Here is a 144179-nt window from a genome sequence, read left to right as displayed (position 1 = left end):
CTTTAAATGAGGATGAAGCTGCTGCAGCTGCTGCTCCTCGTCAGCGGTAAGTACCTCTCTGTTTAACCCGCAGTTTGGGCCTCATTACACAGATACACGCACCAGTGTGCGTGTGTCTGTGTTCGTGGAAGAGTGAGGCCGGACAGCCGGACTCAGACTGTGGACTCTGCAGAGCTAGCCGGCCGGGCTAAAGCAGTGCTCGAGGTTAGCGGCTCTGAGCTCAGCACACACGAATATTTCACACTTTTATACACTCTGACAGTTTAATTAGTTTTCCACGCGTGATGGTCACACGTGTTCCTCAGCTGTCGTGACCCACACCGAGACCGGATCCACCTCGGGTTAGATCTCTGTGACGTCATCTGAGTCAACAGGTCATGTATTTATTTAATATTTGGGGCGATCGTGGCTCAAGAGTTGGGAGTTCGCCTTGTAATCGGAAGGTTGCCGGTTCGAGCCCCGGCTCGGACAGTCTCGGTCGTTGTGTCCTTGGGCAAGACACTTCACCCGTTGCCTACTGGTGGTGGTCAGAGGGCCCGGTGGCGCCAGTGTCCGGCAGCCTCGCCTCTGTCAGTGCGCCCCAGGGTGGCTGTGGCTACAACGTAGCTTGCCATCACCAGTGTGTGAATGTGTGAATGACTGGATATGTAAAGCGCTTTGGGGTCCTTAGGGACCAGAAAAGGGCTATATAAATACAGGCCATTTACCATATTTTCTCCTTCATAAGTCCTGTTTGTAAAGTCTCCGTATTAAGTAAACATATTAGACACATCTCTGCTGTGGCTGTCAGAGAGCTGCCATCCATCAGTGAAGCTGAAACTAGATCAGATTACATGAAATGTTCATGCCGGGAATATCAAAGCAGTTTTTCCTCTAAATTCAGCATTTTATCCAGTAATAGCACAAATAATGAAGTCCTCTATAAAAAGGCTGGTACACTCCATCAGTGTTTACTGGTTATACTCAGGGGTGGCAAAAGTACAGACTTTCTTTACTGAAGCAGAAGTAGAGACACCTGATAAAAAAAAATTCAGGTAAAAGTGAAAAAGTACACTCTGAAATTTAATCACAGTAAAAAAGTAAAAAGTAGCTAATCATTATTGTACACAGGTAACTGAACGTTGTGCAAAATAATAGAATATAATATAATTAGTTGAGGAGATTGTAGAAAAAAATCTAAATTCTAATGAATGTACTTGGCTTGAGCCTGTTATATAGTATACATGCACTGAGAGAGAATAAAAAACAACTATTTTCTGTTGACGACACTGTAGATGTGACTTTGCCTCACAAGCTTTAGTGACTGATGTCCACCCCCTACACTGACACTACTGTTTACAGTACACAGTACAAAATTGGATTTTAGCGAGTGAATCTCAGCATCATCATCTTAAATGTGAATTCGTCTCTGCTATATTTGTTGTAACCTAACTCTGTCCATGAAACCACAGCCACTGTGTTACCTACACCTGTGTTATTACATAAATAATGAAATGGACATTAACTTTTTTTTATTAATTTGAAACATTTTAACTTTAACATGTTTCAAGACATTCAGACATCAGTTTGAGACCAAAATCATTTTTCATCACTCATATTAACAAAACTATGAAAACCAGTCAAGATGCCAGAATTCATGTTTTGGAGCTTTAAGACAAAGATCTGCTGTTTCTCACTCTGATTTTTAGATTCAGGGACATGAACACCTGCTAGCCCTCAACATGCCCTTCTCCTGTTTTCACAGCTAGCTTGTTAGCATTGTTGCTACAGTAACAGGCCTCTAACTCACTCAGCTGCTTCCAGGGAGAGGAATTCATCCTGCAGCTGGACACTCTCTAACATTGTTTGGCCTGCAGCTTTCGCTCTGTTCTGAGATCTGATGAGAGCTTTCATTTCTTTCAAAATAAAACACAACTACAACACAGAAAAAGACCCAGAGAAACCAAGTTAATGATAAAAACCCAGAAAACCATAAATTTCACACTCGAGAGGCCCGGTAGCGGTCCGTGGCCCGGGGGTTGGGGACCGCTGCCTCTCTGACAGGGACAGCAGCACAGCTTCTCCACCTGCTGCAGACTGAAGGCTTCAGTTGTTGACAGCATTGTCAGCAGCAGCGTTAAATCATGAAGAAAATGTTGTCTGACTGCTTCCACATCTGCACAAACAGAACATTGCTTCATAATCTGGTTGTTTAGTCGTTTGGTGCAGAGATCTGTGTGTTTTAGATCTCAGTAGATGTCATTTCAAACAACTATTTGTAACTGTTGTCAGTAGACTGCTTCATTAGTCTGCACTGCTTCTTCAGAAAGTAACAGATTAAACAGAATGTAAACATTGCCAAACATGGAAAAATGAAGTTCAGTTTTAGTTTTATTTAAAAAAAAAAAAAAAAGAAATCCAGAAACTTGTGAACAGAGATGAAGAATATATAATTTAGTGAGAGTTTAATACTCTTCACTCTTAGTGGCTGCAGTGAGCCTGTTTTTGACTGCACAGCTGTGGCTCTGCAAAAAGAACTCATGGAAACAAAGAAAAGATAAGCTAGAAACAAGTGACGGGAAACCAGGGAACAAGGAAGCTCAGAAGTTACGAGGAAGAAAACAGCGTTCACAGGGGACATGGGAACGACAAGGAAGCAAAACTGGACAAAAGGACTGCCAAAATAAAGGAGGAAACACATCACAGAGACATGACAGACTGCAGGAAACAAAAGATGAGACCAAGACAACAAAAGGGAGCAGACTAAATGAAGAAGTAACTGAGAACAAGAAACACAAATGATTAAACTAGGAAACACACGGAAACTAAGCAATACCAAACAAAGACTAAGAAATGTAGATCTGTATTTAACATAAAATGACCATAATTACAGTGATTAGTAGTGCTGAATGTAGATAACCAAAAATAAATAGTCTCACTGTAAAACTGACCTCTGTATTTCTCTTCATGTGTCCTCACAGTTTCCCGCCATGCCCTGACTGTGGTAGTGGAAGTATATGAAGGGGAAAGATCTGTCCTGCTGCCCTGTCAGTTCACAGGTTTTATACCTGATGACCCCACAGTGATGTGGACTCACAGAGATCTTCATCCCAAAACTGTCCACCTAAGACGAGAAGGAGGAGACGATCTCAGAGGACAAAACCAGCGTTACACCGGGCGCACATCAATGAAGCCTGATGCTCTGGACACTGGAAACTTCAGCCTCACTCTGAAAAGCCTCCAACTGACTGACACTGGCAGCTACACCTGCTCCATCAGTTATGGGAGAGAAGAACTGAGACTTAAAGATTTACAGCTGGAGGTCAAAGGTCAGCAATAAACTCCAACACCTACTTTATTTACAAGTTGTAATTACTAAAGTCTAGACCAGGGGTTGGCAACCTACGGCTCCGGAGCTGCATGCGGCTCTTTAGTCCTTATACTGCAGCTCCGCGTGGTTTGGGAAAATAAATTAGAAGTATTTAGCTGAAGTATATTTTATTTATGTTAGTTCTTTTTAACTCATAGTTCTAAATTGGAAGATTATTGTGATATTGAAATATAAAAATAAAATTATATTCTATTATTTTTTCATCGCTCAAAATAAGTCACACTCGCGGAAGCCGGTATACCCGCCGAAACAGCGTGCATTTATCGAGACTTTCAACCCCAGGTAGGCAGGGGCGGATCTAGAGAAATTTTCTTATGGTGGCGTGAGGGAGGGTGGCAAAGAAATCAAATGGGGTGGCAAAATCAAAGCCTTTTTTTCCCCCAAATACATATGCAGGTGGTTACATATGGTTAAAATGATTCAAATGCAGTAAGCATACACGTTTTTCATATAAATATAGTCTATAACTTAATTATTGTCTGTAGCCCACATAATTACACACTTTAGTAACATAAAACATGTGAGTTTTCATCTTATGTACTGTATAGCCTGTATAATAAATAAATATGTAGCCCAATAAGTATGAAATCCAGAAAGCTACACAACATGGGGCGGTTCATTTACAAACACAAGTCTAACTTAAGTTTCACTGTTTTTTGTTAGAAAACAATCACATTGTTACAGCTTAAATTCCACAAAATGTCAGAAATCTGCACTGTCATGAACAAAAATTTAAACCTAATTTTTCATGATTTGTTGGATTAACCCACTGAGGTCTGAAATACAACCGGCCATTTTTGACTCCTTTTGAGTTTACGTTTGTATTTCACCCTCAAATTGTTTCATTTTATTTTTTTCCCCTTGCCTTGTTTGGTGTCATTCTTTTCAGCTCAACTGAATTTAGTTGTTTTTTTCATTGACATACTGCATTAGTATTACTGATCTGAAATCACACAAAGAACTTAAATCCTAGTAGTATTTGTTACTATAAGAAAAAACACAGACATGTTGAGTAAATGTTTATAACTTAAAATGCAAATATAAATTGTACTTTTGTAAACATATACAACTATTTATCTAAAAATGCAGCCAATACACCTGCTGTTTTTTTCATTTCATTCAACCTTTTAAAACTATTACTAAAACTAAAATGAGAGAACAATCAGGTGTTGCAATAAGATGCCCCACAAATGATGTGTGCCAGTAAAAAAAAAGTTTGTCCACCAAAAGACAGAGGAGAACAGCACAGGGATAAACCTGCAGGCCTGACAACAGGAGGTGTATCACTCCGCTGGTTTTCTACTTAGTGACAGTGTTTACACTGCAATGTGCCTTTGTGACATTCATTAGTGCCCTCACTGACACACAAAACAAAACGACTACACAACAGAACAACTACACAAGACAACACAATACACTAAGTATACACTCCACACTAAACGTCACAAATCTCCCACATCTAAAAACTCTCTCTCTCTCTCTCACTCGCTCGCTCTGTCTCGCTGCCGTTACCGTCACTCCCCAAACTCTCCCCTCTTCCTAAAGAACCAAATCTCACGTGTTGACTTTTTTTAAAATTGGTCAACATGGTACATTTTTCCACCGATAGGAAAGAGGTGGCTTTTTTCTTTCTTTACTGTTTTCGCGCTGTCCTTAGAAAACGCTTAAAACACACACACACACAAACATGACGACAGTATTTAGAAAAAAGCATGGCTTATAAATATTATCATAACTCTGGATTTACTGGCCTGTAATTAAAATGTAAAAACTTTGAACTCCGAACTTTCAATATGGGCTGAAATAGAGACTCAGCGTGGCTGCAGCTTGTTGCTATGTTAGCTTAAAACAGTCATGTGATTTGGAGGTGCAGCGTGTCCGAGGACCACAGAGGGTTAATAACACTCACCTTCCTTCCATTTCCAGAGTATAACATCCAACCACCTGCGTAAAAAGCGAAATTCCCCTGGTGTTGTTCAAAATGTGCTCTGGCACAATCATAAGCATCGCTTGCTACTGAAAACAAGAAAAAAGCCGTCCTGCTACGGGCTGAACCATTTGTTAATGGTGGAGGGGGGGAACACTATCCAATATATTCAGTTTTAGCATTTATATTCACTGTTGACTGTAACTACGCTCAAACTGTTAATGCTATCTTATTTTAACAAACAACACTGTCATATGCAAAACTGGGGTGGCACTTGGGGTGGCAAGGGATGATTTTAGGGTGGCACTTGCCACCCCATGCCACCCTTCTAGATCTGCCCCTGCAGGTAGGCCAATTATGGATCTTCGTATCCACATTATGTCGGCAGCTGTTCTCCACCGTGAACTATGTTAAAAACAAACACCGTTCACGCCTGACAGATGACAGCTTACAGTCCTGCGTAAACTGACTTCGTACAGCCCCGATTTGTGGACTCTGTGCGCAGAGGTTCAGGAGCAGAAATCCCATTGTAAACAAATCATGGCAGACCAGACGATGTTTCCATGAACATCTTTTGAGCATCTCTATATTGAGCACTTTTCACACACAGTTGCTGTACGCATACAGCCGGCTGTAGCTTTTCAGTTCACAGCCCGACACACACCACCAACAACACAACAGCACAGATAGCGCAGACGTAAAGGCAGCGAGGCGTGATTGCGGGTGTCGCTCAGGTGCGTCCGCCTCCCCTGCAGAGGCGCTCCAAACCACGCCCCACCGCACGCATTAACCAGGTAAAATACATGTTTAGGCAGAATTTTGCAAATATCTATTTTTCATTTTTCAGCAGCATAGAGCTTTTTTTCCAATTATTTTTTAAGAGTCAGGTCAAGGCTCCAACAGCCCAAAGGAGATATAAGGGAGGCGGCTCACAACAGTTTTTGTTTGCTACATGGATCATTTTAGTTCAGGTTGGTGTCTTTCCTTTTGTTATATTTCTTTAAGAGTTCAAAATGTGTTGATTACATAAATAAAATTTAATTTTCTCTGTAGCACTTCATGGATTTCATAAGCAGCACACCTTAGTTGTTCACACAAAGCATAAAGATAAAAAACAATATATACAGTGTTATCTTCATTTTAGATGTCAAAAAGTATTTGCGGCTCCCAGTGTTTTCTTTTGCGTGGAAACCGGGTCCAAATGGCTCTTTGGGTGTAAAAGGTTGCAGACCCCTGCTCTAGACTGTAGATACTCAGCTGTGCTCCAGTTACTGTGTCTACAATTGATCCTGGGCTTTATTGTCCTTTCAGACCAGCAGGTGGAGGTAAAGGTGGAGGAAGGCTCGGAGTCTGTCATCCTGCCCTGCGAAACAAAGCCTTACCTGCCTGAGGACACCAGTGTGGAGTGGACTCACTCTGACCGAGAACTCACAGTGACCCAAGTGCATTCAAAAAACAGTGATCACCTGAAACAGCTGGACAACCTTTACTGCGGCCGCGGAAAGATGAACAAAGACCTGCTGAGAACTGGAGACCTCAGTCTGACCCTGAAACACCCCACAGTGAGAGACAGTGGAGGATACATCTGCACCATCTACAGGGACAAAGACATCCTGAGACAGAAAGTAGTGCTGCAGGTCAAAGGTCAGAGATGATGACGCAGGTCAGAGGTCAATGTTGTGGATTAAGGTCAGAGCTCAGAGGTCATGGTGCTTTTTATGCTTTTCCACAGAACCATTTCTAATCTGGAACATTGTTCTTGTGGTTCCCCTGGTTCTCCTGGTTCTTCTTGTGGTTTCTGGAGGTCTCATATACTATTTCCGGCACTATTTCATGTCAGGTGAGTGTCTCCTACTACACTACCCATAATGCCGATGGTTAGCAGGTGTCCTCTGGTGGCTCCTTGACTGTGGCTCACACAAACTTGTTCCAGAAGCTGAAAGAGTTGAGAGTTACAAACAGCTGATACAGAGAGCTGAAGAGAAACTTCCAGGTTTGTTCCAGAAGTCAGAAAACCTCCTTCAGACTCAGTCATTGATCAGTGAAACAGCTCCACAACATGACTTTACTAAACAGTGTGTGTGCTTCACTGCATTGATCTGACACAGAGGCTGCATGTGGACAAGCTGTTCTTCTTCTGTGGTGGTAATCAGCAGGCTGACATGTGTCCGGAGGGGTAGAATATTTTACTGCTATTATTTGCTGCTATTTCTATAATCATCATTAACATTTCATTATTAATAGTGATGTTGCATTTAGATGCATTCAGATGTCCAAATATATTGGTATCATATTAGTCTTTATTACAGGTCCAAGAAGAACCACTTTAAACTGTTGAGTTGAATTTATAATTTTAAAGGCTTCTGAATGTTTTTATATTCTTACACTGGAGTCTTCAGTGGGGGAGAAAACTGAGCTGCAGCGACAGGAAGTACATGTTTTTGAAGTTGCAGGCTCTTGCAGAAGTGAAACTGAAAGCAGACTCTGAATGCAAGTACTGTGAGTAGGATATGAAACTGTATTAAGCTTTTAGTAGAGGCTTTTGATTAAAACATTTATTCAGTAGATTACATATATAGTTCCAGTTAGGTTATTATATGTAAGGATGAGCCTCTGTTCTGGTGAAAGGTCAGAAGTGTAACGGGTGAGATGAGAGAGCATTTAAGGGCGAGACACACATACAGACACATATAGTGAGAGAGGTCACGACACGTACGCAGTACACAGCACGCACGCGCCCCCGCACGTGCACGCGCACACATAGTAGATGGACTCATTTAGGTAAGAGTTTATAACTGCAAAGTTTGGGTGCGTACGTGGTAGTCTGTTCCAGGAAGTACACCAGATGTCCCAGAAGATAAGCGACAGCGAAGACAGCTGAGAGGAAGCACCTGGCTTCGATCCGAAGAAGATGTTCTGTTTTAAACTATGTTAAAAGTCATTGTGGTTTTGGGGTGACGTATGCTTTGTTTGAGTCTGCTTGGTAACAGGAAGACTGCCAACCCTATAAAACCTTTGTCTAATTATTGTAAGTTTAGTTCGACGCTGAAATCTGCACAGCGTTCGGACTCACACATGTGTATTCATTAAAATGCCGTCTAATTGCACCCGCCTGGATCCGTGCTTATTTTTGTATTCCTCCTCAATATTTTTGAACCTTAACACATGGAAACATGTGCTGACAGTAAATGTTGCAGCAGCTTCAGTAAACGTTCCTCCTTGAGTTGTGCTCAGTCATGTGGTGGAGAGCTTCAGATGTTCAGAGCAGACACATGAGATCTTCATGGTTTCTGTGCTGATGTGTGTGAGACATGGCCGACTGTGGAGGCTCAGTCTGTCTGTTCTTCTGCTCTTCATCCAACATGTCTGCAGCACTTTACAGGACGCTGCAGACTAGTTACCAAAGAACGAGTCAGGAACACATCAGGAACAAACTGAGACACAATCTGACTGAGACTAGAAGCCAAGGAGGGGACAGGGAGGTCATGTGACCATCACAGCTGCTAATGATGTCATTACATTGTACTTTGTTGTCCTCTCAGTTTACCAGGTGGAGGTGAAATCAGGGGTGGAGTCTGTCCTGCTGCCCTGCAAAACCACAATTCGCCTGCCTGAAAATGCTAAAGTGGAGTGGAAGGATGGTTCTATCTATGACAGGAAGGTCCACGTGTATCAGATTGGCTCTGACAAGCCTGAAGGACAGCATGACGATTACAGAGGGCGAACAGAGATGAAGAGAAACCTCCTGAGACCTGGAGACCTCAGTCTGACCCTGAAATACCCAACAGATGAAGACACAAACACCTACACCTGCACCGTCTACAGCAGGGACGGAAACATCCTGCTGAAGAAAGACGTGGTGCTCATTTTCAGAGGTCAGTGCTGTAGATACAGGTCAGGGGTCAGAGGTCAGACTCATGATGGTGGTTCAGTCTCAGTGGCTCCATCCAATAATGTTACAGTGTTAGCATGTCTGATGTTTGTGGCTGTTTTGGTTTTTATTTGATTTCCAGCCAAATGTAAAAGCTTCAGCAGATGAACTGTAGGAGCAAAGTTCATGTGTGAGACTTCATCTGAAAGGTAACATCTTCTAGTTTCTGAACATGTGTTTGTTTAGCATGTGGCTAAAACACAGGCTAAGCTAAGTCAGTTCAAATCTCAGTAAAAACCTTCTTTGGTCCTCATCTATAATCAGTCAGTATGTGGACCTAAACACATGGGTAGCAAATCTCTGGACCGTGCCTCCACCTATTATCCTGGGGTGCCTCTGACTCATCGATGGTGGCTGGGATCACAGCACGGTGGCACTGCGGCACAATGGAAAAGGGCTGTGTTCTTACTATTAGCGTGACAGCGCCATGCCACCTTTGCAGTTTTAAGCCCCAGGGAAACGATCCCACCAGCGCTCTGTAGCGGCCGCGGCCACTGGCAATAAGGAAAGGTTGCTCTTCATAGAGGACTCACGCTCGGAGGGACGTTTTCTGGTTGACTCCAGCTCCCAGAAGAGCCTCGGGAACTCTCATGTTGTCTTTGCATACCTCCACAATGCTATATTATTTAATCTTTAAAAAAAATTGGAGATTTCCCGCGTACCACCAGAGAGAGCTGAAATACCACTAGTGGTATGCATACCACTGTTTGAGAACCACTGCCTTAGACAGTGTTGGAAAGGTTACTTTTAAAATGTATTCCACTACAGATTACAGAATACATGCCCCAAAATGTATTTTGTAATGTATTACATTAAGTTACTCAATGAGAGTAACGCATTCTGAATACTTTGGATTACTTAATAAGTTGTCATTCTTTTTACAACTACATGAATGTACTATTACTGTCATTTCTATTGCTGTGTGATTTATTACTATTATTGAAGGTTACTCGCCATAGCAACTAGATTTTTGAATCTTAATATAAAATGAATAACAGTAGGGTGGACATTAGGTAAGGGTGCACTTTTTGCAGTTATCTCATATAGAAAACTATTTCTGTATCAGTAATATGTTTTCTTTTTGTCTGTTAATAATCAGTTAATAATTATTTGCAGCTAGCAGGTTGTTAATGCTATCCATCAAGTCTAAAAACAGCATGTTAATACGTGCGTAATAACATCTTACTTGTTTGTTTTTAGTCAGGCATGCAAGTGTACTGTTTTTATTGAGAGAGATTAAGCTTGTTTTTCTGTCATGTAGTGATTGTGCTCAACTGTATGAAGCTCATGAATTATGCATGTATGTTATAGTGCTGGGCGATATGGAAAAAATATTTATCACGATATGAATTATTTTATATCACGATAACGATATATATCACGATATACCACCTGACCTGTGGTCATCTGGAAAGTATGCAGTCTGTAAACAGCGAGTGGAGAGGGTGCAGTCTTTGTTTTGAGTTACCGTAAAGCATGTCGCAAATCTGGGTGCACGTAAAGCAGCACCATGTCGCAAAACCACAAGACCGAGTTTCTTTGCAAAAAATATCATTTTTTTATACTTTATTTTCTCTTGCATAAAGTTAAGAGTATGTATAGTGAGAAGACAACACTAATATATTTGCCACATATATTATATTTGCCACAGGCTATTTAACCCTTTAAGACCTACCATAGAACCAAGTCCGCCAGAGCTTATCTTTACATTTTACATGTTGTAGTGCCATTTGTGGGAACATTTCAAGTTGCTATACATCAATACAACCGTTATAGCCCAAATTTTAATAATATGTATGCATTAAGTCCATAGTAACTACATAAATTGCAAAAAAGTGCAATAAACTACAAAAAAATTGAAAATCTTTTTTTTTTTTTTTACATATATTTCTAGTTAGAGAAATTTAAGAGGTTTATCCCTCAAAACTGTAAATACAAAAGTTTCCAACCACGAGAAATTTATTTTGAGTGTCTTCATAGTTTTATTTTTGAGATACACAAATTTTTATATACTACAGGAAAAATGAAAATAAATAAATGCAAATATGCAAAAACACAGCATGTGCATCAAAATAAACTATTTCCAACAGTGTAATTTGACTTCTAAGCATCCCAGATACGATACAGAAGAGCATAAAGTCAAACATGACTTTTAAAAACACCAACATAGGCTTTGAAGCTAAAAAACTACATTTTCCGCGAAAATGACGTCACTTCCGGTTTCGGACAGGCAATGGCGGACATGCGATAGTTCGCGCTGACTTATATTCCAACATAGGAAGTGTTATGAACAGCTGATCAGATCGGCAAAGCGTTTTTCTGGAATATTTTGTTTTTGTTGCTGGAAGTGCTTTTTATGCAATTTTTGCAAAGCTATATGTGGAAGGAAACTGTGACCTAGGGCAAGCTAATGGAATAAGATGTAAGTACAACTCATATGGTTTCATATGCAAAACAAATTATTGCGCTACCTTACGTGGTTCCAATTCTACAGGGATTTAAAAATAGTTAAAGAAAACGGAGTGTGCCTGCTCTGACCGGTTGTAAAGGGTTAATGATATATTTTATGTAATAATTTATAAAATTAGGGTTAGAAACGATAGAAACGATAGAAGACAAATGGCACGATAGACACTTTTCTATCGTCCACACGATATATATCGTCATATCGCCCAGCACTAGTATGTTATGAAACATATGATGCATAAAAGCGAATTTTGCCAAAGTGCTTAAGATACTGTTTTAAATGATTTTTTTTCTTAAAGAAATTTACTACATCATGTGTAAATTTTTGTTATCTCATGTGTAATTTCCATTGCAAATATTAATCACAGTTAAATTAAGAGGGGATGGCAGTAAAAACTCCAGAGCTGTGATGTCATCAAGTACACTACACTTCCAATTGTAGAATGATCGCGCTGCCATCCCGGAAAGTCTGGACTCCTGTGTGAACTTATGAAGTCCGGACTAGCGAGAACCCGAGTACAGAGTTGCGTACTTGAGTATTGAGAAAAGACCTAACAGTCTGCAGTCTAACAATGTTAGCTCGGTGGTGAGTAGCCTTCAGTAATGGTAATAAAAATCACACAGCAATTTCGCCCATCCCATTCTTCTTATGAAGTGGTGTCGGAATGCATTCCTGCCCGTCCACTGCTGGCTCTGGGTCCATTGTGTAACTGACACCACCAACATTAACAGGATGCTTACATTAGAGCCTCTTATTGCGTGTTTTGTTTGTTTTAAAAAGGGCTGCGGGTCAGACTCGAACTGGCCGCTTTCAACCATGCGACCTATGATTGCATGCTGATCCAACTGAGCTAAACCTGCACCTGACTGCATTACCAAAATTGGAGAAGGCACAGAGAGGGGATAGCCTAACATATTAAACAAGAAATGGCCGCCATTTCCATTTATTTCAACAAAGTAAGTGTATTCTGATTATCAACTATTTAAAAGATAACTGTAACGGAATACAGTTACTCATATTTTGTATTTTAAATACGTAACGCTGGTACATGTATTCTGTTACTCCCCAACACTGCTCTTAGATCAGCTGACCAGTTGTTGTTGGACGTGCCGAAAATGCATTGAAAGCTCCGAAGGGACCAGGCTTTCACAGTTGCTGCTCCCAAATTGTGGAATGCCCTGCCATTACAAATAAGAAAGTATTTATATTTTTTCCTATTGTATGTTCAGCACTTGGTCAGTGCTAGTTGTTTTTAAAGTTCTTTATAAATTAGGTTTACTTGGCTTGGCAGAAAAATCAATTGGAGAAAAAGATGATTTATAAATATCCTTTGATATAGTGTTTTTCATGTCATAGTCATTTGTATTTCTAGCTTTCTTTGCTTCCTTTTGCAGTTTTTAATTTTGCTTCCTCCCTGTTTCATTACGTCAGTTCCAGTTCTTCTCTTTTGTTTCCCATCCCCTCATTTTGTGTATGTAGTCCTCTGTCCCTCTGCCTGTTCTTGGACTGTCTGCTTATCTTTCCTCAGGTTCTTCAGGTCTCAGGGCCCTTTTTCCCAGTTCCAGGTTTTGTGTTTTTGTATTTTTCTCTATGTACCTAGTGGGTTTTTATATTTTGTTTTGCTTTTCTCGGTTTAGTTTTGTTAGTTTATCTTAGTCTCCTTTCAAGTTTTGTTGGTGTTTCAGTTCAGCGCTTTTTGTTTGCTCCCATCCTTTCTCCATTGTTTGCATTTGGGTCCACACTCACACTTCACAACATCTGCCGGTGCAGACGTGACAAAATGATGATCTTCTAAATTTGTGACACGCCATTTCCTCTCAAGCTTATTAGTCATCTGCGCTAAGGTGCATGTTTAAAAATTATACCAGGGAGTCGAATACTTCTGATCTGAGTCTCTCTTTTTCTGAATAACTACAGTATCCAGAGTCATACATATACCCAAAAAAGAAAAAATATTATCACAATAATCAACCTCTTTTGGATTAGTATTCAGGTTGCTGCTCTGCACGGTGTTTGGTTTTCTGTTCTGTCAACAGAAGAAAGAATCACTTCAATTATCAGTTCTGCAAAATCAGACAGCAAGTACAAGGAAAGGTTGAAGGGAGCTTATGGTAGATCATATTGTGTTGACTGGAAATTAGGTGTAAGTCCTATTAAAAGTAAATTAGCAATTATTCCAAGAAGTTATGTAAGAAAGTTCTGGGACTTTAAATTTGGAAGTTCTGTATTAAGTAGTAGTAGTGAAAGATTATGGTTATTTTGGTCTCACATTAAAAAGGCTATTACAAAAAAAGTGGGGAAAACTAGGAAAGTCTTTCATAGTGTGTTAAGTTGAGATAGAGATTATCTGTTGAAACCCAGTTACAGATGTTTGAAATGGTGGTCTTGGGTCAGAGGCGTGGGGCCATTAAAACATTTCATTTATGGAAGCTTTTAATTTTAAAAAAGTTGAAGAAGTTACTGAAGTTTAATGAAAATGTTGTGAATTGTGCTGTAAATTGACAAGTGGGTAGATCGACATCGAAAATGATAGCTGAATCTAAGACAATTGCTTTTTGTTCTAGATTGTTGAATGAAATAAATTGTTCTTTCTTGTGTTTAGTTTTCTAAAGAATATATATGATAAAGGTGTGTTTGTAAGTCACAGTGGATAATTAAGTTAAAGCAATTATTTAATTATGCAGGATTTTCTTATTTATGGTGACATATTAGGGTGGTGGATGACAGGTGCATAAAAGCAGCAGTGGATGAGCAGTTTTTGTCTGACGGTGTAGCTGGGTCTGAAGTGCACTGGGATGTCAGTGCAAGTTTTTCAGATAAACCTGCTACATAAGGGATGACAACTTCAGATGAAAAATGGTTTATCCCAAAGACAAAACTTCCAAACACAAACTTAACAACATAGTGTATGCTGTGCAGTGTAGCAAGGAATGCCCAGACCAAACAGTCACTTCATAAACGCATGGCACAAGATAGAAGCGCCACCTCCACAGGACAAGACTCGGCGGTCCATCTGCATCTAAAAGGACGAAGGTCACTCTTTCAAGGTTGCCAAGGTTCACATTTTGGACAGAGAACACAGATGGTTTGAAAGGAGTGAACAAAGCCATCTACAGTGGCTTGCAAAAGTATTCGCCCCCCTTGAACTTTTCCACATTTTGTCACATTACAGCCACAAACATATACCTATATACCTATATCCTATATTCCGACAGAAGACCCATGTGTTTGATGTCATCCCCAAACAGCTGCTTTGTGAGCGCTTGTTCTGCACTAAACAACAGCAGCACGTTTAAGCTTGATCAGCTGTTGTTAGAATTTCTTTAATATTAATTGCTAGTATCCGCTGATGTTTGCTGGAACCACAGCTGTAAAGCTGCTGGTCATGATATCAGTTTGGATATCTGGTGAGAGGGAAACATGAAGATGAAACGAAGAGATGTTCTTACTGAATCATCAGAGCTGAACAGGTGATGGAGAAACAGGTTTACCTTTTAGGTGACATGGATGAGTTGAAGGGAAGTTATGAACTGTTTCTGAGAGACAAATAACACCAGGATCCTTTTCTACATAGCTGACAGCTGGTAACTGTGCAGGGGCGGGTCTAGCAAAGTTTTGCCAGGGGGCCAGGTAGGGCATTAACAGGGAAAGGGGGGCACAAAGAAATACTTTTCTTATTCTCATTTAAAATGTCTCGCTGTTATTAAATAATTATCTGAATCTTACAACCAAAGATTTTATCTGATGTAAAATGTATAGAAATCATACATATACCAACAAGACAGTGTACATCACTGTCACAACTGCGTTTCTTTTCATTCAAAGGCTTTATGGTTTTTCCTATAATACCTGGTGGGCCGGTCTCTAGTCAAAATGCCCGGGCTGATTTTATGTTTCTTTAAGCAAGTTCTTCATGACTGAGCCAAGTGTCCTCTTTTTTGGAAATCAAAATATGGTCACCCTATGTTAGTGAGATCTGCTGAGTCTCAAGCCAGAGTTTCTACTGTTCTCTCCATGTTAACTGATGGTGAACACATCAGTCACAGCTGGGTGAACCACTGTGTGTGAGATATATTTACAGTCAAGGTCAACACACAGTCATATTTAATATCCTGACATAATTATGACTGTCTTTCCATAATTATAACCAAAGGTAGTTATTATTATAACATGTTAATGGTGAGGGGGAACATACAGTGTGAGGTACAATGCATTACCAGTGAAGCAGCAGCATTCAGCAGTCAACACAAATGTCTCCATCCAAGCTAATTTTCTACTTTGTTTTCCCCCAGATTATGCAGAGGTGAAGCCAGAGGACTCTGAGGTGGAAGATGTCGAACTGCCGTGCAAAACCACACTTCACCTGCCTGAAGACGCTAAAGTAGAGTGGAAGGAAGGGGGCAACAGGAAAGTCCACGTGTATGAGAACGGCTCTGACCAGCCTGAAGAACAGCACCAGGATTACAGAGACCGAACGAAGATGAATGAAGACCTGCTGAAAACTGGAGACCTCAGTCTGACCCTGAAATACCCCACAGATGTAGACACGAAGACCTACATCTGCACCGTCTACAGCAGGGAGGGAAACATCCTGTTGAAGAAACAAGTGAAGCTGAAAGTCAGAGGTCAGTGCTGTAGATACAGGTCAAAGGTCAGAGGTCATGTAGGAGTTTATTCTCTAAAAGCTTTTAGTTTGAATGTATTTTCAGTTCATTCAAATAAAATAAATTCTTTGATGTTTTGATCTATAAGCCAAAAATGTCAGGCGGAGCAGCTGTGTGTTTAAATGAACAGACTAAGAAGACCATTAAAATGATCCTAACTTCAAAATAAAAGCCTCTGGCATGATTTAAGTTTGGATCAAATCAATAGTTTTGTTAGTTTAGTCCAAATCAATGTAAATGTATAAATATCAATAGTTTTAAAGCTGCTGAGATCATTCAAACACTTTGATCCAGTCATTTGGATGTTGTCACATGTCAGGGTGGAGCAGCCATAAATATGAGGCTTTTATTGTGAAAATGCTGAGCGTGACGATCCAGAGGAGCCCATGGGGTGTTTGTGGCTGGATGCAAAGGTTTGTAGCTCTCCTTGTAAAGAGAAACAGCTTGAAGCTACAGAGGAGCGTCTGCAGAAGAAGACAGGGGAAAGAGGAAGAAGCTGAGGCCGCTGGAGAAAAGACAGGAAAAGAAAATCAGCTTTATTTGTTGGAGGCCGTTTGTTCATCACACTGAAATATTCCCACTTTAGAGACATGAAACAAAGTGAAGTGTGGATTGATGTTTGTCTCAATGATTTGGGCCCTGGAAGCATTTCTTCATCTCCCACTTTAAGACATATTAATGTCAGCCTCACATGTCCCACAGTGGACAGATTTCTATTTCTAGATGATATTTGGAGGATTTTCATGTGTTTCTCTGCTGTCACAGCTCTTTGTGATATTTGAGCGCAGCTGTAATGTTTGTGTGGTTAAAGCCACCAGACTCCACTGACAAAAACTCTCATTTTAGCCGGAGAACACGGGGCTGCTGTGGGACTTTGTGTTTGCAAAGATTTCTATTGGAGGCATTTTTGCCTTTATTATATAGGTGCAGAGAGTAGACAGGAAAGTGGGGAGAGAGTGAGGGACACACAGGCACCTGTAGTAAGCCCCGCCTTCAGTCCACCTGCTCAGCCAGGTGAGCTATAGCGCTGCTTTAACATGTTAGTGTGATTGAGAGTGAATGAAAGTGAGTGATGGAGGCAGCAGGAAACTAACAGGCTGTTTGTTCTGAGAGGTCACATGACTGTTTTTCTCAGCAGAGTCTGATGGATTTGATGAGACCATGAGAGCGGCTTCAGTTCCTCATCAGAAAGAGTCTGACAGAAGCTCCTCCCTCTATACCCCAGTAGACTTCTATTAGACTGCTCCAGATTCCTGAGAGTTCACACAGAAAACTTTACAAACAGCCAAAGAAAAACTATTGAAAAGGCTTCAAGATGACAAAGAGCTCTTTCACAGCACATATGAGCCATTAAGAAGTGCACATTTGTGTTTTCCATAGTCCATCATCCAATAATATCACAGGACAAACTGTGAGGTAAAAAGCCTTCAGCTCTTTGTGAATGAAGCAAAAAGACTTTGGTCCTGAGAGATGGTTCAAAACACAATTCAGACCTACCAAAGTATTATTGGTGCCAAACACATGAAGCCTTCAACTTTGTGTTTGTCCAGTCAGTGTGGCAATAGAAGTCACTGTGAGGATTTTCAATGTGCTATCAAAGAGCATCCAAACAATCAGGTGAGAATGAAGAGAATTAGTGTGGATGGACAGAAAATCCATATCCAGTGTGATTTAGGAGCCGTTCATATATAATGAGTGAAATGAAAGAAGAGCACAGACAGTAAGAACATGAGTGAGCAGACATTTTGGAGCTGCTGATCCACACAGGGCTGGATGGAAGGAGTGGGAGTCCATGATGGCTCAAAGTCTCTGATCCTAACTGTTCCTGAGCCTCTCCCCCTGCCTCCTCTTTGGATCTTCTCCTCCTCTTCTTCCTTATCTGCCTCCTCCACCACTGCTCTCTCCTCCCTCATCTCCTCCTCAGCTGAACTGAAGTCAGGGCTGTAACATGAGGAAACGTGCAGAAATGACTGAGTCAGCATGTTGTTGAAGTGAGTTGAGTGATTGTGAGCAGATTAGATGTGCGAGCCTCCCCTGTAGAGAAAAGCAAATCTTCTCCAGAGTTTCCCACCTCATGTTTTCCTGTGTCACAGCTGATTGTCAAATCCTGGCTGTCACTAAATGAGTGGTCCAAAGGTGGAAGGAGGAGCACAGTTAGATTGTTCACCTCCTAACCTGTGAAATCAATCAGCTGAATGAAAAACACTGTGATCCTATGAGCTGCTATCAGGGCTGCTCCATTCTCAGGATTCTCATCTGGATGATTGAAGCAGATTATTGATGAAGTCAGCAAACAGCTTTCAAAATGGCTCTTTTTCCAGGGGAACTCCCTGAAATGTAAATCTCATGGAAATGAAGAAGAAGTCCAAAGGCGTGGTTAGGCCCAGACTTGTGGCTGTTTTCAATGTAAAGCCCATGTTGCAGGCAGCTGCTGCTCCTTACTGGCCCACAGTCTCCACTGATGGATGTGTCAGCTCACTTGTACTGTAGCCACGGGGAGAGCGATGGAGAGATGAAGCTGACAACCAGAGGTGTAGTGCTATTTGTTGAAGTAGCCCAGCGCACCGTGTGCCATGTAAGCACAAGTTTCCAGAGATGATTGGACTCTGAAATGATCCATGTTGGACTGAATGTAAGAACAGATCATAAAGTCCTCTGTGTGCCCGTCTGTCTGAGCATCTTCATCAGTGTGCAGCTGATCTACAGCTAATGTGCTGATTGATGAGCAGCCTGTTCATGGTGATGATGAGAAACAGATTTGATTCAAAGCACAAATGAGTGAAAAAGGAGCAGCAGCCATGATAGAGCGAGTCATCTGCTGACAGAAATAGTGGAGTGAAGGATTTGTGCAGCGTTTCTCTGTGAAAACAGCTGATTCAGATCAATGAGAGGAGGATGAAGGAGAAGCAGCATGTTTCTGATAGAAGGATCACTGCTGTGCTACAAACTGCTGGGACTGTGTGTGAATGTGTGTGTGTGACGGCTCAGCTGGAGGCAGGATTGGTCCAGAGGAGAGCTGCTTTATTCCAGACTAACTCTTCTAGAAAGCTGAAATCTGTGTGGAACAGCTGACCTGTACCATGTGGAAAAGAACAGCAACATGATTCAGCGTCAGATCCCGACACATCCACGGATTCATCCCGTTACAGGAACTGTGCCACACGTGGCCTCTGTTTGTTCTGCATGTGATGCTGCAGGGATTTCTTCAAGTCACTATAATATAGTGTCAGATGGACACATGAAGCTAACACGGCACATCTTTGTGAGTCTGCAGCATGTTGACACACATGTCAGTGTTGTACAGATCTGAGAGCAGCACAAACAAACTCCATCAAAGTGATTTGTGCTGTTGCAGAGCTGTGTGACTGCATTTGTCTTCATTATGGACACATTTCTACAAATGGGACTAAACATGTGACCCTCTGTACATCCATGGGCTCAGGCTCAACAGTGCACCCATTGGCTGGATGCAGCTTGTATTGTGGCTCCTCCCCCTTGACCTCCGTGTTAGCTTCAGCTCAGTTTAGCTGTGTTTCCTCCAAATCCCAGCATTCCTGAGGAGCAGGGATATGTGGGGCTGGGCTCTAAACACTCAGGGTGAGGACTGAGTGAAGAGCTACAGGACAGAGCCAAAGTTTCAGCACTGCGCTCACAGCTTTGAGACGTCCAATCAGCAACTGGTCCTGATAACATCTCCCCTCTCATTCCACATACATGAAGACTGCTAGAAGCAGCTATCAGCCACATCAGGCTCACATCATGCTTGGTATTAAACATGCTGCAGTCTGCAGTAAACTCCCTGCCACAAAGCTTTGAGTGCTCTGAAAGGGAATCTCCTCCAAATCCACCTGTAACAAGGTCACCTGCAGAAATAACTGTGTCCACGGGCAGAGTCACTAACACTCTGCACCAGAGCTAAACCTGCTTTGGAGCTAAAAGCTGCTGTCAGGGTTTCCTGCAGAGGTTCACAGTAAATGTGGAGACTGAAAGCTGTGGACAGTTTCTGTGGCTGGATTATTTCATATGTGTTTGTAGGAGTTTCACTTTCAAAGTTTGGAGTAAAGTGTTGAAATAAATCAGGTCTGTGACGCACACTTTACTGCAGATTGTTCTCAATGGAACACAAAAAGCAATCAAAATGTGATTGATCCTGATGTGGTTGTGATTGTTGCTTCTAGCAGTGTTCATGTATTTGCACAGAGAGGGGGAGATGCTATCAGAGTGTGTAACTGATCAGATCTGATGCTAAATCATGTTCATGTACAGTCAGCTGATCCTCACAGTTCACTTTGTAATCATGCAGCTCTCCTCTGATCAATCCTGAGCTCCACCTGAGTCTCAGTCCTCAGGACCTCACACAGTCCCAGCAGCTTCTATCAGCAGAGTTCTCCCTGATATCACAAACATATTGATCCTCCTTCAGCCTCCTCTCATTGATCTGAACTGTTTCCACAGAGAAACTCATCAGTGAAACCTGAGCTTACTGTGGATTATTCTGGTTGCTCCATCACTCTCTGCCTCACACTCCCTCATCTGCTGCTTTCCTCTGATTGGCTGCTCTGACAGAGTCATGATTGGCTGCATGTTTGTATATAAAGCAGCACGTTGCTGGTAGATCAGCCATCAGCTCATGTTTGTGACTGCAGCATGGCACCAGTTTGCTCCTCGTGTTTCAGTCCCAGACTGACCTGCAGCTCTTTAGTAAATTCAGACAGCAGCTTTTGAACTGTTAGTAAATCTGACCATGAATCTCATTATGACACCTCTGACCACTCATTCTGTCTTTATTGGCTTTCATACATGAAACACGCTTAAAGTCACCATTGAATTTAAACTGGATGAAAGCAGCTGTGAGTCACTGCAGCAGCTCTACACCTGTGCCAACAACCAACCAACACCTGGGTGGAGTCCCAGCTGAAGCTGAGAGATACTCAGAGATCAGAGACAGAAGCAGCTGTATGTAAGCGTTCTACAGGACGGCTCACACAAACCTGATGTTACTGATGTCTCCTAGATAGATCTCATGGACCAAAGGCTCTCTGTGTCATCTTGGCTCCAGCTGAACTAAACTGAGAGTGAATTTGGGCTTTTAGGGAGGGGTGAAAGCAGAGCGCTGTAAAGGAAAGGGCTGTGATTGGTTCATAACACGTCAATGAGAAGAAAGGAAAGCTTCAGAGCAACATGAATGAAACAAAGTGTTTTGATGACGACTGAAAGCCAAAACTGTGACTGAAATCAGAATCCAGTTCATCTCCAGCCCTGTCAGCAGTTCCAGCTGTAGTGCTGTTACAATAATAGTCATCACTTCTAGTTTCACAGCAGTAAACAGGGAACATTCAGCGTCTCAAAGATTGACCTGTTAGCACCTGCAGACATTGTTGAGCTGGGTCTGCTGATCTTGTGGAGGTCTTCATTTCTCCACTATTTGGAGAAGCTTCAGCAGGATCCACAGTCAGAGTCAAAGTGGAGTTCTAGCATGGACGTAACGCTTCAAGAAGCTTCAGACAGACAGTGTTCTCCAAAAGTTCTGCTCTAAAAGGAAACTTTGAGCTGGCTCTGTAATTGTTGTAGTCAGAAGGATGGAGGCTGGATCTTTGATGAGTGCTTGCACACAGGCTGTCTTTAAGTATTCTGGGACACAGCCAGAGGACAGACAAGTGTTCATTACTGGAAGCAGCCGAGGGGCAGGGACATCCCAAACTTCACTCAGGAACTTTGGAGGAATCATATCTACACAGCTTGATGAGCGTTTCAGTTGTGCCACAGTCCTTCAAAGCTCCTCCACAGAGACTGGCAGAAAAGAAGATCAGATATTGTGGCTGGGGTCGGGGACATCAAGAAAAGAATCAGGAGCTGCTGGTTTGGATTTCCTCTCATTCATTTGATCCTTCAGAAAGTTTAGAAAGTGAAGACGTTCCTCACTCGATGCCGTAATCTGATGAAAACTTGCAGGATTTCAAAGACGCTCCACTGAGCTCCAAAGAGCTCTGGGCTGTGCTTATTAGAATGAATTAAAGGAGAGAAATAAATTTATTTTAGCAAGCAGCATTGTTGATGTGCAAAACATCAAATCAAGCTGAGGGGAAGTTGTAAAATCCTTCAGAATAAAAGCCTGACTATTCAGAGCTCCAACATTAAGAAGAGCAAAGTGAACCAATGTGGATGGAGGCAGGAGAGAAACTGTAGGGTGGAGCTGAATGCTTCATCAATGGGATGATGCAGCAGATTTTCTCCACCTTGCACAAACTGTCCTGTTAGTTATTATGACTGGAATATCCAAAATGTCTCCAGAGGCTCCGAGTCCAGCTGAACATGTATTAGTGTTTAGAGTGGAACTGAGATGATAGGGACTAGGACCTGGGGGACGTCAGTCAGTGACGGAGTGGTCAGCAGGTGTGGGCAGGTGTGGACAGGTACTTGATGGAGTGTTTCCTGCACGCTGGACTCCATATGATATGTTAGCAGAGAGTATCTGGCTCCTGATTGGTTGAAGTGGAGCCCATCTGCTGCAGAAAGATGCCTCCTGTCCCAGAAAACATTGAAGTTGTCTCTAAAGCCCAGGCTGTGGGAGTCACACACAGAGGAGAGCCAGGTGTGGAGGCCGAGCAGCCGCCCAAACGCCCCACGGCCACAGGTGGGAGCGGGGCCGGAGATACAAACACTACGGTGGGCTTGTTTCACAGCCTCACAAAGACACACAAAGTCCAGTTTGAGGAAGTGGGAGCGCTGTTTGGAATCCGGTTGGTGCCCATGTGGATAAGGATGGTGTCGGCCTCCGGACGGGATCGTATTCTGCCAGGAAACTTGTCTAAAATGTCCCAGAGCGTCGGGCCGGGAAAAGACAGAGCGTACGCCTCCTTTATTGTGAAATTCCTCACCATGGTAACTGAACACATCAGCTGGTCTGCAGCAGGTTATGTTCAGAGTTTGAGGCTCAAATTGGCTCAAAGTGTCCCATTTTCACTGATTGTTTTCCCGACGACATGCTTCAAGTGTGATATGGATCCTCTGCTGAAGGAATCTGCTTTCTATCCACAACCTGTTGATCCGTATCTGACTAACAGCAGCGCAGGAAGCCCTGCAGTTATAGAGAAACTGTCTGAGTCGCATTGTTGCTGCAATTTACCTGCAACTGCTGATGAAGAAAAAGTCTCAGTGTGTTTGTGTTTGGTCCTAATCTGCTGCCAAGTCTGTTTGACACTGCTGGATTTCCAGCTGATAGATGACAGATTAGAAACTGATCAGTCTATTGATCACACAATATTCCATCAATAGAATTGATTTGACTTTGATTTGTGTAATGTCAGGGTTCAAATGTTGAGAGAGGAATCCAAAAATAACCACAGATCCGGTCCGGTGTGCAACTAGACGGCATTTTAATGAATACACATGTGTGAGTTCAACAACCCAATCAGTATTGAACTGCTTTACCATATTCAGACAACGGTTTTATAGGGTTAAGATAGTACAGCCCCCTTTTCTGTTGCTAGGCAGATTTAAACAAAGCATACGTCACTCCAAAACCACAATGACTCTTAACATAGAACATCATCTTCGCGTCGAAGGCAGATGCTTCCTGTCTCCATCCTCACTGTCGCACCATGAGCGCCTCCTTATCTCCCCGAACATCCGGTGCACTTCCTGTAACAGACTACCACGTACGCCTCGACTTTGCAGTTATAAACTCTTACCTACATGAGTCTATCAAATATGTGTGTGCGTGCACGTGCGGGGGCGCGTGCATGCTGTGTAGTGCGTACGTGTCATGACCTCTCACTATTTGTGTCTGTATGTGTATGTCACGTCTGTCTGTACGTGCAGAGTTTGCATGTGCTCTCTGAACCTTAGTTGACCTCAACTTAGGCAACCAGGCTAAGGCCATCCTGTGTGTACTGATCTTGACTTATAAGTAAAATATATATAAAACACCTGCTTCAATCTAACACAACTACTTAAAGCTTAATCCGCAATAAATGCATAATATACACCCTACTCTTTGGCTTGCACTTAAACTCTGGTTTCAGTTTCACTTCTGCAAAAGCATGCCCTGCAGACGCATTTCCTGTCCCTGCAGCTCAGTTTTCTCACCCACTGAAGACTTCAGTATAAGAATATAAAAACATTCGAAAACCTTTAAATTATAGATTCAACTCCACAGTTTGAAGTGGTTATAACAACCTGTAATAAAGACTAATATAATACCCATATATTTGAACATCTGAATGCCTCTGAATGCAACATCACTATTAACATGAAATGGTAATGATGATTATAAAAATAGCAGCAAATAATAGCAGTAAAATATTTCTATTCTCAATAGTAACAAAGTGATTTCCACGTCTCCTTCATGATGTGACAGTGTCAGAGCTGAATGCACTTGTAGAGTATCATGTTTTTATGGCTCACATTTAAAGTGTTCCAGCTCTAATGTACAGCTGTCATATTAGAAATAGAAGCAGCTCTGATTTTAGTGCTCAAATAAATCTATGAAGTGATGAATTCACACATGAACAGTTTTCTGCAGCGTTCCTCTCGGCCTTATTTGCGGCTCCACTCTTGTTTTTGCTCTAATAATTATTTCTCTCCATGAGCTGTTTCTCTGCCTGAAGGAGGCGCCACTCCATCGCTTCATTTAGTGCAGAACAAGAGTCACATGATGCTGCTCTGTCAACACCAATCACACTTTGTACAGCTCATGTTGTGTTTGTTGTCCTCTCAGTCTGTCAGGTGGAGGTGGAGGAGGGGGCGGAGTCTGTCCAGCTGCCCTTCAAAACCACACAAAACCTGCCTGAAGATGCTAAAGTGGAGTGGAAACGCTATGGCCCATACAGGACTGTTCACGTGTATGAGAACGGCTCTGACCAGCCTGAAGAACAGCACCAGGTTTACAGAGACCGAACGAAGATGAATGAAGACCTGCTGAAAACTGGAGACCTCAGTCTGACCCTGAAACACCCCACAGAGAGAGACAGTGGGAGATATGGATGTGGAGTTGACAGCAGGACCATCTGGAGATACAAAACAGTGCAGCTCAAAGTCAAAGGTTTGTTTATTGTTTTTCTGTGTGTGTGTGTGTGTGTGTGTGTGTGTGTGTGTGTGTGTGTGTGTGTGTGTCTGACTGTCTTGTGTCTCCTCTGCAGGGAGAGTTCAGGTCCAGGATCAAACAGGGGACATCAGGAACAGAAGCAGCTCCATTGATCCGACTCCTCTGATGGCTGATCAATCAGTTTGATCTGTGTGTTCTTTGATTATTGATCAGTGATGTCAGAGTGGAGTCAGTGTGATGTTGTTGTTGTGTGTTTGAGACTTTTAGTGTCCATGAAGGTCTCTGCTGCCGTAGATCCTCTGAACTGTGACAGAGGTCTCACTCTGGAGGAAACTCTCAGCACTTTCCAGCAGCTCCTCCATCATGGAGGACGTTCCCTCACTGTAACAGGTGGAGGAGAGAGGAGAGGAAGCACAGGTGGATCCTCTGAGGAAGAGGAGCGTTCCTACAAACCACATGATCACATGACCAGAGGGGCGTGGCCTTCAGTGGTAGTAATAAAGGAACAGTCCACATGTTCCACTTTGAAGGCTCATCTCCAACAAAGCAGACCTGTGATCACTTTAACTCAGTATGATGGATTGTTTGGATTTGTCTTTGTTTCTCTGGCTTTTCTTGTGTGTCTGTGTGTCTTTGTATGTTGGATAGAGTCATGTGACCTGCCCAGGGACTACACATGGAAATGAGCAGTTTAGCTCAAATCTGGCAGGTTTCCATCTTCTGTTTTTATCCTGATGTCCATGAACATGAACACTGTCCCTGTCAAATAAATCCAGATACAAAGATCAGATCTACTGAGCATCATCAGCGTGTCAGCCGCTAACTGCATCTTCAAATAAATAAATGTGTCTGATCAGCGGTGATAAGAGGAGAGACGCTGAGCGAGTGAAACTTTAAAAACTGACTGAAAAAAATTCTTCTTGGCTTCGTTTTTCCTTCCAGTCTGAAAATGAGCTTAAATTTAATGATTTTAGAGAAATATGAGAAATTTGAAGACCTTCATTTATTTGAATTTCAGAGTTTTTAATGAGCCACAGCAGCCCTGAATAAACACTTTACTGTCTGAGCTGCTGCAGTTTCCTGCTGCGTCCACTGGGTGTCAGTAAAGCTGCAGGTGTCTCACCTGTGAGTCCAGCTGTGGGGAAACAGTCCAGCTGCTGGTTCTGCCTCCAGCTGAGGAAACACTTCATTCCTTTTATTGCTGATCTCTCTTTATGAATCCACCTGAACTCGTCTGATCCTGGAAACCTTTCACTTTCCTTCCTTGCTGTCTCCGTCTGTCTCTCACTTTCACATTGGTTGGTTCCTCTCTGAATCTCTCCTCTTATCTGTGAACATTCATGAGGAAAAAGCAGGATCAGTTCAGGCTTCGCTCTCACAGGATTTTAATGTTTGTGCTCAGAGTCTTTTCAATGAGCTCCATCTTTTTCCTGGAATCATCTCCAGAAGGAGCTGAAAGGATCCGTGTTACACAACGTGGCCACTTTAAGTCCATTAAAAGGATCCAGGAAATAGTCAGAGCCCAAAAACCATCAGGGGGAAGTGAAAGGTGTGTTTTCTATGATGACGTCACCAAAATGAGAGCTTTGTAAAAACAGGAGAAAGAAATGTGCCAGTTTATTAAACACGTCTCATTTCAACTTCCTGATGAAAGTGTCGCTTTGAAGTCAAAATCTGAATCCAAGACTGAGCTGTGTTTTTGTTTCTGCAAAGTTCTTCCACAAACTCAGGTTTTCAAACAGCTGTGACAGCTGCCTCTGTGTGTCAGTAAGTCTTTGAGCTTCTTTATCATAATATCAGCAGCCTTAAAAATAAAGACGCACTGATGTGGACGATTATCAGTAATCAATGAGACCGATCACTGATATCTGGAGCTGACACAGATTTAGAAACAAATCAAATCCAGCAAAGAAAATGTATTTTTCTGTTGTGGCAGAAACGGTTGGTTTCAAATATCTGATGATGTTTAAGTTCATGCAGCTGTTACACATCTGTACTCACAGCCAGCTGTAGTGCTCAGGCCTGCTTAGCCTCTAATCTGCTGGCAGAGAGCTAATAATCTACTAATAATCTCACTCATACGTTACAGGATGGCTGACAGTGAACATCACAGCAGTTGTGTTACTGAGGTATAACAGGGCAGCACTAACCATGAATGTGCATCAGACCAACTCACCAGAGGAGTTTGTGTGATCACAATAACTCCTGGACACAGCTTCAAAGTGACTCCTCACTCTGACAGCACATTACACTCATCAGTTTCACTCACACACATTTTTATAAACTCATCATAACTACTTTGAAACAAAGTTCCAGCACACAGAGGAAAATCCACAGCTGCAGTGTGTGGCTGCCACGCCCACATCAACATCACCGTGGCGTGTTCACTGACCATTAAACAGTAGGAAATGTCACTCAGCAATGAGACCTGGGTCACGCTGACATTATGGTTGTGTTCTGTGTCCATATGAGTTTGAATCTGCTTCAGTGAGGAGAACATCACAGTCCACGCTTCCTTCAAACAGTCCACAGACCCGTCAGGTCTGAGCGTCGGGACATTTCACGCTTTTTGAAATCAGCTCTCAGGATTACAGCAGCTCATGGATGTCATCAGTTTCCTGTTCTAGTGAGTTCACAGCAAACAAAGTTCCTCCTCGTGTTCCTCTGTGAATCCAGTCGTGCTGGAATATTTGACAATATTCCCACAGTAATGATGTCATTTCTACAGGAATTGGTTTTATAGAAACATCCTGATATCTGACAGCTCATGGGAAGGACCAAAGGGAGGAGGCCAGATATGATAGCTGAGCAAAAATGTTCTATAACAAAAGTAAAATAAGCAAACTCATGTAGCTCAGTGAAGTCAGTGGGATGTGCAGTGTCTGGATCTGTGACATGGACTGAAAGAAACCATAACACAAAGCAAACAGCCAAAATCAAACTCCAAGTAGAGACAGAAATCCTGCTGCCACCATTCATTTCTGTTTGGAAGCAGACATAAAGTCCTCGTGCTGTCAAATCCAGAACCACTCGAGCCTTTTGGAGCCGTTTACATCTGTGAAAAGGTGGAAACATGTCAAACATGTGAGGAAGAACCAGCAGCAGCTCACACGTTTACCACAACCACACACAGTCCTCTGAGAGCAGCGTGGCCTCCATCTTTGAAACAAAGTTCACAGTGAAAATCAAACACACAAAGTTCACAATGCCAATAAAGTGAAACAAAGCATCTTAAAGCCATTTCAATAAACGCACACACAGAGGTATCACAGCACTCATGAAACATGCACACTGGGCACAAACTAACTTCTAACATGTTGAACTTTGCTCCAGTTTGTTCTGATTGGCTGAAGCTTGGTAGTCACATGGCTGCCTGTGAGTGTGTTTAAACACAGAGAGAAGCTGAAGCTTCACATGTTGTGTTCTTCACACAGTCGGATCAAACGTGTAAACTTTGTGACACAGCCTGGTCTTCATGTGTGTGTGTGCACGGTCTGAGGAGCTCTCAAGCTTTTCATAGAGGACACACACACTGATGCAGGAACAGATGGATGCACATGAAAGCTTCACACACTCCTGATGAGTGAGGACACACACACTCACAACATGAGCAGCCAGCAGGCTTTAAATGCTCAGTGTGAAGAAGTTTCCACACTTACCTTAATATCATCAAGCAGCCTTCTTCTTCTACTGGTTCCCACAGTTCCCAGTGTTAATAAATGCACAGCCACATGTGCTCTCTGTCATCACCTACAGATCTGAGATCAGTAGCTTGTCCACTGTAGGCTTTATCTTTTCCATGTAACTGTGCTGCTTCACAGAGAGGGAGAACTGCAGCGCTTTGTTTGCTTGTGAACAATATGTGCATGTTAAATATGAACAGCTGCTCCAGCATGTGTTAGTGTGACAGACTGAAATGTTGCTCCTTTTAAAGCTTTCTGCAGGAACTTCATTTGAACAGGCAGGAATTAGTTGTTCAATAAAGGCATGAATTGGACCTTAAAGGTGGCCAATCGATACCAACGCTGGTATTGGTGTCGGATCAATACTAGTGTGATGGGACTGAGACTTTGTTTCTATGCTCTAAGTTCATTATACAGACACTGGACTGTGTTACATCAATATTTTGGGGGAAAACAAAGTAGGTCAAACATGCACAATGAAAACTGTCTGAAGCTTTTGGTGTGACTATCACACCTATTTTATTTGTAGCCTGCAGCACATTGTGTTTTACTGAGACGCACATTTATATTCAAGGTGTCCAAAAAAGCTCAAAGCTGTGTTTTTATTGTGTTAACTATTTATTGCAGAATGTGAACATCACAGTGATTTAGTGTCATTAAAATGTGTTCAGAACATTGATGATGGTTCATCTCATAAATGCTGACACACTGCTCTCCCCTACATATACATACATATACTGCCATTAGAAGTGACACAGAGCAGGATTAGTATTGATATGAGCAACACTGCTCATGGATTTACTTGGTAGTGCACAGCACTGCTGGCCTTTCATCACAACTTGGTCCTTTGATACAGCGAGTTCAAAAAGTTGTTGAATGGACTCATTTCATGTCAGTGATTGTAAAGATTGTGCTTCTTCTTTCAGCCCTTAGAACTGCAGATATTTGTGTTGATGTTCTTTCCACACAGAGGATCCTTCTGCTCAGCCCTGCTGTGTCAAACCAAACAGCTCGTCCACTTACAGAAACACAAACAGCAAAAACAAAGAGTTGATCTTTATTAACCTTGGAGCAGATTCCAGTCATGAGACATTCTGCTGAGTTCATTTGGTAAAACTCCTCCCAGCAGCTTATAGAGACCTTTTCTAGTGGAAGTTCAAGATTTGCTGTCATTGCAGTTTGTCTGATGCACATCACGTCATGGCTGCCTGCGGCTAAATCTGCACACCTTCTTTCTGCGAGTGCTGAAGACACGAGTGCATTTACAGCAATATTTGTTAGCCTGCAACAAACAGCTCCAACCACAGTAACAAATGTGTGACATCAATGATTCATTGTTCAGCTGCTCAATGTTAAACCGTTTATTTGAACTAAACGTGACGCTCCCCCCATGTTCTTCTCTAATTGTCTTCTATGTCCTCCCTCCTCATCCAAGCCGTGCCAGCCCACAGACCATAATCAGCCCACACACTGAACTCACACATGAAACTCCACCTGACGTGGTTTTACATCAGCATCAGCAGATTGGACGCAGCTTTGTGTTCATCTGTAAATCAGCATCTCCCTGGAATCGTTTGATTCCTGTGGATTAAAGGCAGACAGTAAACTGAGCTTCCAGGCATGTAGGCAGCTACAGTAATGCTGCACTAGACAGCACGTCCTCGCCCATTAGCAGGCATCATCTTTACATTTGATTTTATAAAAACAAATCATGAATTAAATCCAAACTGAACAACTGCAGACTCATGAAAGGATTTGCAGTTTTGTTTTTTCCCTTTGAGCTTCATTTCAGGTGGAGTCATTCTGGATTCTGAGTGTGTCCCAAAGGCCACAAGGATCCTCCAGGATAGAGGTACAGACTGCACTCCGGGACAGAGGAGCAAGGAAACATGTTGCTCTTCATAACTTGATGTCAGAGCTTTGAACTAGTTTGGGATTCAGCTCCATCCTGTATCTCTGTGAAACCTGACCTGTGTGGCTTTTGTCCCCTCTGTGAGAAACATGCACATTATAAAGCCGACACATTCATTCAGTTTACTCTTTCATTCTAAAGTGAAAGTGACTGTGTGAGCTTTCTATACAAAGATGTGTAGTTGTGTTTACTTGACTTCAGTTTCAGTCAGAATTAAAGAGACTAATTGTGTTTAAGAGAGGAGGCAGAGACACCATTGATGTCACAGTTCCAACTACTCACACCAATCACATTCAGTCCAGTTCATGTGGACAATAATTAGATGTTGTAAAAGCAGAATGGGAGTCTGCATTTAAATCAATAATGAGCTCATAGTTATTTTTCAGGCCGACCACAGTTATTCTATAACATGCTGGTAAAAAGGAGCCTGTATATTTGATGGATCTGCTTGAATGCAGAAGTTTGTGAAAGAAGTTCCTCCAGTGATTCTCTGCAGTTACCTTGAGTGGGTCAAGTCCAGCTCCAGTTCCATCATGACCATTGTACAACATCTGTTGCAGCTGCATGCATGAACCAATAACAGCTAATACATTGTTGAAAACGTGTCTCTGTCCTTGGAGCAGATGTCTGTTCATGCAGGGTTTTACTGCTGGTTTCTTATTTCACCTTATTACCCACTCTGATACATGACTGAGTGTCCATGTGCATCAGTGGGTCTGGGCTGCTTCTCACAACAAGAGATTTAAGAAGAGTCTTCCTTTAACTAGGAAGTGATCCACAGGTGGCCTAACACATGGAGACAGACGAGCATTGGCACATTTAGACTCAGCAAATAATCCACGCAGACGTGGGGAGAACATGCAGACTTCTCACAGAAAGGCCCGACGGTGGGTTCAAACCCGTCGGCTCACACGGAGAAAATCTTCCCTTATTACCCGCCGACTCAGCAGATTTGTGTCTCTACAGCTTTGTGTTCTTCTTCAAAATGAAATTCAAATGGAGGGTTTTGTTTGACACTAGAGATCAGAGATGCCCCACAGACCAACACATGAAGTACTTTCTATTTGTGGATTAGAAGGAGAAATATATCTGTATTATCAGTTTATTATAATCTACCTGAATCAGTGTTTGGGATCAGATTTCTGTGTGGCCTGGTTCACTCACTTCATCATCATTTTAACATCATTTTCTATTGACTTTGACTGTATAGAAATGATACACACTTAACCTCCGTCTGTAGATTTCTTTGGTTAGTAGACACCTGCCTTTGTTCGCTCTAGAGTGGATATTATAATATGATTCCTGACTGGTCTCTACTCTGTGTGGGTCATGTCTAAACCCTGGGCTTCAGACTTCGGGCAGAGCTCCCTGCAGCCATGTTAAAGAGCTGGAAAAGCTTCAGCGTTGTGAATTGACTGGCAGAGCTTACAGGCTCATAAAGGTTCAGCTGTGATTTACAGGAAGCACTTCTTTGATCTTTGTAAGTCTTTAAATCAAAATCATGGAAACTTCCTCCTCCAGTGACAAACATCACAGTTTCATGTCTGACCGCTCACGGCACTTTTACACTTTTCTAGCCTTTTAGGCACGACTGCAAAACTTTGGACATTTCCATAAATGTGAGAAGACATTAAAGACCTCGGGGAGTGATGCTCCCTTTATTGGATTTTGGCTCATGTCCTTGCAGTTTCTCACATTACAAATATCTTTGTTGTCTTCTGTTTCACTTCAATGATGTTCTCTCAAGGGCAGCAACATGTCTGCCATGTTTCTGCAAACAGACAAAAGAACAGTAATAATTAGGATTATTAGCCAATCGGTGCCTCTTCCTGTTTATCACAATGTTACCGTTATTTAGAAAATAGCTGTTGGTGAACAGCCTCTCCCGTCTGTGGACCCTCAGTACTGCCGGACTCATCTCATACTGAACACACCCACTCTGTGTCAATCATCAGTGGATTCACTGTTTCTCAGGTTTCATTAAAGGTTTTTCTACATTCTTTGTTCCTGTCAGAGCGTCACGTGAGTCATTAAACATCAGTGATCAGTATAAATATGGAACATGTACAGGACACGTCAGTCTGTGTGGACCTGCTGATGTCATCACTGTGTTTACTTTATTGTTTGTTGTCTTATGGTCGGGATTCAGAAATGTTCACTGCCATCACGTGTGTGTGTGTGTGTGTGTGTGTGTGTGTGTGTGTGTGTGTGTGTGTGTGTGTGTGTGTGTGTGTGTGTGTGTGTGTGTTTTTGGGGCGTCCACACTGTAACACTATGTCAGGTTGACTCACTGTGAGAGAAGAACAGTGACTGGAACAATCTGAGCTCATATTGTGAATAGAAGAAGAGAGAGCTGTGCCCACTGGAGCTCAAACAGAAACATTAAGATTCATTAAACATTATGAAGAGAAGTAAACCAGTTAAACTAACTTAAAAGTCTGAATGATTAAGTTAAGTGTTTGCTCGTAGGGGGTCATCGACCTCATGTTTGTCAATGTGGGAACTTTGTGTCGACTAAATGCAACTTAAAGCTTGACGGTTGCCCAAATGTTTTAAAGAAGTTGATGAATTCAAAAAGCTGTGACACTTGTTGCTCAACATTTTTTAATTTTTGTTTTCAAAGCTTCTTCTGGTACGAAACTGACATGCCAGTGGGAGGAGTCAGCAGACGACCTGCTCTACCTGCTGAGCCACAGGTGGAGTCATCAGGGTGGAGTCGTTTCAGTAAGGACAGATCAATAGAAAGAATGAAGATGAGTTATTGATGAGCAGAATATAGACAGATGTTTGGTGGTTAGACTCCGATGGCCCGTCTCAGCAGAACTGAACCCAGCTGTGACAGGATTAGAGCAGGACCCCAAAGAAAGAAAGTGATGTCACCACAGCAGAGTTCTGGTCTACAGGGAAAAGAACATGAGTGTTAAAGGTGATGCATGGCACAGGTAAGCATAGCAAGCATGAGCACAGAGAAGGGTGAGAAACTGAAGAAGGGTCTGGAAGATCCTGACCAGGTCCAGAGGCCAGCATGATGTCCTGAGGAACAGACGCCCAAAGCATCGGCGTGAGTGTCGGGCAGCCCTGTGATAGCAGGACATGTTTGGTATTCAGTCAGAAATGAAAAGGGAGACAGTGAAAGGGCAGAGGGATGCAGAGGCCAGGAGAGAGTTTGATCCGTCTGATGATGACAGCAGAGAATGAAAGTCCTTCAGCTTGGTTTAGGTTCAGGGCCACAGATGGTCGTCAGAAAGCAGAGAGCCGAGAGGGTGGAGGGAGATTTGGAAAGATTTGGAGAGGAGATAAGGAGATAAGGCCAGGAAAGAAGAAGCTGCTACGCTTCACTTACATATATGAACTGTCCACTTCCTGTGTGGCTGCAGGTGATGGAGGCTTGTTTCCTGCTGCTGCCGCACAATCAGTGCAGTACAAAACATGAAGGTGATGGAGGAGCTCACAGCAGGTCCCAGCTGCACAGGTGGTGTTTGTGTTGAAAGGACACGCCCCCTCCTCATTCCTCGCCTCCTTGGCCCACCTGAGAGGCGAGCAGAGGAGGAGAGAGGAGTGCGGCCAGTGCAGCTGTGGAGCTCACAATGTTGGGGAGTAACAGACTACATGTACTGAGTTACTTATTTAAAATACAAAATATGAGTAACTGTATTCTGTTACAGTTACTGTTTAAATAGGTGATATTCAGAATGCAGTTGAAATAAATGGATTACATGGCGGACTTTTTCTGTTTCATATGTTCAGCTATGCTCTCTCTATTCTTGGTAATTCCATGCCGGTGGAAACCCAAACAAAACACGATTAAGAGGCTCTAATGTCTGTGTCTCAATCTCACTGCCCATGGCACCTCTACTTGCAGCTGCATAATGACGTGAAGAAATATTTTTAAAAATTATTATTCAAAAAATGATTTAATATGAAGGCAATAGGCAGAGTGTTACAGGCATAGCCATAAAGAACATAGCATCATGGGCAGTGTAGTCCGTGCTGCAGGGAGAATGGACTGCCGTACCCGTTATGTTACTGTGAGCGAGGGAGGGAGAAAAAGGAGAGCGGAAAAGTACGAGTTGTCATCGAGCAGAAACGGGAGCTGGAAGCATGTAAATATAATAATAACCACAGCAGCCAAGAACAGTGCCTGACGAGCCCAGTTGTAAGTAAGCTATTAAGACTCGACTGTACACTGTGTTCGTGTTTTCCTCTGAAACAATAAGTTCCGTTGGAGCAGCCTTTCAACGCCTCTCTCTGTCTCTGGCAAGCAAAGTTGACCCAGACAACAAAGTAAAGCTAGTTTTCAGCTACGAGCCCGACACGAACCCGACGTATTAGCCAGAGGTCCCTTTACTACTGTACTACGACCTTGAAGACTTGGGTGGATGTGAGCCAGATTTGAATAGATTGTTAACATGAGCCCGCTCTACACCCCTACAAAGTTTGATCAGAGTTCATTCACAACTATTCGAGCTCTCGTGTTCACACTCAGAACGACACGCACACACACGCTACCAAAAACATAACCTCTGTTTTCAAGGTGAGCTAAAGCTACAGGTGTCACATCAAACACTCACAGGGAAACACCAATCACAGCACGCACACATATACTGAACATTACAGAGAGAATTATTAGAGATCAGCTTTTATAAGATTTATTCTTCCTCAAAGTTCCAACAGAGCCAAACAACCCAGAGAAAAATGTCCGGGTCCTCCCAACAGCCAGTGAGCTTCTGTAGAGAGGACACGTGAATAAAGCCGCAGTGATCCAAAAACACACAAACAGCTCTTTGCTGCCTTTGACTCCTTACTTGATGCAACAGCTGATGCTGTCAAATAAAAACAAACTTCATGTCGACAATCAAACTGATCTTTATTGTCTTTCTTGCAGAAAGCTTTCATTATTTCATGGGCAGCTGAAAGAAGTAAGAAGTGCAGAATATGACAGGAAATAAGTGGAAGAACAAAATCTTCATTTCCTCCAAGTCTTCTGGGCCTGGATGTGATGGAAACACTCACTGAGTCCACTGCTGTGCTCATTACTGAAGCTCATAATGCAGCAGGTAGTATTGCACATTTCCAGGACTGAAACATGTTTGAAACCTTGGAGGATTTCCTGCGTTCTTCTCCAGGTCATTGAAGCAAACTGCTGGGCCTGAGCGGGCAGTTTCCCATCGAGTGTCCAAAAACTCTTTAACATGGTGGAGATTTCATAGCCACGCTGTAAGAACATGAGGATGATCCCACCGTCACCGTTCTCATAGGGGGGTCGTCTGATTGGTGGAGTTTCTCTCTGTTATTGTCGAGTCTTTACTTTACAGTAGAAACTCCTGGAGGTGACTGTTGTTGTCATTTGCTGCTGTAGAAATAAAACTGAAGGAATTTTGCAGGTAGAAGATATTTGATTTACAGCTTCTCACACAGGAGACCAGGCCTGCAGCTATCCATTATTTTAGTGTGGAAACAGACTCCGCCTCTCTGTGTAAACAGACTCCGCCTCCACGTTAAACTGTGACATCATCATCACTGCTGCTGTTATCAGTGTTTGTGTTTAACACTGGAGGCTGTGTGGGCTTAATGTGCTCAGACTTTTATTCACACGCTGCTCATAAACACGTTTCTATTGGAGGTCTGTGAAACATGGAAGCAAAGAATTTTATAATCCAATTATTGGAATTACTCGATGAATCGTTGCAGCTCTACACGAGACACTTTCTTTAAAAATCATCAGACTGCTTTCATACATGTTAACGCTTAAATACAGAAAACTTCAGCCTGATATTCCCGACGTATGAAACTATGTTCAAATCCAGATGAACTTTTTTACAAAGAGCCTGTTTCTGTTAATATTATATCAAAAGTCTGTGATGGTGTTCTGTCTCGTTTTCCCAACATTAACCTGTGAAATGTTCATATTTATGTACCAGTCAAAGGTAAAACATGTTTTCTAATAAACTGTGTTTGTAAAATCTGCTGGTTGTAAGAAGAAGTGTGTAAATGTCCCCAGTGGCTGCTGTGGTTTACATGGTGAGATAACATGTGAGAAATAATTCAGATACTGAGGCTACAAACTGTTAGTTAGTGCTGCTGTGGAGACGGATAAAGAACATGTGATGATGATAAAAACTAAGAGCTGAACTCCCCCAGCTAACATTATATGGGCTGAACCATTAAAATAGGTAGGGCACTTCCTGTAGGGAGTATAATAGACATTAAAAACCTCCATGTGTCCACACATCAACTGTCACTGCAACCTCAGAGCAAAAACAGTGTTTAGACCCACTGTGTTCTTAACCCACAGTTACTCCCCATGAGCATTTCTACTGCTGAACACAAGCCTGGTAAAACTTCAGCTGCCAACATACTGTTAGTGATTCACAGATTTTTCCTTTGTTCACTGTCAAAGCTGATGTTCCCACTTCCTTGTGATCCTCCCTCATGTGCTCCTGGTTTCTCTTTTGTATTCTTTGGACTTCTGTATACAAACCAACACAAGATTAGTTTATAATGTTGACCTTAATCTGACCTTTAGGTCCAGTCCCTGCTCTGTCATTACAGGATGCTCTGACCAGTCATGGATCCAGCAGATTCAATGTGTTCAAAGACTTTTGCTCAGACTCCACAGAAGCAGCTCTGTGGAGGATTCATCAAGTCAAAGTCAAAGTAAACTTTATTGTCATCTCTGCTATATAAAGTGTTACGCCCCTGTCTAGGGGTACAGGAACGTAGCATAAGAGTTAAAAAAAAACCCCGCCCTGGTCCCCAAAACCATACACAGAAAAAACAATTTCTTAGTGAACGGTGGTTTATTTGTCTACACTGAAAAATGAAACTCCTGGGTGAACAAAGGCCAAAATAACAAACAAAACAAGCTAAGTCAGGAGAGGAGGTGTTGTCTAAAACCCTATGTGAAACAAAAACCAAACAAAAGACAAACGCTACACCTAACTGAAATAAACAGGAGAAAACAGTACAAGGAAAAAATAATAAGGCAGCTCACCCCTTCTGTTTCAGTGCTATTTACAATGTGCTATTTACAAGTGAAAACTAATGTACACACTATATACAAAGCTCGGTGAATCACGAGAATCACACGAATGTTACAGGTTTTGAAAGCCAGGGTCAGGTCTGCTGCTGCTGTCAGTGGCTGCCCCGGCACAACTGCTGGTGAGGGATTTTGAAAAGAGCCACATGATCAGGAACCAATCAGCCGCCGCCAGCTCTCCAATCGGGAAGGACCTGTGGAGTCTTAAAGACAGAGCACAACAAAAGTACACAGCCGGCCCAGGGCCGTAACAACAGTTCAGTATGTAGAGAGACGAGACAATGAGGCTCCAGTTCCATTCAGTGCAAAAGAACAACAATAAAAATAGGAAGAATTAGAATAATAAGAATAAATATATACACTTGAGACTGAGGTGAGGAGACTCTGGAACAATGATGGCTTGTAGATGTTTTGCTGCTGTGGCTCAGGGACTTGGGAAGTTCACACTCTCCAGCTTCATCTGACCCACTATCTCCTGATTATCACCACACCTCCCCAGGTTCTTCCTCACTGCATCCAACCAGCCTTCTAGCCTTTTTGCTCTTATCATGTGTGATGGAGATGATGCTGCCCAGCCTGATGGAGGCACCACTTTACAGTTCAGCACAGTCCAATGGATGGTGCTGCCTCCACTGACTCAACCTCCAGCTCAGCCCCCCTCTGCTGGTCCCTTATACTGCAGTGTTGCTGGAACACTGCTCTGCTCCCACTGACCTCCTCCTCGGCCTCCTAAAGGTCTCCACCTCCACTGCTGGCTGTGCTACACCTCTGGAGAGGCCTCACCTCCACTGCTGAGACCAAACTGAACTTTCTAAAAATGTGTTTAATTACAGTTAATTCATGATTAAATAAAGAGGAGCAGTTACAGGATGCTCAGAGCATCTCCAGTGTTTCCTACCTCGCTGCACATCTTTGTGTCTCCTTTGTTTCCATCAACACAGACATTAACCCACAAAATCTGACACTGTAGCTTCATGACCAGCAGGAAGATGATGACCATGCTGTGTTGTCTGTTTGTTGTACTGGAGGTTAGAGATGCAGAAGATAAAGAAGGTGGTGAGTGTGTCCATGGATGATACAGTGGTGTCAAAGTCTTTGCCTGATTTCCTGAGTTTCGCAAATTTGTCACAGTTATATGTTTCAGATCACCAAATATTAATATTAGACAAATATAACCTGAGTTAATACAAAATTGAGAAAGCTGAGTTCAGTTTCACTAAACACACTCCGGCCTGACTGACCTGCTAAATCATGAGATCACTTAAATAGAAGCTGACTGACAAAGTGAAGCAGACTAAAAAGCAACACATCATGCTGCTGTCACAGTCCTGGGTCTGTGGCCCAGTTTGTGTAATTCTGGTTTAACTTATATTCTTTGATTCTTTGACGACTCATCAGGAGGTCATAAAAAAACCAGAACAACATTAAAGAACAGCAGGTTTCACATGCTTCAATAAGGTCAGAGTTCATGATTCAACAATAAGAAAGAGACTGGGGAACCATGGGAGAGTTTAAGGAGAAAACCACTGCTGATCAAGAAGAACAAAAAGGCTCGTCTCACATTTGCCAAAAACATCTTGACTGAGGAGACAAAAGTTGAACTTTGTGGACGGTGTGTGTCCCATTACATCTGGTGTAAAAGTAACAGCATTTCAGAAAAAGAACATCATACCAGCAGTAACACATGGTGGTGGCAGAGTGATGGTCTGGGGCTGTTTTGGTGCCTCAGGACCTCAAAGACTCGCTGTGGTAAACAGAACCATGAATTCTACCAAAACATCCTGAAGGAGAACGTCCGGCCATCAGTTCATGACATCAAGCTGAAGACCACTTGGGTTCTGCAGCAGGACAATGATCCAAACACAGCAGCAAGTCCACCTCTGATTGGCTCAACCCTTTAAGACCTACCATAGAACCAAGTCCGCCAGAGCTTATCTTTATATACATACATGCTGTAGTGCCATTTGTGGGAGCATTTCAAGTTGTTGTACATCAATACAACCGTTATATCCCAAATTTTAATAATATATATGCATGAAGTCCATAGTAATTACATAAATTGCATCTTTGTCTAAAATTTAAATGTGTTTGATCTGAAGTGTGGCAAACATACATTAAACAGGAAATCAGAAAGGGCTCAAACATTTTCACACCAGTGTTTGCAGAGTTTAGTTTGTGTGAGACCTTTATGGCAGAATCAGAGCAGGATGACTTTGTTTCACATCTAAGAATGAAGCTCAGACTCTGAGCTCCTCGTGCTGTCCTCAGATTCATGCTTCAGCAGACTGTAGCTCATTCTGAGCTCTGCACACATAAAACTATGAAATAAAACTGAACACAAGAGCAGCTCACTCCGGTTTGGCTCCCAGGAAGAAACAATATTTTATTTCTGACTTTCTCTTAAGTCCAAACTCAGAGATCCTCCACTCACAAACTTTGGAACAGCCGACCACAAAGTAATTCACACCAAAGTATTTAAAGTTAATAAATACTGTAAGATTACACCAGAGTAGCTCTACGGGACATTTATTTATGGCCTCACCTACTGAGTATCCATCTGATAACAAACAGGGTGCTGTGCTCAGAACATCCTGTTCTAATCTAATCTACTTTGTGTGTGTGTGTGTGTGTGTGTGTGTGTATGTGTGTGTGTGTGTGTGTGTGTGTGTGTGTGTGTGTGTGTGTGTGTGTGTGTGTGTGTGTCATTCAGCTGAAGCATAACTGAATCTATACTTTGGTATAACTGAGGCACAAATTCAGTCCAATATGTTATAGTTCTCACAGTACGTACTGCTTCAAAGGTCAAAGGTCAAAGTGGGTTTACAGTGTACACAATGGGCTCCTGGGAGGAGCTCACAGCAGAGCTTTGAGATGTTGAAGACTGTCCGGTCAGAGTGACTCAGATAAACGTAGTAACCAGAAACCTGCAGAGCTTCTGTAGCTGAAGCTGCCAGCAGGAAGGTCACGAATGCTTGGACCCCGACAGCCCGGTGTACCCGCCTGTGACAGGGTCTGATTCTGTTTGTCTACAGCTGAACCCCCCAGCAGCGCTCTGTTATTTATTATTTATTTGTTTTTTGCTTAGTTTTGTCTGAGCTTCTCCACTTTCTCCAAGCTGTCATTTAATAAACTATTTTCTGCACTTTAAAGCTGCATCTCCAGCATTTTCGTGCATGTGTTGAACCAACCTGACTACACTATTAAGAGTTTTGCGAGTTTAGCTTAGAGATTGTAAAACTCTGTGGACGCTCTTAGAGACAGTTTTTAATGGCACTAACATTTGTTTCTACTTAATAAGAACAATCTGACTCTTTTAAACTGAATCTTTGTCTAAACTTTGTTCCACAGACACACAAACAGCACTGTTGGAAATGTGCAGCACAGAGTGTGGGTTCCCACTATGTGATATATTTGTGTGTATTGAGCCATCAGCTCTGACACAGACAGTATAAACAGCATATAAAGTCCACAGTGTGGACACCAAGCAGGGAGTGAACAGGCTCAGGCAGCAGCAGTGCTGATATATGCCCGGCCTCCATTCTTCTCATTAAAGCTGCCCGAGCCTCCAAACAACAACAACATTCACACATGTGACCCTCACAAATATCACTGACGAACAAAAGTCCCATTTTTATATTGCTGTCAGCTTTATTCCATCATGAAGCAACAATAGAAACACATCTTCATTTCATCTCTGTTGGAGCTTTTTGTTCAGTGAAAGGACAAAAAGCTGTCAGTGAATCAGATTTACTCTGCTGCACTGAAACACTGCGGACACAGTCTGGAGACACGCAGACTTTAAACTTTATTTGCATGATGTGAAAAGAACCCACATCATAAATGTGATCATGTGGGACTTTAGAAACAGAGGATCGCTGTGATCAGAGAACCCGGCCTCGTTAATAACCTGTATTGATCTTTTTGTAGTTTTAAAGTCCGTCCCCACAGCTCCACACAGTCACACATGTGAGTGTAGAAGCTGTGGACCAATCAGAGGTCCCAGGCTAGCACATGTGACCTCTCTAAATCCTGACACAGTGTCGTTAATCTGCTCACATTGTTGTCTGTTTTCCACACAGCTGATCCCACACTTCTCCACTGTGGTCAATAACTGACTGTGATCGATGGGATCAAATCTTTCTGTAGATCAATAGAAAAACAACAACACTCATCATTTTCAACGGCTTCTCTTATTCCTCCAACCGTCTCCATCACTGCATCAGTCGTAGTTCTGTTTCTCCTCCAACCACACTGCTGTTCATCCAATCATTTCTATTGATCAATAAACAGATCAGATTGTTTCACAGATCATTTCTCTGATATTTGTGAACATTGATGAAGGAGGGATCCTGCTGCCTTCACTGTCTCTGCTTCTCTGCAGTAAAAACTGCTTCTAAAGTGGATTTTTCTTCCTGCGTGTCCTCTGCAGACCTTTAGTCATCCACAGCTTTTCTTTCTCCTCATCTTTAAGCAACATTTCCTAACAGGACAGAGTTTATGATGTGATTCTAAGGATGGATTTCAGATACACTGTGTGCCTGATCAGGAACGTCAGCACACACTTCATCCCACTGATGATCTGTTAGCTCCGTCTTTAAGGCTGTGTGCTGTGTACCTGTACAGGTGTGTGTGAGCTGAAGCCCACGCTGTCCGTCAGGTAGGAGGTGAACTGTTCAGGTCTGAGCCTCAAACTCCTGCAGGGACCAAACGTCTCCTGAAAAACATCCATAGAAAAGAATCTTTGACTGTGTCTGAGCTCATTTTCATATTCTCCACACTGCTGTGACCTTCTATATGTTTGTATTCAGCTTTCAGGGCAACACAAATACCAACAATCATCTAACAACAACACAAACATTGGCCCCCAATGAGAGGGCTGTGCTTGGTTTGGTCCAATCAGCACTTCCTGTACAGAACTACCAGCAGCCCTCAGCAGTCACATGGAGCCTTCAGCAGCAGGAAAACAAAGAAATGTGACAAAGACAGAATTTAACTGTGTTGTACAAAAGCTCACTAAATGTGCTCCAAATAGAACTCATGGATTTCACCAAAGTCCAAATGAATGAGTGAGATATATGAACAAGTGTGTGTCATTATATTTGTGTGTGCAGTGTCTGTGAAACTAACACAACTCATACTGCATCAAAGTGTTGCTGCACGGGGGTCACTCACTTCATAGTTGTGTGTCTGCAGGTGCGCCCGTCACACCAAACATCTTTTGCTGTGGCTGTTCCACAGCTGCAGCTCCAGGATGAATAATCTGCCCGGCAACAGGCTCTGATAGGCCCGTTTAAACAGTCTGACCGCAGACATGTGAACACACAGAACAAACAGCAGACAGAGAAAATAAGAAAAATGGTTCTTGGAAAGTTGAACATCAGCTAAAAAACTAATATGTTTCTCAGGGTCTGATTGGAGCCAAATCAGAGTTAAAATGAGGGAATCATGGACTTGTATGTAAATACTACTCCTGTGTAGTACTGCTGTTTCACTGTGTACACAACTTTGATGTGGAAGTGGGTAACAGAAATGTTTTAGCCTTCTTTCCAGGTGATCCTGTCAGGTGTGATTGTAGCCATGCAGCTACCGAGTGGACAGAATGTAAAATCAAATCAGCTTTATTTCTCATTTCATGGATTTTATGCTTTATTTTAAACGTTAATACTTTTTCCTCCTCTGTGTAAGCTGGACTTGGAGTTTGTCAAGCTCACAGCAGGAAAGACGGATCGTTTTTATGAAGATGGGAAGCCAGTATCATTCTGAAACTCGAATCAGAGGAAACAAGAACGTCCTCTCTGCTGAAGGACTTTGAAGAGAAGACTGAAGGTATTTTTCCATCAACATAAAATCCTCCCCTCACGTTTACCGCTAGAAAGTGAAAAAATTTATGACCAAATTAAGAAGTCTCCTTACTGTCTTTAGATGACGAGTAAGTGGAAGTTAAAAAGTTAATAGAAAAATTATACATAATTATAAATTTTTACTTTTGCTGCCACCCTCTGATAAACAGGTTGGAATATCACTGTGTTTACTGATAGAGGAGAATGAGGTCTATGGAGATAGTTGTGAAGAGACTTTAAGTTATATTCCCTTGTGCAGCCGTCTTAGCTGCACATGTTTGTAATAAGTTTTTTCCAGTTTTGTCTGAGAAGACAGTTTATCACATAGAAGCCAAAGGAGGAGCCTTTAGCCTCTGCATTTCTGATTTCAGCCATTTTTGTTGTACATTTCATGACTGATTGAATAACACATTTCTGCTTTGCTTTGTTAGATGAGGTTTGTTACACTGCCCTGGTGGTGTAAACACACCTGCTCCCACCAGTTGGTGCCTGAAATCAGCAGCTGTTACTTCTGCTTAACATGAAGCCCAGATGTTGGTGTGGGTCAGTGGGCACTGCTGTGGGCACCTTTCCACAGCATCACATCACATGATCGTTTAGTCCCAGAGCGATGCGTTTATATCTTCTGTTACCATGGCACTTTAACTTCCTGTTACTTTAACCATAAATCTGTGATCCCAGAGCTCAGTGAAGACAGGAAGTGAACCTGCTGCATCTACAGGAGGAAGAGGAGGGACCTGAGTTCCTGTTAGAGGAACAAAGTGCTGATTAAACAGACTGAACATCATGAGCTCTGAATAACAACCTCAAAGTTTCATCTTCTCAGACTCACAGGGAGGAGCGCCTGCTGTCAGTGTCAGCAGCACAGCAGGTGTGAGTATGAAGGCAGACTCTGACCTGATGGTCACATGACTCTTCTTCTTCTGCAGAAATGATCCCTGTAACTGCTGCCTGCTCCAATCACACGTCAGTAGATGATGATGATAAAATAATTTAAAATCTGTGAAGAAGATGAAATTAAAATGCAGCATCTGTAACAAATAAGATGAGATTAAAGCTGAAAATCATCAATCTGCTGATTTAGTGCACAAAGCGGTAAATAAACATTTTAGTGTTTTCATTATTTAACGCTGAGCGAACTCAGTGCTGCTGTTTATCTCGGAGGTGATGGCTCCACGTTAGAGTCTGAAGCTTTAAACCCACGTAAACATGGGAAGAACATGCAAACACAGAAAGGCTCCGGCCTGATGGTGGCACTTCCAAATGATTTACTCTACAGATTACTAGTTTTACAGTTTTACTAAGTCTGTGCACTTTTTCAACCATCCAGGTCATAACGGCTTAAAGGCAACAGGGAACGTTCCCTCTAAGATGGAAGAGAAAGAAAAGGAACATTAAACCATGTGGTTATCCAAACTGGGCCTTTATGAAACTAGTGAAGACACAACAGAAGGAGTCTGAGACAGCAAGCAGAGAAGGGAGCAACAGACAGAACAACACCATCATCCCTTATGTAGCAGGTTTATCAGAGAAACTCAGGAGAGTTTTCTCCAAGCACGACATCCCAGTGTACTTCAGACCCAGCAACACACTCAGACACAAACTGGTTCATCCCAAAGACAAAACTCCTAAACACAAACTTAACAATGTGGTGTCTGCTGTACAGTGCAGCGAGGAATGATCAGACCTCCACAGTGTAAAACAAATCTGTAAAAATACAGTACAATCTACTGTATAAACGTGAAGGAATTTTCCATATTAATCGTTTACATGTATTGTTCCGTATTTCTCAACTACTGCAATGCATTGTGGGAAAAATAACCCCAAAAGGAGGGAAAGTAAGAGCAGCCATTAGACTTCTTTCAGGCTTCATCTGGATTTTGGACTCTGGAGTTGGAGAAACTGCCTAAAAATTTCTGTGGTAAATATCAAAACGTATATTTTCTTTTATTAAAATAATGTTTTTCAAAAGACTCCGCGCTTTTATTTAGAAAGAATTATTAATTTATTTGTTAACTGGTTTCTGCTGTCTCCAGACAAGTCAGGCATATTTTGCTGACTCATTTTTAAAATAATCGTTTTTTAGGTTTAACATGACTAAGTTTTCCATTTTAGTTACTGTTAAAATAATTATTACTGTGATACCACCTGTTTTGCCCTCCAGTGGCTGAACCAGTTTTCATAAATACTATAGTTAGCTGTCTGTGTCTCTCTGGGTATTACACAGCTGTGACCGCTAACTAGCTAATTAGCGAAAGTCAGCGATGTAGATAACTGGGAAAAGTGAGAACTTCATGGTTCTACTAATGTATAGAGAGGAAGAAATTATTTTAGGACTCTAATAAGTAATATAATAATACCTATATTTTACAGTTGGCTCTACAGTACACTTTAAAGGGTTTCAGGCAAAGTTGCACTAACCCTAGTTTAAGCCTCAGACCTTCATGGCTGACGCTAGCAAATGCTAATGTTAGTCTCTGATTTGGGCTGCTAAAGTAAAGACTTTTAGCTAGCTGATCAGCATAGATTAATTTGGTGGTTAACAGACTGTAGTGGTAATATTATTTAAAGTTTAGTTTCACCTCAGCACATTTATCATTATGTCCATTTTGTAGCACATAGAAATGTTTAGTTAATATTTGCAGACAGACACATTTTCCCTGTAACTGTTTTTACTCCAACATTTGTTGAAAATGTAATTTATGAAATGCTGAGCAGTATGTGGACTATTTTTGTCACCCTGTTGTGCTAATGTGATTAAATACTAATAATTATAACTACATAATACATCAATAATAACTATATCTTGATTGAAGTATAAGCACAGTGCTGGTGTGCAGGGGCTTTATATGCCTTGTGGGGGATGCTGACATATTATAAACTGTTATGTCTATATCAAGCTTTTAGCCTGATATAAGCAGAGATATTTTTATATTTCTTAAAAATTCAGATCCTTAGAGATTATTTGAAAAGTTGATCAACAACTATCACTACTTGGAGCACTCTAAACCCGGCAGTGGAAAAATATCTCTTATTTCACACGTGATCATCACACACTTTGGTTTTCCAGTGCAGAGCAATGGCCAAGAAAAGGAAAAACTTCACCCAGTGGGAAAAAAGATGAAGCTACAAGCTGGTGATGATCCAGAGCAGCTGAAGAAAAAGCCTGATCACCTTCTCTACAAAAACAAGGTGAGTTTAATGTTGTGATTGATTTAGTTTTTCAAGGTATGTATGTTACTTTAATTTTAAACAGCTTATGTTGCAACAGAATGCTGTTATGTGTCTGCAGCTCTACGTGTATTATTTGTAGGGCTGTGCAATATCACCAATATCACCAAAATCCTGATATAAAACATTTCTCTCCTGATAACGATATATATCACAAAATAGTGCATTTTCTGTAAATTCTGTGAATCTCAGGCAACTTGACTTGTGTGAAGTGTTTTCAGCTGGGCATCGTGTACCTGGAGTCAAGTGTTTTGACCGATGCATGAAACTATACACTTTTAGACATGAGTTGAAACGGCCGCCGTTTTCTTTGTGAGTATTTATTACACGGGGTGCTACGAGGAAAAGCCTGTTCTAACGTTTGAGTCTAAGGTTAATTTTGAGCACCTGTCGGCTCTTTTTTGCTGCTCAGCCATAAACTCTCTCCAAACTCTTTCATGTGATTCTTGTGTAGGTCTGAGTGTTTGAGTAGTGGTGGGCAGAGGTTTGCGGCATAATTTGTATAGTACAGTTTCTGGTACATGTCAGGCTTTTCATAACCAAACTATGTCCATGCTACAAAGGTAGCCCCTCGTTTAGGAATATGGTCCTCGACTTGTTTTGACTGGTCCTTCTGTTTGGAGCTAACTGGTTCTGCCTCATCGTCACTGGCCATGCTGGTATTCTCTGTGCCTTCATTCACGTGGTGACTGTAAGCGCCATTTATAGTTCATGTTTGTCAGGGTTATATTTTTGGATTGTCATTTATGCTTAGAAACATATAATCATATATGCTTAGAGGTATAAAATCGATTGCATATTGATAGAATGTCGGATCCGTAGTGGTCTGCAAAGAGTAGTCTGGCATGCCTCGCACACATCCTAAGGTCATCAGAGAGGTCATACCTTCTCTTTCTGATATATAGTATAGGACAGGGGTGGGTAATTCCAGGCCCCGAGGGCCGGTGTCCCTGCAGGTTTTAGATCTCACCTTGGGTCACCACACCTGAATCACATGATTAGTTCATTACCAGGCCTCTGGAGAACTTCAGGACATGTTGAGGAGCTAATTTAGCCATTTAAATCAGCTGTGTTGGTTCAAGGACACATCTAAAACCTGCAGGGACACCAGCCCTCGGGGCCTGGAATTGCCCACCCCTGGTATAGGAGGACACCTACTCTGTATCCGTTTAAGAGCCCTTTGTTTAGGTGGACTTCTGGCGCCGGCTTTTTAAGGAGGCGTTCACATATATTTATGTATATTTATTCATTTTTCTACCTTAAACATAAACAACAGCAACAACAAACAAACTTTTTAAAATATCTTTTTGTTCCTCTTTTTTTTCCTCAGAATAAATTGCGATTAGTCTCAATGGCTGAGATGCAGGAACAACACAGCGACACATTAACCCCAACTGCTGCAGTTCCTGTTGCAACTGAACAACTCAGTTCAGTTTAGTAATCAAAGGTGTTTGGCTATAACTGACTACATGTGTATACTGCATCATGAGTGGACAGACATGGATGTAAACCACACCTTAACTGTTTGGCTGAGGCAAAACTACCACAAGGCAGTGATTCTAACTTAAAGGTACTCTGGATATTATTAAATGTGAACATATCGTTAAATATTACATTTTTTGTTTGTCAGGTGTTTGAAGAAAACACTTTGGAGCCATTTGAATGAATGTATAGAAACACGTTAACACGAGGACAAACTGAGTTCAAGGAAATAAAAATGCTCAAATGTGAAAGTTTGTGAGTGATTTTGTTCATGTATTAGATGTTTAGTGGTTTTATGACGAGATGGATGCTGTCGTTATATTTTAGTGTTTGAGTTGAGTGGAATAAAAGAATATTTAACATTAATTGTTCCAACGTTGTTGTGTACTAAGCACAGAATAATTTAAAAAGTTTTATGAATTTTTGAGCAAATGGTGTATTAGGTTGTAATTGCATAGAAATGTACGTTTCCAGATATAAAGAACTATATTTAATGAGTTACGGTTAAAGAAGTGCTTAGAAATAGTAATATAAACAGAACTTTCAATTTTTCTAATAATGGAAAATATCAGTTAATGATACAGAAAATATCCTGTGAATAAACTGAATTTTCCATTTTATAGCTGAAGGAAATGTCTGTAAATAATACAGAGAGTATGCTGCAAATCTACAGAATTTTCCATTTTATCATTTACAGAAAAGTCCGTCAACTTAAAAAAAACAGAAGATGTACTGGCAGAAAATTACCAGGACATTTTCGGTTTTTCTATGGAATTTTTTTTTACAGTGTACATTCGAGGAATACTCAGACCTCTACATTGGAGAGACCAAACAGCCACTTCATAAACGCATGGCACAACATAGAAGAGCCACCTCCACGGGACAAGACTCGGCTGTCCATCTGCATCTAAAGGTCAAAGGTCACTCTTTCGAGGATGCCAGAGTTCACATTTTGGACAGAGAATACAGATGGTTTGAAAGAGGAGTGAGAGAAGCATCTATGTCCACTGTCAAAGGCCATCTTTGAACAGAGGCTGGGCTTACGACACCAACTGTCTGCCATCTATAATGCAGTCTGAGATCCTTCCCAGACGCCTCAACACCCACTCACAATCAGGTGACCTCAGCAGGTCACATGATAGGGTGAGGCAAGTCACACCTGTGATGGTAATGACCCACGCTATGTTTCACATGTTGGTTATGTGATGAGCAGTGTTGGTCAAGTCACTTGAAAAAAGTAATCAGTTACTAATTACTGATTACTTCCCCAAAAAAGTAATCCCGTTACTGTACTGATAACTTATTTTCCAAATAAGCAGCGGTCATGTCAGTGGAAGGATCCGGCAGTTTCTCTGTGAATTTCACGTTCCTGTGGCAGCGTACTCGGTGCTTGCTCGGAAGTTCGGGGTTTTTTCGCTGTAAAAATAAGTTTTCTTCCCACGCAGTGAACAGCAGATGCTAATGTTTTTGTCACTTTTTACAGAATCAAACTCAAAGTAAGGTCAGTCCTTACACGCTTTAAACGCTGCACACTCATACTCTCTCCCGCACTCATTATATTATCCATTGTTGATCTGCACACTCGCTTACATCATTGTCATGAGACACTCTCGCAAAAAAATCACGGTTTTAGTAACGCAATAACGCAGCGTGCTTACGGGAACGTAACAGTAATCTAATTACCTTTTTTGCAATAGTAATCCCTTACTTTACTCGTTACTTAAAAAATGTAATCGGATTACAGTAACACGTTACTGTAATCTGTTACTTGTAACGCGTTACTGCCCATCTCTGGTGATGAGTCACATCAGAATCAGAATCGCGTTTAGTGGCCATGTATATGCGCAGACACATACAAGGAATTTTGTTCCGGTATATGGTGACTCTCAAGCACAGCAATGTATATCTCAACAATGTAAGCAACACAATACACCCCCCCCCACACACACACACACGTGTCTATATATACATTACACATGCATACATATACATACACAAACATACACAAAGCTGTGTAAACCAACTATAAATAACCAATCTAAACTTATATACACAGAATACAGGATGACATAAATGAAATGAGGTGGAATGAATACTACAGAATGTACATAAGGTGCAGTTGCAGTCTGGCAGTGGGAGCAGTGTGACAGTTCAACTGTTTAGAAGGGAGATGGCGAGGGGAAAGAAACTGTTCCTATGTTGGGTGGTCCTGATCTGCAGGCTTCTATACCGCCTGCTAGAGAGCAGCAGGTCAAAAAGTCTGTGTCCAGGGTGCGAGGGGTCTGTGATGATTTTCCCTGCCCGTTTCCTGGTTCTTGAGAGGTACAGGTCCTGGATGGAGGGCAGGGGGGCGCCGATGATCCTTTCTGCTGCCCGTACAGTCCGCTGCAGTCTGCTCCTGTCCTGTTTAGTGGCTGCACCATATGGCACCCAGACTGTGATGGAGGAGCACAGGACAGACTCAATGACTGCAGTGTAGAACTGGATCAGCAGTTCCTGTGGAAGACTGTACTTCCCCAGTTGTCTCAGGAAGTACATCCTCTGCTGGGTCTTTTTGAGGATGGAGTTGATGTTGGTCTCCCACTTCAGGTCCTGGGAGATGGTGGTACCCAGTGTTAAGGGTTCAGAAATTGAGGAGGTAGACCAAAATAATGACCACTGATCCTGCCGGGTGCAATTAGACGACATTTTAATGAATACACATGTGGAGTCCAACACTGAGCAGATTTCAGCATTGAACTGACTTGCAAACATCAGCACAGAGGTTTTATACGGGTGAAACAGTACAGCCCCTGTCCTGCTGTCAGGCAGATTTCAACGCAGCATACGTCAAATCAAAACCACAACTGTTCAGTTAACTTTTGACACAGTTTAAAAGAACATTGTCTTCGGCTCGACCCCAGGTGCTTCCTGTCACCATCCTGCCCAGGCTTATCTTCTGGAACATCAGGTCCACGTTCTGCACAAACTGTCACTCATGCACAACTTTGCAGTCGCAAGCAAAACATAATTAAACTCTTACCTACTAAATGAGTCTACTTCTATGTATGTGTATGTGTGTCAGCTTCTGCTGCCCTTTATTTCACCCTTCACTTCATCAGCTAAGCCTCGTAACCTTTCCACCAGACAGAAGGCCAGCACAACTGAAACTATGTGTGTGTGTATGTGTGCAATAATCTTGACTGATATATAAAATATATAAAACAAATGTTGCAATCTAATACAACTACTGGAAGCATAATCGAAGCTTAATCAAAGATATCAATGCAGAATAAAATAACCTGCTCAAAATACTTGCACTCAGACTCAGCTTTCAATTTCACTTCTGCAGAAGCTAAACTTTAATTCATATATATTTTATCTTATTCCTTCCCAGCTAAATTTAACCTTCATTCTAATTTGTGTTGTACAGTTATTTTATTTTTCAACAAATTCATATATATATTTTATTTTATTCCTTCCTAGTTAAATTTAACCTTTTTAATTTTCATATTTATTTCCTATCTTATTCATAGCCTTTTCTGTTTTTTCTTTAGGTCACGAGCAGTTGTGTAAGCATTTCACTGCATATCGTACTGTGTATGACTGTGTATGTGACAAATAAAAATTTGAATTTGAATTTGAATTGAATTTGAGAAGCATACCCTGCACAAGCCTGTGTTTCCTGTCAGCCTGCAACTCAGCCTCTCACTCACCGAAGTCTGTGCAGATTCAGTGTAAGAATCTAAATGCACTATCCCTACTTGGAGATTATGTAATTAATGCCATGGTAATATGAACAAGACATGAGGCCGGCCCGTACACTCCCGTCACTTACAGTCAAACTGTTAAAAATTACAATGGTCGGCATGCTCTTTTGGAAGTTGCAACTTATATCCTGACCGGGGCATCTTTCCTGACCTGACACCAGGAACTTGAAGATCTCCACAGTTGACACCAGGCTGTCTGATATGGTAAAGGGAGCAGTGTTGAGGGATGTCTCCTTAAGTCCACTGTCATCTCTACAGTTTTAAGAGTGTTCAGCTCCAGATTGTGCTGACTGCACCAGTGCACCAGCTGCTCAACTTCCTGCCAGTATGCAGACTCATCACCATCCTTGATGAGTCCAATGACGGTGGTGTCACTGGTGTAGAGGGAGAACAATAGTGGTGAGAGGACACATCCTTGAGGGGCACCAATACTGAGGGACGGAGTTTCAGAGGTGATCTCCCCCAGCCTCACTTGCTGCTTCCTGTCTGTCAGGAAGCTGGTGATCCACTGACGGATAGCTGGTGACACGCTGAGCTGGGAGAGTTTGGAGGACAGAAGTTCAGGCACAATGGTGTTAAAAGCCGAACTAAAGTCCACAAACAGGACCCTGGCATAAATTCCCGGGCGGTCGAGGTGTTGCAGGATGTAATGCAGCCCCATGTTCACTGCATCATCCACCGACCTGTTTGCCCGGTAGGCAAACTGCAGGGGGTCCAACTGGTGGCCTGTAATGTCCTTCAGATGGGCTAACACCAGTCACTGAAAGGATTTCATGACATGATCAGAAGTCTGTCAATAACCCTCAGCATCACCTCCAAGGTGACAGCCCCTCTAGGAGTAAGATACCTGAGACTCTCCAGGTATCACATGAGAGCAGAAACGTCTTCTAAGAACCAACAAAGATCCTTCTTTAAGGTTTTACTACGCTGTCACCATCTTGAAGTCCAGGCTGGTGGAGCTTCTCTGGTTTTCCCAGCTGGAAATCTGACTTCCCAGTTAAGCTGGAATGAAGCATGTGTGCTGCTGGTTCAGTGACTGCTCATAGGCTCTGATACACAAACACAGGATCTACCACAAATCACATCACACTCATAAAAAGCACATGACTACAATTTCATAGTTTTTATCATGTTTTGTTTTTACTGATTAAAAAATAAAAGTAAAATAAACAAAAATCACAAAACAGATTCCCACTGATGTCAACATTTTTACTACTTAAATTTTTATCAGAGTAAATTTTGATGGTTTCAACATAGACAATTAAAAAGAAATGTGAAAAAGTCACATTTGACTTCTTTTCTCACCAGTACATGAGCATTTATATCATAAATCATATTTATATTAGGTTATGTTCGATCTCAAATTAATGAAAACTATGATTTAAGTGAAAGTTAATGAAAATTGATGATATTACTCTTAATTTATTGAGGCTATTCCATAACTCACATTATGTTATTAATCTGTGGCAGATCTTATTACGGCCTGATGAATTTTAAAGATTTTAACAGGATGTGTTCAGTTTAACTCTCTCATCACTTTAAAGGCTGAAGCTTTAAATTATAATAATATAATAATTGAAATGTTTTATGTTTATAAAACATATTTTAAATGTAAACTCTTTTATAATTTCACCATAATAAAGTTCACTTCCTGCATGAAGGTGATCACAGCTCCATGAACTATTCACACAAACATCACTGAGCCTCAGACTTTCTTTAACAGGCCTGTCAGACCACAATGATCCAGCTGTTTGTGTTCATGTGGCACATTTATACGTTTTATTTAAAATCTACTTCACACACATTTTATTATCTGATATCTGCGACACACGGAGACTTCCTGTTAAACAGAAAGTAACCGTTGTGCGTGGGCGTGTTTGGGAGCTGCAGGTGTGTCCAGGTGTGGGTTCGTTGGGTCAGCAGAGGATTTAACGGGACTTTGTGTCGGTTTGAGTTGTTTTTAAAGGAGGATGAAGACGCTGGTGGTGTTCCTGCTCCTCATGAACGGTAAGAAAGTCTCTGTTTAACCTGCAGCAGGTCCGCAGACAGTCCTCTGTGACCGGAAGTGTTACACTCAGGTGCAGCTCGCGCCTCTGACGTTTACAGACAAGGGTACATCTTGTACATCTCTAATAACTATAAACAGACATATAACTTCTCTTTTTGATAACACCTTCCTTTTAAGGTAATAACTTCAAGCTTCAGGGCCTCTAAGGGCTAATAATGGACCCTCGTCCTCAATCACTAAGTAGACTGAATTGGCGCAGGTCTCAAATAAGAAGCAGAAGACACTTGGGCCTTCGCTCAGGCCTGCTACTAGATTTATGTGTATTGTAAGCATGCATGCAATTAACCTGCTATGTTCTCATCTTCCCTCAACATGTATCACCTGGACACTCTCACCAGTGAAGCTTAAAACCCTCTTGGATAGAACATCAACTCTAAACAAGCACAGTTATGCATTGTGTATAGAATGAACTCAACCTGTGAATAGAATGAATGTGATGACAAACATATTCAATGCAATATGAACCCTGTAAACAATATTACTGATAAAATAATACTGTAGAACATGTTATTAATGCATTTATCATAAGGCAGAGTATATGGCAGCAATAAAAGAATCTCTAAATCCCAACAATAACTATATATGATCTATTTAGCCTTTGGTGCATTAGGGAATTCTAAATAATCACGTTTTCTTGTTTACACTCACGAGAGGAGTATCTGTGAACAATACACAAGAACAAAGTGATGCAGGATTTTGACATTTATACCACAGGTGCATCTACTGGGAGGCTGAGGGGAGTACCGGTGGGAGTCAGGAGTTTTCAAAATATAATAATGTTTTTGTGTTTGTCTGTTTTTTGAAAAGAAATACAAAATGATGCTGATTAATAGTTCTGATTATATCCAAAGAATGAGCTGGTTCAATGAGTCTAAAAGAGTGGTGTCCCAGAAATGATGTGGGCTTCATAGATCATTGGCAAACCTTCTGGAGGAAGCCTGGTCTTGTTTGGAGAGACGGCATCCATCCCACTTCGGATGGAGCAGCTCTCATTTCTAGAAATATGGACCAATTTATTAAACCCCCCAAAATGTGATTATCCAGAGTTGGGACCAGGAAGCAGAGTTGCAGTCTTACACAGTCTACAGTCTTACAAACTCAGAAACCAGTCTTACTTGTTATCATCTATCGACCACCTGGGCCTTACACAGAGTTTCTCTGATTTCTCAGACATTTTATATTCTATTAACGCTATTACAGCACGCTATAGGTATTACCAGTGGTTTGTATCATATGTATCTAATAGACTCCAGTTTGTGCATGTAAATGGAGAGTCCTCTTCACACACTAAGGTCAATTATGGTGTTCCACAGGGTTCAGTGCTAGGACCAATTCTGTTTACATTATTCATGCTTCCCCTAGGCAGTATCATTAGAAGACATAGCATACATTTTGCAGATGACACCCAGCTCTATCTACCCATGAAGCCAGATAACACACACCAATTAGTTAAACTGCAGAAATGTCTTAAAGACAAAAAAAACCCTGGATCTTCTTCTTAATTCAGATAAAACTGAGGTTATTGTACTCGGCCCTGAAAATCTTAGAAATATGGTATCTAACCAGATTCTTACTCTGGATGGCATTACCTTGGCCTCCAGTAATGCTGTGAGGAACCTTGGAGTCATTTCTGACCAGGACATGTCCTTCAACGCACATGTTAAACAAATATGTAAGACTGCTTTCTTCCATCTCTAAAATTAGAAATATCCTGTCTCAGAGTGATGCTGAAAAACTAGTTCATGCATTCATTACTTCCAGGCTGGACTACTGTAATTCTTTATTATCAGGATGTCCTAAAAACTCGCTGAAAAGTCTTCAGCTAATCCAAAATGCTGCAGCAAGAGTACTGACAGGGACTAGAAAGAGAGCATATTTCTCCTGTTTTGGCTTCCCTTCATTGGCTTCCTGTTAAATCCAGAATTGAATTCAAAATCCTGCTCCTCACATACAAGGTCTTAAATAATCAGGCCCCATCTTATCTTAATGACCTTGTAGTACCATATCACCCTATTAGATCACTTCGCTCTCGCTCTGCAGGCTTACTTGCTGCTCCTAGAGTATTTAAAAGTAGAATGGGAGGCAGAGCCTTCAGTTTTCAGGCCCCTCTTCTGTGGAACCAGCTTCCAGTTTGGATTCAGGAGACAGACGCTATCTCTTCTATTTCCTTTTTGCTAAAGCATATAGTTAGTTATCCTGTCTTCCTGCTCTCACCCCAACTGGTCGCAGCAGATGGCCGCCCCTCCCTGAGCCTGGTTCTGCCGGAGGTTTCCTCTTATTAAAAGGGAGTTTTTCCTTCCCACTGTCACCAAAGTGCTTGCTCATAGTGGTCAAATGATTGTTGGGTTTTTCTCTGTATGTATTATTGTGCCATCTGCTGTACAATATAAAGCACCTTGAGGCAACTGTTGTTGTGATTTGGCGCTATATAAATAAAATTGAATTGCAGAAGCCCCCCTGCTGGTTGACCCCCATCTATGGGTCTGCTTTGGTCTTTGCTAAGTGGCTAGTGCATTAACGTGGGCTAATTCATGTGAACAAGTTAACGCAGATGCGAATTAGCCCATTTTAGCGCGTTAACGCTGGCAGCCCTAATTATTATATTACATTCTGTGCTCCAGATGGGTTCAGAGCGTTAAATATTAACTCCTTAACGTTGACAGCCCTAATAATACTACATTTAAAAGTTAAACTAAACAGTACGTCAGTTTGTTATCCTGGTATTCAGTCTGTGCTGCTCTCACTCAGAGATCAGAGTTCATGTTCAGTAACCACACTGACAGCAAAAGGAGGAAACGATTGGTTTAATTTAAAAGAGCAGTCTGAGCTGTGGATTAAACAATAAGAAATATATAAGTGAGTCACATATCAAACACAGAGCATTAAGTGTAGTAAGAAGCAGAATACAAAGCTGAGTGTGAGGGTCAGGGTGCTGTCTCACTGCAGAGGCTTCAGGCTGAATCCTGCTGAGCTCACAGAGTCAGACTCACCTGTGCAGCTTGGACAGGTAAACACATCAGGACATGAGGAGAGTTGGCAAAGTACAGACATTCAGTACTTACGTACAACTACAAATACTACTATTAAAAATACTCGAGTAAAAGTAAAAGTACTGATTCACCTTCTTTACTCCAGTAAAAGTAAAAAAGTACAGGCTCTGAAATGTACTTAAAGTAAGAAAGTAAAAAGTATCTCTTTGAAGGATGTTTGTAAAATATATTTATACTGGGGACACAAGTCTGGTCTCAGTCTTCTGTCAGAAAGACTGCAGCAGTCCAGGAGTTTGTTAATTGTCTTTAATTAAGTCCCACAAAAGATTTGTTTACATGAAAATGTTTGTGAGGCTTAATCTGAATTCGGTGCAGCCAAACTTGAACTTCTTGTTTTATAGTAAACAGCACGTGTGACTATAAACATGGTTTTCTGGAAACAGAAATGGGCAATTTTATAATTAGTAGAGTCACAGATAACTAGGAAAACAATCACAACACATCATCTACTCAACACAAGCAATATCTCACAATGTCCACAAGGGGTCACTGCAGACCCAACATTGGCTAAATAGCACATGTCTTACAAGTTGCTAATAGTGAGGCATAAATATGGCAGCTAGCAACAGTTAAAGGAAACCATAGAAAAGTCCTTTATTCCTCATCCCGCTGATTGTAGTCATTGCAGGAGATTACAGCCAGATTATAATCAGTATCATGTTAATGAATCTGCCAAAGTAAGAACACTTACAGATTCATCAACTCACTCAGTCACACAAAACTGCATTATAGCTGCGTTACAGCAGCTCCTTCAGTCATTCCCACTCTGTGCAGTGTTGCCAACTCCTCAGTAAGGAAAATCGCTATTGGCTGTCCTAAAAGTCGCTAGAAGTCGCTAAATGACGTCATCACCTAATTTGCATAATTGGTCATGCTAATATAACCTTTGTTGTTGGAGAGAGAAATAACATCGTGGAAGAGACATAAAGTGAGTAAAAAACGTCCTAAATGCATTTAGAGTTTATTTAGAACTACAAATTAAATTTCTTTTAGCAATTATTGTTTTTTTTAATGTCACAATTCCAACCCTGCTCCTTCACCCGGGATTGGACCGGCAAAAGTGACCCGAAATAGGCACTCTGGTGGAGTTACTCTGTGTGTGTGTGTGTGTGTGTTTATAAGTAGTTTTAAACCTTGTGATCCACAAAACAGCATAAGAGTAAAAGAGTAAAAGAAGAACTGACTGCGTTACAGCACCCGCTGCTTGTTCAGAGTAAAAGCGATACGCGCTTTCCCGTCTTTTTTTAGAAAAAAAGTCGCTAGGGGGTCTGAAAACTCGCTAAATATAGCGACAAAGTCGCTAAGTTGGCAACACTGACTCTGTGTGCTGAGCACGTGACCACTGGTGCGCTTGTTTCCTTTGGGTGCGCTTGATTCTTGCTTCTAGACATCCTGAGGCCAAGTCAGAGCAGGAAATTTGAACAAAGTTTCTACTTTTGTGCAAAGCTAACTGAACCTTGTGCTGTATTAACATAATGATAAAATCATATCAGTATATGTGAGTACAAACTTTAGTCTAACTCTTTTATTCTAATTGTATTCAGCTTGAACCAGAAGAAAAAGAAGGAAAATAAAACTATATTTCTATTTCCTGTTGCTACATTGTAGAGGGCGACTTTGCCTCTAAACAGGAACATGTGTACAGTCCTGCATCAGCAGCTTCATTCTTATACAGACCTTTCTACTCTGTTTGTTAAACTGAGCTCTATGTTTGCTACATAGCAGTCAATAAATCCAGTTTTTATACCACAGTTAAGTTAATGTAGTTAAATCTGTGTATTTGTAACTCAAATATTCAGTGATCTGTTTTAAACAGAAACCTGACTTTGACATATTTAAGTTGGTATGAACACAGTCAGAGCTGCTGCTGCTTTTATTGTTCTGTTGCTTTTTAAAAGCTTTCTGTGCAAATCAATAGAAATATTTATTGTTGCATTTTAAAGCTGACAGCACAGCAGCAGCATGAGGAGAAGAGTGTTTGCTCAGGAAATACACAGGTCCCTGAAGAGTTCAAACAGGAAATATTCCTGCATTAAATCTGCAGTTCAATCATCAGCAGCTCTCAGGTTGAATCAAAGCACAGATTACTGTCAGTGTCATCTGTCACCAGGCAGGTGACAGATGACACCTGCCTGGTGTCATCTGTCACCTGATGACAACAGGCAGGTGTCATCAGGTGACACCTGCCTGTTGTTTAACTTTCACACTAGTTAAAACACCATTGGTTTATTGTCTGTGCATGATTTCTTGCAGTATAGGTGAAGACAGTGTCCCAGCCTTGGTCCCAGTCCGCGCTTGACAGGTACCAGTCATATTCGTTCCACTTGTCACCTTGATAGCCTCCAATGTGGAATGAGTTTAGTGGGATGGCTATTGTCAGGAACACTGAGAACACAAACATGAAGCACAGGGTTGTGACTGTTGTCAGCTGGCATCCTGTTGTCCAATATTGACGTCGTCTATGTCCATCTCTCCTTTCTCCCTCAGTGGAATCTTGGGTTCTTTGTCTAGCATCTCCATTCCTGTGAGTGTTCTCCTCTTCTCGACCACCAGACACACCCGTAGCCTCTAATGAGTAGACCTCAGCCAGAGGAGTGGGATCACGAGTGTTGCCACTGATCACCCTACCCCCCACCGAGCGAACACTAGAGGTTGGGGAGGACCAGAGTCTAAACTTATCACTCACTTTAAGGAGATGTTGGTGGGTCTTGGATTGGTTCAGCCTTCTTTGTGTGGCTTTGATGAATCCACGAGGGTCGTTCAGCAATCCTGCATGCTGTGGGTGTTGTGAGCAGGACCTGGAAGAGACTGGGAGAGAATCACGCGGCAGTTGGTTGCTCAAAACTATTTCTTTGTTTTCCAGTAGTTTTGTCATCCACTCTGCTTTTGTTGGGGGCAGGGTGCTTTGGTTTAGCTGACCACACTTTTCAACAGTGATGTGTGACTGTGAGAGCAGGATGCCTACGTAGGAGAGCTGTCTTGCATGTGTTAGATAAGAAAGATTAGCCTGTAGTAGTATTTGAGTTACTGCATGTGGGACCTTGATAATCAGCTTGTGTCCCAAAACAATGTCGGCAGATTTTTTAACAGCCTCTGCTGCTGCTGCACAGGCTTGCACACATGTAGGTAGGCCTGAGGCTACTGAATCTAGTTCACATGAGTAAACGGCTAACGGTCGTTGTTTGTCACCAAAAGCTTGGGTCAATACTGCTTTCATATAGCCTGAGCTGCCATCCACATGCAAATGAAATGGTTTCTCATAGTCTGGCAGTGCTGTTTTGTTTTTCTGTACCTTTACTGCATGCTCTGCATGCTGTAAAGCATCAGCTAGACTTCCGGTATTTTGAGTGACCCAATGTTTATCTATGTGGGCGCGGACCTTTGGGAGGAGGCCTTTTAGAAACGCGTTTTTTAGTTGTTGTTCAAAAGGGGTGTTCACGCCCTCATCATATTCTAGACCTGAGTTTTGTCTAAAGACTGGTCGTAGTCTGTCTAGGAAGTCAGAGGCAGACTCGTTTTCTTTTTGCTTTGTTTCTCCTATTTTTTCGTAATCTGGGTTTGGCGCCTGAATTAGCGGAAATTGCCCTAACGGGCCTGGAGGCCATGGCGGTGGGTCTTCGCGGGTCATTAGGTCCAGTTGTTGTCTCGCTGAGACATAAGGGTCTTGTGGTTTCACGAAGGGATTTTTTGAAACAGGGGAATAAGGATTTGGGGGGTATGGTTGCTCAGTCTCAGGGGGACCCGGGGCTGAGGGAGGTGGTTGACAAGGAGGAGGATTGGTGGTTTCGGTAGGTGGCTTTTCACTTTGTTTATTTTGCTTTTTGTTTCTTTTCTCTTCACGCTTTTTACTTTCCTCCTGCCATGGTACAAAGAAACTTACGTATTCGAACATGCGCAGGACTTTCTTTTTACCACTAGTCTTTTCTATCTCTGCGTGTAGGCATTTACTTAATTGCTGTATTTGGCCAGGGCTACAGTTCCCCTCCCAGGCGGTGCAGTTTGTTTTTTTGGGATTTCTCCACCTATTTGCGCTTATCTTTCCTGCACCAGGACATTTTTTCTCTAACCATTGTTCATCTGCAGTCAATTCGGGTTTTGTAGATTTATTTCCCATATTTAATTTTGATTTATTTTATTTGATAGTTCTTTATGTATTTAGCGCTTAGTAATACACACACACACCTGCGGCGCTTTCGCTGGCACGAGAACAGAGAGAGGTGGCTGACACGCCCTTCTACTTTTGAGCTATTCTCAAAAGCGGTGTCAACTTTACATGATAAAACACGACCTTCTTCTCGATTCACCAGTACTTCAGCAACCGACAGTAAACAAATCAGTGGAATAGTTCAGCCTCCTTATTGTGCTGTAGAAATCAACTTATTCCACCAAAAAAAACAATAAAAGACAGACAGTTTCAACGCGCGTTCACGCTACCAGCTTCCTTAAAGCGAGCGTAGTGCTTCCAGCCTTTTAAACTGCGGAATGAGTCCACGCAGGACTACCAATTCCGTCTTACAGGCGAGTCTATTTTACCCTTTCGGGGAGCTACCAATCATTCTTAGACGAGCTCAATATTTATTTTACTGCTTCCAACCCTCTTAGGGCGAGCTGACTACCAGTCCTCAGGACGAGCTTAATGCTTCCAGTCTGTCTTGGACGAGTCTTAAGTTTTGTTTTCGTTTTTGCGCAAACCTTTATTATCTCAAAGTGGTCTGTCCTACCTTGGCGCTGGTTTCTTCAGATGCACCTGATCAGCCCCCGACGGTGCGGACCGCTTGTAAAACGTTGCAACGTGGGCTTCTCGTACCGACGGGACCTGGTGAGGTGCTTTCTGTGAGAGCTGCTTTAAATAGGCTGTCTCATCCGGCTTCGAAGGACCAAGAAATGTTAAGGGAAAATCTCCCAAATAGAAGGCTGCCAAAGTAAAACAGAGACACAGTGAGACAATATAAACAATCACATGTACATGGGGTGAACGTCTCTAACGAGAGTCACACAGTACACTTCTTTATTGCAGGTTATATAGGCATGTAGGTCGGAGGCAGTCTCCGCCTGTTCTCAGAATATAGATTGCTTAACAGACAAATGCATATCTTGTTAAAACATTCTGTTCATACTGTACTAAACGTCTGCTTAAGAGGAACTTGTCTTCATAGGCATTTCAGAAAGCATAGACAAGGCTTCATGTTTATCAGAGTGAATCGTCATTCAGAGTTTACACAATCACAAGCAAAGCATATTTGAATAATAAACAAAATCTTTTCACACAGGTTTTAACAGGCGTGTAAGCCACATATTATTATAACACCCTTTTATATTTGTATGATAAACACATGTCATTTAGTTGTGTTTGGTCTTTAACTTGTGCTCAGTTTCCACAATGAATTCATGATGGAAATCTCTAATAAACTATCAAAATAGACACTATTTCCCCCCCAACACACTCTGTTGGTGGCTGGTGCCCCCCTCCTCTGGGTGTGTACTGGCTAATGGCTGCTTGGTGGGGCCTGGCCCCCTGGCTCTGTCAGGCCCCTGCCTGGGTTTTTGTTTTTCAGGGCAGGTTTGGAGCAGATCCTCAGTGTTTTTTTTCTCTCCCTCTCCTTCTCTAAACTTCTTCACCAATTTCTTTCTTATTTTCTGTTCTGATTCTAATATCTCAAAATAAAAACTAATAAATTTCTAATAAAATATGACCATTATAGCAAAAGCAGTAATGATGCACTTGGGAAAATCACAACACATGTAAGAAGTAGAAAGTTCAGATATGTGTTTAAAATTGTAGGGAGTAAAACGTAGTTAGAAAAAAAACTACTCAGGTAAAGTACAGATACCTTAAAATTGTACTTAAGTACTTACTGCCCAACTCTGGAGAAGAGGAGAAGTTTTTATTCCTCACATTATGTAAATTAATTACACGGCTCTAGACTAACTTTTGTCATGGTTGCACTGGTGCGCCTTTTTGTCTTAGGCACACCCAGAGTTTTCAGTCACATTGATTAACACCGCAGTTTTATATGTTCACTTTTTTTTTTTAAATTGCTGCCCATACAGACAATATTGATTTGTAAATGATTAACTAACAATCTTGTGAACACAAAGTTCTTTATTTGCAGCACAGTTGTAAAAGACAGATAAGTTACTGAGAAAGTGCTTCTGCTTAAAGTGCTTTGGCACTCTTTGGCAATATTGTTATATATATGTTAAACTTGATCATCACATCGGCTCCTCTGACGACCTGTTTGCTGCTGAAAGGCAGTGGGGAGAGGGGACACTTGGGCAGTGCATTTATCGCAGCATATAATGTGTTTTCTGGGTTACAGCTGTGTATGATGTGTTTATCAGGCACAAACTAAGATTTACAAATGTGTGAAATCATTTGTGCCTCCAAACAAATGTGTGAATCCAAACTTGATTAAATATCATTTAAAGACACAAAAATCTTCCTGTGTCTGAAAATATTTGTTAGTTTGAGTCCGTGACAGAAAATTAAATATACCTGATAAACACCTGTGTACGTGTAGTTTTGCTTTCAGTGAGTCACATTTAGTGTGTGCAGCCAAACATGATGGCAGACTGCCACAGATCACTTCTGAGGAAAGAGGAGGTGTTCAGCTTCCTCATAGTTTCACACCTGCATGAAGCAGCCTCACCCTGACAGCTTCAAATCACTGTGTCAGCTGATCACTTCCTGTCCCGTGATTGGCTGAGCTTCAGGCCTTCTCTCAGTCAAACTGGAAACAGGGATTGAGACAGTGTGAGGGTTTGTGGAGTGCCACAGTGCTGTAATGAATACTGTAGTGGAAGAAGTTCTTTCACACTCTTCATCCTGGAGCTGCTTTATGTCCATGATCTGCATGGAAACACATCTATGGAGAGGAAATCCAGCTGCTGAGGGTCACATCTGCATCATTGTAGCTACAGTGGATGTTTCAGTGTCAGGACTGAAGGCGGAGCTTTGTGCGTGTCAGGGTGAGGCCGCAGCAGCCGCCTCCAATCGGAGCGCTCGGGCGTGAAACTAGGAGGAAAGCCGACGTCCTCCTCTTTCCTCAGAAGTGATCTGTGGCCGGCCGGACTTCATTCCACAGATGTGCTTTAACAAAGTGTGAAGCTGAACTCTGAGCTGTGACAGTGTGAGCAGTGTGAGAGTGTCAGTAGATGATCAGCAGAGGAAAGTGAGAGCTGCTGTGAGCTGATGTCCTGAAGGGCTTTTAAAGAGTCTCTGAGTTTGACAGGAACATGAAGATGTTTGTGGTGTTTGTGATCCTCCTGCACGGTAAGTACACCTTCCTCTCTCTGCTCTCATCATCATCTCTCTCTCTTTAATGTGTTGAAGTGCAGCAGGAGGAGATTTCCATCAAACACTGGATTCTGATTCAGATCAAACTAACAATCCAAAACAGCAACTTTCAAATCACTGGATTCTTCTTGGTGGCTTTCAGATGAGCTCATGTTACAATCAGCTGCTGTGTGTGTGTTGTTGTGTAGCTGAAGCTCTGACTCACGTTTCATATGTGACCAAAGGAAACTTGGTGCTGTGTGACACACTTTAGATTCTCTGCTGCTGCTTTGAACTCTTCAAACTAAAGAGCCAAACTGATGATTGACTGTGCAGCTCTGACATGGCACCAAATGTCCCTGTTATCAGCTGCTGGATGGACGTTATCAGAGCTTTTTAGTCCCACACGGATCACCAGGAGCTCCTCTGTCTGCAAACAGGCTCAGCAGCTCTGATCATTCATTGGAGTCAGCACAGAGTGTGGAGACATCTAGTGGTCGTGGAGAGAAGTGCATGTAACATGTGTGTGTTGTGTTAATCAGCATGAGTAGTTAGGGGGACGTGCCTCCCTGTGCCTGATGGGAGTCCTTGTAATTACCCAGCATGCTGTGCTGTGTGTTTCATTTCTAACACTGGTTTTACTGAAGAGCTTTCTGAGCTTCTTTCATTGATTCTGACCAACATACATGTTTGCTGTGGATCCACATCTGCTCTTACTGCTAATGTCATGAAGCTGTTTGAGTGGTGAGCAGTCAAAGAAGCAGGTCCTAACAGGGACATAGCAGGATATTCCTGCCTCTAAATGAGCTGTAACTGCACATATGAGCACAGCTGGTCTGCATGTAGTGAACACAAAGAGTCTGTGTGAGCTGAATTTACACCAGTCTGTTTGTGTTCCTGTTATTTTGGCACTTTGACAAACTCAAATGTATTTAAGCTTAAATGAAAGTGCACTTATAAAAATGCTGTAAAATCACAGTCCTGCTGATTTTCCTTTGGTGGACACCAAACATTTTTATCTGCAGGTGAAACTCTGCAGTGACCTGAGCGTGTGCTGTTCTCTGGCATCTCTCTGAATCATGTTGACATGCTTGATGTTCTTGTCTGTGGTCACGAGGATCTTATCTTCCATCCCTGCTTCTGTTTCCTGCTCACAAACCTGCATCCATCTCAGCGTCTAAACTCAAAGTCAGCAGCAGCTTCTTAGCTGTCTCTGCCCTCAGAGCCCTGATCTCAGGGACTCTTAGATCATTTCAGTATGTACATGGAAATCTGTCCTTGATGACATCGCCCCTTTGAAGGTGAAACATCAGAAATATAATGTCCTCCATGGCTCAGTGATACAGCAGAAATATAAAAACACAAAGCAGAAGAGCTGAGAGGAACTGGGGGAAAGATGAACAACCCCAGGATTTTATTCCAGGTAATAAGACCTCCTGGATTCTGTCTGAGCTCATCTTAGACCAACTTCAAACTTCCTGTTTTTATCTCAAACTTTGAAAAGTCTGCTGTTTCTCAGTTAATCCTTTACATGAGCAGCAGAAATATTTCTAGAAATCTCTCTGGTTTGTTCCCCACAACACAGAAACAGCTCTGATCTCTGCTGATTCTTCTGGATCTCAGTTCTGGATCTGATGTGGTCCACCATGATATCCTTCCTGATTTCTCTTCTCATTATCAGTCAGATCCTTTTCTGTGGTGAGGATCATCCTCAGCCTCCCTCTCATGTGGAGTTCATCAGGGCTCAGTTCTTAGCCCCATTTTATTCTCCGTCTCCTTCCATCAGCTCAGATGTAAATACTGTTATTTCCACTGTCATGTGGATGATACACAGCTGTATGTTGCACTGATGGCAGTAACACAGATGTTATCTGAATCTGATGCTGATCTGATGTTAAATAGATCAGATTCACAAACTTCCTTCACTGATTTCACATGTGAGCTCTTTAAGTTGCATTAAATCTTTAATTTGGAAAAAATCTTGAAAATCTGTCCTCCAACATCAGGACTTCCACTCAGAGCCTGTGTGTGACCTTTGACCCTGAGCTCTGTTTGGATACACAGATCTCAAAGGTCCTACAGTCATACTTTCTTCAGTTAATAACACAAAGGCTAATTTACAGCACTGAGCCCTGCTCATAGATGTAACTCTGTCTGTGAAGCTGGATTTAAGTACTTAAAGTGAAGTTTTATAAACATGTTTGGCGCCATCTTGTGTCTGTACGGGACGTGACATCATGTGTTTGGTTGGATGGGGCTAACTAACTTACATTAGTTTATGTTAGCTAACTAGTGACAGGATCATACCTGTTCCGGTATGATGGCGCCTGTGTTTGGCTCTGCCGCTGCCGGTTGCAGTTTGTCGTGCTCTACTACTGTTGTGTTGTTTTTTCCTGCTCTACTGTTCTCACTCAGTTTTAATGATGTATTTGCTGCCCTGGTGTATGATCGCCTGGCTTTGCTATTCCTCCGATCTTCTACGATGCCACACGATGTCTCGTCGTCCTCTGGCATTTTCCACCCTCCTCCATTAGCTGGATCCTCGTCAGGCGATTTCAGTGGTCCTTCTAGACCACGGAGAAGGAGAGGGAGAAGAGAAGGCTTTCAGGTGAAGCTCAGGCTTTACTGGCGGCGTGGCTTGGCTGGGAAGCGACGTCGAGCGTGCGTTGTCTCCTGTGCCCAGAAAAGCTCCATGGAGGGGGACTTGTTTTCCACGGCCCTGTTTGGATACGCTGGGCCCAGCTCTTTGAGACCTTGCCACCCCAGGAGGGTTTATCCAGACTCTTCTGCGGGCTGGCTTTTTCTTCCCTCGGTGAGTCGATTCTATTTACGTCCCTTAACTCGAGCCTCTGCAAATAATGAGGCTTCTAGCTCCCTGAATATGGCGCCTTTTAACGCTCGATCTCTCTCTAATAAATCATTCTTGTTGAATGATTTTATATTATCTAAAAAACTCGATTTTTTTATTCCTGACTGAGACCTGGCAGCGGGATGTAGACTACGCGTCACTTGTTGAACTCTGCCTGGATGGCTATACTTTCATTACCCAGCCTCGGTTGACTGGTCGGGGTGGTGGGCTTGCCGTGGCTTCCAGGACCGTTTCTCCTGCCGCTCCGTGAAAACTGGACTTTTTCGCTCATTTGAGCTGCAGCAGCTCAAAACTGGTAACAAGGATCCTTTCTACTGTGCTGTGGTGTATCGTCCACCTGGATATAACAGGTTATTTTTATCGGAGCCCAGCGACTTCTTATGAAGCTGTCTAGGGTGCTTATAGTTGGGGACTTTAACATTCACGTTGATGATGACTCCGACCCTTTCGCCAGAGATTTTATGAACATTATGGATTCTTTTCATTTGACTCAGCATGTGTCCGGTCCTACACACAGCAAAGGTCACACACTGGACCTTGTTTTTTCTCTCGGTTTGAATATTGATTTTATTTGCTCTGAGGACATTTTTATTTCTGATCACTATGTTATTGTTTTTAACTTGTCTTTTAATGAGCCTTTATCCCACCGCGGTCAAGTGAGCCGTCATTTGTGAGCCGCGGTCAAGCCAGCCGCTTCTTCTCCGCCGCATAAATTTCCTTGCGCTTTTACACCAGTCTTTACGGTATCGCCTTTTCGCTTTATATCCCGATTGAAAGCCTAGACCCGCGCGCACATGCACGCGCGCACACAAATTGCAATGGAACAGCCCAATACAACCATCGTGACAGTCTGGTTGCATATTCAAAAATTCATTAAAAATCATCCTTAGTAGTTGATGTCCAACTTTCAACACATCCCTCCTCTGGGACACCTACTGTACCTCTGTGCCAAGTTTCATCCAGATTCACTGTAATATTCCTCAGAAATTACAGGAGATTTATATTCAATGAATACAGTCAATACACTACAATTATGTAACTTTCAAAAATTCATTAAAAATCATCCTCAATAGTTGATGTCCAACTTTCAACAGATTCTTACTCTGGGACACCTACTGTACCTCTGTGCCAAGTTTCAGCCAGATTTACTGTAGAATTCCTCAGATATTAAAGCAAACTTGTATTCACTGCAATAAAGTCAATACAATAGAATTATGTCTATTTCAAAAATTCATTAAAAATCATCCTTAGTAGTTGATGTCCACCTTTCAACACATCCCTCCTCTGGGACACCTACTGTACCTGTGTGCCAAGTTTCAGCCAGATTCACTGTAATATTCCTCAGAAATTACAGGAAACTTGTATCCAATGCAATACAGTCAATACAGTAGGATTATGTCTATTTCAAAAAATCATTAAAAATCAGCCTGAATAGTTGATGTCCAACTTTCAACAGATTCTTTCTCTGGGACAACTACTGTACCTCTGGGCCAAGTTACATCTCAATCCGCTGTAATCTTTATCAAAAATTGAAAGAACAATTATTTTTCAAGGCTGGCTGTGTGCCTTTCAAAGTGACACTAAATAACAGAACTCAGGCGCATCAGGGAATAATCCAAAAAGCGGTTTTATTAAACAAAAACAACATACAAAATATCCCTAACCCATACTACATAACCTAAAAAGAAACATAGTGGAAACAAAGGGACACTTAGAAGCACAAGAAAACAATACTATACTGAAAGGGCAAGAGACACAGCCCAAACATAATCCACAACTAAAACGCCAAAAGAACAAGTCATCCCACATAGCAGACGGGTCCTACCTGGATCTGGTGTCAAGCCGGCACTGCTGGCTGATTTCTGGCATGGTAAGTGGTATGTCATCCAGATATGGGCCAGGCCTGGCGTAGATGGCACTGTTTATGTGATGGCATGCTATATCTGGCCTGATTGTGGTTCGCTGTATGTGGCCCAGGCTCATAGAAAACAGGTCTGGCCTGGATCCGGCATCAAGCTGGCACTTCTGACTGACTGGTGTCATGGCAGGGTGTATGTCAACCAGATGTGGGCCAGGTCTGGCAATGATGGCACTATTTATGTTCCTATTTTCCTGTTTTAGTTAGAAGATCCAAATGCCATGTTGCAATACTATACTGCTATGGTAGCCAACGTTTCAAATGCAGGTTTGTCAAGTTTGTGAGTGTACACTTTATCCAAAACATAGTGAGGGTTTACTCATGTTTACCACCTGGTAGCTGTAGCTCAGGAGGTAGGGCAGGTCACCTACTGATCGGAAGGTTAGTGGTTCACTGGCTCCTCCAGTCTGCGTGTCAAGAGTGTGAATGTAGTTAGGAAACACTCAGTTTAGAGAAAGTGTGTGATTGGGTGAATGTGACATGTTGTATAGAGCACTTTGAGTAATATGGGAGAGTAAAAAAGCGCTATATAAGAATCAGTCCATTCACTGTCTGAACAGAGTTTCGTCATGTTACTTTTGCACTATTATGTTCCAGCACATGTTGTTATTACATGGCTTGATTAAGGTACACATTAGGCTGACATCTGGGGCCAGAGCTGAAAGTGTTCTGGGTCAGTAGGGTGTCTGCAACTGGCCTTGTGCTGGCCGATGTGTGGGCCACTTTTGGTAAACCAGATCTGGGCCACCAAAGGGCCGTCATTCTTTGTGGTACACAGGCCATGTGTAAGCACATTGTGTACCAATTTTGCTATGTGGGAGGAATTATGTAAAAATAGAAACATCATAAAAATGAAAATGAACATGAAGTAAAATGTACTGAAAAGAACATCAGTATTGCCATCATTATTTGCTTGGAAAGTCTAAAGTTCCATGGCTTTGAACAGCCAGAGAACGCAATTCCCAGCTTAGAGTAACTAAAAGTAACTTCTTTTAACATTCTGTCATTCTGCTTCTATATCAAAAATCCACTAAAAATAGTCATTTGAAAAAACAATAATCACCATTTTTCATCAGTTTGGGTTCCTCTGTTTATAGCAATTTTTAGAATAGAATCGAATACCTTTGTCACTATACAGTTGTACAGTGAGATACAGAGCATCTCCTACTCATTGCAAACATGCTGGGGGGCTGGCTCTATCCGCCTTAGTGCAGCTGCCGTACCATACTGTGATGCAATAACTTAGCAGGCTCTCAATGGGCGAGTGGTGGAAGGTCAGCAGAGGATGTCTGGGATGATTGCATTAAAGGCTGAGCTGTAGTCCACGAAGAGCATTCTGACGTAGCTCTGCCGCTGTTCTAGGTGACTCAGCACCGAGTGGAGGGTGATGGCGTCTTCTGTGGATCTGTTTGCGCGCTATGCAAACTGGTGGGGGTCGAATTCTGGGGGGAGGTAATCCTTGGTGTGCTGAAGGACTAGTCTGTCAAAGCATTTCATGATTACCGGTGTGAGGGCCACAGGGCAATAATAGTTCAGGCTGGTGATGGGAGACTTCTTTGGCACTGGGATGATTGTGGCTGATTTTAGACAGGATGGGATGGCTGCTTCATCCAGTGAGAGGTTGAAGATTCTGGTGAAGATGAGGGTGAGCTGGTGGGCACATGCTCTTAGCACTTTACCACGTATTCTGTCTGGACCGGCCGCCTTCCTGGGGTTCACTGCTAGGAACACACATCTGACATGGTGCTCTGTTACAGTGAGTGGAGCAGTGCAGGAACCAGGTGAGGATGAGGATGGGAGCAGGGTTGAGGCAGATGAATGCTGCTGTTGTGGTGTTTCAAAGCGGGCGAAGAAGCTGTTTATTTCCTCTGCCAGCTCCACACTCAGGTTTTCTGTTTTCACAGTTCTGCCTCTGTGGTTTATGATGTCTTGCATTCCCTGCCACACCTCCCGTTTGTTGTTGCTGGACAGGTGGGACCCCTTTTCAGGTCAGTTCGAGCAGCCCTGTACAGAGCTCTGTCAACAGACCTAAAGTTGGCATCGTGGGCTTTGAGGAGTGAGCGGACCTCGCTGGTCATCCAGGGTTTTTGGTTTGGGAAAACCCGAATGCTTTTGTCCACAGTCACATTTGCAATACAGAACTTGATATAGTCCAGTACTGATCCTGTGAAAGTTTCTAATGCAATATATTATACTTTACCAATGTAACACTGCATGCCAAATCAATTTTGAAAATATCAGTGAATTTTGTATTGAAAAATGCAGGTTTGTTTCAGAATTTATTTTTATGTTATCAAAAATGTATTAAAAGTACAAGCATGAAAAAATACAAGAATGCAATAAAAAATATAACCAAACAAGCTTAATTTACAGTTTGAATTACAGAACATAATGAAAATATATAAATAACTACCTATTAATCCCCATATCCAAGTATCAAGAAGTGTAAAAACAAATTACATTCTTTCCTCAGTTTCTATTAATAATAGTTAAATTTACATGAAATTATTCAAAATTATATACATTATTCATAAGGTGACAAAGAATTCAGAAACAACACGGAGAATGTCTTGATGCATGCTCAATCATCCAGGTAATTAAATCCCTAAAGTTTGATTCTGTACATCTGGACGTAGTGTTTTCAATGGGAGAAAAGTTTCGTCACTCATCCAAGTGACTTCTGCGGTCTCAGTTGACTGCAGGTTTCCCCTATCTTATAATAATGGATTGCATTTATATAGCGCTTTTCGAGACCCTCAAAGCGCTTTACAATTCCACTATTCATTCACACACGGGTGGAGACAAGCTACAGTTGTAGCCACAGCTGCCCTGGGGCAGACTGACAGAAGCAAGGCTGCCATATTGTGCCATCGGCCCCTCTGGCCATCACCAGTAGGTGAAGTGTCTTGCCCAAGGACACAACGACCGAGACTGTGGGAGCCGGGGCTCGAACTGGCAACCTTCCAATTACAAGACGAACTGCCAACTCTTGAGCCATGATCGCCCTATAAACAGTACGTTGCATTTTCAGTCATTATGCAATGTACTGTTTAAAAGAACAAACTTTTTTTTGCCTTGACAACATACATTCATCTTCATTTCAAATAAGTAGTTATTTTTCACACAGAGAGCAATACCATTCTCCACCCTCTGCTGTCCAAAACTACTCTGTATTCATCTGGAGGCACTGTGTGTGAAACCACTTTAAATAGCTCTCATGCAGGAACAAAGCAATTGTATAAAATGAAGTGAGGGAATGGAGCTATAAATAGATTAATATAGAGATATGAAAATAAACTTATATATAGACATAGGAACACAAGTTTTAACATTAATGTTTCTGGGATATAATAAACAATATAAGCATACAGGTGTCTAAGCAAACATTAGGGAGCAAACTAAGGGAGGATTCAGGGTCACCTGGTCCAGCCCTAACTATATGCTTTAGCAAAAAGGAAAGTTTTAAGCCTAATCTTGAAAGTAGAGATAGTGTCTGTCTCCCGAATCCAAACTGGAAGCTGGTTCCACAGAAGAGGGGCCTGAAAACTGAAGGCTCTCCCTCCCGTTCTACTTTTAAATAATCTAGGAACAACAAGTAAGCCTGCAGTGCAAGAATGAAGTGCTCTAATAGGGTGATATGGTACTACAAGGTCATTAAGATAAGATGGGGCCTGATTATTTAAGACCTTGTATGTGAGGAGCAGGATTTTGAATTCAATTCTGGATTTAACAGGGAGCCAATGAACTGAAGCCATTATAGGAGAAATCTGCTCTCTCTTTCTAGTCCCTGTCAGGACTCTTGCTGCAGCATTTTGGATTAGCTGAAGACTTTTCAGGGAGTTTTTAGGACTTCCTGATAATAATGAATTACAGTAGTCCAGCCTGGAAGTAATAAATGCATGAACTAGTTTTTCACCATCACTCTGAGACAGGATATTTCTAATTTAAGAGATGTTGCACAAATGGAAGAAAGCAGTCTTACATGTTTGTTTAATATGTGCGTTGAAGGACATGTCCTGGTCAAAAATGACTCCAAGGTTCCTCACAGTGTTACTGGAGGCCAAGGTAATGCCATCCAGAGTAAGGATCTGGTCAGATACCATATTTCTAAGATTTTCAGGGCCGAGTACAATAACCTCAGTTTTATCTGAATTAAGAAGCAGAAAGTTAGCGGCCATCCAGGTCTTTATGTCTTTAAGACATTCCTGCAGTTTAACTAATTGGTGTGTGTTACCTGGCTTCATGGACAGATAGAGCTGCGTGTCATCTGCATAGCAGTGAAAATTTATGCTATGTCTTCTAATGATACTGCCTAAGGGAAGCATGTATAATGTAAACAGAATTGATCCTAGCACTGAACCCTGTGGAACACCATAATTGACCTTAGTGTGTGAAGAGGACTCTCCATTTACATGTACAAATTGGAGTCTATTAGATAGATATGATACAAACCACTGCAGCACAGTACCTGTAATACCTACAGCATGTTTTGCAGCCATCTTTTATGGTGTGGTCTGCTGGGGCGGCAGCATCTCTGCTGGGGACAGGAAGAGACTGAACAGGCTGATCTGCAGGGCCAGCTCTGTTCTAGGATGCCCTCTGGACCCAGTGGAGGTGGTGAGTGACAGGAGAATGGTGGCTAAGCTTTCATCCCTCCCACCCCATGCAGGAAACTCTAACAGCACTGAACAGCTCCTTCAGTGGCAGGCTGCGGCACCCACAGTGTGGGACAGAGAGATTTTGCAGGTCTTTCCTCCCTACTGCTGTCAGACTCCACAACAAAGACTTCAACTAATCAAACACACACAAACGAGTTATCTGCTTTAGGCTACGTGTTTGAGAATTATACCACGGGGTCAAGTACTTCTGATTTGAGGCCTTATTTTTCACAGGAGCTACAGTATCCAGTGTCATATGTGGTGAAGAGGCAAAATCAATTCACCTATATATTGTGTATTGGGCCTTAATTAAGTGTTCCCTGGTGTTTCCAAGTTGCAGTGTGTGTTACTACCAGTAAGTTTGGTAGTTCATGAAATAGAAGAGCTTCTGTTCCTGCAATATTGAATGTTGTTTTAAAAGGTGTCCAAAAACAGAAAATAAAGTATTTCAAAAGACAAGGAGTATGTCACAATGAATATATAATTTGAATTTATACAATTTAATTAATTCCGGTGTTAGGAGTAAAATGTTATGTATTTAGCACCAAATCACAACAGCAGTCGCCTAAAGGCACTTTATGTTGCTGGGTAAAAACACAACAATAATACAAAGAAAACCCCAACAATTTAATTACCCCATATGAGCTAACATTTAGTGAGAGTGGGAAGGAAAAACTCCATTTGAAGAGATAGAAACATCTGGCAGAAACAGGCTCAAGGAGAGACAGCTATCTACTATGACTGGCTGAGGTTGATGAAAAGGAGACAGGACAACATATACACTGTGCAAGAGAGCAAGAGATACATACTAACTAATGATTAAATGCAGAGAGGTGTATAAACACAGATCGAGCAAAGAAGGAAAAAATTCATACATCACAGGAAACCCGCAAGAGCCTAGGCTTATTGCAGCACAAATAAGGGAAGATTCAGGGTCACCTGATCCACTCTAACTGTATTATTTGTCAAAACTGAGGGTTTTAATGCTAATAACAAGAGCAGAGATGGGTGTTTGTCTTCTGAATTAATATAGAATAGAATAGAATAGAATAGAATTCAACTTTATTGTCATTGCACATGTCACAGGTACAAGGCAACGAAATGCAGTTTGCATCCATCCAGAAGTGCTTTAGTGATATGGATATATTACAATATATATTAGCAATAGTATAGATGTGTAAGTATATTACAGAAATGGGTCTATTATGGTATGTTATAATGTACACGGTATGAAGTATGTTATGAATATGCTATAACTATAAGTATGTACAGGCTGTAGTGAGTACAAGCTATGTACAGGATATGAAAAGGGTATAAATATGAAAAACTATACAGAATATGAAATAAAAAAACTACAGAAATATGAGATATACAGCTATACAGAAATGTGAACTATGCAGGTTATAAACAGTTGTAGAATTAAAAATTATCGTATTGTACAGAATGATGTGAGCTGCATCCACAGAAGAGAGGCCTGAGAGATCAAGACTCTGATTCCTGTTCAACCTTAAAATTTTATAGGAACCACAAGTACACCTAATATTCCAAAATTAAAATCTGGATTTCACAGCGAGTCAGTGAAGACAAGCAAATATGGTTGAAATATGCTGTCTCTTTATAGTCCCTGTCATGACTCTCTCAGCAACACTTTTGATCCATCAATATTAAACAATTATTGATGCAGCGGATTGAGATGAAACTTGGCACAGAGGTACAGTAGGTGTCCCAGAGTAAGAATCTGTTGAAAGTTGGACATCAACTATTCAGGATGATTTTTAATGAATTTTTGAAATTGAAATAATTCCATTGTATTGACTGTATTGCATTGAATACAAGTTTGCTTTAATATCTGAGGAATTCTACAGTGAATCTGGATGAAACTTGGCACAGAGGTACAGTAGGTGTCCCAGAGGAGGGATGTGTTGAAAGTTGGACATCAACTACTAAGGATGATTTTTAATGAATTTTTGAATATGCAACCAGACTGTCACGATGGTTGTATTGGGCTGTTCCATTGCAATTTGTGTGCGCGCGTGCACGTGTGAGTGTGCGCGCGGGTCTAGGCTTTCAATCGGGATATAAAGCGAAAAGGCGATACCGTAAAGACTGGTGTAAAAGCGCAAGGAAATTTATGCGGCAGAGAAGAAGCGGCTGGCTTGACCGCGGCTCACAAATGACGGCTCACTTGACCGCGGTTTTATCCCCCGTCAGACGGATGGTTAGCTCTCGCATCTTAAACTCCTCCACAGCGGAGAAATTTGTGGATGCTTTTAACTTACAGCTATCTCCTCAAAATGGTGTTGATTTCTCAACCAGTTTTTTTAATAATTACTGCCTTTCTATTTTAGATTAAATCTGTCCGGTTAAGACGAGGAGTGTTTCTGCCTCTAAATCTCCTCCTTGGCTAAATGACAGTATTCGAGGGCTGCCCATTTCTCACACTTGGTTACAAAGAGCAGAGGCAATCCTAAGGTGCTATTCAACACCATTAGTGACATTGTTACTCCTGCTCTGCCTGCGGCCCCTATTTTTTCTAACGAGGACTGTGACAGTTTTCTCTCTTTTCTGCTTGCAAAAATTCATAACGTGAGAATGAGTTTTACATACTCAGCACCTGTTTTCTCGATCTCTACCCCATCCCGGCCCATTATCTTGGATACTTTCTCTCCTGTTTCACTACCTGAGCTAGTGAAATTAGTGAATTCAGTAAAAGCATCTTCCTGTTCACTTGACATTATACCTGCATCATTATTCAAAAATGTCTTCCAGTCTATTGGCCCATGTGTGCTCACTTTAATCAACTCTTCACTGGCATCTGGTATAGTTCCGGTTTATTTTAAAAACGCTGCTATTCTCCCACTTTTAAAAAAACCGTCAGCTAGACCCCTCTCTTTGGAGCAGCTACAGACCTATCTCTAAATTACCGTTAATCAATAAGCTTCTAGAAAAGGTTGTGGCTAAGCAGCTTATGGCAGCTGTAGATAAACATGGCATTTACGATAAGTTTCAGTCCGGTTTTCGTCAATTTCACTCCACGGAAACAGCTCTTCTTAGGGTCTCAAGTGATATCTTGATGGATAATGATGCAGGAAAATGCTCTGTTCTACTCATGTTGGACCTCACATCAGCTTTCAACACAGTTGACCATCACATCCTCATTGAAAGGCAGAAAAATTGGGTTGGTGTATCTGGAACTGCATTAGAGTGGTTCTCCTCTTATCTCCATCACCGATCCTTTTCTGTGGCAGTCTCCGATTTTAGGTCATCCTCTACCTCCCTTACTTATGGTGCCCCTCAAGGGTCAGTTTTGGGGCCTTTATTGTTTTTAATTTATCTTCTCCCCCTCCAGCATATAATGGGCTCTTTTGGGGATATTTCTTATCATTGTTATACTGATGATATTCAGTTGTACGTTTCTTTTATGCCCGAAGATTTATCGAAGCTTCAGCGTCTGAATGACTGCTTAGATTTGATCAAACGTTGGATGGCTGCAAATTTCCTCCAACTCAACGAGGGGAAAACCGAAGTCCTCGTATGCGCCCCTGATAGATTTTTATCGCAGATAGTGAAAGCCCTTGGTCCTCTCTCACTCTGTGTTAAATCCTCTGACAGGAATTTAGGTGTCACCTTTGACTTGAGTCTCACATTGGATGGGCATGTCAAATCTCTGGTTCGGTCTTGTTTTTATCATTTAAGAAATGTGGCTAAGTTAAGCCCGATTTTATCTCGCTCTGAACTGGAGATTGCTATACATGCATTTATTTCGTCACGCTTGGATTATTGTAATTCGCTGTTTATGTGTCTAAGCAAAGGTTCTCTGGATCGTCTGCAGGTTGTGCAAAACGCTGCAGCTAGGCTTTTGACAAAATCCTCCAAGTACTCACACGTGACACCGTTGTTATCTCAGTTACACTGGCTTCCTGTTAAATTTAGAGTTGATTTTAAGATCCTGGTCTTGACCTACAGAGCTGTGCACGGACTGGCACCTGCCTACATCTTTGATCTGCTACAGCCTCATGTCCCTAGCAGGTCTCTGAGGTCATCTCATCAGGGCTTACTTGCTATGAAAAATACTAAGAGGACTAAGGGTGATAGAGCTTTTGCCAGTGTGGCCCCGAGACTGTGGGACTCTCTCCCCCAAACATTAAGAACTGCGGACTCAGTAGCTGTTTTTAAAAAACGACTCAAAACTCACCTTTTTAAAACTGCTTTTGGTTAATTTTTTGTCTGTTTTATTTTCTCTTTTTAAATCTTTTGATGACTCTCTTATGTGCAGCACTTTGTGATTCTGTCTTTAAAGGTGCTATATAAATAAAAAACTTATTTATTTATTATTTAAAATAAGGACACTGAAACTCTGAATCCGTTTAATGGGATCAATGAGAGCCTGTGTGAGACAGGTGATTCCCCGGAAACTGATTTTTCCTCCTCTGGCAGAGCGGCGCAATCAGCTGATGCAGTCTGTGCTGTTTTATGCGGTAAATAATCTTTCTCTTCCCAAACACATGCAGACAGTTTACAACATCACAGCTTACTACGTGCAAATCACAGCACAAATATAACTGTGTAGGTCGATGTGTGCGAAGGAAAGAAAAACATGGAGGCTCAGAGGAAGAGATGGCACACTTTCTGGAGACCTGTTGTTTTTTCCTCCATCACCTCACTGACCGGATTACTTCATATTCGAAGTGAGGAAAAGTGAAGCCCAAACGTAAGTGAAGGAGACTGTAACGAGGAGATTTATTTCCTCTGCTGACATGCTGTTGGATGTCATGGTTTCCAATCGTCTTTGGTAGGAAGCTGTTATGTATTTGCTGTGATGTGCATGTATTAACCTGTGGTGTTGGTGACGGAGATCATATTTGATCCCATAAAATACCGCTGATTGCACATCTTGGTCCACCTGACCTGGTGAGGAAAACCTGGAGTGACGGTCTGCTGGATCCAACAGGCTCTCCTGCTCACAGTCCTCATTTATAAAGTGTTTTATACAGAAAGAGCAGCGAACAGCCTCTTACTGCTAAACAGACAGTAAAGTGGACAGTTTATCCTGGTTTAACACAAACTCATTGTTGCAGCACTAAAGTGATCCCATTAAACTGATTCAGAGTTTCAGTGTCCTTATTTTCCTCTGAGTTATTGATCCAGTCACTAGTTAGCTAACATAAACTAATGTAAGTCTATCAGCCCCAACCAACCAACCACATGAAGTCACGTCCCGTACAGACAAAAGATGGCGCCAAACATGTTTATAAAACTTCACTTTAAGCTCTTATTTCTTAAATCCAGCTTCACAGACAGAGTTACATCTATGAGCAGGGCTCAGTGCTGTAAATGAGTCTTTATCTGTGTCAGGTTTCATGTGCCCCTTAAGAAATAAAACAAATATCTCACATTTTTATAAGAAACAGGCTTGAAAAAGTCCTCCAACATCTCATCATGTTTGGACTGTTGTAATTCTCTCTACTCAGCTCTCAGCCAAGTGTCCTCCACCATCCACAGTTAACCTGACAGATTTTTAATAAACTGAAAGAGACGAGTCCTCATCCCTCCATCCTCACAGCACAGGCAGCCTGTTAGATACAGACCTGACTTTAAACTTGTATTCATCACTTTTAAAGCCTCACATCAGCTCGTTCCTCCACTTCCTCTAAACTTCCTGCCTCTTCCTTTTTTATCTGTGAGTTGTTAAAATGTTGAATGTTTCTGTCGTTCTGTCTCCTGGTTTCTGTAAATGTGTCTAAACTTGATCTTTACCTCAAAGTGACTCATGGAGTCTCTGTCTGTGTGTCCTCAGTTTCCCAGCATGCCTCAGCTGTGGAGTCGTATGAGGGGGACTCGTTCATCCTGCTGCCCTGTCAGTTTAACACTTTTAGATTTGATGACCCCACAGTGGTGTGGAGTCGCCTCGACCTCAGTCCTCCAACCGTCCACCAGCGTCAGCTTCAAGGAGACGAACTGAAAGATCAAAACCAGCGTTACAGCGGCCGAACATCCATGAAGACTGACGCTCTGCAAGCTGGAGACCTCAGCCTGACCCTGACCAACCTCCAACTGTCTGACAGCGCCACCTACACCTGCTCAGTTATAAACTTTATAGGTGAACTGAGTCGGAGTGATGTACAGCTGCAGGTCAAAGGTCAGCAACAAACACCTGCTGTAGATACATCTGACATCAGTCAGATAAAACTTTATTATTTTAACACTGTCAGAATAACCATGTTGGCTCTTTGATTGATATATAGGCCTATTCATTAAATTCATTCAGTCAGAGGTCAAAGGTCAATGTTGTTCTTCGTGTTTCTCCACAGAACGGTTTCCATCCTGGGCCAAAGCTCTCCTGGTTCTCCTGGTTCTTCTTGTGGTTTCTGGAGGTCTTTTATTTCATTTCCGGCAGTACTTCATGTCAGGTGAGTGTCTCCTACTACACTACCCATAATGCCGATGGTTAGCAGGTGTCCTCTGGTGGCTCCTTGACTGTGGCTCACACAAACTTGTTCCAGAAGCTGAAAGAGTTGAGAGTTACAAACAGCTGATACAGAGAGCTGAAGAGAAACTTCCAGGTTTGTTCCAGAAGTCAGAAAACCTCCTTCAGACTCAGTCATTGATCAGTGAAACAGCTCCACAACATGACTTTACTAAACAGTGTGTGTGCTTCACTGCATTGATCTGACACAGAGGCTGCATGTGGACAAGCTGTTCTTTCATTATCTGCAATTTATCCAGACCAGCAGAAGTTACAACAAATGACAAGTAAAGAAACACAAACATGTGAAGTAACAGATCATAACAAGAGTGTCACACTGACTATAAGAGCTGTTCTCTCACTTCTTAAAAAAGGACTTAAACCAGCCCAAACAGGGATTTATAGATAAAAACCAAACAAACAGGAAAATCTACAGATATACAAAGATGGACATTTAGCAGCAGCGCACACAGAACAGTGATGTACACAATTTCCACAGCCAGCAATCAAACATAAAGCACAACGATGGACAGTATCCAACCTGTGTAGCTACAGGATGGGTGCAGATCACTGTGATCCAATAAACATAAACAGTTACAGAGATTAAGTTTTTCCTCACTTGGAGAAGAAACAATATTTATGCCCAAAATTTAAATTTTCAAGTTTCATCTTGGACACGATCCTTTCAATGTGAGCTTTAAATGACAAATTCTGATCTATAATGATACTTAGATACTTATAAGATGTGACCACTTCAGTTTCAGCCCTTTGAATGGGTTTGTTCTCAGGAGACGTAGAAAACAACTCTTTGCTGTTTGAGAATAACATGAACTTGGATTTCTCTGCATTTAACACCAACTTAAGTTAAATGGGACTGAAAAACATCAAAGACTTCAGAAATTCACAGGTTTGTTTTACTGAAGGAGACGAACAATCTGTCATCTGCATAAAGATGAAGTTTATTTATTTATAGAGAAAAGAACAGCGGTCCTAATATAAAACAACGTGGACACACTGAGTTGTAGCTGATGAGTTAAAAACAAACTCACAGCATTTACAGAGAGACCAACATTGTTTAATCTGTTTACTAAAATGACAACTGTGTGAAAAACCTTCAATAAGCCAAAACAAAGAGCAGCTCATCAATGATGTCGTTCAGCACTTCAACAGCAGCAGTTATTGGGCTGTTTTCTGAATCCTGACTGATGCTGGGAAAGAGTTTAATTTTTGTACAGAACATTTTTTAGTTGTTCACTAATAAGCTTTTTGTAAACGTTGACTAAACACACAATTCAGATTCAGGCCTGTAGTTATGAACATCTGAAGGATCGTCTCTTTTCAAAGGGAGAACATGGACAGGTTTCCATATTTCAGAGATCTCACTGTTCAAATGCTGAAATAAAAAATATAAGTTAGCAGTTCTGCTGTAACATCTTATTAAGAAAATAAGGATCAAGTTGATCTAGTCCTGCAGATTTATTTGGATCCAACAGATTTAAGGTCCTGTGGACCTCCAGGACACTCAGAGGAGAAAAGCTGAAGGCCTGAAGCACAGACTGAGTTTGAGTGGTTACAGAGAGCCTCCTGTTCATTAAGATCAGATGTAAAGATTCAAATAAAGACCCTGAAGAAACAAAATGTATAAAGCAGTTTAAAATGTCACATTTTTCAGTAAAGTACATCAGTCTTTTCAAACAAAAGCAGCCATCTTGGTGGATATATCCTCATAGTAAGATTTTATTATTATCCTAATTTGTTTTTGGATCATTCAGATGTTTAGTGGTTTTTGAGTGGTAGAAAAAAAGGGTCTAAAAATCAATCAGTCTGCCTCAGATTTAGTTTCTCTGGTCTGAGCCCAGACAGCATCTCTTTGTTTAAGGAGGCTGGACAGCTGAGGAGAAACCCCAGCATTGTTTCTGTGGTTTACTCTAAATTTATTGATGGACACATGTTTATTATCAAAACATCATTAAAGTATTTCCATCCTCATCAGTAAAGAGGTGGATTCTGTTCCAGCTGTCTGACTGCAGCGATTACACAGTGGACACTGATATCATTTGAAAAAACACCACGTGTTAATAAAACTGTATCAATAGGATTTGTTTTTATATACAGTCCAGGATCCATGGGATGAATTTAGAAGCAGGTCATCCAGGTTTTTATGTCTTTAAATCCTGTAACTGATTTAATTGGTGTTAATGATAAAAATCAAATGTGCATCATCTGCATGGTAATGATACAAATCTATGAATAATTTTTGTGTCTGAAGGAAACTCATCATGTACACAAACAAACTGGAATCTATCAGATATGATTCAAACCACTGCAGTGAATTTCCATTAATAACTCTGATGTGTTCTAGTGTTTGTAGTAAAATGTTGTGTCTACACTGAGGTCCAACAGGACAAGCACAGGAATAACTCCTCTGTAACAGGTCATAAGGAGAACATTAGTAACCTTCACTACAGCTCATGTTGTGCTTTGTTGTCCTCTCAGTCCCCTGGGTGGGGGTGGATTCAGGGGTGGAGTCTGTCCAGCTGATCTGCAAAACCACAGTTTGTCTGTCTAAAGATGCTAAAGTGGAGTGGAAGGACAGAAACAACAGGAAGGTCCACGTGTATGAGAACGGCTCTGACCAGCCTGAAGAACAACATGAGGATTACAAAGCCCGAACGAAGATGAAGAGGAAGGTCCTGGAACCTGGAGACCTCAGTCTGACCCTGAAACACCCCACAGATGGAGACAACAGGACCTACACCTGCACCGTCTACAGCAGGGAGGGAAACATCCTGATGGAGAAACAAGTGGAGCTGAAAGTCAGAGGTCAGTGCTGTAGATACAGGTCAAAGGTCAGAGGTCAGACTCATGATGGTGGTTCAGTCTCAGTGGCTCCATCCAATAATGTTACAGTGTCAGCATGTCTGATGTTTGTGGCTGTTTTGGTTTTTATTTGATTTCCAGCCAAATGTAAAAGCTTCAGCAGATGAACTGTAGGAGCAAAGTTCATGTGTGAGACTTCATCTGAAAGGTAACATCTTCTAGTTTCTGAACATGTGTTTGTTTAGCATGTGGCTAAAACACAGGCTAAGCTAAGTCAGTTCAAATCTCAGTATAAACCTTCTTTGGTCCTCATCTATAATCAGTCATATCTGAGTCACAATAACTAGAAGATGATTTCTAGCAGAGCTGTGAAAATCTCCACATCCTTTCTCCATGTTATCATCCAAAGCTGTGTGAAGTTTCAGAGCTCTGCAGCTAACAGAGACTTTCAGTTTGCTGCTCTCTTCCTCTGACAGCTCCATTCTTAGGGAGCGTTAGTTCTCTGTTTCACTTTATTCCACTTATTCAGTCTGATGTTCTCTGATCTGTTTCTCTTGTTTAGTGTCTTAAATGCTGCCAGTGCCTCTCTTTGCTTTAACCAACCTTTCTCTTTATTTCTGAGCTTTTTAAGGACTTTAACTGATGCATCAACCTTTGAAAATGGAAAGAAATCAGTCAGATTCATGGCTGCATCAAAGTGTCACATGTAGTTCTCCCACATCAGCTGGATTATATCTATAGCAGCAAACAGCAGCTGATCCACAAATCTGTGTCTGTGTTAATAAAGTTGGATCAGTTCAAATAGTTTGTTGCTCTGCACTTGAAAGCAGCAGTTTTTCTAATGCACCACCTTCATGTTTCCTTCATATTTGAATCCCCCTGTAGATACTGACAGGTAACCATGTCACACAGAGCTCAAGCCTTTGAATCCAGCAGCTGATCACACTGACTTTCTATCTAACAGTGAGCTCCCAGTGAAGCAGCCTGTTAGAGTCAACACAAATGTTTCCATGTTGTGCTTTGTTGTCCTCTCAGTCCCCCAGGTGGAGGTGGATTCAGGGGTGGAGTCTGTCCAGCTGCCCTTCAAAACCACACTTCACCTGCCTGTAGACGTTAAAGTGGAATGGAATGACATCATTTACAGGAAGTTGCACGTGTATGAGAACGGCTCTGACCAGCCTGAAGAACAGCACCAGGTTTACAGAGACCGAACGAAGATGAATGAAGACCTGCTGAAAACTGGAGACCTCAGTCTGACCCTGAAATACCCCACAAATGGAGACAACTACACCTACACCTGCACCGTCTACAGCAGGGAGCGAAACATCCTGTTGAAGAGAAAGGTGGAGCTGAAAGTCCGAGGTCAGTGCTGTAGATACAGGTCAAAGGTCAGAGGTCATGTAGGAGTTTAGGGGGTCATGTAGGGGGGGCGGTATGAATAAATGAGAGAATGCTGGGACAATACTTGCATAATGGACAGGATTTTGACGGGGTTCCCACACAAATTCAAAGCAGAAGATGAAGCATTGCCAAATGTGACTGATGTCATCACCACAATCATCTACATCAAAACGCAAAGATTTTTTCTCCACTGTGCGACGAAATGGGCTTCGACCACACAGCCTCTCTGTATCACGAGTCCCGATGGCTGTCATGTGGGATGGTGCTGTCCAGGGTCTTTGAACTGTGAGTTTAGATCTGCATCTTTTTGAAGCACGATGGCAGTGACTTTACAAACAAATTTATCTCTAACAACTTTCATGAAATTGGCATACCTCAGTGACATGTTCCTGAAACTCTGTGAACTGAATTTGAAGATGCAGGGCACAAACACTCACCTTTTAAATCTGGCAGTTAAAGTCACATCATTTGATAGAAAACTTGGGATGTGGCAGCAGCAAGTGAAAGATGGTAATGTGGACGTATTTGAGAATTTGAAATCATTCACTGACAACAACAAGCTGCAGAACACAGTTATCTCATGCATGAAAAAACACGTCTGTCCTTCAGAAACATTTCCAGAGATATTGCCTGGTGCAAGATTCCGAAGAATATGACTGGATCTGTGACCCCTTCAGTGCAACACCCCCTGCCAATTTAGGCACATCCGAGGAGGAAATGTTCATTGATCTCACCTCTGATTCAACAAAGAGGATGCCATTTAATTCAAAGACCCTGGACACATTTTGGATTGGACTCGACAAAGATTACCCACTGCTGTTTAAGAGAGTTCTGGGCATCCTTCTTCCTTTTGCCACATTCTATTTATCCGAGGTAGGCTTTTCTGCTGTGGCTTCAAGCAAGACCAAATACAGATCTATGCTGTGTGGCAGTCTCAAAACTGCTACCTAGTTTTGAGAAGATCTGCAGCAGCAGGCAGGCTCACACCAGTTAATGAAAAGATGTTAGGATTACATTTGTTATTTTTGAACAACAAACCTTTAATTTTCTATTTTTCTTCTCAGGGAGTAGTTCATGTTTTTAAACCCATTTTGCAAAGAGAGGCATTTTTTGAAAAATGTATTGATAGCAAAGTTGAATATTCTTACACAGGAAATAAAACCCAAGTGCATGTGAAATAATTACAGCAGGAAGGTCCTGAATTCAATTCCACCATCAGGCAGGGGTCTTTCTGTGTGGAGTTTACATGTTCTCCCCGTGTTTGTGTGGGTTCCCTCTGGGAACTCCAGCTTCCTGCCACAGTCCAAAGACATGCACTTAGTGGGGTTAGGTTAATTGGAAACTGTAAAATTGTCCATAAGTGTGAATGTGAGTGCGAATGGTTGTCTATGTCTATGTGTTAGCCCTGCGACAGATTGGCAACCTGTCAAGGGTATACCCTGCCTCTTGCCATAAGACAGCTGGGATAGGCTCTAGCTCTCCCTGCAACCCCGAAAAGGATAAGCATAACTCGAAATTTTGAGTCATTTTCTCAAAATTTCAAGGTAGTAAGTCAAAAATTTCGAGAGAAGTAACTTGAAATTTCGATTTAGCATTGCCAATCAGTATCTACATGAATGAGATCATTTTCTTGTTACCCGGAAGAATATGGCGCAGAAGAATGCACACTCAAAACCGAATTGCAACAAATTGGCACTTTCGAGAGTACGTTTGCTGATAGCAACGCCATGTGATTCAGCTAATAACACAAGGATTTCATCATTTGTGAAGCCAAACTGAAAATATTCAGCAATTTCTGCATTCTTGACTGGCTATAATACTGGTGGCTTAGATGTAGCGCTTGTAGCTGAGGGCTTCAGCTTCTGGGTAACAAGGAAACTACATCATTCACATAGATTTCTGACTGGCAGCACTAACTCGAAATTTCGAGTTATGGAGACTTGTTTTTTGGGGGGGTTTATGTCGGAAATGGGCTTCCATACCTCTTCACACTGACCACTTTCTATCTAACAGTGAGCTCCCAGTGAAGCAGCAGCATTCAGCCTGTTAGAGTCAACACAAATGTCTCCATCCAAGCTCATGTTGTGCTTTGTTGTTCTCTCAGTCCCCCAGGTGGAGGTGGATTCAGGGGTGGAGTCTGTCCAACTGCCCTTCAAAACCACACTTCACCTGCCTGAAGATGCTAAAGTAGAGTGGAAGGACAATTTCACGATCCTCAGTACACTAAACAACAGGAAGGTCCACGTGTATGAGAACGGCTCTGACCAGCCTGAAGAACAGCACCGGGTTTACAGAGACCGAACGAAGATGAATGAAGACCTGCTGAAAACTGGAGACCTCAGTCTGACCCTGAAATACCCCACAGATGGAGACAACTGGACCTACACCTGCACCGTCTACAGCAGGGAGGAAAACATCCTGCTGAAGAGAAAAGTGGAGCTGAAAGTCAGAGGTCAGTGCTGTAGATACAGGTCAAAGGTCAGAGGTCATGTAGGAGTTTATTCTCTAAAAGCCTTTAGTTTGAATCTATTTTCTTTTCATTCAAATAATATAAATTCTTTGATTTTTTTTTTTTTCTCTTAAAGCCAAAAATGTCAGGCGGAGCAACTGTGTGTTTAAATGAACAGAATAAGAGGACCATTAAAAATGATCTTAACTTCAAAATAAAAGCCTCTGGCATGATTTGAGTTTGGATCAAATCAATAGTTTTGTTAGTTTAGTCCAAATCAATGTAAATGTATAAATATCAATAGTTTTAAAGCTGCTGAGATCATTCAAACACTTTGATCCAATCATTTGGATGTTGTCAAATGTTAGGGTGGAGCAGCCATAAATATGAGGCTTTTATTGTGAAGTGAAAGAGTAATAAGAGTGAAAATGCTGAGTGTGATGATCCAGAGGAGCCCATGGGATCTTTGTGGCTGGATGAAAAGGTTTGTAGTAGGGCTGGATGGATTCAATCCACGATTCGATCCAATTCGATTTGAATCAGGGAAATTTTGCCTCAGACAGTCAGAAATATTATAATTCTGATCACTTATCAGTACATAACTATATTTTTATATCTTTAAAAAGAAAGCTGACACTTGCGAGACTTTATCAAAAGTGTAAGCATCACAGCAGATGTCTTTGTGTCAAAGTAACTGAGGAGAAAACACAGATAAACATGAAGCAGATTTTCCCGGCCTGGGTTTTATAGCAGAAATGCTTAAAAATAGGGCTGGGCCATATCATCCCGTTCACAGTAATACCGGTATAATGTTGGGCAACGATAAGAAAATGAAATATCGCGATAGAATATGGGTAAAACGCGCATGCGCAGTGCCTTTGTTTTCATACGCACATGGCGGAAAAAGCGTGATGGCAACGGAGAATGAGGAGGGCGAAAGTGGATCGTTGAATGAAACGGATGAACCAGAATTGGTTTGTAAAAATGCTGCAACTTCAGTGGTGTGGAACTGGTTTAGCTTTCGTCCGTCAGATACACAACAAAGCACTATTTTTGGTAGCGCATGCTAGCAGGCCGTCGTTATTACCATGTTGTTTGGAAAATACGGCACACTTAAAATCAATCCTTTGATTTTTCTGAAAATCGACAGTGCCCCTTATAATCCCGTGTGCCTTATGTATGAATTCTGGTTGTGTTTACTGACCTAAAAACGATTTTATGTGGTACACGGCGCTCGAAAATCTGTCAAATGTTTTAGTACGACTTTGCTAAGCTACGAACCCGCACCGCTTGATGGATTGTCGGAGCTTCATGGCTATCGTAGGCAGGAGCCTCGCGGAGTGATACGTACTGTGCTTCAACATAATATTACCGTATTGTGTGTGTATAACCTGTTTTTAAGTTTTGTGGATATTATACATGGTTATGCTGAGGATATGTCGGCCAGTTTCCACTGGAAATGCCTTTTGGTTAAACTGTCAGCAAGGAATTTGCACTGTTAAATATTTCATAGAACTCCTTATCAGTCCCCTCAGCTCTCTCTGCACACTTTTCAGCTCCTACTTGTCTCTAGATTTGAAGGCCCTCCTCTTTTGCTTGAGGACAGCTTTAATTTCTGGGTAATCCAAGGTTTCTTGTTGGAGAAACACCGTACAGTCCTGGTGGGTGCGGTGTTCTCCACAAAGAAGTTAATATAGTCCGTAACGCATGTCACCAGGCTGTCGATGTCCTCGCTCGCTTCTCTCTCTCTCCCGGCAGCTGTCAGAGCGGCTTTTTGAATGCAGTCGGCTGCTCCATGGTCCAATAAGCAGCTCACTACTCTTGATTAGGGGAAGGACCTACAGAGAGTCTTAAGACACAGTAAAGAGACAGAAACACAGCAGCTCACACAGACTTCTTATGGCCACAGGCCGCAACAATGCATAACACTTGATGGGAGGAGCCCAGCTCAAGTAAGCTCAGTTCAATGCTAGAGGAAGGGGATGATGGAGACATCTGCTAACATTTATACATACCCGAGAAAACAGTCACTATTCCTCTTCCTCGGCCTGATGTCCTGGGGCATTTACGATAATCACAGTCATGCGGTAAGAACTGTGAATTGACGCTGGACTCACCAACATGTACGCATATCTATGTCACAAAGAGGAAGTCAAAACAATTTGAGCTGAAGTTTGGAATCCGGTTTGTGCCCATGTGGATAAGGATGGTGTCGGCCTCCGGACGGGATCGTATTCTGCCAGGAAACTTGTCTAAAATGTCCCAGAGCGTCGGGCCGGGAAAAGACAGAGCGTACGCCTCCTTTATTGTGAAATTCCTCACCATGGTAACTGAACACATCAGCTGGTCTGCAGCAGGTTATGTTCAGAGTTTGAGGCTCAAATTGGCTCAAAGTGTCCCATTTTCACTGATTGTTTCCCGACGACATGCTTCAAGTGTGATATGGATCCTCTGCTGAAGGAATCTGCTTTCTATCCACAACCTGTTGATCCGTATCTGACTAACAGCAGCGCAGGAAGCCCTGCAGTTATAGAGAAACTGTCTGAGTCGCATTGTTGCTGCAATTTACCTGCAACTGCTGATGAAGAAAAAGTCTCAATGTGTTTGTGTTTGGTCCTAATCTGCTGCCAAGTCTGTTTGACACTGCTGGATTTCCAGCTGATAGATGACAGATTAGAAACTGATCAGTCTATTGATCACACAATATTCCATCAATAGAATTGATTTGACTTTGATTTGTGTAACAAAGTGATTTCCACGTCTCCTTCATGATGTGACAGTGTCAGAGCTGAATGCACTTGTAGAGTATCATGTTTTTATGGCTCACATTTAAAGTGTTCCAGCTCTAATGTACAGCTGTCATATTAGAAATAGAAGCAGCTCTGATTTTAGTGCTCAAATAAATCTATGAAGTGATGAATTCACACATGAACAGTTTTCTGCAGCGTTCCTCTCGGCCTTATTTGCAGCTCCACTCTTGTTTTTGCTCTAATAATTATTTCTCTCCATGAGCTGTTTCTCTGCCTGAAGGAGGCGCCACTCCATCGCTTCATTTAGTGCAGAACAAGAGTCACATGATGCTGCTCTGTCAACACCAATCACACTTTGTACAGCTCATGTTGTGTTTGTTGTCCTCTCAGTCTGTCAGGTGGAGGTGGAGGAGGGGGCGGAGTCTGTCCAGCTGCCCTTCAGAACCACACAAAACCTGCCTGAAAATGTTAGAGTGAGATGGGAGCGCATTGAACCTCAATACAACATGGTCCACATGTATGAGAACGGCTCTGACCAGCCTGAAAAACAGCACCAGGATTACAGAGACCGAACGAAGATGAATGAATACCTGCTGAAAACTGGAGACCTCAGTCTGACCCTGAAATACCCCACAGAGAGAGACAGTGGGAGATACAGCTGTGGACTCTGGAGGAACGTGTTGCTTAGGAAGAAAACTGTGCAGCTCAAAGTCAAAGGTCTGTTTCTCTGTATGTGTGTGTATGTGTGTGTGTGTGTGTGTGTGTGTGTGTGTGTCTGACTGTCTTGTGTCTCCTCTGCAGGGAGAGTTCAGGTCCAGGATCAAACAGGGGACATCAGGAACAGAAGCAGCTCCATTGATCCGACTCCTCTGATGGCTGATCAATCAGTTTGATCTGTGTGTTCTTTGATTATTGATCAGTGATGTCAGAGTGGAGTCAGTGTGATGTTGTTGTTGTGTGTTTGAGACTTTTAGTGTCCATGAAGGTCTCTGCTGCCGTAGATCCTCTGAACTGTGACAGAGGTCTCACTCTGGAGGAAACTCTCAGCACTTTCCAGCAGCTCCTCCATCATGGAGGACGTTCCCTCACTGTAACAGGTGGAGGAGAGAGGAGAGGAAGCACAGGTGGATCCTCTGAGGAAGAGGAGCGTTCCTACAAACCACATGATCACATGACCAGAGGGGCGTGGCCTTCAGTGGTAGTAATAAAGGAACAGTCCACATGTTCCACTTTGAAGGCTCATCTCCAACAAAGCAGACCTGTGATCACTTTAACTCAGTATGATGGATTGTTTGGATTTGTCTTTGTTTCTCTGGCTTTTCTTGTGTGTCTGTGTGTCTTTGTATGTTGGATAGAGTCATGTGACCTGCCCAGGGACTACACATGAGCAGCTCAAATCTGGCAGGTTTCCATCTTCTGTTTTTATCCTGATGTCCATGAAGATGAGCTCTGTCCCTGTCAGATAAAGCCAGATAAAAAGATCAGATCTACTGAGCATCATCAGCATGTCAGCCGCTAACTGCCTCGCTTATCTGCAATAAATAAGCGAGGGCGTAGATTTGGTTTTGACATTGGTGGGGAGGATGATTCAACCACCGAACCCCGCCCTGTTTCTTTTTTTTTTTCCTTTTTGTCTTTGCTTCTTGATAAAAAAGGAGAAATATACTTGCCTACATATGCTATTCTACATGCTTTTAAACCATTTAAAATTACAATTCATAGTTTTATATGTGAATTATATAATGTTTGATTGATTGATTGATTGATTGATTGGTAATTTATTTCAAACATGTAAACAATATACAGGTACATTTAGAAAAGAAAATAAGAGAGAAAAAAATACAATACAAAAAAATCAATACATTTCAATATAGCTGCCGTTCTGATTAATTTACATGTTGAAAGGGAGTGGGAAGAAGTAAACACTTATTTAATCCCACCCCTTTGCCATAAATTAATTATTATTAATATTTAATAGTTAATATTTAGTCAGCTTCCTTACTGATATAATTTGTAATAGAACGTGAACAGATTTCTGATATACTTTATACTATAATATCACATAATGAATTTTTTATATATTTTTTTTTAAATAGAGACATTCACTTAATTTCAATATTTTCCTTTTCTTTATAGTTCGAGAAGATCATATTTTTATAACTCTTTTTGAACTGTTTTATGTTTGGACATTGCTTTAATTCCATATTCAGACTGTTCCATAGTTTCACTCCATGAACAGAAACACAAAAGCTTTTTTTTGTAGTACGTACCTTCCCTGTTTTGAAGTTACAAAAACCCCTTAAATTATAGCTTCCTTCTTTCAAAAGAATATACTACTAAGAATATATACTCTGAATATTACCTGGCAGTTCTTTATTTTTTGCTTTGAATAGAATTTGTGCTGTTTGGAATTTCACTAGATCGTCAATTTTCAATATTTCAAATTGCAAAAATAGTGAGTTTGTATGTTCCCTATAACCTGCATTGTGGATGATTCGAATTGCTTTTTTTTTTTTTTTGAAGAGTAAAAAGTGAATGTAATGTGGTTTTATAGTTATTGCCCCAGACCTCTGCACAATAACTTAAGTGTGGTGAAACCAGTGAACAGTAGAGAATATGAAGGGATGTTCTGTTGAATACCTGCTTTGCCTTGTTTAGTATTGCAATGCTTCGTGATACTTTGGAATGAATATATCTTACGTGAGCTCTGCAGTTAAGTTTTTCATCTATTATTACCCCCAGAAATTTATTTTCACTGACTCTTTCAATATCAACACCATTTATTTGAATCTTTGCATTTGTATTTAAACTACTATTTCCAAATAGCATAAGTTTAGATTTATCAAATTTAATGACAATTTGTTTTTATCAAGCCAGAACTTCACTTTACTTATTTCATTAGTCATATCCTCCAATAAATTCTGCAGATCATCACTAGAGCAAAAAATGTTTGTATCATCAGCAAAGAGAACCCTTTTTAATACTTTGGACACTTTACAGTTGTCGTTAATGCACAAGTTGAAGAATTTTGTGGTACAATGTTGAAAAAGGAAAGAAATGTTTGTGACCTAAAACTGTTCATATACTTCTGTATATGAACAGAAACAGATATCATCCATATACTGTTTGTAATACTGCTTAAACGTACACGAGCTTACTGTAGACATTAATATAGAGCAGAGGTATCAAACTCCAGTCCTCGAGGGCAGGTGTCTTAAAACTTTTCCATGTGTCGCTGTTGCACACCTGAATACGATTAGTCGGTCATTGGCAAGACTATAGAACTTGACTGCATGCTGAGGTGGCAATTCAGCCATTTGATTCATGTGGCAGCAGCTCATGAGTGAATGAACATGGGGCAATAAAACTCTAATCTTTGAAACCACTGCTGCTTTCACACACATTTAACTAAACCTGTAACTTCACTCTTCCACCAGCAGAGGGCTCTAGTGTTCTGCTCACAGCACTGAACAGCCTGTAAATAAAGGAGGGAAGCAGCAGTCTCTGCTTCAGGCTGTTAGGCAGCATCTGTATGTGGAGTTATCAGCAAGCAGCACAAAGCAGAGCTTCAGTCAGATGTCTCTGTGCTTCAGTCTGTCGCTGGAGTCCTCACCAAGTGTTGTTCCTTTTGTTTGAGGTGGATGAAGCTCCTGAGATGGAGCTGTGAAGGAGCACAAACATCTCCAGACTGTTTCTCACACAAATGAAGTGCAGATGTGTTTCTGATGTTCACTTTATTCACGTCAAACCATTTCTTTCAGTTTTTTTCCACTGCATTCAAAAGTCATCCCAGACTTTCACTACAGCAATTTAAAGCAGTGCCATCAGCAAATAAGGTGAATGTTAACCATTTAGACACATTGTGGATCATTTGTGTACAACACAAACAAATTAGGGACCAACTCTGTACATACTGATGTAATTCCATTTAATATTGTATCTCTCAAGCTTTTCCCTCAGTAATCTGGGCTTTATTGTACCAAATCAAAGAACAGAGCAACCTGTCTGCTTTAAATTCACACTTGTAACAACTCAATAAAATTTAGTTTCCAATGAAATGATGATGCCTTGATCTGTGACTAGAATAGTTGTTTATCTATTATACCAATTGAGCTTTATAGATCTTTAAGCTCATTCTGGACACACTGCGGTCCAGAGAAAATAACTAAATGTTACCAAGATAGTATCAACACTTAAAGCATTTTGTACATAGAGTGAGTTTGTGTTCTTTCTGGGCTTGTAGTCTGAAGAAAACTGGGTTTTTGCCCTGAAGTCAAGTTTCTCAGTTCTCAAACTATACATATGCCTTCATGGGGATGATGGAGTCATCTCCATGCATCATCAGGATCCAGTTATCTGTCTGTTATTACTGATACATGCTGCAGTAAAGCACACAGGCACAGAGGTGATGTGCTGTGTATCAGGGTTTTAGGAACCAGCTGAGTTTTAAGTGTTTTGTGTGAAGGCCTGGCTGTCTTACAAAATTTAAACAAACATCTTTAGGAGAAATATCAACAATAATGATAATGATGAAGTCCAAAGTGTATTTCTTAAACTAAAAAAACATGAAAAAACCTCATGCATCTGTCTCTGTTTATTTCCTGTGAATGTGAACTTTAAGATGTTAAACTGTCTGCCCTTTGGATTATTGTGGTTAATAAATAGTAACAAAGAACAGGAACTAGGACTAAAAAAGCAGGACTTTAAAGCTACCGGCAGTGTTTCTATCTTTTATTGCAAAGCAGTGAAACACCAAGGCTTTAATGAAAGGCAGATTAAAGTGGGTGAGGGTTTGATTAAAGGGTCCATGTGGTGTATTGTTCTTCACAGCTGGATTCTCAGTCTTTAGCTGCTGTTTGTTGCTGCAGCACATGTTCTAACAGACAAGCTTTAATTTTTGTTTTTCAACCAAAAAGTCAGAAGACAGCACACAAACCTTAAAATGTCTGGTAACAAGTATCTTCTCTGAAATGAGCTCCATGCTGGCTGGATGTCCTCACTCACAGTGTGAGATCTCTGCAGGCTCCCACAGATGCTGCAGAATCTGGATGTTCTTCAGTCACTGCTGTGAGTGTTATAACTGTGGTATGAGAACAATAATGAACATGAAATAAAAGAGCACGTACTGAAGAACTGAAAACTGCATCTCTTAGATTTCTTAATAAGTTTGTGGATGATTTTTAATTTGTCTTCAGATGAATGTACAGATCAGTCCCAGCCTAATTACTGATAATTAGATCAATAATATCAGGAGGAGACTCAGTGGAGATGTGAGCAGATCACGTGGTTCAATCCTAATGTAAATGTATATAGAATATGTTATTGTGTGGTGCCAGATTCAGTGACCATGTGACCCAGTAACAAACAGCCCCATCAGTAACACTGACACAGCACCAACAGGTTGAACGGGTGTGCCTAATAAAGTGGCAGGTGAGTGTAGATAAGCAGAGGGGAGGCCAGAGCAGCTGAAGCTTCATGTTTCTGTGAGCTCCACAAACGTTAACAGCTGACACAGACCATCAGCATCACTGAGCGTCTGACTCACACCGACACTAACCTGCTGTCAGAGTCACAGCTGGAGGAGGAGCAGGAGTGAGTGGGAGAATTTCACTGGACTTTAAAGGAGGATGAAGATGCTGCTGCTGCTGCTCATCGTCAGCGGTTCTTACCGCTGACGAGTAATGCATGACTTCCAAACAATGACGTTGTCATATTCATTAAATGCTTTTTATACATATAATTCTGAGTATTTGATAAACTGGGCAAAATTATATGTTTGTTTTAATTATTTGCATGTTTAATTAATTGCATGTTTCAGAGTTTTATACTGGGTTTCTATTCAGGAGCACTTCTGAAATATTTTGGAGCACCCTCTGCTACTTACCATGATGAGGGGCCGTCCATCTCCTCAGCCACATCTGTGTGTCCACAAATGTCTGATCCCGAGGATGGAGACCCAATTACGGGATCCCTTTCCAGACGCCTTAACGCCCACTAACATCCTGGGCCTTTTGACCTCAGGAAATCACATGATAGGGTGAGGCTAGGTTCACAATGAGTTCACCCGAAACTTGGCTGATTGCGACCTATACCCGTTTTTACACCTTGACTCGTGTGATTAAGTAGAGGATGAATAGGGGGTCCATGTCCCTTTTGGGGGACACTTCCATAGGGCTTAAATAACCAAGTGAGCTTAGAGCTGAAGAAGAGAGATGAGATGAGAGGTGAAACGTCTTTAAGCAACTTAAAGAAGTCCAGACGCTTTTCTTTCCAAGCTCCATAGACAAAACACACAGAACATGGAACACAAGACTGACACATGAGCTTGACACAGGAGTGGAAGAACGCCAGACAAGAGGGAGCCAGGGAACACAAGAGAGAAACACAGTGGATTGGGAAACATGGATAAATATGATAGACGGGGAGAACATGGAACGAAACACAAGGAAAGGAAACCAGACACAACGACACACACAACCCACATAAACTCAGATTCACTGGTTGCGCCAGTGTCCGGCAGCCTCACCTCTGTCAGTGCGCCCCAGGGTGGCTGTGGCTACAATGTAGCTTGCCATTGGCAATGTGTGTGTGAATGGGTGAATGACTGAATGTAATGTAAAGCGCTTTGGGGTCCTTAGGGACTGAGTAAAGCGCTATACAAATACAGGCCATTTATCATTTTACTAATCCAAAATACTCAAAGCTTCATAGAACTGAAACAGACAGGTGACAGTCTCAGGTGTACACACTGCTACAAAACAGCACAAGAGAAGGAGGATTTAGTGTTTGTGTTATTACGAGTGCTAAACAAGAAGAGTTCCCAGATGGTCCAGTGGACACATGTGTGACTCCTGTGATTAAAGCATCTTTCTTTCAGCTTAACGAGTGAACCGTCAGCTCGTTCAAACACACGTTAAAGTCCGTTTGGCTCGACACCACCGAACAGAGGCAGCAATATAACATAGCTAACATTAACAGTGCAGTGAATCCTGCTTGTGCCGTCATATTCAGGACTGCAAACCGAGCAGCATCACTGACTTTCAGCTTGTTGTGTTTGTGGATATATGACTGACTTTAATTATCCATAAAATCATCACATTCTCTGTAAGATTGAGGTCGACTATTGAACGGTGTATATTTGAAAGTAAAGGCTTTAAAAACAAGTCAATGCTGAAAGTACAAACATCACTAATGTCACATAACTTTGCCGACATGTGGCCAACAGTCATGTTTTAATGTTCTTCATTATTAAACATTCGCACATAAATAAGTGACATAATATTCAGTACTTAGTTTTGAAAGTTTACTCTTCGGCCGCCCCGCTTCTGCCATCCTCCGTTTTTTTGGGGGGGCAAAATTATCCACATCCACCACCCCACTATGAATTGTGGGATATGTGGGGCCACGAAGTCTACACCGGACCCAGCCTTCATTTTTGGGGAAATGAAGGGCGCATTTGTTGACCGCATTTGGAGTTCACTTCGAATTGGGACACCCTTCGTCGCAGCGCTGTGACGTAATCGGTCTACAAATGCGCACTACAAAGCGGTCGCTGAACTAGGATACAGCTACTGACGTTACAGTCTGTTAGCATCACGCAGTATCACAGACACACGGGAAGATTTAGCGCAAGTGCTGAGAGACACACAGCAGACATATTGACTGGAAACATATCAGACTGAAATAAAGCAGAAGCACATGTTAGCACATGCTAATATGATGTGGATGTGTTTAGTGTGGGAGCAGGACTCACCTGAGACACACCTGTGTGGATGATGCTGCTTCCTGCTCTGCTCTTTCTGCTGATTCAGCTTCTTCATCACGTCTGAGGCTCTCTCACAGTGACAAAAGTTTATTCCTTTTTCCGATAATAACAATAATGATGATGATTTGGAAACATTGGGGTGGCTCAGGAGGTAGAGCAGGTAATCTACTGATCGGATGGTTGGTGGTTCGATTGCTGGCTCCCCTAGTCTGCATGCCAAATATCCTTGGGCAAGATACTAACCCGACTTGCTCTAGAATGTGTAAGTTAGTTAAAAGCACTGACAAAAGCATAGAGTGCTTGTGTGTATGGGTGAATGCGGCTTGTTGTATAGAGCACTTTGAATACTCCAGCAGAGTAGAAAAGTGCTATATAAGAATCAGTCCATTTACCAACATTGTACATGTATTCAGATTCTGTTCATCTGGATGTTTTCAGTGGGAGAAACGTTTCGTCATTCATCCAAGTGACTTCTTTAATCTCAGCTGACTGCAGGTTTCCAACCTTATAAACAGTTCATTTGCACAACAACTAAAAGCAGCCAACTGAATGAACAATGGGCTGTAGGTCACTTCCTTGATTATTCATGTGCAAATTGTCATAACCACTTATAACTTTTTTTTAACCTCCAGATGTGAGTGTTACACCTCCCAGACCTAGGGGAAATCTAGAACAGCAGCAAGCGGCACACAGGCTAGAGCGCACTGCGAAACCAATGATGAGAAAAACTGTGGATTAACAGAGAGGAGACCGAAGTTTAGCGTCTTGCTCAGGCCGGAGCGAATTTATTTCTCACTGCCATTCATTCTCTCAAAATATACATAATACAAATCACACTAAACATTCTTCCAACAAAATAACAAATTTCATAAACAAAAATAACTTAAACAAAACACTCACGGCTAAAGCATAACAGCATAAACCAGAATAACCAATTTTGCATTCACTCACCCTTTCCCCACATTTGCGCCATTGACCCAATTACTTTTGAACATGGTGTCACTCAATCGTAACACAACATGGGCAGACGACTGCAAATGCCATGCTCACCAATATACAGCTTTCCCCTTAACGCACATACTCAATACTGCCTGGCTAACACTTGAACAACTCCACTATACATTTCCCGAAGTTGCAGGAAATGTATTGTATCATAACAACTCTGGAAGGCACACAGAGTCTTTGCATAACATAATAGCATTCTGCTGATGATACACTGGTGCTCATTACAACAAAATACCACAAAACGAAATGGTCACAATCATCTCAAATCATGGTCAAACAGTTGTTACTCAACTTACGTTACTTTTAGTTTGTTTGTCAGTACCTGTGGATTAATAGAAAGGACAATGATGTTAGCATCTTGCTCAGGTCGCTTTCTGAGCCGCGCATGCACGGAGCCTTTAGCTAGAGTTTCTCTGATAGACCCACAGCAGTGCAAGGTCACCATCTACTGACATAATGAGGTATAACCTCGGTATGGCAACACATAACAGGGTTAGAATAATACAATAATAAACAAAAAATAGGGGGGTGTTTGTTTGTTTGTTTTTACAAAACTAAACACATAGCGTTTTCCAACCTACTATATAAGCTGTATTTTTAACCCTTTACTGTTTGATGGTGATCTTTGAGTACACTGGACATCATCTGGTATTTTATTGTGATTATTAGTATTATTATGTTTGATTCAGTGATATTCTCTGAGATATTCTTCTAATGTGTGTCACACTGTTGAACAGTTTCCAATTTTCCATAGTTTCCTTTATAGAGCAGTGCTTGTGTGGAGTTGTATTAGAGGGATGATGGAGGAGCTGATGGTGGGTGGGGGAGCTGATGGTGGATGGGGGAGCTGACAGTCCCTTGATCAGTTGAAGTTGCTGTCCTGTTGGAGGGAGCAGATGTCTAAGGGTCCAGGATGTTTGATCCTGTCTACACTCTCAGCTCTGAACATCCAGAGAACTGCAGGCACATTTAACACAGTCCAGAAAGGTTTGTTGGATTGGAGAACCAAAGTGTTCCAGTAACAAACTCTTAGTGTTTGACTGAACCTGATCAGACTATCACAGAGAGCCTGTGGGGGACTGCTGACCTCTCAGCTTTGTGAAAGACAGCAGTGAGAGATTTGTTCTTAAAAAACAAACATCGAAGTCAAAGTCAGTTTATTATTTTAATGTGTTTCATTAACAGTTTGAGTGGTGTCCTCAACAAACATTAATTAGTAATTAAAAAATCAGTGATCCGTATAAAATATGGAATATGTAAAGGAATGGAGACACATCAGTCTGTATGGACCTCCTGCTCTCACCACTGCACATTTTTGCTGTTGACTGTGTTTTTTATTGTTTGCTGTCTTATGTTTAGGATTCAGAAATGTTCTCTGCCCTCAGTTTATCAAAACCTGTCTGTTGTTAAAGTGATTTTTTTTGTCTGTGTATACCAAAGTGTTTGCTTTTAAATACATTCTTATGTACAATTATTAGCAAACTGTAATATAATGTCAAGTTAACTTGCTTTGAGAGAAAAACAATGAGTGTGACTGGAAGTATTTGAGCTCAATGAATAATGAATCATCATTAGAAAGAATGAACATGATTTATTGAAGATGTTTTGCAGAGAGACTCTGACGGCCTGTTGCAGCCGAACAGAACCCCAGCTGTGAAAGGGACTAGAGCAAGACAACCAAGAAAGAAAGTGATCATACCACAGAAAAGAACATGCGCGTTAGGAGTAATGAATGGCACAGGCAAGGAATATAAAGCATAAGCAAAGAGAAGGGTGAGAAACAGAGCTAGAGGTGAGCCTGCTGACCTGAGGAACACAGTCACTGAATCATCAGCATGAGTGACAGGCCACGTTTATTCAATCTGAAGGGAAACAGGGAGACAGTGAAAGTGCAGGGGGATGCAAAGGCCAGTAGAGAGGTAGAGCATGGGTTAAGGGTCAGGGTCACAGATGGCCACCAGAGAGCAAACAGCCAAGAAGAATTAAAGATGTGGAAAAGAGATAAAAGCCGCACTGGTGAGCAAACAGTTTCGTGGGAATTTCAAAATGAACTGACATATTGCAATATGTCATCTATAAGGTCATCTCTAAAAATGGTGCTGCCCTGACCTCTTTTATACACACACAGCAAAGACATTCCACAACTCTTACAACCCCCTTTCCAAAGGGGGAGGGCCTATCCATTACGTTCATGTGCACGCGCACATGTTCCTAAACGTGTACACGCGCGTGTACCCTCCTCCAGGACTGATGCCTCTGCTTGTTCACGTACCCCCCACCTGTCTCCTCCTAGAGGGGTGTGTTTTAATTAGGTTTATCTGTTTTATAAAGCGGTATTTCAGTTTTCAGAGTAAATTTATGCAAAAAGGAATTACTTTTATAGATATAGGATCCAATTATTAAATGTTGTTTTATCCTAACAGTGTGGAGAAGTCTTATAGGATGACCTACTTGTTTTTAGACACTGATCTGAAAAGGTAAAGTTGTTGGATTTGTTTTTAACTTGGTTAAGTGAAGAATAAAGCCTTATAAGGGTATTACTAATAATTCTTTTGAGTGCGAGACCTACATTAGATTTGCAACATATAAAACAGTGCAACATTTTTGACTTGTTTTTAACAGCGGGAATTTTTTTCTCAAGAATCCTTCGTGGTTGTTTATTTCACCTATTTTGCTTTGCGAGTTTTTATTGCTTTCCTGTCTGGGAAAACACAGATCAAACCTGCTCATCAAAAACATTTGTTTCCCGTGTTCATATGTACCCTCAACTACCCCACCCAGCTGTCACGTTTGCTTGTTCGTGTAAACAGAGTATTTTAGAGGTACTTGCGTACGGACTTCGTTGCCATCTTTAAAACGTAGATGTGTGATATATTATTTAATTCTGTTTATCAACAGCTGTGTGTATTTTGGTTTTCAGTGCAAATTTATACAACAGGAATTACTTTTATAGATGTAGGATCAAGTTATTTAATGCTGCTTTTTTAGGCACTGATCTCAAATGTGTGTGTTAGAAGCAGCTTTGTAGGATTTGTTGTTAACTTGGTGACACATGGTCTGCGTTTTCCCAGAAAGATAGACAACACATTTAAAAGCTGTACAAATGCTGATTTAAGAAAAAAGATTCATACTAACTTGTGAAATGTGCAATGCTTTGAGTTATGAACTCTCTCTCTCTTTCTGTGTGTGTGTGTGTGTGTGTGTGTGAGTTTGCTTGTGTAAAAATTGGGGACTATGTCACCTATGTGACATAGAGGCAGCCATGGAGGTGTGTGCTGGGAAGTAGCAGCATGTAGAGCAGCTTTAAAGGTATGAAAAGTGATTAAAACTTTTTTAGTTTCTTATACCGATATCTTAAGGTTTCTGCTGAAAAGTTTCAGCATTTTCTGTCTGAATGTAAGAAAGTTATTTAGTAATAAATGGTAATATTGGTTTGCTAGATGTGCCCTTGATAATTTGGAAAAAAGCCTTTAGCTAATTAGCCCGAAAAAGCTAGCCACGTATAAATTAGACATTCAGAGCTGTCTTGGATTAAAAATCAAGGCATGTTTGAACGAACCAAACTTTCAACATTTTAGGGGATTTCAATTTTTTTATGCTTTTATGATTCTAAAATAAAAAAGGACGTTTATTAGCATCCTTAAGTTTTTCATGTGCAAGCTAACAATGAGGATTAGCTTGTTAATTAAGAGAGGCTAATGAAACGGAAGAAATAAATAAGCATCATAAAAAGGAGTATTATGTTATTTGTTTAATTCATTTATTTATTATTCTGAAACAAAGAAACATAAATAAGCTGCAGGATTTTGAATGTCCCCATTTAGGTTAAAGTGGAGTGTAGTTGTGTTACAAACTTCCCAAAAGTCATCAGAATATGGAATACTAATGGCTATAGTTGGATATGGTTTTGTATTGTCACGGTTTGGCAGGGCAAACCGTGGGGATGTAGGGAAGGAGGACCCAGGCGCGGAGCTCTGTGTGCTTAGCAGTGCATTTATTTACAGTGATGGAAAAAACATGACAATAACTCCCCGTGCTCTCCCGACTCCCGTGACGTGTCCTCTTCCCAGTGCTAGTACTCCTGTCTCCGCTTCTCCGTGATGAGCACCCCGTGCTCACTGTCCTCTCGTCTCCCCGCTACTCCTGGGGACATAAGAGAGAGGCTGCCGTCAGACATACAATAATGCAGCAGACTTAACCTAGGAACTGGTCGAGAGACTAACGTGAAGCCACGCAATGATCCAGCTTCGGAGAGAGCTCCACCACCCTCTCAAGTAGCTCCTCCGACGAGGCCTGATCAGCTGCAGGTGTGTCATGGTCTCTTCAGGTGTGGACAATCACCTGCCAGGGCCACACCCACACCCACACCTACATACCCACATATATCTACAAGCAGGGAGAACGAGGGACAGCAATACTGAAGTACATATATTATAATATTAGTCCATAACTGCTCAGGGTCCTGACCCTGACATGTATTTTTTTTTTTACAAATGTTATCATGTCCCTTTTTCTGTATGAATCTACCCAGGAAGTCGGTGAACATTTTATCAATGATCCCCACACTCAAGTAAGAGTTATGCTGTAAAACCCTTCATTATGTCTAAGATTTGGAAATATGGAACAAATACCAATCAGAATGAGGACTAAGATAAAGCAATCCAGCCCCCAAATCATTACACCTACCTTAACATATGCATATGTTTCATAATCCGAGTTCATTGTATTTACCAGTTCCCTAAGGAAAGTTTCCCATTGAATGTCCCCATTTAGGCAAGGCAAGGCAAGGCAAGTTTATTTATATAGCACAATTCAACAACAAGGTGATTCAAAGTGCTTTACAGAGACATTAAAAACAAAAACAAATAAAAAGCATGATTTAAATTTGATTAAAACAAGCAAGCAAGCAAACAAACAAACAAACAAAACAGTATATAAAATCAAATATCAAAACAGTAGATAAAATCAGAACAGTAGATAAAATCCGTAGTTAAAAAGTAGGTTTTGAAATTTAAACTTAAGTGTGGATTTGGTGCTTTATTCAAATGCAGCTGAGAATAGGTGAGTCTTCAACCTGGATTTAAATAAACTGAGTGTTTCAGCTGATCTGAGGCTTTCTGGGAGTTTGTTCCAGATATAAGGAGCATAAAAGCTGAATGCAGCTTCTCCGTGTCTGGTTCTGACTCTGGGGACTGATAACAGACCGGATCCAGATGACCTGAGGGATCTGGAAGGTTCATACTGGGTCAGGAGGTCACTGATGTATTTTGGTCCTAAACCATTTAGAGCTTTATAGACCAGCATCAGAACTTTAAAGTCTATCCTCTGATGGACAGGCAGCCAGTGTAAAGACCTCAGAGCTGGACTGATGTGGTCCACTTTTTTGGTTTTAGTGAGGACTCTAGCAGCAGAGTTCTGAATGAGCTGTAGTTGTCTGACTGATTTTTTAGGTAGACCTGTAAAGATGCTGTTACAGCAATCAAGCCTACTAAAGATGAATGCATGGACTAGTTTTTCCAGGTCCTGTTGAGACATCCGATCTTTTATCCTTGAAATATTCTTGAGGTGATAGTAAGCTGATTTTGTTCTTGTTTTAATGTGTTTTTCTAAGTTTAGGTCTGCATCCATCACTACACCCAAATTTCTCGCCTGGTTTGTGGTTTTTAGGTGTATAGATTGAAGTTCTCTGGTGACCTGTAATCGTTTTTCTTTGGCACCAAAGACTGTTACCTCAGTTTTATTTTTGTTTAGCTGGAGAAAATTGTGGCACAACCAGTCATTAATTTCCTCAATGCATTTACCAAGAGCCTGTACAGGGCCTCGGTCTCCTGGTGACATTGTGATATATATTTGTGTGTCATCTGGGTAGCTATGATAGTTTATTTTCTTGTTCTTTATAATCTGTGCCAGTGGGAGCATGTAAATGTTAAACAGAAGGGGTCCCAAGATGGAACCTTGGGGAACTCCACATGTGATACTTGTCTGCTCAGATGTGAAGTTACCTATTGATACAAAGTATTTCCTGTTTTCTAAGTATGTTTTGAACCAGTTTAGTACAGTTCCTGAAAGACCTGCCCAGTTCTCCAGTCGTTTGAGTAATATGTTGTGGTCAACTGTATCAAATGCTGCACTGAGATCCAGTAAAACTAAGACTGTCATTGTTCCACTGTCTGTGTTCAGACATATGTCATTAAACACTTTGGTCAGAGCGGTTTCAGTGCTGTGGTTCTGTCTAAAACCTGACTGGAAGGCATCATAGCAGTTATTCTGTTTTAAGAAGTAATTGAGCTGTTGAGAAACTGCTTTTTCAATAATCTTACTTAAAAATGGGAGATTTGAGATCGGCCTGTAGTTATTCATTTGTGTCTTGTCAAGATTGTCCTTTTTCAGTATAGGTTTAATTACAGCAGTTTTTAGTGATTCTGGAAACACACCTGATATTAAAGAAAAGTTGACGATCTGTAACAGGTCTGACTCCAAAGTCTTTGTGACCTTTTTGAAAAAACTTGTTGGCAGGACATCTAAACAGCAAGAGGAGGAGTTCAGTTGAGAGAGAGAGAGATGAGATAGCCTTTATTTGTCAGTTGCAGGTCTTTTGCCCGCAACCGAGATGACAGACCTTGCCGACCGTACATACAATACACAAACATCACATTGGGGAGACGGGTCAGGCTAGGTAGCGAGGAAAAAAACATCGAAATGTGTAACACAAAAGGATAATACAGGAATGCACAGATATCAACACACCATAGCACAATAAACGCAGACAAGCAACATGGGAAAGAGTTCCAGTGTGTACATCTGATCTGGGACCGCTGCAATCTTCGACTGCGCCTCCAACTGACCCGATGTCCACATCAGACGGGAGGTAAGCATTGGAGGTGGCCGTGGATCCGGGGCAGGGAGGGTGATGCGTCGGTGAGTGCTTATCAGTATCAGTATATGTATGTGTGTGCGTGTCCAGAGTTCAGCTGAGACAGTGTCCTTCGCCCTGCCAGGCTAAGTAAACAGTCTTCCAGCCAACCCAGGTGGCCTTGTATGGAATGGGAAGGAACAGACTCAACACAGTCGTTATCAGGGAGTTTTTGTTCAGCTCCAGCCTTGAGCCCACAGCTGGCGCCGAGGGGGTAGCCGCATTATGATGGTGATTTTTCTTTTGCAAACAACTCATGAGAATTTCAAGCTGTTTTTAGCACTCCGACACTGGTCTCTCAATTTCCCTTTGGATAGCTGCGAGTTTCTCCATGATGTTATTAACTGTCGATCCCGTGATCTTGTCACTCTGGTGCTCACAGAGCAGATTCTGAGACCTCACGACCGCAGCCAACTGATCCGAGATGTAATCCAGCTTCCGCCCTGAGTTGTTGTTTTGGGTGGATTCTTTCCTGATGAAATCCAATATACGCTCAGAGGTGTTATTTTGAGCATTTACTGCACTCGTAAGCGCCTCCAAGCTCTTAACCATGCTGCATTCAGTGAGCCCTTTCTGAGAAGTCGCACCTCGTCCCATCGTTTCAATTCCAGCGGGCAGCCTTGTGGGGGTTTGAACAGCCGGTTCCGCTCTTTTAATTCTCTGATAAGCCAGGGCCAAGCCAGCTCCGATCAGCAAGAACCCTGTTATCATGGTTCCGAATAGGTAGATATCTTCAGCGTCCTCGATCGACAGTCCCGCCAGGCACACGATCCTCCAGTTCTGCCACCCGTCCATCGTGTATCCGGCAGGGAAAGTCCCTCCAGGGCACTCGGGCTCTCCCGAGCCCAGACTTCTCGTTGAGAAAAGGGTGGCCTAAGATGTCCTCCAGGTCTTTGCTGTTAATAGGGTGAAACTGTTTGATGGTGTTTAAACACTTTTTCGGTGGACACAGTACATATCCTGGATCTGCTGTTGATGTATTAATTGCTTGTCTAATCTTTTGGATTTTTTCTGTGAAGAATTTGGCAAAGTCATTGCAGGCCATGGTCGAATGAAGTTGAGCTGCCACTGACACAGGAGGGTTTGTTAGCCTGTCAACTGTAGAAAATAAGACCCGAGCGTTATGACTGTTTTTGGTGATGATGTCAGAGAAGTAGGACCTCCTTGCACTCTTCAGCTGTAAATTATAATTGTGAAGTTTCTCTTTATAGATGTCATAATGAACCTGGAGGTTTGTTTTTCTCCATCTGCGCTCAGCTTTCCTACACTCTCTTTTTTCATTTTTCACCAGTGTGGAGTTTCTCCATGGAGACTTTTTCCTTCCAGAGATAACCTTCACCTTAATGGGAGCAATAGTGTCCATTACATTTAACACTTTAGCATTGAAGCTATTGACGAGCTCATTGACTGAACCTCTGGACAGGTCAGGTGTTAATGGGAAGACCTGGTTAAAGATCTCACTACTGTGTTCAGTTATACACCGTTTTGTGATCACTGCTGTTGATATATTTGTGTGGGCTGAGATTTTACTTTCAAAGGAAACACAGTAATGATCAGACAGGCCCACATCAGACACAGTAACGTTTGAAATGCTCAGGCCCTTGGAGATCAGTAGGTCAAGAGTGTGTCCTCTATTATGTGTGGCCTCTGTTACATGCTGAGTCAGCCCAAAGTTGCCCAGAGTGTTACTCAGGTCTTTAGTCCCTTTGTCCTGAGGGTTGTCCACATGGATGTTAAAATCCCCAACAATAATTACACAGTCGAAATCAACACAGATCACAGACAGCAGTTCACTGAGGTCATTAAAAAAGTCTGTGCAGTATTTGGGAGGCCTGTAAACATTAGGAAACACAACTTTGGATGGGGCCTTCAGCTGTAAAGCCACATATTCAAAAGACTGAAAACTTCCAGGAGATAGCTGCTTACATTGAAATGATTCATTAAATAAGACAGCAACCCCTCCTCCTCTTCTGCTCACCCTGGCCTCACTGATAAAACTGTAGTTAGGAGGGGTCGACTCAATGAGAACAGCTCCACTGTTACTTTGGTCCAGCCAAGTTTCAGTTAAAAACATAAAATCAAGGCTGTGCTCGGTGATTAAATCATTAATTAACAATGTTTTCCCAGCTAAAGATCTAACGTTTAATAAAGCCAACTTAAGTGTTTTAGAGGTATTATTTGCCCCCTCGTGTTTGGGAACAGTCTGTGGCACACAAGCTATGTTTACTATATTTAAAGATCTTTTAGAGTGCAGCTCTCTGTGTTTTGACCAGGCCACATGTCTCCTTCTGTCACCTAAAAGTACAGAAATTTTAAAACCTTCTAATAAACAGGGTCCCAGCTTCTCCTGGGAAAAGTCACCACTGCCATAATCCTCGCAGCCCGGACCCTCCACACATCACACATCAGACTGCGGAGACAGGGCATGAAGGTGGTAAGGAGGAACTAAGGGGGGCGAGGCTGGGCAATGTAACTTCGATTGCTCTGTTGAGGGCGGGGCTCGATGGCGAACCTTTGGCTGTTCTGGTGGGGGTTTATGGGGGACAAAAAGGGATTGGGCCGGGGGTAGATCTGAGCCCAGCATTGACCCGCTCCATCATCTCCTCAGTGAATTTCAGGTGTGGGGAGGAGGGAGAAAGGGAGGGGGAGGAGGGTGATGGCCTGTCAGGGGTTTGGGGGACTGGGGAAGGTCGTGGTCCCTGGTCCTGGTCGTTGGTGTTATTGAGAGAGTTGGAGGCGAGTAGGGACCCCTCTTCTTGCCTCAGATGTCTCTCCTTTCTGAGGCTCTTCCCGGGTGGGCGCAGATGGAGCTCCTCCTCAAGGTTTCTGCTGGGCTTTGTCTGTTCTTGCAGTACTGTTTGTTCCTCTTTATGAGATAACTCCTCATTTATCTCAGCCTTGGCACCAAGCACAGATGGTTGACGTATGGAATAAAACAAGTTGGAGGTGAACAGTTTCACCCCTGACTTGTTAAAATTAAATCCATTTGCTTTAAACAGATGCCTGCGTTCCCAAAAAATATTAAAGTTGTTGATAAAATGCACTGAGTGGTCAGTACATGCTGATATGAGCCATTTATTCAGTGCAAACAACCTGCTGAATCTCTCGTCTCCTCCTCTGACGGGCGGTACAGGTCCACTGATGAATACAGCTGCATTCAGAGAGTTTACAGTGTTTAATAATCCAGTAAAGTCCCGTTTCAGAACCTCCGACTGTTGTTTGGACACATCGTTTGACCCTGTATGCAGAACAATGTTTGTCACAGTTGGATATTCATCTGCAATTTGAAGAATTCTCTCCTTTAGGTTGTTGACCATATCCTTAGGAAAGCAGAGGACTTTAGTGTTCTTACCGCACATCCTTTGTACATCCTTTACGGCAGAGTCACCTACAATCAGAGTTTCAGGCCTAGCCTTTAGCTTTCCCTGTGGTCTTTTACTTTTCAACAGATTTTCAGACCTTACTTCGCTACTTTTAGATGGATGGTTGTCCGATATAGATCCAGGGTCCTTTGATAGTGGAGCAAATCTGTTCTGCAGTTTCACATTCAGTTGTTTTGGAGGTTTGTTGTTAACCTTCCTATTCACGGTTGTCCAGTCCTGTTTCCTCCCGTATACGGGGTAGAAGAGCTTCTCTGTCTCGTAGGAAGTGAAGGCCAGTCGGTTTCAGAGATTTCAGCTCACTGTGCTCTGCCTGTGATACGTCCTCCCCCTTCCAGGAGACATGATTTATGTCTTGGTTTTGCACCAAGACAGTCCAAGGGGGGATTATCGCTTGAGGATTTATAATAATGCACAGAGTCTACTTTCTTGGTCATGTTATCTGTGCTCCTTAGCTGTGTATTAGCTTGCTCATCGGCATTGTTTTGAATCAAAGGCAAGGTTGTTTAATTTCCACACAGTCCATTTACCTCCACGTTTACTTCTAAGCGATGAATTTTTGTCTCCAGTACTCAATCTTCTGCAGGAGGCTGTGGTAGTCATCTGTGGAGAGGGAAGGCATCTTGTTGCTAGTTAGCCTAGCGGTTAGCACCTTTCCAGGCTATTGAGGCTGTTCGGTGCCCAGACGCTGTAATCAGGCTTCAGCTGTGTCTAGGCCACAGACACACGGAGCGCTGAGGATAAGGTAACTATAAAAATGTTGCTGTTTCTGTTAAGAACACTTTAGTCCTAATGATCTATAAGTGTCCAGAAGCTCTCGCAGGTAAGCTCATACAGAAAAAAGGGGAAAAATCAGCATAAAAATCAATAAAAGAAGCAAAGCATTTAAAGAGCAAAGAGAGGAAGCGTCCACACTCACAAAAGGGGGAGGAGTAGGTTAAAGCGGAGTGTATTTGTGTTAGAAACGTCCCCAAAAGTCATAAGAGTCAGGTGTACCAATAACTATAGTTGGATATGTTTTTGCAATTTTTAAATGGAGGTATATTTCTGTATTTGGTATTAATCTACCCTTGAGATCAACGACAAAACCATTAATGGTCACTGATCGTTAATGATCATCAGTTAATGATCACTGTACTCTGGTACTATATCAATTCAATTCAATTCAATTTCATTTATGTAGATCCTTTTGATTGTCCTCATTCAGGTTAACGCAGTGCATTTTTGTTAGCAATGTCCCCAGAAGTCATAAGAGTCATCTTTTTTGGCAGTTTTCAATTGTCTCTTGTCTATTTGTTATTCATGTTAAATCTACTCGTAACATCAGTGAAACCTAAAATTAAGAAATCCATTCTAAATCGTACAGATTGTCTTATCACTCACAGATCTTTAATACTGTACTTATTGGTCCCTGAGGTAAAGGATATTTTGATTGGTCCTAATGTAGGTTAAAGCAGTGTGTTTATTAATAATTAAATTAAATCTTTTATGGTAGTTTTGCTTCAAAGTTTGGATAGTTTCTGCAAATGAAATGAACCCTTACTAATTGTGTACAAATTATCTGTGGTAACAATTCATAGTTGAAATTAGAAATTTCTTTTTTCGTTTAAATAGAATATAAAAACTAGGTTAACTGTCTAATGTTTGCCTATTTAACTTATGTTTATCTACTCAAGATTAACCAAGGTGAAGCAGCATCATGAGAAATGCCTGAAACGTCAAAAAAATTGATCTGCAAAATCCGGATTCCTGATTGAGTCTCTTCTTTCAGGTATGGAGGCAACAAAAACACAATGGAATAAGAAAACAGATCAAGATGAAGACAGGGGACCAGGGACTTCTTCCCAGTGAACATATTTGGAAGCAAAGTTCTTGCCTTACAATTTGCTGGTAACAAGCACTCAATAGTACAGATGATTTTTTTCCCCAAGTTTATCTGCATTAATGATGTGCATGTAAACTCCCAAAACAACACAGTAGTAATAAATGCAGTAAAAATTTAAATTGTTCTATGGCTGAGACGTTGGATGATTATTGTTAGATTGGGTAGTTAAAGTAATGTCCCCAAAACTGACGTAAAATAACTTGTGTATGTGTGTTGCTGAAGACCCCGAATGGAAGTAAGGTCCCCAAAAGTGGCATAAAATAGTTTGTTTATCTGTGTATTGCTGAAGACCCCAAAGGGGACATTAAACATTCCCAGTCCCCAATAGGAAGGTAAAAATACTGTCTGGAAAATGTTGCTTAAAATGAAAATCTCAAGTGATTTTTTTATTTCTGTGGACTTGGAGGAGTAAAACTCAGTTAGCGGCTTGCTTCTAAACCATACAGAAAGTGATGTCCCCAAAGGGTGGGAGTTAAGAAATGCGACCCCAAATGGGACTCAATGAGTATACGTGTGTGTGTGTGGTCTGACTGTCTTGTGTCTCCTCTGCAGGGAGAGTTCAGGTCCAGGATCAAACAGGGGACATCAGGAACAGAAGCAGCTCCATTGATCCGACTCCTCTGATGGCTGATCAATCAGTTTGATCTGTGTGTTCTTTGATTATTGATCAGTGATGTCAGAGTGGAGTCAGTGTGATGTTGTTGTTGTGTGTTTGAGACTTTTAGTGTCCATGAAGGTCTCTGCTGCGTAGATCCTCTGAACTGTGACAGAGGTCTCACTCTGGAGGAAACTCTCAGCACTTTCCAGCAGCTCCTCCATCATGGAGGACGTTCCCTCACTGTAATAGGTGGAGGAGAGAGGAGAGGAAGCACAGGTGGATCCTCTGAGGAAGAGGAGCGTTCCTACAAACCACATGATCACATGACCAGAGGGGCGTGGCCTTCAGTGGTAGTAATAAAGGAACAGTCCACATGTTCCACTTTGAAGGCTCATCTCCAAGAAAGCAGACCTGTGATCACTTTAACTCAGTATGATGGATTGTTTGGATTTGTCTTTGTTTCTCTGGCTTTTGTATGTTGGATAGAGTCATGTGACCTGCCCAGGGACTACACATGGAAATGAGCAGTTTAGCTCAAATCTGGCAGATTTCCATCTTCGGTTTTTATCCTGATGTCCATGAACATGAACACTGTCCCTGTCAAATACATCCAGATAATCTGATCCAGTGTTGTCCTTCTTCTGTGGTGTTTGTGATGGAGCAGCAGCTCCTGATCCTGATGTCCTCAACCATTGCCTAATGGAAGTTGGGATATGCTCCCCGCCACCATTAATTCGATAAGCAGAAGTGAATGGATCATTATTAACAATGTAATAATAAAATGCAATATGATAATTGCACTTTATTGGCTACCCACGATTGGTATGATTAATAACCATAAATGCACAGTATGCTCGTAGCAATTTTTTTTTCAGGTTTAAAGTGAAGGCAACACGGTGACACGGTGGTTAGCACTGTTGCCTATTGCACTGTTGCCGCACAGCAAGAAGGTCCTGAGTTCAATTCCACCATGCAAACTCCACACCATTTCTGTGTGGAGTTTGCATGTTCTCCCCGTGTTTGCGTGGGTTCCCTCCGGGTACTCTCCGGGTACTCCCACCCTCCAAAGACATGCCGCTTCTGGGGATAGGTTAATTGGATAATCCAAATTGCCACTAGGTGTGAATGTGCGAGTGAATGTGAGTGTGAATGGTTGTCTGTCTCTGTGTGTTGGCCCTGCGACAGACTGGCGACCTGTCCAGGGTGTACCCCGCCTCTCGCCCTATGACAGCTGGGATAGGCTCCAGCGCCCCCGCGACCCTGAAAAAAGGATAAGCGGAAGCGAATGGATGAAGGTTTAAAGTGAGATCCTGCTTCAAAGGCACCTAGACTCTGGAATAACCTCCCTGTTCATATTCGTACTGCCGAGTCTATCCAGTCTTTTAAATCACATCTTAAAACTTATTTTTTACTTTGGCTTTTGATTCTGTCTAGTTGGCTGGTCTAGCTTGTTGTGTTGTTACCTATTGTTTGTTGTGCTCTTTATTGTTTGTTTTAATTGTCTCATGCTTTTACTGACTGTGAAGCACTATGGTCAACACTGTTGTTTTAATATGTGCTATATAAATAAATTTTGATTTGATTTGATTTGAAAGGCGAATAAGAATGACATTTCTTCTAGTATGTAAGGCATAGCCGACCTTACAGGGACTTACTTGCATAGACCCACGTGCTCCAAACGTAGTGCTTATATGATTTGTGCAGATCCTATTAACTAATAATAACCATGGGCTTAGTTATTACTGCAATAACTTATCAGCGACCAACTTGTAAACTTAACTGTAGTTAAACTTGTAGAAGTATGTGCGTAGAATTCAACTGATGGTGCACAGTGACCTGAGCACAGGCCTACTCTGTGACACTCAGAGGTTTGTGGATATCATCTGCAGGTGCATGTGCTGGGAGTGTTGGACACAGTGCATGTACAGCCACTTTCCCACCACTTCAGGACAATGTTTACATGAGACTCAGCCACACTGACTTTCCTTGAGCACACATGCTGCTGCATGGCTGATGGCACTGTACCTGTAGCTGTCATGGACAACAAGACCCACTCAACTGTCTCACCCAAGCCAAGACTGTGCTGATACTGTGACCTGAGACCAAGACACTAACCCAGGATCATGATATGTTGGTGTGAGAGTGGGTGGATAAGCCATTTCGACACACAAAGACATTAAATAGGTGTAAATATGTATCATATAAATTAGAGATGGACCGATCCGATATTACGTATCGGTATCGGTCCGATACTGACCTAAATTACTGGATCGGATATCGGTGAGAAATAAAAAATGTAATCCGATCCATTAAATATCAAAAAAGCACCTCACAAAACTTGCGACACGGCGTAACTCTGCTCATAACCGTAGCACGTCGGAGCAGTATGCATGACGTGATTGAGCGGCTGTGTGTATTTGTAGCCTCGCTAGCAATCCAGCATTTCATCTCCGAGAAAGTTATCCCAGAGAGAAGTAAAGCAAGTGTGTAAGTTCATCTCTGAATGTTTGTAAAGCGTTCCTACGTTAAGCTTAACAACCGATATATGGAGCAACTGCCTCTCTCTCCCTCTCCCTCCCTCTCCTGCTGCTACTTCCATCGTGAAACTGCTTAATGATCAGCTGATCGGCTTTTCTGTCGCGAGTCCGTCTCTCTTCTTTGTTTTTGGCCCACTTTGCACCAGAAAGAGGAAACCAGCGGCTGAACAACAGCAGCACGTTTAACCTTGATGAATTTTGAGTTAAAAAAAGCTGTTGTTAGAATTTATTTAATATTACTTTCTACACCAGGATCCTTTTCTACGTAGCTGACGGCTGGTAACTGTGCAGGGGCGGATCTAGCAAAGTTTAGCCAGGGGGGCCGATAGGGCATGAACAGGGAAAAGGGGGCACAAAGACATACTTTTCTTTCTTATTCTCATTTAAAATGTCTAGCTTTTAATAATTAATTATCTGAATCTTACACCCAAAGTTTTAATCTGATGTAAAATGTATAGAAGTCCATTACTGTATATAGTAACTGCTAAGTCTAATATACCCTAGTAAGCTATAGTACTTTTTCCTTTGGGAAGATACCATCTGTGAATTCTGCAATTCTGTAGAAGAAAGATGTTGAATCTATTTAATTATTCTTGAAAAATAATATATTTCTGTGCATGTTTTTTTTCACCCTGCATCAAATTAAAGTTGATTACATCGATTAAGCATCATGAGGTGGAGGGTGGGGGGTGGTTCCCTATTTTCTTTTGCTGGGAGTTTGCAACCCTATTAGTTAGGTTGCTTAATATTTCTGCTAAGTACTCTTTAAAATACCAGAATAGGGAGGCTGGAGCAGGTTTAAGTTTATTAGATTGATCAGTGTTGCTGAACTATGAAATATTTTGGGTGCAGTGTATTTTTTACATACAGGTATAACAGAATAGCTTTAGTGTTGTTGTTTATTTAAACTTGAGTATGAACTTATACAAAATGCAGCAAGATATTTAAAAAAACAGTTTTATTGATTAAAAAACACTATATTCATATCGGTATCGGCAGATATCCAAATTTATGATATCGGTATCCGTATCGGACATAAAAAAGTGGTATCATGCCATCTCTAATATAAATAACTGTAATGCAACACATGTTCTATGCAGTTCCACATTAAAATATTTCCCACACTGTCTCATCTTGTGTTTCCTGTCTTGCGGTCAATAAACACAAGATTTTAGTTTATGGTAGCTTTAATTTGTATTTACTTCTGTGTGTTAATCTTTGAGTTGTGTACAGCTGAGAACAATCTTATTATTACCAGGTGAGAATATGTAACAGCCACAGTCTGTAGATGTGATGACGCCATGAAGTGGTGTCTCCTGTCTAGTGTGTACTGCACAGAAAGCTGATGTCACTGGAGCTGCCAATATGTGCTTTAGCCAAACCTACATGAGAGGGCTGTGCTGTGTAACAGGTCGGTGCAGGTGGTTATCCACATTTTAACACTAGACAACAGTCTCATGAAGACACTTGATATTGTTAGCTAAAGACCTACAATGACAGAAAGAGAGCAGCAGCACTGGTGCTAACAATTAACACTGCCAGCCTGTCTATCAACACCACCTAATGTTATAAAAACACTGATTAATGATTTTGCTGTAACTGCTCCAACTGTGTGTGTCAGTGACTTGTTGTTGGAGATGAAGTGAATGTTTCAGTAACACTGACTGAGACTGAAATGTTTTTAACACTGGTTTCCATGTTCAGATAGATTTGACATGCTGTTAAATATCACATATTTCCCTGCTATATGTATAATACATAATCATGCTCTGTTACACACATTCATATTTGACAGTTACTGTATTATATTTCCTCACTGCTGTGCACACAGGCCTGTGGGTTATAACAGACTTGGACTCAGAGGCTGTTGAACCTGCTTTTCTGGAACAGAGTCTTGAAGGAACTGAAAGCAAACTCTTCTTTATGTGTCAGCATTTAGAGAGAAACGTCTCAGTGTTTCTGATTTGTCGGTGTCGGTTAATACAGCCAGCTGGATTTTTCACAGGGGAATGAAGATGCTGCTGGTGTTGCTGCTCCTCATCAACAGTAAGAAACACACTTTAAATACTGTTTAAATACAGACTGTATGGAAAACTTATGAAACTGTGTCACTAATGAGTAACTCGAACAGTGAGGAAAGGAGCAGTTTTGTTTGTAAGTGTATGAAGGACTGTAGTAGAAGATTGTGGATCATGGAGACCTGAAATGGTTTTACACTAAATCCCTTTGTTTGCTCAGGTTCAGTCCTCGTCTTACACTCAGGTCTTCATCACCGTCACAGACGTGTCTGTAGTTGATTTTGTCAGCCATGGAGGAACATTTCTGACATATCTCTGCAGCAGTCCGCCTACTCACTGTTTACTCTGTGTGTGTGTGTGTGTGTGTGTGTGTGTGTGTGTAAGTGCATGTCTGTAATGCTGTAGACCTGTTTAAACTGATTGTACTACAGTGGTTATCCTCAGGCGGAAGGAGAGGCTGAGCTGCATAGATGCAGTTTATTCATACTGAGTGTGATGTACGAGAAGGTGTGTTTTGTGTAACAGGAAAACATCACAGTATAAATGAAGACAAAGGCTGAATGTAGCTGACAGCAGACCCGTCATATTCAGGTGCTGCATCAGCATTTTGCTCTACAAGAACAGCAATTCTTAAACTTGTCAGAAGATGGCGCTCCACCACAGACACACAACACAATGTTCACGGTCACATTAAGTGGTGAAGGAAACACTTGTATGCACACTAAATGTAGCTACAACATCAGTGTCAAACTAGAAAGTGCATTTTCTGAAGAAACTGCAGTGTGAATGCTTGAATCTGAATGTATGCACTGAAATGAATTATTTGCTGAATTTTGAGTTAAAAATTTTGAATGAGCTGGAAAATACAGAGTTTTTAACCTGAAAACAAAAGTGCTGAACTGCTAAAAGCTGACAATCACACAGAAGAAGTTGGAAAATAGCTGAAAAGTTTTTCAATAAAAATTAGAAAAACATAAGAAATGAGAAAAGAAAATTTAGAGTCAAAAAACCTCTGAATGAATATTAAAAGTTCATATTCTTTGAATCACTGAATGACTGAAATGTGTGATCCCTCCACTTGGATCCACACAGTTTAAAAAGTTTATATTTCTGAGCTTTGAAAGACATGCTGTTGGAAAGAGAACATCGATGGCGACGTTTTGAGGGTAAAATGATGGCTGTAGAGCAAACACTGTGGACACAGCAGCAGTTGAAAGAGAAGTGTTTAAAATGAATCTTGGCACAGTGAGAGAGAGAGCTCGTTAAGCAGGCAGGTGTGAGCCTGGTTGCTATAGTGACTGCACCCAATGGCCCCATACACACGCAGACATGCACCTCACTTTTGCTGCTTAAAATGAACAGAAAAGTCAGGTCGAAACAAATCGCTCCCAAATGAAAAGTATAAGTCGTATTGACAAAATTCTTTCACCGTGAGCGGCAGCAATGTCTAGTCTACCTAATTCTCAGTTTTCATGCCTGTGGAGTTTATTATATGGACGTGGTGACAGTGTAAAGACAGCCTGCTCTTCTGATTTTCAAAGGAACTTTCTGAGCCATTTTAACATTGGAGTCTATGGAGGAGTTGGAGGGAGGAGGCTGTGCTTTGGTGACATTTATGAAAGAACCATAACACCTAGCACAATAGTAAACACATTGGATGAAAGAGGGCAGCGATGGCTACGTTTTGAGGGTAAAATCAGACCTGTAGAGCAAACGCTGCGGACACAGCAGCAGTTTTAAAAAAGATTTTAAGATTAATTTTGTCGCTCCTCTCACTCTGGCAGTTGAGCTGTCTCACTCTAGCCCCAACATTCCGTCCCATACACACCCATTATAAACGCTGAAACGGCTGAAAAAACATCATGAAACTTAAACTGGAACTGAAGAAAAGTATAACAGATATTGAAAAGATAAATACAAGTTGAATAGTTGAATGTCTTGTCTTCGTTTTAAAGTTTGAATGGTGGCTCTATGTCAACGTATGTTGAAGTAGATACAGTTTGAAAATGAGTAAGTTGAATGAGGATTTGAAGGGTCTCCCCATTGAAATACATGGGAAAATTTTGTTGAAAAAAGTTGAATAAAATTAAAAATATAAATGTTATAAATGAGAAAAGTAGAAGCAGTCGTGTCCAAAAGAAGAGGAATCTAACGGTGTTTGAATGGTTTTTCTAAGTTGAACGGTTTTGAAGGAGATAGAGTACAAAAAACGTACGGAATCCAGAATAAAATATAACTAGAAAGTGCATTTTCTGAAGAAACTGCAGTGTGAATGCTTGAATCTGAATATATGCGCTGAAATGAATTAATTGCTGAATTTTAAGTTAAAAATGTTGAATGAGATGAAAAATACAGAAATTTGCACCTGAAAACAAAAAAGCTGAACTGCTAAAAGCTGACATCCACAGAGAAGAAGTTAGAAAACAGCTGAAAATGTTTTAAATGTAAATTAGAAAAACCTGAAAAATGAGAAAAGACTATTTAGAGTCAGAAAACATCTGAATGAATATTAAAAGTTCATATTCTTTGAATCACTGAATGACTAAAATATGGTCCCTCCACTTGGATCCACACAGTTTTAAAGGTTTACATCTCTGAGCTTTGAAAGACACGCTGTTGGAAAGAGAAGAACGATGGCTTCATTTTGAGGGTAAAATGATGGCTGTAGACCAAACACTGTGGACACAGCAGCTGTTGAAAGAGAAGTGTTCAAGATGAATCTTGGCAGAGTGAGAGAGAGCTCGTTAGGCAGGCAGGTGTGAGCCTGGTTGCTATAGTGACTGAGCCAGGGGCTCCATACACACGCACACAGACATGCACCTCACTTTTGCTGCTTAAAATGAACAGAAAAGTCAGCCCCAAACAAATCCTTCCCAAATGAAAAGTACATGTCGTATTGACAAAATTCTTTCACCGTGAGCGGCAGCAATGTCTAGTCTACCTAATTCTCAGTTTTCATGCCTGTAGAGTTTATTATATGGACGTGGTGACAGTGTAAAGACAGCCTGCTCTTCTGATTTTCAAAGGAACTTTCTGAGCCACTTTAACATTGGAGTCTATGGAGGAGTTGGAGGGAGGAGGCTGTGCTTTGGTGACATTTATGAAAGAACCATAACACCTAGTACAATAGTAAACACATTGGATGAAAGAGGACAGCGATGGCTACGTTTTGAGGGTAAAATCATACCTGTAGATCAAACGCTGTGGACACAGCAGCAGTTTTTAAAAAAGATTTTAAGATTAATTTTTTCGCTCCTCTCACTCTAGCAGTTCAGCTGTCTCACTCTAGCCCCAACATTCCGTCCCATACACACCCATTATAAACTCTGAAACGGCTGAAAAAACATCATGAAACTTAAACTGGAACTGAAGAAAAAGTATAACAGATATTGCAAAGATAAATACAAGTTGAATAGTTGAATGTCTTGTCTTCGTTTTAAAGTTTGAATGGTAGCTCTATGTCAACGTATGTTGAAGTAGATACAGTTTAAAGAGGAGTGAGTTGAATGAGAATTTGAAGGGTCTCTCCATTGAAATACATGGGAAATTTTTGTTGAAAAAAGTTGAATAAAATTAAAAATATAAATGTTATAAATGAGAAAAATAGAAGCAGTCATGTCCTAAAGAAGAGGAATCTAATGGTGTTTGAATGGTTTTTCTAAGTTGAACGGTTTTGAAGGAGATAGAGTACAAAAAACGTACGGAATATATAATAAAATATAACTAGAAAGTGCATTTTCTGAAGAAACTGCAGTGTGAATGCTTGAATCTGAATATATGCACTGAAAAGAATTAATTGCTGAATTTTAAGTTAAAAATGTTGAATGAGATGAAAAATACAGAAATTTTCACCTGAAAACAAAAGTGCTGAACTGCTAAAAGCTGACAAGCACAGAGAAGAAGTTGGAAAATAGCTAAAAATGTTTTAAATGTAAATTAGAAAAACCTAAAAAATGAGAAGACTATTTAGAGTCAGAAAACATCTGAATGAATATTAAAAGTTCATATTCTTTGAATCACTGAATGACTAAAATATGATCACTCCACTTGGATCCACACAGTTTTAAAGATTTACATCTCTGAGCTTTGAAAGACACGCTGTTGGAAAGAGAAGAACGATGGCTTCATTTTGAGGGTAAAATGATGGCTGTAGGGCAAATACTGTGGACACAGCAGCTGTTGAAAGAGAAGTGTTCAAGATGAATCTTGGCAGAGTGAGAGAGAGCTCGTTAGGCAGGCAGGTGTGAGCCTGGTTGCTATAGTGACTGAGCCAGGGGCTCCATACACACGCACACAGACATGCACCTCACTTTTGCTGCTTAAAATGAACTGAAAAGTTAGGCCGAAACAAATCGTTCCCAAATGAAAAGTACAGGTCCTATTGACGAAATTCCTTCACCGTGAGCGGCAGCAATGTCCAGTCTACCTAATTCTCAGTTTTCATGCCTGTGGAGTTTATTATATGGACGTGGTGACAGTGTCAAAACACCATGCTCTTCTGATTTTCAAACGAACCTTCTGAGCCATTTTAACATTAGAGTCTATGGAGGAGTTGGAGGGAGGAGGCTGTGCTTTGGTGACATTTATGAAAGAACCATAACACCTAGTACAATAGTAAACACATTGGATGAAAGAGGACAGCGATGGCTACGTTTTGAGGGTAAAATCATACCTGTAGACCAAACACCGTGGACACAGCAGCAGTTTTAAAAAATATTTTCAGATTAATTTTTTTGCTCCTCTCACTCTAGCAGTTCAGCTGTCTCACTCTAGCCCCAACATTCCGTCCCATACACACCCATTATAAACTCTGAAACGGCTGAAAAAACATCATGAAACTTAAACTGGAACTGAAGAAAAAGTATAACAGATATTGAAAAGATAAATACAAGTTGAATAGTTGAATGTCTTGTCTTCGTTTTAAAGTTTGAATGGTGGCTCTATGTCAACCTATGTTGAAGTAGATACAGTTTGAAAATGAGTAAGTTGAATGAGGATTTGAAGGGTCTCCCCATTGAAATACATGGGAAATTTTTGTTGAAAAAAGTTGAATAAAATTAAAAATATAAATGTTAAAAATGAGAAAAATAGAAGCAGTCATGTCCAAAAGAAGAGGAATCTAACGGTGTTTGAATGGTTTTTCTAAGTTGAACGGTTTTGAAGGAGATACAGTACAAAAAACGTACGGAATATATAATAAAATATAATAATAATAATAATAAAGATTAGAAGAACAATACTGTGAATGCTTTTACAAGCATTCACACTAATAACTAGAAAGTGCATTTTCTGAAGAAACTGCAGTGTGAATGCTTGAATCTGAATGTATGCACTGAAATGAATTAATTGCTGAATTTTAAGTTAAAAATGTTGAATGAGATGAAAAATACAGAAATTTGCACCTGAAAACAAAAAAGCTGAACTGCTAAAAGCTGACAACCACAGAGAAGAAGTTGGAAAAGAGCTGAAAATGTTTTAAATGTAAATTACCCAGCCAACATTTATATGTGGGGCCCATATGGTTTGGAAATGGGCTGAAAAATGGGCCCCATATAGGATTGTCCGCGGGTTCCGTAATGGCCCCATATTAAATGCCCATCTCGGTGTTATATTGGTAAAATCTGGGAACTAAATGTGCCCCAACTGGGCAAATTACACAGAAACCCACCCGGGCCCCATCTTTCAAGTTTTTGTGGGTACCATGTGGGTACCACAAAGGCTAAAAAATGGGTTTTAAGTGGGATTGTCCGCGGGTTCCATAATGGCCCCATTTTATAAGCCCATCTCGGTGTTATATTGGTAAAATCTGGGAACTAAATGTGCCCCAACTGGGCAAAGTACACAGAAACCCACCCGGGCCCCATCTTTCAAGTTTTTGTGGGTACCATGTGGGTACCACAAAGGCTAAAAAGTGGGTTTTAAGTGGGATTGTCCGCGGGTTCCATAATGGCCCCATTTTATAAGCCCATCTCGGTGTTATATTGGTAAAATCCGGGAACTAAATGTGCCCCAAATGGGCAAAGTACACAGAAACCCACCTGGGCCCCATCTTTCAAGTTTTTGTGGGTACCATGTGGGTACCACAAAGGCTAAAAAGTGGGTTTTAAGTGGGATTGTCCGCAGGTTCCATAATGGCCCCATATTAAATGCCCATCTCGGTGTTATATTGGTAAAATCTGGGAGCTAAATGTGCCCCAAATGGGCAAAGTACACAGAAACCCACCCGGGCCCCATTTTTCAAGTTCTTAGTGGGTACAACATGAGGAAAACATGAGCTAAAAAGTTTGAATGGCATTATCAGTGGGTTCTGTAGTTGCATCTTACTTCTAGTTTGAATTGGCTAATTTCTGGCACTGAATGGGCCCCATGTAGTAAAACAGTCACAAAATCAATTTTTCAGACGGCTAATATGGGTTCTGTGACACAAAGACACCAAATATATTAAAGCTGACCGCAAACAAAAACTAGTTTGTTAATAAAACCATTTCAAAAATCACAAGGGTACACAAAACAAAAGTTTTCACATTTATTTTGTCCAACAACTGTGATTTTAAGTAACTGTATTCCAAAGTGCGTAAACTTTTAAAAAACTAGAAATGTCAAACTACATCAAAATTCCTTAGATATTCAGAACTGTTGCAACAGTGAGAAAAAGTCAGATGGAAAACTCAAAAGCTTATCTTGAATCAGCAGGGTTTCTTTTTTTGTTTTTTTACAGAGCCGTAAGTCTATTTTGTACCCTTGCAGCCCTCGGTCCTCCTCTGTCTTTAGCTCCAGTGAACCACTTGGACAGAGCCTTCTCTGCTTCTTGCAAGTTGACTTCTGATGTTAAATAATTCTTCTTCAGTGCCTCTGCAAATGAAGAAGAAAAATGGGCAAGCCAAAGTAAAGTTAATCTTAGTTTACTTAATTTGGTGATGATTTGCAAAGAACAATGTTTATTTCACTTTATTGCCTCAAAAAAATATATATAAATTGCATGATAACCAATCTCAGTTACACTTTCAAATACTTTATTAAAAAAGTTTAGTTTTCTAAAGTTCAAATGTCTCAAGTGAAACTAACTTACCATACACAATATTAAAAAGACGCAAATCTCTGAACTTTTTTTTCCCCATGTCGGCCAAGCATACTGTACTCCACAGCCAGCTCAGGTGATATGAGGAATTTCATCATCCTTCTTGTGGCATCGTCTACACTTGTTCCCCCTGTATCTGCTACCATGGCAACCTGAGGGGAACATACAAAAAGGACAGATTAGAAACTAGCATCTGGTTAGGATGCCTCCCTGGTGAGGTGTTTTGGGCACGTCCCACCAGGAAGAGACCCAGAACAACCAGGACATGCTGGAGGGACAATGTTTTTCGGCTGGCCTGGGAATGCCTTGGACCAAGTGCCTGGAGAGAGCGAAGTCTGGGCCTCTCTACTTAGTACCGGATTGGGTCGAGGGGCAGCAGCCTAAGCTTAAGATAATGGACCGGAATGGAGGATAAATGGACGCTTTACATATTGCTTAATGTTTACTGTGTGGTGATAAAAAAAAACATATGGTAGTAAACACAAGCTAAACTAAAAAAATTAATTGCGGTTCCTTAACCCTTTATCCCCAATAATGTTACGCAGGATAACCGGAATTATATATTGTTTTAGCTGTAAAAGTGTCATAAAATCAGCTGTGAGTGTGTGTGCTTTTGTCCCTTTTTTCAGTATTACTACTACTTTACACATCTGGTAGGTTTTTTCCTCTACTGTATACTATATGAATGTAATCAAGGATTAATAACAGAAAAAAAAAGAAATTGAAATTTTGCCATTTTTACTGAAGGCAATCAAAATGTACATGAATAAAATATTTAAATTAGTCAATTCAAATTAATAACTCTAAAACACTGAATAAAATCAAGTATTTGACCCTATGGTTTATTTTCGGACATCTCTTTTCTTCTAAAAGTCCAGGCTTGACGAGACAGGTTTGGAAAAACCTGTCGCTGGCGACTTTTTGGGGGCTAAAGGGTTACAATAAATAGGAATTGGCCAAAATTTGTATAAACTATCATAGCAGAACAAAGTGAAAAAAAAATCTTTATCTGTTATCAGAATCAAATATTTGATTAGAATAAAAAATTTAACTTTCTGGAAGATTTCTCGTTACATCTGTCATAAAAGTAACAACATCTCAGAAAAGAAACATGATAGCAACAGAAAAATATGATAGCAGTGTGATGTGATGGTCCCTGGCCAGATTTTTACACATATTATAAGCCCTGTGACACAAAAACCACTGAACACGCACAGACTGTTTTCCTTCGTGGTAATGAAGAAAAATGCTGGTCTGGTATGTAAAAGGGAATTTATTCTTCCAGGACCTGAAGCTCCGTAATGCAGCCCTCCAACAGCCAAACCTATCTGTTCTCTGATTGTCTTGATGCATGATCAATCATCCAGGTAAGTAAATCTCCAAAAGTTGATTCTGTTCATCTGGACGTAGCGCTTTCAGCATTTTCTCCCACTGAAAACGCTACGTCCAGATGAACAGAATCAACTTCTGGAGATGTTCTCTGATTGGATTGTTTAATTGGTGATTGACATGAAATTGACCAATCAGCTGAAAGGAAGAAAAATAGGGTCAAAATTTGGATGTGTAAGTATAAATCCACACACAGCCAGGAAAGCCGAGCGCAGAGTTGTTTGTAGCACCAATTCAGCCAGAGTGGAGCCAGATGGATTTTCCATCCATCCACACTGTAAAGTCTATAGACCAGCAAGTGATAAATTAACAGTGTTGTTGGTATTTTCTAAAACAGTTGTATGCAATAGGAATTGCTGTTTATAGTCCTCCTGTATATCTGCATGTTGCCTCCCAATTAAAACCTGTGATAATGGAGATTCAAATTCATGTCATACCTATAACAACAGTTATCAAGTATCCGGATCGACCTTTACTGATGTGCTTAAAGGAAAATTGTTATTTCCATGTATTTTCCTGTTCTGCCTTCAATTTTGAGGACTTCCCCCCACATTTCTAGTTGTGACAGTGCACTACAACAAAAAAATCTGCTGTGATTTACATTTGTTGAATGAGCAATTTTGTAAAATAGTCTATTTTTGTATGCACAGTTTACAAATCTGTCCTGTACAGCATGGACTGATTGCATGCTAAAAAGTTGTTGCTTAAAAATAAAACAATACATTTTTAATTAATAACATCAGCACAAAGCCTTGTTATTAATTAGATGTACAATTTCTATAGAATACGAAACAACTCAGTTCATTTTTGATCATATCAATACCAGCATATTACACAACTAGTGATGGATTTCCGGCTCTTTTTAGAGAACCGGCTCTTTTGGCTCCCAACCGGCTCTTCAGGTTGTTTTGTTGCTTTAATTAATTTATTATTAACAACAATATAAAATTATGCACAAGAGGAATTACTAATGTAAAAAAAGAAACGTGGTTGTATTTATATATGTTTATATATAAATATATACGGTGGCCCCTAGAGACAAAACACGTACAAACCCTAAAACACATTTCTAGCGTTAACTGAACTTCCAAAACAGAGCTACCTAGATCACTTAAATTACACAATTGAAAGCATATGTGTATTGTTTGTGTATTTATACACAAGCACTCATATATATTCAAATAATTCCATAAACTGTTCATTTACCTGTTACTACCACACACCAAATCCGGTCGTTGGTACTTCCTGGCTTGTGTAGCCACTAGGTAACAAAAGCTCAACACTGTGCCTAGCATCCTGGAGCACTTCTGTTGTGTTTTGTAAGTGCTTCGGAGTTTGTACGTGCTTTGTCTCTAGTGGGCACCGTAAATATACTTTTATTTATTCTCTCCACATAAAATGTAATAAATAAATCATATAATACAAAAAACAACTATTTACATTTCAACTTCTATTTAAATTTTCAGCTTTTTCCTTTTAAACAAATTTAAAGTGAAACAACTGCAAACCACAACACAAATATAAATTAAAATATGAAAACAAAAAGAAGATGCACATTCTCTGTCATATGGGCCTGCATGAATAAACTTTCTGAATCCTTTATCATCCGCAATTGAAAGTAGTTGTGGATGATTACTATACCTTTCTAATGTGACGTTGTTGTCCCTGGCTCTCTTTCTCTCTCTCTCTCATGCTCTGTTACTGTGCTACTGCGAGTGTAACTACCGCCCCTCCCCCCTCTTCCCAGCGCAAAGCACAATGCGGAGTGAAGCGGAAAAAGTGCGAGAGAGAGGGTGAGAGAAAGAAAAAGAAAAAAACATGCTCGCGTCGTTCACTTCAAAGAGTCGACTCTAAGAGCTGTTTCGTTTCGACCAACACATCACCAACAACCATGATGAAAAACGCTCATCTGCTTCCATCACGATCAGCTGATTAACATTGAGCTGCTGCAGTCAACACCATCAAACTAACTTAGTGTTTAATGTTATGTTATTTAATGCTTTTATTTTTAAATCTTTACCAGAGCTTAAAGACTGTAGATGTTCACACCTGGTGTTAGAAAACCGAGCTCACAGCAGTATTTTTTTTTATAACAGGAAATTTAAATTTTTATTGGTTACCGTGTTTATTACCACTTTTATCAGTAATGTACTTCCTATAAAATATAGATTTGATAAGTTACCGGTTTATTGAAATCAGCTAGTGAACACATCGATCACTTTATTGAACTACACGCCTTGCACTCTTGTGAGCTCCCTTTACTAGCAGCAGGTGTGAATATTTGTAGTCCAAAATGCAGATAAAGATTAGAATAACAAGGCAATGTAAAATCAGTTTAATGCAGTTTGCAGTAGCAGCTCAGATGGAAATCAGCCAATTGTGAGGAGAGCAGAGGACCAAAACTGTCAGAGTTGTGGGACAAGTGAAGAGAACACTGTTGGTATTATTGTTAGCATAAAAGATGGAAATTTAAATAAATGTTAAATTTTAAAATTGATCATTGCCTCCTGTGCCTAAATATATATATATATATATATATATATATATATGTGTATGTATATATGTGTGTGTATATGTACTGAATACCACAAAAAAATGAAGTAATGCACTCCTTTCAAGGATGCCCCAAAGACCATCACTTTTCAAAAATAATACAAATAATATGAAAGTTACTTACATGCTAAAGATGGTGCTTGTGATCTTGAAGAATCTAAACGTGATAAGGAAATGAAAGAAAGTGCATGAGAAAAAAAAATACAAACATTTTCGTTTTTTCCCAGGATAATTCAATATAAAAGATTCTCTTACTAATGCACAAAATGAACAGTGTAATTAAAAGTTTGAAAGGCACTGCATGTGTTTATATGGTAAACTGACTAATTCAAGCAGCAAACACTAGCAGTGCAAAAATGTATCTAACTAGCTGACAGACTTTAAAGTCACAGGAAGATATATCAAAATGGTGACTTATGCCAGAACAAATGTCTTGACAGACATAATTCCTAAATTCCTTTAAGTAAAAAATTGGTGACATAGTAATAAGTGGTCCCTAGTGGTTTACAAATTATTACATGGCTTGTTAATTTTTTATTAAATTATTAAGAAGCCAGATGACTTCAAAACATTTACAAATTACTATAAAGCACTATCCAAACTTCAAAACAAGTGGCAAAATCTCCAAATTAAAAGTAAATTTGATTATACTTAAAAATATGCAAAAACTAATTTAGTGGAATTTTTACCTGCTCAAGAATACATTAAACATGCACTATTTAATTGAAAAGAACAAAATTTGTGTATTTTTAGAAAGAATTATTAAATATTTGGGGATACTAGCCATAAAGAGGGTCTCGTACATTTACGGGCATCTAATTTCCTGGATTTAATGGTTTAAAAGTTTAATAGGTCTTTGAACTTGATAATAAAATTGAGTCCATTATTAGCAAAAAAAATTTACAAAAGAGCAAAAAAATGCTTAATATATAATAATTGTTTTAAACTTAAGCTTTGTAAGTGTAGCAGATTTCATTATGTCTGTAATTTTTTATTTAGCCCCACAGTAGTAAAAGCCATAAATGGGAGTTAGATTTATTACTAGTATTTTTACACAGCATTCAGCTATAGTAACATGTTCTGCATTTTCCTACTTCACCATCTGATCTGAACAGCTGCACTCTCTTAATTAATTAATAACCTAACATTTCTCAGTAACCAATAACTAGATGGAACAGCACAGTATCTAACAGATCAGACAGTGTTTGAGCTAAAGAAGCTGTGTGTTTCTTTTGGGGGCTTTTTGCACACTGATCCACCACGTTTTCCTATAGTACAATGCATATCTGGTAACATTACCGTAAACGTGACCAGTAGGTTCACGTTCAGATCAGAAAACTGTTTCAGCTGCAGGCATCTACTCCTGTAATATAAACAATAACCTCATACACCTCATGTTTTACACCCCTATAAGGTGGGCTTGCTACACTGCACATGAATATTACGTGACATGGTATGACTAGCTCATGTTCAAACATTTAAGATACTGTTCAGCCATTTTGTTTACTGGGTAGTGCATAATGGCCGAGTTAGCTGAGCAGGAATCTACTAAAGCCAAAAAAAAATAATATATTTTTTTTAAATTAATTACAAAAACCTTTTAGGAAAACCTAAGAAACAGTTGCAGAAGCACAGAAAAAAAAAACTGCCGTGTACGTTATAATATGTAAATTCAAAAACTGTATAGAGAGAATGGCGCAATAAAAACAGAGTAAGATAAGATGAATTTTTTCGAGTAGAATATAGGCAGCAAGAGTTTTGTAATTAACTTTAAATTATGTTTGCCAAAGACAATGCAGTAAATTAACCCAGTTCTACCTGCTAGCTAAAGATGTTATGCTTCTCCCCCTATTACCGTTTAGGACGACTATAGAAAGTTACTAAATTAACCATTGATGAAAACTTAGAAAACTTTAAGTATTTACCTTTGTCATAGTTTTCGATTCTTTGGTATCCTTTTGTCCTCTACGTTCTCAAACACCAGGGAGAGAAAAGGCGCAACTGACGAAAGACCGCGAAGACTAGACGCTAGGCAGTGCAATCTGCTCCTCCCTGTTTTTAAACGAGCCAATAGGAGCTGCTCACATTAAAAACAACTTTATTTAAAAAGTCATTTTACACCTGATACAAAAATTTTAAAAGTCAAACAATGCACAAGTTTAAAAGAACAATTTTATTTATTTAAGCATAGGGATGGTTAATATGTTTAAAAAATTAATACATAATATTTATCAAATAATTGTCACCCAAATCAACATCATAATAAAAATATAATTAATAAAATATATAATAATGATAAGAAGAATAATAACAGTTTACCTAAAAGCTCTTCTAACATTAGACTGCTTTTGAAAAGTTTCAATAGTGTCAATACACCATAAGGACAAGGGAGTTTCACAGTTGAAGTGTGACTGCTTGTAAGACCCCATTCCCTCTCCTTTCCAATAGTTCAAAGAAAATATAAATTATTTCTGGTTATATAATCTGAGGTCACAAGTTTGAAGAGTAACATTTTAACAGATCGGTAATATACTTCAGGAGCTTTACTGGATCTGATTAACCAAAACTTCCAACTTCCATGTAGCTAACTGTCTTTTCTGTAATACAGTAGAGTGTCTCTGATCTACTAAAAATCCTCAATTGCATGTTTGCTCAAGTAAATAGTCTTAATTGTTTGAACAACCAGTAATCCTTAATTTGCAAATGCCAAATCTGGATTTTGTCTGTGTAATTCGCTTTTATCTTAGGTTTTTTATTTGTATTTTTTGCTTTTCTTTTTTTCTACTCTTGTGTCCGTTTTAATCACTTATTATTGCTGCTGTGACAAGTGAATTTACCTAAGAAGAATCATGAAGTCCTTATTTTATCTTATCTGAGCCTCACCATGCAGAGCGCTGAAAGTTCAAATTAAGTACTTAAAATGAAATCTAAAATTAAAAAGTAACCAGTTTCAAACCAGTTATTTGGAATAGTGTGCAGAGTGTTTTGAGTAACATTGAATGTTCAAAAACATCAAAGTTCTTATAGTCTCACTTGACAGCTGGGTTGTAGTGTCTGATAACACATAACATCTTGAGGTCTCAACGTGGACTTTAAGTACATTCACTAGCCAAGGCTAAATACTGAGAGGGTCAAAAATGAAGGGTAAAGAACATCTGACTGTACGTAAGGATAGCAAAAGTGATAGACTGAGGTTGTGCCAAATATGTTAAAGTTAGGGTGATTCGTTAGAGAATGGTACCCCATGGGTGCCGTCTGCAGGTTATAAAAGAGAGTTATGTTCATACTTTCTTTTGAGATTCTTTTTACAATTTGACTTTCAGAACTCCCTGGGTTGTGTGCAATCTGTGATGGGCTTGTTTGGAATAAATCCTCCTTTATTCAAATAACACTTTCTCAGACTCTTCACAGAAGAAGAATCCTCACATACGCATGTGCTACTATTTTGAACCAGTGTACACATTTACCATCACTGACCCAACTAGGACCTACATTGGATGCCCACCCATATGGATTTAATGTTAGAAACCCATGTGGGTCCCAGATATACTAAACAATCTTGAGCCCATGTAAAATATATGCCCATATTAACTTAACATAACCCATTTGGGGCCCACATAGACATGTTTTCAGGGTCTGACTTGCATTTGCCCATGTGTGACCCATATAGTTTGACCAGGTGGGCCCCACCTATGTCATCAGTACCAAAACATATATACTGATTACCTAACTTTGCCCCACCTGGGGCACACAGCAAATGCTTTTCTTTAAATGACTGTGTTTGCCCATGTCTAACCCATGTGAAAAACCCAAGTGGGTTCTACGTGTGTTTCCCATTTTGAACCAAGTGAAGTGTTTCCCATGTTTGACCCAGCCAGGACCTACTATATGTTTCCACTTGGTTTTGCCAATATGGCTTTAATGTGAGAAACCCAAGTAGGTCCCATATATACTAAACAATCTTGAGCCCACATAAAATATATGCCCATATTAACTTAACATAACCCACCTGGGGCCCACATAGACATGTTTTCAGGGTCTGACTTGCATTTGCCCATGTGTGACCCATATAGTTTGACCAGGCGGGCCCCACCTGTGTCATCGATACTAAAACATATATTGATTACCTCACTTTGCCCCACCTGGGGCCCACATAGACATGTTTTCAGGGTCTGACTTGCATTTGCCCATGTGCGACCCACATAGTTTGACCAGGTGGGCCCCACCTATGTCATCAGTGCTAAAAAAAAATATATTGATTACCTCACTTTGCCACCTGGGGCCCACATAGACATGTTTTCAGGGTCTGACTTGCATTTGCCCGTGTGTGACCCATATAGTTTGACCAGGTGGGCCCCACCTGTGTCATCGATACTAAAACATATATTGATTACCTCACTTTGCCCCACCTGGGGCCCACATAGACATGTTTTCAGGGTCTGACTTGCATTTGCCCATGTGCGACCCACATAGTTTGACCAGGTGGGCCCCACCTATGTCATCAGTGCTAAAAAAAATATATTGATTACCTCACTTTGCCCCACCTGGGGCCCACATAGACATGTTTTCAGGGTCTGACTTGCATTTGCCCATGTGTGACCCATATAGTTTGACCAGGTGGGCCCCACCTGTGTCATCGATACTAAAACATATATTGATTACCTCACTTTGCCCCACCTGGGGCACACAACAAAAGCCTATCCTTAAATGACTGTGTTTGCCCATGTCTATCCCAGGTGGAAAACCCAAGTGGGTCCTACATGTGTTTCCCATTTTGGACCAAGTTAAGTGTTTCCCATGTTTGACCCAGCTAGGACCTACTAAAATTGCCCACTTGGGATTGCCCATATGGGTTTAATGTGAAGAACCCAAGTAGGCCCCATACAAAAAGCCCAGTTTGAGCCCATGCCCACATGATACCCATCCAGCCCGAGCAAAAACCAAGTGGGGCCCATATATACATGTTGGCTGGGTAGAAAAACATAAGAAATGACAAAAGACTATTTAGAGTCAGAAAACATCTGAATGAATATTAAAAGTTCATATTCTTTGAATCACTGAATGACTGAAATGTGATCCCTCCACTTGGATCCACACAGTTTAAAAACTTTACATCTCTGAGCTTTGAAAGACACTGTGTTGGAAAGAGAAGAACGATGGCGACGTTTTGAGGGTAAAATGATGGCTGTAGACCAAACACTGTGGACACAGCAGCAGTTGAAAGAGAAGTGTTTAAGATGAATCTTGGCAGAGTGAGAGACAGAGCTCATTAGGCAGGCAGGTGTGAGCCTGGTTGCTATAGTGACTGCACCCACTGGCTCCATACACACGCGCACAGACATGCACCTCACTTTTGCTGCTTAAAATGAACAGAAAAGTCAGGCCAAAACAAATCGCTCCCAAATGAAAAGTACAGGTCCTATTGACGAAATTCTTTCACCGTGAGCGACAGCAATGTCCAGTCTACCTAATTCTCAGTTTTCATGCTTGTGGAGTTTATTATATGGACGTGGTGACAGTGTAAAGACAGCCTGTACTTCTGGTTTTCAAACGAACCTTCTGAGCCATTTTAACATTAGAGTCTATGGAGGAGTTGGAGGGAGGAGGCTGTGCTTTGGTGACATTTATGAAAGAACCATAACACCTAGTACAATAGTAAACACATTGTATGAAAGAGGACAGCGATGGCTACGTTTTGAGGGTAAAATTATACCTGTAGACCAAACACCGTGGACACAGCAGCAGTTTTAAAAAATATTTTAAGATTAATTTTTTTGCTCCTCTCACTCTAGCAGTTGAGCTGTCTCACTCTAGCCCCAACATTCCGTCCCATACACACCCATTATAAACTCTGAAACGGCTGAAAAAACATCATGAAACTTAAACTGGAACTGAAGAAAAAGTATAATAGATATTGAAAAGATAAATACAAGTTGAATAGTTGAATGTCTTGTCTTCGTTTTAAAGTTTGAATGGTGGCTCTATGTCAATGTATATGGAAGTCGATACAGTTTAAAGAGGAGTAAGTTGAATGAGGATTTGAAGGGTCTCCCCATTGAAATACATGGGAAATTTTTGTTGAAAAAAGTTGAATAAAATTAAAAATATAAATGTTAAAAATGAGAAAAATAGAAGCATTCATGTCCAAAAGAAGAGGAATCTAACGGTGTTTGAATGGTTTTTCTAAGTTGAACGGTTTTGAAGGAGATAGACTACAAAAAACGTACGGAATATATAATAAAATATAATAATAATAAAGATTAGAAGAACAATACTGTGAATGCTTTTACAAGCATTCACACTAACTAGAAAGTGCATTTTCTGAAGAAACTGCAGTGTGAATGCTTGACTCTGAATATATGCGCTGAAATGAATTAATTGCTGAATTTTAAGTTAAAAATGTTGAATGAGATGAAAAATACAGAAATTTGCACCTGAAAACAAAAGTGCTGAACTGCTAAAAGCTGAAATCCACACAGAAGAAGTTGGAAAAGAGCTGAAAATGTTTTAAATGTAAATTAGAAAAACCTAAGTAATGAGAACAGAAAATTTAGAGTCAGAAAACATCTGAATGAATATTAAAAGTTCATATTCTTTGAATCACTGAATGACTAAAATGTGATCCCTCCACTTGGATCCACACAGTTTTAAAGCTTTACATCTCTGAGCTTTGAAAGACACAGTGTTGGAAAGAGAAGAACGATGGCGACGTTTTGAGGGTAAAATGATGTCTGTAGAGCAAACACTGTGGACACAGCAGCAGTTGAAAGAGAAGTGTTTAAGATGAATCTTGGCACAGTGAGAGAGAGAGACAGAGCTCATTAGGCAGGCAGGTGTGAGCCTGGTTGCTATAGTGACTGCACCCAATGGCTCCATACACACGCACACAGACATGCACCTCACTTTTGCTGCTTAAAATGAACAGAAAAGTCAGCCCCAAACAAATCCTTCCCAAATGAAAAGTACAGGTCCTATTGACGAAATTCTTTCACCGTGAGCGGCAGCAATGTCCAGTCTACCTAATTCTCAGTTTTCATGCCTGAGGAGTTTATTATATGGACGTGGTGACAGTGTAAAAACACCATGCTCTTCTGATTTTCAAACGAACCTTCTGAGCCATTTTAACATTAGAGTCTATGGAGGAGTTGGAGGGAGGAGGCTGTGCTTTGGTGACATTTATGAAAGAACCATAACACCTAGGACAATAGTAAACACATTGGATGAAAGAGGACAGCGATGGCTACGTTTTGAGGGTAAAATCATACCTGTAGACCAAACACCGTGGACACAGCAGCAGTTTTAAAAAAGATTTTAAGATTTATTTTTTTGCTCCTCTCACTCTAGCAGTTCAGCTGTCGCACTCTAGCCCCAACATTCCGTCCCATACACACCCATTATAAACTCTGAAACGGCTGAAAAAACATCATGAAACTTAAACTGGAACTGAAGAAAAAGTATAACAGATATTGCAAAGATAAATACAAGTTGAATAGTTGAATGTCTTGTCTTCGTTTTAAAGTTTGAATGGTAGCTCTATGTCAACGTATGTTGAAGTAGATACAGTTTAAAGAGGAGTGAGTTGAATGAGAATTTGAAGGGTCTCTCCATTGAAATACATGGGAAATTTTTGTTGAAAAAAGTTGAATAAAATTAAAAATATAAATGTTATAAATGAGAAAAATAGAAGCAGTCATGTCCTAAAGAAGAGGAATCTAATGGTGTTTGAATGGTTTTTATAAGTTGAACGGTTTTGAAGGAGATAGAGTACAAAAAACGTACGGAATATATAATAAAATATAACTAGAAAGTGCATTTTCTGAAGAAACTGCAGTGTGAATGCTTGAATCTGAATGTATGCACTGAAATGAATTAAATACTGAATATTAAGCTAAAAATGCTGAATTAGCTGGAAAATACAGAATTTGTAAGCTGAAAACAAAAGTGCAGAACTTTTGAAAGCTGATTTTCACACAGAAGAAGTTGGAAAATAGCTGAACATGTTTAAAATATAAATTAGAAAAAGATGAGTAATGACAAAAGAAAATTTAGTCAGAAAACCTCTGAATGAAAAACAAAAGTTCATATTCTTCTAATCACTTAAAGAGTGGAATTATGTATTATAAATCTCTAATTCATAAAAAAATAATAAAAATAATTGTAAAAACAAATTTGTTGAATTGAACTGAAAAGATGAACAAACATTCTGGAGAAAATACAAGCTTTAATATCCAGGATAATGTTTTTCAGGCATATACACATGTGTATATCATGTTTAATGGTATTACATACATCAATTTGTTTTGTATGTCATAGAAAATAACATAAAAATCTTAAGTCATATTGTACAGCTTCTTTCTGAAAAGAACTTAAATTAATTCAACAAATGTTTTTTTCGAAATACAATAAAAATCATTTTAAAAAGAGACGTTTGCAATGTTTTAAGGTGTTAATAATCTGATCCTGTCATGTGTCTGTTCAACTTTAGTTTTTGGCACAGACTCGATTCTTAAAGAACAAATTACCAAATAATAAACAAATAAAATTGAAATTAAAGTAGCTTTTTTTGTTAAACACTTCACAGGAGAATAAATAAAAATAACAAAATTAAATAAGCAAATAAAAATAATAAGCAACATATGAAATACATGAAAATTCAACTTTTAAAACCACAATCCTGAACCTTTAAATTGTGTTGGTTTCTTAGAACATGGCTGAACAGCTGTTTCTATCGGTCTACTGATCTGTCTACACATCTTTTTATTACTCATTCTTTTTTATGTTTTATTGTAAACAGTGTCCACACAGTGGTAAAAGAGAACTGTATAGAGATTTTTGAGTGAACTCAAATGAAAGCCTAAGGTGGTGACACAGTTTAACACATACAAATAATCAAATAAACACATTAGTCCTTTTTGTGGATAAATAAGTATCATTAGTTTACAGCATTGTTCAGCCATGCCACTAAATGCTTTTTTACACAGTGTTTTAACCTGGGCTCAGACACAAAGTCACAAATTTAGTTAGTCCCTGACTTTGAGTTGTGGTTATGACTAATTATTATACACAAGGCTTAATCTATCTGAACTCTAAGGACACAAATATGAAAAAACCTATACTTACCAGCTGATACCCCACACTACACACTAGGTGTGCCATGTGACCTGAAACTTTGGTACAAACTCATCATAATTATTCTGTTAACACTGTTTCTTTAACACTGTTTGTGTTGCTGTTCAGCAGTTTAAAATGTTTTAGACTGGATTGCATGGAATGAATTTGAGTTCTCTTGGGGGGTTTTTGTGTGTGTTTTGTTCTTAGCAGATTCTTTCTTTACATACTGTTGAATTCCAGTTACCACATTTCTGGTCATATGACATCCTGAGTGCCCACTTAAAAAAATCCCCACAGTTAATTCAACATTAAAACAAAATAAAAATATGTTAAATAAATAAAGGTTTGCTCTGTGATGAAATGTTAAATAAGCATACATTGTACAGAGCACTAACAATGAAAACAATCCTTTAGCCTGTTGATCAGAGAGAGGCAGTCATTATGTCCATTTAAAACCTGTAATCAAAGAGCACAACATTTCTGTGAAACTATAAAGTCCCATATGATCCTCATCATGTCCAGTGACTTCAGAGTGGATCCTCCCTGTCATCCGGCCAGTGTTTGATGTGTGGCAAGCAGCACAGAAGCAGGATAGCTGAGGACTTTAAAAGAAGAGCAGAAAACAGGAACATATGTAGTTGTAAATGTAAATATCAGTGATACTTGTCTTGTCAAAGGGAATAAAATAATGAACTTACACACTCATTTAGGGAGGATCTTGACACTGCACAAAGGAGGCACAGTCAGTCTGACAATGATGGTGATCTGCAGGGATGTTTTCCTGCAGCAACATTCCTGCCGACTGGCCATATGATCCAGAGTAGTTGGTTTGCAATAAACAGAAAGGTGTATATGTTAGGTAGTGTGCACTTAGAGCTGGTCCTAAGAAACAAACACATCCTGTAATAAACTGAATACCTTTAGTAGTGCTGCTGCAAACGTAAAGCCCTTCTATCATGTGTGGTTTCAAAGAAGGTGTTTTGTAGGCTCAGTCACAGAAGCTGTGCAGTCTGTTCAGTCCTGAGTGTCTCAGCTCTGAAGGGGATGGATCACAGAGGGAAACACCTAAGTACAGATATTAAAATACACTCAAAATAGCACTCATAAGGTCAAGTGAAAACACAATTTAAACACTTTACAAAGAATTAATACATGTTTCCATGAAAATAATGTCATTAACCCTTTTTGTTGTGAGTAAATCTCACCGACTGCTAGTGGGACAAGCTAGAAGGAGGACTTATCACAGAATCTCTCCTGTGCTCCAGATGTGAAGTCTCACGCTCTGATCGTACGGCGATGAAGATGGTGATGATGAAGCCTCTCTGATCTGTGGCATTACAGTTTCTGGCTGCTATGTGCTTCACACTGTTGGATTTTACATGTGAAGCTTGGAGAAGACACAGGAGGACTGTGTCTCTCTTAACAAAAAAAAAAAGAAGAAAAGAAACCTAACAACCTCCCACCGTACCCCCCCACATTCAACTCCCGCCTACTCACTCCACTCAACTCCCCAGCCTCACACCATCCAATGTCTATACAAATGTAGGGTATCAGCTGGTAACAAAAAGCAAGTGAAACATATGTAGTACATATGTAACACTGCTGAAACATTTCTGGCCAGAAATGTGCAGTTATCAGCCAGTGCATTTATCATCCCAGACCCAGACCCACCCTGATAAATGCACTGGCTGAAACATGATAAAAGCTCATAAAAATGTATGTTTCATCGAAAGATTTGTCCAAAAATATAATCATATACTTTTGAAAAAGTTTAAAGATTATAATAAACTGAAATCAATAACATTTTTGTAAATATTATTTCAAAATAGAGGCACAGATAAACTGGCTTAACTGTCATTATTGCTGTAATTAGGTTTTTCTTTTTCTTTTTTTTCTTATTCTTTTTTTTTTTTTTTTTAAAAAGCAACCTTTAGTCATTGTTGTTTATTCAGAAACGATGAAGAAGCTGTTGAACATTTATGTGTTGTGTGGGCAATCCTCTGGTCCACCCTCCCTCCCTCCCAGCCACAGTGAGACTGGGGCAGCCTGGCAGGATTTTGAAGCCTGGCTGAAGAGAGGATATGCCTGCACGGTTCGTTTTAAACTGCTATATTTGATTTTTCTGACATTCATAGATTACTGATTTTTAGATTTTCTGTAATAAATATAATTGTCATATTTTACTGATATCATTACTTAATTCATGTAATTGTATTTTATGTAAAAAAATTCAAACATTATACTGCAATGCAGGGCGTTTTTTCTTAAGTCAACTTTTAAATATCGCTCTACTTTCTTAAGTCATTCAAAAATATAGAAATTACTTACTGTATTCAAAGATATAGTTCATGAATCATCACAGGACAATACACAGTATACAGGGTCATGGTAACTATGGTAGGTCTTCATGACTCCAGAATGGAGACATCGCTCTGGCTGAGAAATGAAAATTAGGTCAAGCAGTGTGTTCTTCTCTGTGGTAGGGGCAGTGATGACCTGTGCGTATCCCCTAGATTCAAACAGCTCCAGGATTGGTTTGTTTGCACTGGATAAAACATTCTCATTAAAATCACCACACACTATGATGGGATGACAGTCCATGATCTCTAATGAGTCTAATAGGCTTACCAGGTTTTTCAGGAATGGCCTCAGAGTGTAGTCTGGAGGTCTGTACACAACTGCAATCAGAGCACTGACTGGTGCTTCAACCTTTAAAGCCAGAAATTCAAGGTCAGTTACATTATGGATGTACTGTTTTTCATGCACTTGAAAGTCACTTTTCACATAAACAGCAACTCCACCACCACTTCTGTTTGCCATCTGGGGAAAGTTTGTGTAGGACAGGTGTCTGTTGCGTTTGAACAAATTGTAATTTTCCAAGTGGAGACTCTCTGCGACAAAAGAGCCCCGCAGGTGTGTTTCTGTTAGGCACAAAACATCTGCTAGACACAATTCATGGTGATTCTTGATGTCATTAATGTGAGCTGGCAGTCCCTCTGTATTATGATGAACAATGGTGAAAACCTCTGACCTGCTCAGTGTTTGTATCACGTGTAGAAGAGGCATCATGTCATCAAGGTTGGCTTGTCTCATGTTCTCAAGCGCTGCAGTGATTTCTGGATTGGTGAATATTTTTTTCTCCTCCATATCAAGAAGATACAGTCCACTGAGAGACGTCACTCTACTGACAGCTACGTAGGCCATGCCGGGCTCAAAAATGCTCTTAAGAGAGACAACAGCTGATGTGGTTGTCATTCCCTGTACCTTATGTATTGTACATGCAAAGGCCAGCTTCACTGGGAACTGTCTTCGTACCACTCCTTTCTGCTTTAGATTCTCTTCTGCTCTCTCAATGTACACCATGTCGTCTGCTGGTGTTCGGTTATTCTTTCCAGATGTCTCATTATCCATTTTAAGTCCAAGCTTGATGATGTGTTGGTCATTTTCAGAGTAAACTACTCTAAGTAGTTTTCCAAAAGCTCCATTAACCAAACCATTTTGTATGTCAATGTTTCTGGTGAGCATGACACGAGCTCCTTCTGCAACTTTCAGTGTATCTGGTAACTCGTTTTTACCTCCTTTCAATGGTCTGTCTTGTAGTGCCATTCTGCCAGTTCTAGGATCTTTTCTATAATCATCTGCATGGATGTCAATGATATGAGTATGGAGCAGAGCCAGTGTTGCAGAGTTGTGCGCATCCACTTCTTTATTAGTTGCAAAAATGTGCAACGCATCAGTCGGACAAAGGGCTGGTTCAGTTATGGCCTGTGACAACAAATTTCTATCTGCTTCGCAAAGCACATCCAACTTTCCTTTCACACGGATTCTGTTCAGCATCTCAGCAAAGACAACATCATCTTTCTGACGCATAATCTCAGTCAGAGTGATCATCTGAAAATGCTCCTGCCACAGGTCGATCTCGGACGGGTCGTGCACACAGAGAGGTTTTGACTGTCGCACTGGGGGTAGCTGATAGAAGTCTCCAACAGCAATGACTGACATGCCTCCAAAGGGTCTCCGAGTCCCTTTGATCTGTTTGAGTCTTGCATCTACATATGCAAAGAGATGTCTTGACACCATAGACACTTCGTCAATGACGATTATTTCAGCATTCAAAAGTTCTGATCTGACTTCATCCAGCTGATTGCCAAGTCCCTGAATGGGAGGTTTTAAGCTTCTAGGGAGCTTGAGAAGAGAATGCAGTGTTGTTCCAGAAATGTTAAATGCTGCAGTCCCAGTGAAAGCAGTTAACAGGACAGTGGGTTTTGATATGTCAACGTCGTCTGCATATCTGGGCACTTTGCTCAGTATCTTAGATGCTTCTGAGTAGATGCATTTGATAAGATGTGATTTTCCTGTTCCAGCACCACCATTAATATAAAAGAAAAACTGCTCTGGATTTAGAGAACAGACCCTTTTAATGCACCAGTCTCTAACTGCATAAAATATGCAGGCTTGCTTCTTATTCAGATTCTGAAACATCTGACGTAACAATGTGGGATCAATAGCAGGGGTTCCCTGATGGCTCTGACTTCTGTTGAAGCATCAGCCTGACGGCTGTAGTCGGGCACATCTTCCTGTTCATTTTCATTGTCTCGCTCTCTTTCTTGTTCAACAAGTGGCAACCTTACAAGATCTGATTCAGGTGCCAGATTACACCATTCGTCAATCACACCTCTGTTCTGCTCATATTCCTCAACAGCGCTCTCGATCTCCTCACTGTTTTTCTCATATTTTTCTCTGTTTCTTTTGACAATGTGTTGCACGTACTCAAGACGGTCAGTACCTGGTAGGTGTACACAGCCAGCACCATAGAAAGCCTGATAGGTTGGCAACGATGGCGTTTTCAGTTCGTTGTCTGAACGATGAGGAAGGTACAGTTTAAGCAGTCTTCCATAATATTGCTCTGGATTTTTTTCTTGTGAGCATCGGTGAAATCTGATGATAGCAGGCTTATCGTTTTTGCGCCTTTGCACAAATCCCATCTCATTGAGAAGGGGCAAACATCTTTACCTTTTGTCTGTTGGCCATAGACAATCCTGCAAGTAGCAGCAAAGTCTGCCATGCACATCTCCTCATACTCTGGTGTTTCAGGTCTGGCTTTGTATTTGTCATTCAAAGATGTCATCCAAACATTGGAAGACTCAGGTGTTGTGTTGTCCAGAACTGACAGGGGACGACTCATTTTCACAGGATTATCATCAGTTGGAATGAATATTACAGCACGTGAACATTGCTTCATGTGAAGACCACATGCACGAGCAACACACTCCTGGGCACTGATCTCTCGCTTCTTTGAATATGCCTGCATGACGGCTCTCATTTCATCACACTCATTTACACTGTCTTTATGGGAGTTCTCAATGACAGTTTTCAGGTACTCAGAAAGCCCGCCCTCTTTTTTGATATATATTTCATTAAATAATTTGCAGCGCCGAAAGCATCTAAAACAAAGCTTATGTCGATATTACTGTTCCAGGCTTCAAGCAGATGTGGATTATAGCTGTTTATCCAAGAGTCTTTTGGATCACGCTTTAGTATGATCGTACTCCTTGTGTTCATTTTATTCAGGTATCTCTCATATTCTGCATGTGTCAACTTGCATCTTGCCAAGAGCTGCTCTAAACTCATGGAAGCAGTTTCAGGCTCATTCAGCAGCTGGTTCAGTGGTCTGAGCTTGTTCTTTGCAGTTTCTACCTCCAGTTCATCATCCTCACTGGGTCTTGTGATCATCGTCTCATTGCAGGGTGGTTTGGGAAAACCAAAACGGCACCCAGAGCTTAAACTCCTAAAGCACGTCTTTGTGTGGTTCTTACTGTGTTTTTGCACTTCTGTTACTTTCTTGTACAGTTCAGGTTGTTTATGTGGATCAGGCAGCTGAGCTGTGATGTATTTGTTTATAAAATCAACAACAGTTTGATCATCATCATCCTCAAACACAGGAGCACCTTCTACCCACAGGAGGCAGTGTATGTGTGGGCTTCCTCTGTGCTGAAACTCCACTCTGTAAAGTAGTCAATGACTTTGCCAAGTGGCTCTGCAGGAGATAAGAGTAAATCTCTGAATAATGCTTCAACTCTCTTGTCAAACATGCGCATTGTTGTGACAGGATTGCTTCTCAGGATGTCACACTTTGCTGACCAGTCAAGTCCTTCAAAACTCACTTGTTCACCTTGCTGCCTTGTTATTGCTTCAATCACTTCAGGCCAGCGCATTTCAGCAGCTGAGAATGTGCAAAAGAACGTGGGAGTTCCCAACTGTCTGATCATGGCAAAAAGATCTCTTGTTGTTTTCTCCCAATAGGCTGGGGTTCCTCTCAGAGGCTGCATGAATCTCACTGCGTCTTTATTTCTCACCAGTTTCTCCACCTCATGTTTATCTTGTAACATGCCTGAGGTTATTTTTCTCCCATCTCTGGTCAAAGGCTTTGCCTTCCTTAACTGTATCGTCATGCTGGAAGTAGCCAAGTGTATTTCAGTCACAAACTGTGCAAAGAACAAATAGTTTGTGTCTTTGGCAAAACGGTCATCAATGCAGAAAAGTCTTGATTTGAAATACCCACTGGGGGATACTTTGATCAGCCTTCTTTCATCAAGTGTGTTTTGGCCTGTAGGAAACTGCACAGGGAAGGCCATGGCCTCCAGTTTAGGTGTTTTGAAAAAACTTATTGGATTGTTTCTCTCTGCAGGAGCAACAGAGTAGATTCCTTCACTGAAACATAATATCTCCTCAGCCACATCAGGGGGCTGCAAACAGGACTCGAGTGCAAAACCACCATTAGTCAGTCCATCTGCTTGCTCTGAATCATCTCTCATCTGTTCACATGGTTGTTCACCATCACAGGGTAACATGTCGATATTCTGTTCATTTTTATTTTGTGCTTCACTCAGTGCATTTTTCTCACAGCTGTCAATTTCCATTAAATCAGCCTCATCGTAATCGTCCTCATTCATGTTTTCATCATCATCATCATCGTCCTCCTCATCTTCATCAGGAAGTGTTGGATCACACAGCTCAGCATCATCTCTGATGCTCACATCCTTATACTGTGGATGAATCTGCTTGAGTTTATGCAGTGCTTGCACAAGTTTAGACCAGCTTACAGTCTGAAACAGCTGATGACCTTTATAAGACAAGCGTCTCTTCAGTTTAACTCTCATGACTTGAGAATTAATTCTTAATCGAGGCAATGCTTCAACAGTTTCCTGTACCTCTGATGGGACACAGACCACATTTCCTCTAATTGCTCTTTGTCTGCCTTTGGGAAGAGGAATAATCTTGGCAAATGGTATGCACTTGGCTATGAGATGTCTCTCCAGTATGTTGAGATCAGACAGTTCAGGTGGAATATCAGCAAGATCCAGTTTATTGGCAACAGCAAGTACTGGCATGGATCCATTTTTAAGATGACTGTGGCAGGTGTGACAAATCCACTCTCTCTTTCTCTCATCAGGCACATTGCACTGCTCATTTCTGCAGTTTTCATCACAAAGATGAACAAACCTTCCTGTCAAACATGTTGCAACCACATGTGGATTTTTCACATAATTTGACCTTGTGCAGGGTCGCACTTGGTTTGGAAATGAAGCCTTGAAACAGACAGTACATGGGTAAGATGGTCCAGCTTTGATTTGTGATTTGAACACAGATATGGCCTCGTTGATCACACTGTTGTCGCTCTCTTGGGTTTGTATGTTCACCCATCTGTATTTCCTTTTTATTTTCATGGCACATCTCATATTGTGCATAATCCTGAATGCAAGATTATTTGATACCTGTCTCGCATTAGTTGTTTCATAGTTGTCTGTGTCTTACTCTGAATGCGTTGTCACGTGCATAACGCTGAGTCACTCGAGATCTCTGTCTCTCTCTGAATTTGGC

The 144179-nt window shown here is 41.0% G+C and overlaps 2 protein-coding genes and 3 long non-coding RNA genes across 9 annotated transcripts; 2 read left to right on the top strand and 3 right to left on the bottom strand.

Annotated features, from left to right (window-relative positions):
* The first annotated feature begins 33646 nt into the window (after nt 1-33646).
* LOC112844656 (uncharacterized) lies at nt 33647-33904 on the top strand. The gene is made up of 2 exons (XR_003217395.1): nt 33647-33724; nt 33822-33904. It is a non-coding gene; the product is annotated as an uncharacterized LOC112844656 (long non-coding RNA).
* A 30257-nt stretch (nt 33905-64161) lies between these two features.
* LOC102082237 (immunoglobulin superfamily member 11) lies at nt 64162-80898 on the top strand. The gene is made up of 3 exons (XM_019355745.2): nt 64162-64732; nt 79978-80319; nt 80492-80898. The coding sequence occupies exons 1-3, from the start codon at nt 64696-64698 to the stop codon at nt 80617-80619; spliced, it is 507 nt and encodes a 168-aa protein (XP_019211290.1). The 5' UTR covers nt 64162-64695; the 3' UTR covers nt 80620-80898.
* Nucleotides 80899-91335: 10437 nt separating this feature from the next.
* Nucleotides 91336-112181, bottom strand: LOC112844655 (uncharacterized). The gene is made up of 2 exons (XR_003217394.1): nt 112110-112181; nt 91336-91432 (listed from the first exon to the last, which is right to left on the bottom strand). It is a non-coding gene; the product is annotated as an uncharacterized LOC112844655 (long non-coding RNA).
* A 9480-nt stretch (nt 112182-121661) lies between these two features.
* LOC109200247 (uncharacterized) lies at nt 121662-129619 on the bottom strand. The gene is made up of 4 exons (XR_002060432.2): nt 129113-129619; nt 127312-127344; nt 123237-123397; nt 121662-123019 (listed from the first exon to the last, which is right to left on the bottom strand). It is a non-coding gene; the product is annotated as an uncharacterized LOC109200247 (long non-coding RNA).
* A 5654-nt stretch (nt 129620-135273) lies between these two features.
* On the bottom strand, nt 135274-140806 carry LOC109200249 (ATP-dependent DNA helicase PIF1). Of its 5 annotated transcripts, none has more exons than XM_025904283.1 (4): nt 138927-140806; nt 137217-137363; nt 136997-137100; nt 135274-136900 (listed from the first exon to the last, which is right to left on the bottom strand). In XM_025904283.1, exons 1-2 carry the CDS (start codon nt 140778-140780, stop codon nt 137328-137330), a joined length of 1890 nt encoding a protein of 629 aa, XP_025760068.1. In that variant the 5' UTR covers nt 140781-140806; the 3' UTR covers nt 135274-136900; nt 136997-137100; nt 137217-137327. The 5 variants fall into 5 exon arrangements, with proteins under 5 accessions (XP_025760068.1, XP_025760069.1, XP_025760065.1 ...); XM_025904284.1 differs by having other exon boundaries at nt 137217-137333; XM_025904280.1 differs by having other exon boundaries at nt 135276-136900; nt 138627-140806.
* Nucleotides 140807-144179: the final 3373 nt, after the last annotated feature.

This window comes from Oreochromis niloticus, unplaced genomic scaffold, assembly GCF_001858045.2.
Source record: "Oreochromis niloticus isolate F11D_XX unplaced genomic scaffold, O_niloticus_UMD_NMBU tig00000717_pilon, whole genome shotgun sequence".
In the NCBI taxonomy this organism is placed as follows: Eukaryota; Metazoa; Chordata; class Actinopteri; order Cichliformes; family Cichlidae; genus Oreochromis; species Oreochromis niloticus.
This window is presented reverse-complemented; position numbering and strand designations above follow the sequence as displayed.

Coding starts and splice junctions, on each gene's coding strand:
- LOC102082237 (XM_019355745.2), top strand. CDS start 64,696: ATGAAGATGTTTGTGGTGTTTGTGATCCTCCTGCACG. Junction 64,733..79,977: donor GTTTGTGATCCTCCTGCACG/GTAAGTACACCT, acceptor GTGTGTCCTCAG/TTTCCCAGCATGCCTCAGCT. Junction 80,320..80,491: donor TGTACAGCTGCAGGTCAAAG/GTCAGCAACAAA, acceptor GTTTCTCCACAG/AACGGTTTCCATCCTGGGCC.
- LOC109200249 (XM_025904280.1), bottom strand. CDS start 140,780: ATGTTTCAGAATCTGAATAAGAAGCAAGCCTGCATATTTTATGCAGTT.